The sequence below is a fragment of the Bos grunniens genome, chromosome 3 (genome assembly GCF_055505025.1).
Source record: "Bos grunniens cultivar Pamir isolate PY7600 chromosome 3, Bosgru_T2T1.0, whole genome shotgun sequence".
NCBI classification, from domain to species: domain Eukaryota; kingdom Metazoa; phylum Chordata; class Mammalia; order Artiodactyla; family Bovidae; genus Bos; species Bos grunniens.
The window spans coordinates 105,612,771-105,735,619 of NC_141167.1; the positions used below are offsets into that span (position 1 = coordinate 105,612,771).

General features: G+C 46.0%; 3 protein-coding genes and 1 long non-coding RNA gene across 46 annotated transcripts; 1 reads left to right on the forward strand and 3 right to left on the reverse strand.

The window, feature by feature from the left end:
* Positions 1 to 855: 855 nt before the first annotated feature.
* On the reverse strand, positions 856 to 10,549 carry UBE2Q1 (ubiquitin conjugating enzyme E2 Q1). Of its 6 annotated transcripts, none has more exons than XM_086393017.1 (13): positions 9,677 to 10,549; positions 6,566 to 6,670; positions 6,127 to 6,231; positions 5,478 to 5,528; positions 3,804 to 3,944; positions 3,506 to 3,590; positions 3,179 to 3,239; positions 2,892 to 2,982; positions 2,722 to 2,780; positions 2,591 to 2,639; positions 2,217 to 2,312; positions 1,812 to 1,878; positions 856 to 1,358 (listed from the first exon to the last, which is right to left on the reverse strand). In XM_086393017.1, the coding sequence occupies exons 1-13, from the start codon at positions 9,737 to 9,739 to the stop codon at positions 1,327 to 1,329; spliced, it is 1,005 nt and encodes a 334-aa protein (XP_086249143.1). In that variant the 5' UTR covers positions 9,740 to 10,549; the 3' UTR covers positions 856 to 1,326. The 6 variants fall into 6 exon arrangements, with proteins under 6 accessions (XP_086249143.1, XP_086249138.1, XP_086249139.1 ...); XM_086393012.1 differs by lacking the exon at positions 9,677 to 10,549 and adding an exon at positions 8,899 to 9,375; XM_086393013.1 differs by lacking the exon at positions 9,677 to 10,549 and adding an exon at positions 8,899 to 9,375 and having other exon boundaries at positions 1,764 to 1,878.
* Positions 10,550 to 13,900: 3,351 nt separating this feature from the next.
* LOC147376609 (uncharacterized) lies at positions 13,901 to 21,457 on the reverse strand. 6 transcript variants are annotated; one of them, XR_015161081.1, is made up of 3 exons: positions 21,264 to 21,418; positions 20,934 to 21,007; positions 13,901 to 15,583 (listed from the first exon to the last, which is right to left on the reverse strand). It is a non-coding gene; the product is annotated as an uncharacterized LOC147376609 (long non-coding RNA). The 6 variants fall into 6 exon arrangements; XR_015161080.1 differs by having other exon boundaries at positions 15,454 to 15,583; positions 21,275 to 21,414; XR_015161078.1 differs by lacking the exon at positions 13,901 to 15,583 and adding an exon at positions 16,404 to 17,233 and having other exon boundaries at positions 21,275 to 21,457.
* An 87-nt stretch (positions 21,458 to 21,544) lies between these two features.
* Positions 21,545 to 34,098, forward strand: CHRNB2 (cholinergic receptor nicotinic beta 2 subunit). 3 transcript variants are annotated; one of them, XR_015161071.1, is made up of 8 exons: positions 21,561 to 21,842; positions 23,136 to 23,281; positions 23,470 to 23,514; positions 23,926 to 24,035; positions 24,792 to 25,761; positions 29,433 to 29,599; positions 31,393 to 31,526; positions 33,973 to 34,098. XR_015161071.1 is itself a non-coding variant. In XM_086392996.1 (7 exons), the coding sequence occupies exons 1-7, from the start codon at positions 21,779 to 21,781 to the stop codon at positions 31,418 to 31,420; spliced, it is 1,530 nt and encodes a 509-aa protein (XP_086249122.1). In that variant the 5' UTR covers positions 21,545 to 21,778; the 3' UTR covers positions 31,421 to 33,386. The 3 variants fall into 3 exon arrangements, 2 of the variants coding, with proteins under 2 accessions (XP_086249122.1, XP_086249124.1); XM_086392996.1 differs by lacking the exon at positions 33,973 to 34,098 and having other exon boundaries at positions 21,545 to 21,842; positions 31,393 to 33,386; XM_086392998.1 differs by lacking the exons at positions 31,393 to 31,526; positions 33,973 to 34,098 and having other exon boundaries at positions 29,433 to 29,742.
* Positions 34,099 to 34,838: 740 nt separating this feature from the next.
* Positions 34,839 to 87,304, reverse strand: ADAR (adenosine deaminase RNA specific). Of its 31 annotated transcripts, none has more exons than XM_086392982.1 (17): positions 86,604 to 86,704; positions 82,395 to 82,503; positions 81,486 to 81,586; positions 54,790 to 56,222; positions 52,742 to 52,925; positions 52,097 to 52,245; positions 51,382 to 51,526; positions 51,076 to 51,266; positions 43,074 to 43,221; positions 42,569 to 42,740; positions 42,178 to 42,271; positions 41,450 to 41,572; positions 41,021 to 41,154; positions 39,041 to 39,223; positions 38,461 to 38,573; positions 37,765 to 37,892; positions 34,839 to 37,601 (listed from the first exon to the last, which is right to left on the reverse strand). In XM_086392982.1, the coding sequence occupies exons 4-17, from the start codon at positions 55,506 to 55,508 to the stop codon at positions 37,364 to 37,366; spliced, it is 2,721 nt and encodes a 906-aa protein (XP_086249108.1). In that variant the 5' UTR covers positions 55,509 to 56,222; positions 81,486 to 81,586; positions 82,395 to 82,503; positions 86,604 to 86,704; the 3' UTR covers positions 34,839 to 37,363. The 31 variants fall into 31 exon arrangements, with proteins under 31 accessions (XP_086249108.1, XP_086249105.1, XP_086249118.1 ...); XM_086392979.1 differs by having other exon boundaries at positions 42,996 to 43,221; XM_086392992.1 differs by lacking the exons at positions 81,486 to 81,586; positions 82,395 to 82,503 and adding an exon at positions 56,788 to 56,837 and having other exon boundaries at positions 42,996 to 43,221; positions 54,790 to 55,853; positions 55,941 to 56,222; positions 86,604 to 86,669.
* Positions 87,305 to 122,849: the final 35,545 nt, after the last annotated feature.

Genomic DNA, 122,849 nt, shown 5'->3' on the forward strand with positions numbered 1-122,849 from the left:
GCCACCCCTGGCCTCTGGCGTCTGTCACCATCTGGTCTGCAGGCAGGTTCCAGGAGGCTGTCTCTGCCCCCAAGCAAGCTCACGGACCAGGAGGGGCAGGCGGCACAGCTGTACTGACACAGCAGGGACAGACCCAGCACCAACAGGTCAGCTCATGGACCTGCCTCCACAGCGGTTCTGAGCCTGAGCAGGGCCCGTAGGTAGGCAGACCAAACCCCTAAAAGCTAATCCTCTCCAGTAGGACCCACGTTATGAAAGTGCCTTAAAAGAAATCAGTCTCCAAGCCGAACAACTTACTTCGGAGCTCTGCCTGGCTTCTCTGTTAAGCATAAATGAAGCAACACACAAGAGCAGCAGCAACAGAGCTTCCAACCACTGCCCTTCAGTGCCACTTCCTGGGAAGGGGGACCAGTGAGCACAAATGGTAGCTACACAGCCTGTTGCTGAGATCAGAAGGACCACGTGCATGCTTGAGACTGTGGCCCCAGCCCTATTCAGTTCATTTAAAAGTAGTTCTGTGAAGCAGCCTCTTAGGCCTCCTCGTTATTTTTCTTAGAAATTTGAAAACGTCTGTGACTAGAAGGCTTTAAAGAATAAGGGTCATCATTTCAGCCTGTAGTTTAGCAGGCCAAGCTCTGCCTTCCCAGGGGTGCAAGACTGGTCACTCCAGAGCCCTTCAAGCTGTGGCAGGCATGTGCTTCACCTCCACCTTTCTCTGGCTTCAGCAGTGAAGTGCAGCCCCTCATGGCTCCCAAAGCCACAGTGAACCTGGTACCCCTCCCCCCACTGCTCAAGGAATTCAGGGGACGGGGGAAGGGTAAGCTAGGAAAATAAAGATGAGTCAAAACCAGCGTCTTCAAATTAACAAACTGTAATTGTTTTCCCAAAGATACATTTTTTTTTCATACACATCCATCATACACTGTAACCAAAAAAAGCAGTGTACATGAAATAAGAGAAAATAAATTAAAAATCCATAGCATAGGTAAGGAGGCTCTAGTCTGGAGCACAGCTGAGTTTCCAGCAATATAAGGAGGCTCGAAAGTTTCTTTTATAAGAATGCCTGCTAGCAAGGGTTCCAGCCAGGTGGTTGGTTGGTCTGTAAGTCAGTCTTGAGTACTTGAAACAGTTCTGTGTGTGTGTTTGTTTTTTTTTTTTTTCCTTAGCGTTTAGAATAGCCATCATTGTCCTGCAATAGGCAGAGCTATCACGTCCAGGAAAAATGAGGGAGGGAACCACAGAGGCAGCGTGAGATCCAAATACAGCATTCAAAGGTAATTGGTCCAGTGGTGCCTGGGGAAGGAGGAAGGGGATGGCACTCCTGGGTTAGCCATCTTCCTTCGGGGGTGTGTACCAGCCTGCAAAGCAATGGAAGCAAACGGTCAGGTGGAGGCTGTTCTGCCCACCCTCCTAGCCCTGATCACTGAAGACGTCTCCAGGGTCAAAGGTGAAAAGATCCTGAAAAGGGCTTCCTGGTGCAGGGAGAGAAGCTACATGGGCAGGCGAGGAACTGCCTACTTGGAAATCGTAAGGAAAGGGAGAATGATGCACCGACCCCGAGATGACCCCAGTGAGCAGTGGGCAGGTGGGGCGGTGCCCGGTCTACCTGTGCTCTGACCGCCACCGGCTTAACTGGAGGAGAGTGGCGCACGCTACCCTCCACACCTCACTGAATTCCCTGGGCAACAGGGACAGGTGCTGCGCTAACAGGTGGAAAAGGCTCAGAAACCGAAAGGCGTTCTTGTGTTTAGCCGGATGGAAACCTTGGGCTTGGCAAAGGTCCGAATCTCAAGTCGTGGCTCCAGCCTCACCATTTTTTTCGTGGATCTGCACCAAGGACTTGTAGGACTGCTGTGCTCTTGTCAGGCTGTATTGAGACTGGGGAGAGGAAGCCACCACATCAGACCACCAGACAAGGCCGGCTGTGGCCTCGCTGCCACCCAGAGACCCAGCTCCCAGCGCTGCGCTCTACTCACAGACTGAGTACCCTCCACCTGAGAGGTCCCACAGGGTACAATCTCCCAGCTTTCCCTTTCCAGACCTGCACCCTCCCCAGAGTCTTAGGCTGCCCTGAGGCCAAGGCCCTGCTGTGCCCCCACCGTGGGACACTAGGCCCACTGGCTGATGCTGCAGCTCAGCCCCACTGTGGCCTCCTCGTGGCCTGAAGTGTACACAGCCCCCGCCAGCCCCACCAGGCCAGGGTCTGGGCTCCTTACTTTGTTGGCTCCAAACTGCACTCGTGCTTTTCCCTTCACCAGTGTGGCACTGATCTGCATGATCACTGACTCTATCGAGTAGGCACTGCTCCAGCCCTAAGTAACAATGTGGGCAGGGAAAACGAGTCAGCAGACTTTCCAGAGAAACCCGATGCTTGTTCTCCAGAGAGCAGCTGCAGCCATGGAAGGGCCCCTGCCCTGCACTCTCAGAACAGCCATCACCCATTTGCCCAGGTCAGTGGGTGCAGGCCCTGCCAGGCAGAATGAAAGGGCCATTTATGCCCATCACCCAACCCTTGGTGGAGGGGTGAGGGGTAAAGGTCAGCCTAGCCCTGCCCAGGCCAGCCAGGCAAAAAAATGAGAGACAGGCTCACCTGCTTGGTGAGAAGTTCCATGCAGATGGCACCTCCGCCCAGAACATACCTGCAGAAGAAAGGTTAGTTAGCTGTGCCTGGCAGAAGCTCCCCAGCCCTTCTTCACCCTCTGCCCTTGCTGAGCCACTCACCCTCCAGAGAGGACTGGAGACACAACCCTGACAAACGGCGGGTCAAAGGGAAAGTTATCCTGAGGGAGAGATGGAGGCAGCCATCAGGGAGGGGAGGTCAGGGGCCTCTGCAGGACTGGAAGGTGGAAAGGATGCCTAGGCCCGGAAAGGACTGGAAAGGAAGGACTTACTTTAAAAGAAAAGTTAAGTAGGATGAAGTCGGCTCCTTCTTTCTCTTTGAGGATCTGGAGATCGTTGTGCAAAGCGCTGTCCTGGTCAACTCTAGGAAGCAACCAGTTTAGGCTCAGCTCTGGGTCTAAGTCAGGAGCCTTGAGGCTCCCACTGCCCCCTGGGGCAAGCAGCAGAGGGCCAAGCCACTGCCCACACCCGCTCCCGGGATGGCTGGCCCTGGAGACTCCCACCACGGTAACTGCACTCACTACTCAACTTCCTTTCCAGTCCCACAGCCACCACTTACTTGAGGAGTTTGACATTCCAATCATACAGACTGTCATTCACGAGTTCGACTGCGTAGTTTCCTGAAGGAGGGAAGAAGAAGGATGTCATCAGATGATGGTCCCAGTGGTAAGCAGGACCTGATGCAGATCCCTCTCCCAGACTGAGAAGAAAAAAAGGTCAAAGGCTCCAGGTTCATCCCACATAGACATGCATCCCATTTAAGCCACTATGAGGGGTGTTCCGTCCTTGGCCTAAAAACTTGGTCAGCATCCACGTATCTGCTGCCGCCACCGTGTCCTTCTTTCTGAAAAGCTTGTGTTCAGACCCCACTATGAGGCAAACTTACCACCTTTGAAACTCTGTGATCGGTATATATCCCTGAGCTCCTTCATCAGCCGGTCAGTAGCCTGCACCGAGCCAGACACCGCACCCTACACAGGAAGCAGGGAGGACAGGGCGTCTCACGGTCACGTGCTGGACTACAGGGGCAGGCCGGCAGTGTGCCCTGTGGCTAGGCGAGGACGAGGCGCACCGATAACCCACCCCGAAGAGGATGCTGTTCCCACCTGACACCCGACGGCCTACCACCTCCCAGCCAGCACCAGCCAACCCCTCCGCCCAGCTTCTCCCTAGAGGGCACGTACATTTAAGTAATCTTGCCTCTGGTTCTTTTTAATTTTCTCTAGTATGGCCAAGTTTTCTTTTCCGATGCCGTCATCTTCAGATTTCTTGCCCTCAGCTGGCTCTTCCTCTTTCATTTCATAGTGATCTAGGTCTTCTGTGTCCTAGGGGCATGTGTGGGGTAGGAGTGGGGTAGAAGAAAGAAACCAACACGCACTGTGGAGAAGGGCCTTTCCCTTCCCCAGTCCCATATGACTTAGAGCTGCAGCTGGAGGAAGACAGACAGCTGCACTCTGTCTGGAGCCGAGTGAGTACACTACCCTTTCCACTGCTGGAAAGCTCCCAGCCCCACTCCCTTCACAATCTAAAAGACGAGGCAAATCTCTCCTATCCAGTTCTCAAGCTGCAGGGCTACGAAAAGGTCGAGGGAAAGCAAGCAGAGACTCGGCTTTCTTGTTCCCTAGATCTACCCTGCCCCAACTATCCCTACAGCTCTCCCTTGGCAGCACAAACTCTTCCTTAATTCCTAGAATGACTTTGGCCTGACACTGCGACTCAAAGCTCATGTTTCATCAGGTGACTTCTGTACCCAGGAGTTCCCAGGACTCCAGGTCTAAGGGAGAAACCTCCTGCCTTCCCAAGTGCAAGGACTGAGGAGACAGGCAGAGGCACCCACTGTGAAAATGGAAATAAGGAAGGAGGTCCAGAATTCAGAGGGCAGAGGTCAAGAACAGAACCAGCCCCTATTCACCCTGCTCCAAGTGAGGAACTAGTTCACTGTACATGGGGGAATAGCCCCTATCAGCCAGACTTTGGAGCACTGTCTGCAGTCTGACAGGAGATGTTTCATGTATCCTGGGCCCTTTGTGCAGCTTAAGACCCTAACAAAGTTACAGAAGTTGCAGATCACAGGTGGTTAATTCAGTGCAGAGAAACAAAGTAATCATGATCTCCTCTGGCAGAATGTGGTGATACTAATTTCCTAATTATTCTGTTAGTTGCTGAGATGGTAGACACACTACCTCATTTCGTTCTTATAACCACCATGCCATTATTTTATCATTACCCCCATACCACAAATGAGAACGCCGAGGTCCAGGTGAGGGTGTCATGCCCACAAAGTCATAGTTGTAGTTGACTGCCAGTCCACTACACGCCACTACAACTCTTAGCAGAACTAAGATGCACATCAAATTTGGTCTGGCTCTGAAGTTCAAGTTCTTAACCAAGTTGTTTTTAGAGAATATCACCAAGTATTTAGCACTTAGGTACGGAATGGAGCCTTTCACATGCAATACCTTATTTAATCTTAAAGACAACCCTATGTAGTAAATATTAACATCCTATTTTATAAATAAGAAAACCGCAGAAGTAGTACCTTAGTGGAATAGGTAAAATCCCCCAATCAACAGAGCTGGGAGATAGAAGATGCAAGCTCAGGTCTGCCTACAAAGCCATCCGCGATTAACATAGTGACTATTTAGCGTAAACAGATTTGCACTTGTCTGTCTTCGGTGGTTGGACACGGGTGCTCCGTCTCTTCTACCACACTGCTGTTCCCCCAGGTCAATACAGCTGTCTTTATTCTTTTGGTATTTCTCTCTCCCCAGTCTAGACTGGAGCTCTGTACATAGCAGGCTCTCAATGCTGCTGACCAAAAGAAAGTCCTACCAGTACCGTCTTGGGTGGAAGCCTACCTCAGGCATCTCTTCATCTTCATCTTCTGAAGACACGTCTTCCTGTGTACACTGCAGTGGGGAGGGAAAAGATGGAGGTCAGACCCTGGTGGCTTCCTAGAATGCAGCCTCTGACCTACCCCCCTGAGCCTCTGGGTCTGGAAGCTGTGCACCTGCCCATAAGGCTGCCAGCCTCTCCACCAGTCAGAACTGCGTGGAAGCAACAGTCCAGGGAACGACTTCACTGCCAGTCCACTACACGCCAAACGATGAGAGAAGCACAGTGGCTGTTTCTGCCACCTAACTCACAAATCCCAGTTTAATCTCCCCAAGAACCCCTTTACTCAATCATCTCTACACTGAATTGCATTCTTGGATCTTAACAAGGGGCCTCAATCCCCAATGGTTAACCTACTGCTGACGGTAAAAATCCCCCCTGAAGGATGACCTTGCCCAGGAGAGAGTTTGATCAGAGGGGTGAAGTTACTGGTGCCCCATTTAGCTGGATTCCGAACATCTGGAGGAGAGGCCGAGTCATGATGTGTGTACATGTCTGGAGTAGTGCTGGAGAGAAACTTCCGCAGGTTGATCTCAAGTAACATGTATTTCCTGAGTGCTGTTTGTGGACGTAACTCTACGTAACAGGGTTCAAAGCCCCTCAGGTGCTCACCTGCTCGGCTGGCAAGGGCTGATCCAGCATCTCCACATCTGGATGCTGAGGGAGGTTATAGAGTTTACACAGGTCGGAGATGATCCTCTTCAGATGCTGCAATAGCTGGGGTAGGGGATCACAGTGACATCAAACACTCCTTCCCCACCCCAATACCAACAGGTACACGGGTGAGCTCTGATCTCAGCCCCCGAATTGGTACCTAGTTCTCTGGAACTCACAGACCCCAGGGCTGTGGGGAAGAGCTTACGGGACGAATCCTGGGGCAGGTGCAGGGCTCTCCCTCTGGCTTCAGGAAGCAACTCCCCCAGGACGTCTGCCTCAAATGTTCAGGCTACTGCACCACCCACTTTCCAGACACACGTTTCACAGGATGTTTTCATGGCATGGGTCTCACAGGAGGAAATGCACTCCCTCCTCAACACCTTGGCCCCCTCACCAGAGTATTCCCTTTCTTTATGTCCACCAGCCTCTCCAAGACAGCAGCCAAGTTAGGGTCATCGGACTCCACTGACCAGATGGGGGGCACCGCAGGGTATGACTCCTAAGGGGGAAAGAGCAGGGAGGGCAGTCAAGACGGGAGACTCTGGGGGAAGCTAGATCTTGCCTGCCTTCCATGCCCCGAGACTTTCAGTCCCTTTGCTCTCCACCATCCGCCCCCTCCCCCCAACACACACACACACAAGCCCAGCTCAGCAGGCAGGTTCCCAACAAATCCCAGACCAGGAGAAAAAAGTCCCTGGGATGACCCTTTCCAAGAAGCCTGGTCCTTTTCTTTCAAGAGTAAACATCAGAGAAGCAGCGCAGCCAAACTGCGCTGAGGATGAGATGGTTTCCTACCTCCTGTGTTGCCTCAACAAGCTCCAGGCCTTAAGTTCTCCCACACCCAACACCCAGGCCTCCGACCCTCCCTAATCAGTGGGGGAAAGGATCGCCTCATCACAATCGCACTGGCAGAAAAAAAACCAGAGACCACAGATTACTTTCATTTTAGCTAGGGACGGAGAAATTAAAAGCTAGATTATGTCTCTAAACCCTGAAAGTAGAAGGGTGGCAGGAAGAATCTTCCCACTCCACTCCTAACAGAACGCCTCAGAGGCCACTTCTCCCCACCTCTCCTTTGGGAACCTGCCACCCTCTCAGTCCAGGCGTAGGCTGTAGGGCTCCACATGGCAGGCTGGGAGAAAGAAGCCTACGCTGCTAACATTCCCAGCATTCTTGAGCTGTGGTGCCAAATGCAGCCTGACCAGACTCCCCCTCTGCCCAAATCAAGGGGGCCAGTTCAGGCCAAGTCTTCTTTATAGTGGTCACAGGAGTCTCAGAATCTTCTAAACTAACCTCTTTCCAGGGACAAAGACGGTAGATGGCCTCTGGCAACTGGGAAGTCAAGCAAAAGGGGGCAAACCTACCCTTAAGGAATTGAAAGCATAATTCAGGTAAGGAATCAATCCCAGAAGTTTCCACATAGGAGGCCAAGGGAACCTCCTAAAAAGGTCTTAAACTCTGCCACTGCTCTAATCCTCAATGCTGGAGGACAACAAATTATCAAAGATGCTCAAGTTGTCGGCTCACAGAGCCACACCTAGTCCTTCAATCTTGACTTTTTAGTATGAAAAAAAGTGAGAGAGGAAAATGGAACACGTGAGTTTTGGTGGGGCACCATCCAACCCAAGCTGAGGCTTGCCTCACCAAACCTTGACCTGGTTTGATGCAAGAAAAGGATAGTAAACAAGAACCATGTGATTTGAATTCAGGCCCCCAAGTGCCACACAATTCACAAGTCTGTCTTTCTCCAGACTACTCCCACTTGCAGTGTGCCTGCCTGGATAAAGTACTGTCCCCTGGCTCGCGACCTGGTACTCCCAGCAGGGTCAACACTACCACATCAGGTGGGATCAATCCTTTTAAGTGCTATACCATGCAGTATCAGGTATTCCCAGATTCCCAGATGCCAACGCTATTCACAGAATGTTTAAAGATAGCCTAGGTAGAAGATGTGTAAGGTGTTTCCCAGCCCCGCACACCTAGGATGGAATGATGCTCACTGGGAGAAAAGGAACTGTTAGCACTCAGAACAAATGAGAGTGCCCTTGCACATCCCCATCATCACCAGGAAAGGTAACAACTCAGGGCAACTGGAGATATCCACAGGGAACAGGATGGGAGTGGCAGCTACCAGCTGGGGCAAAAGGAGGAGAGTTAGAGGTTACACCAGAATAAAAGGCGATCCAAAGGAGAAGAAGCAAAGGGGTCAGTGAATTGCAAACTATCACTGGTAAAATTCAGAGGAAGAGGGACTGCATGACAGACACCTGGGCAGGGATCTCACAGGTGGCAACGTCCTAAATGAAAGGTACTGCTGAGAAGGGGGAAATCACTGAAATCTACACAATTCCAAGCCAGGTCCTACCAGCTGAAGTCAATGAAGAGGCCTGGAACCTTGAGATGGGAGGCGGGGAAGAGGGGCATTCCCAGGTGTCAAGAAAAGTCGTGAAGTAACCAAAATGAGCCAAAATTATGAACCTTGCGATGTGGGTGGGTAATGGAAAGGGGTAGTCGAGGCGCCATATGTCAGGGTGTCCCTGACTAGGAAGGGTAGAGATTCTGGGTCCATGGCAGAATCTCAAGCGTCAGAAACAAGTGCAACCTGAAGAAAAAGAGCCGAACCCCGACAGGGGATTCGGCCTCCCAGGTCTTTCGAGAGCAAAAAGCTGTGCGGGGTGAGTCCCAGACAAGAGGACCCCGGAGACGCGCACGCGAGGGGGTCCTCACCGTGATGTTGCAGTGGATGCGGACGGGATCCCCAGGCACCGACCCCCGTGGGGGCAGATGCGGTCCGGGCGCGGCCCCCGCCCCGGCCCCTCCGGCCCCAGCCAGCAGGAACTCGCAGCTCAGCTCGTCCAGGCAGGCGCTGGCAATGCGGAAGCGCTCGTGGCCGCGGTGGAAGATGGACTCGAGCAGCTTCAGCTCCCGCCTCAAGCAGGGCCCCGGCCCCGGGCCCCCCCCCGGGCCGCCCCCGGCCCCCGGCGCCGCCCCCTGGCCCCCCAGCTGCTGCCCCGGCCCCGGCTGCTGCTGCCCCTGCGGCTGCGGCTGCTGCATCCTCCGCTCCGCTCCGCTCCGGGGCCGGCGGGCCGGGAGCCTCCGGCCTCCGCTCCGGGCTCCGCCGCCGCCGCCGCCGCCGCCGCCGCGGTCCGCACTTCCTGATCCCCCCTTCGCCAAGATGGCGCCGCCGCCACCTCCGGGACAGGGCCCCCCCCTCCGCTCGCCGGCCCCCCCCACCGCCGGAAGCCGCGTGCCCCTCCTCCTCCTCCTCGGCGGCCCCGCCTCCGTCCCCCGTCACGTGACCTCACTGCTCCGACCTCCTTCACGTGACACCTCTCTCCTTCCCGCCCCCTTGTTCTGTACAACCACCCTCCACATGTGACCCGGGGCTTCGGGCTCGCCGCTTTCAGCTCCTCAGTGCGTGTTTACGTACGGCGTGCGTGCGTGCTAGAGCCCTAGCCGCCAGCCCCCCTCACGTGACCCGGCGCCGCGTGCTCCCAGGGGCTACCTGCGCGGGACCGTGTTTCCTGCTCTGGGCCCTTCTTCCCCCGTCCGGAGCCGTGGTGAACATGCAGGGCTTTCTGTGAGCAGAGAAGAAAGAGGGAGAGCTGCGGTCGCCGCTGTGTCATCTGTATCCTGCACCCACCCGCCTGTCCTCGGCGCGCGGTCCCCGAGGCTCTGTTCCCTTGGGGCCACGCTGAAATGAGGAGGGGCGTGTGATTGGGGAAGGAGCCAGGGACCCGACCCCGGTTACAGGAGGCTTGGGTTGTCATCCCGGATGTTTTGTGACCTTGGGTTAACCACCTGCCCTGAATTTTCTCATCTGTGCAATGATTTTTGATGAGGATGCTAATGCTTGCTTTGCCTGCTCCCGAGGATTGGATGCGAGGAGATCGCAGAGTGATCGATCACTAGTCAGTTCTGTACGACGGGTAGTCGATAGCTGACTCTTCGCGCTTATCAGTCCCTTTGGGTTTTGAACGTGAGTCAGGGAGGGACAACACAAGCTTCCTCTGCAGGGTCATGGAAGGAGGACGTCATTAGTCTAAACCTTTAACCCGGCAGTAAAATGAAAGGAGACCACAGTCCCAGTCCAAAGTCTATCGGGCTTGTCGCAGTGGTCCTGGCAGAGCCGGTGTAGGCGGCAGTGCTTCCAGGGCCTCGCTAGGTGGCACTATCACAGAGGACAAAGCTGGCTGAGGTTCCAGAGACCGATAGTTGGCGTTCCTCTTCCAAGGGCAGGTGTTAGCCCAGGTAGGGCCTGATGGGTTCTACCGAGCCCACTCGGCGCTTGAGCAGCTGGCCAGATTGCTACCTTCTCCTTTCACTCGGACTAAAATGAGTTAGCCTTTGTGGGAACTTGACTGTGCACCTCGGTGATTTATTCTGGGCTACTCATTTACGTTGTCAGTGGAGGTTGAAAAGGCCTTCATTGGCTAAATTGGGTTCCGGGTATTCAAAGATGATTTATCTCCTTTGGGGAGACGGACAGTTAGCTACATGTCACTTTTATGAATGTGCAAATTGGGAGCATAAAAGGCTGTGCTAAGAATTCCTGTTAATTGAAGTAGATTCAGTATCTCCTGATAACCTGTAATAGAAAATGATGGGGGAAAAAAAATTGAGTTGGCCAAAATGTTTGCTTGGGTTTTTCTGTAACGTTGTATGGAAAAACCTGAACGAACTTTTTGGCCAGCCCAATATATACATGTTCAGTCGCCCAGTTGTGTCCGACTGGTAGTGACCCATGGACTGCAGCGAGCCAGGCCGCCCTGTCCCTCACCATCTCCCGGAGTTTGCCCAAGTTCATGTCTGTTGCATGGGTTATGCCATCCAGCCATCTTATTCTCTGACACCCTCTCTTATGCCCTCAAACCAGTTCCTCAGGGAATGGCAAACCACCCGAGTATACTTGCCATGAGCACCTCATCAACTGTATAAAAGGTCAGAAAGATACGACACCAGAAGATGAGGATAACTGAGCCACTTTGCTGTACATCTGAAACTAACAGTATTGTAAGTCAACTAAAAGCAGTTTTTTTAGAAGTCCTGTTTATTGAACACTTCCTAAGTCAGGGTATTCTGCAAATCTTTCTAAACACTACTCCTCCCTTCCCAACAACATTATAAGGGAAGCATTTTTATCCCTGTTTTACAATTGGGAAAAGGAGGGCTTACCCATGGATTTACAGGTAGGAAGCAGAGTTCCTGAGCATGTCTCTGAAGTCCATGCCTTACCCCTCTCTTCCTTCCTCTGATGCTTTCTCAAGAAGTTTTCACATGTAGCTGACACCAACCCTTACCCAAGAAAACCACAAATGCAGCTATTTGGAAGATCCTGACTTCCATATTTTATGAAAAGTTTTTTTTTTTTTTACTTTAATTGAAGGATAATGGCTTTATAATACTGGTTTTATTTCTGCCATACTGAGTGAAGTAAGAGAAAAACAAATATGGTATATCAATGCATATATAATACATATATATGGAACCTAGAAAGATGGTACTGAGGAACCATATTTTGTGAAGAGTTTTAATTAGAGGAAAACTATATGATGAGAGAGTCTCATGGTTTTGCAGACTTCCAGTCCCCACGGAGGAAACTCAAGTCATAGTCACTGGGATGAGATCTGTCATTTCCTCTGCTGGTGTCTTCAGCATTTCAGCTCTCTGGCCAGCAGAGTGCTCTGGCATCTAAAAGCCTAGTGGGGCGTGATGTCTGGTATTCCGCTGAGATGTGTAGGGCAAGGGCATTAGAAGTGGAAAGGAAGTTATGGAGATGCTCATTTAATGAACACTTGGGTGCTAGGGAAACAGGAGTGAATAAAACAACAAAAACCCCTGCCCTTGGAAATTACATTCTGTTGGTGGACACAGACATGACAATGGAAGGGTTGATAAAGCAAGCTCACATAGAGAAGAACAAATGTGTCCTAATCACCTATGACATGGGAGGCACTAAGGATGCAGCACTGAGTGAGAGACCCAGTCTTCACCTTTCCCGGGCAGTCAGCCTGGGAGAAAGTCAGATAAATTCATAAATTGTTCGTTACACATTCAACCACTTAATTGCAATTGTGATAAGTGCCTCAAAGAGTAAGACTAGAGATCTGGGAAGGCTTTCCTGAACAAGTGATATGTTAAATTCTGAAGGATGGTAGAGTTATCTAAAGGAGGAGGAAGGACTGGACACTGTCTGAGCAGAAGAGACAGCATGTGCTGAGATACTGAGGGCAAGTTGGAGGAACAGAAAGAAGGCTTGTGATTAGGGTGAGGAAGAGACAGTGGTGCGGGTGAGCTATACAGCTGTTAAATCTTGGGCTTTAAGATGGAGGAAGATAAAAATGTCACTAGAATTTTGAGAAACTAGATACCTGGGTAACTAATAGTAGTAGCACTAACAGTAAGGCTTCTCAAAGGACAGCTAAGTTTTGTGGGAGAGGTGGAGAGTTGGGTTACAAACACATCGAGTGTGTACAGGGAGGGGGATGTGGACAATCTTCTGGACATCCAGTGGGTGTGGGTTCTGAGTGTGGGAAAGAGGCAGAGCCATAGGTGTTAATTGGAGAATCAGCTACAGCTGTCCTTTGAATTAGGCCATAAAGTGGGGAAGCACAGCTGAGTGGGAAGAGCACAGACTGGGGAGTCAGAAAGAACTGGGTTTAGATTTGAACTTCTCTGCTTTGGTACCTATGGGACCCTGGGAAAGTCATTTAATTTCTGTGAAATGCAGTTTCCTTATCTGTAAAACAGTATGACACTCTGTCTTGCAGTGTAGATCACTGTGTCAGTGTAGATGAAATGGGCTATGGAAGATGATGAACACATCTTACAGTGCTGGGCACAGAGTACATTTCTCCCTCGCTCATTTCAGTCATGTCTGACTCTGTGCAACCCTATGGACTGTATCCTGCCAGGCTCCTCTGTCCATGGGGATTCTCCAGGCAAGAATACTGGAGTGGGTTGCCATGCCCTTCTCCAGGGGATCTTCCTGACCAGGGATCGGGGATCATACCCTTGTTCGATTTATTTCTGGCATAATAAATCTCTCTTTATTTATTTCTCTTGCATTGGCAGGTGGATTCTTTACTACTAGTGCCACCTGGGAAGACCATAAATATATAGCAGTAGACAAACAGTACTCCAGTTCTCATGGTACTAACATTCTAAGTGCAAGGAGTTATACAATAAACAAGTGAATAAAATAACCAGAGGACTGTCAGACTGGTAGGGTCATGTGGGAGCGAATGACTGGGGATTATTTTAAGTCCAGTAGTCAGCGAAGGTCTCCCTAGGGAGGTGGGGTTTGAGCTGATCTCTGATGAAGAGAAGGATGGCCTGGGAAGACCTGGTAAAGAGCATTCCAGGAGAAAGAGCCAACCTCCAAGACCCTGAGAACGAAGGTAGTGTGATCTGGAAGCAGGAAGCTCGTTATATACTGGCTGAGATCATGGGCTTCAAACCCCAGCTGTCAGTTGCTAAAGGTGTGACCTTCAGCAAGTTACTTAGCCTGTCATGCTTCTCTTTCAGCATCTGTAACATGGAAACCATAATAGTACTTACCTTATAAGATTGTTGGGAGGATTAAGTGAGAAAACATGAAAAATGCTCAGTCCAGCGCACACAGTAAGAGCTCGATTTTTTTTAAAAATAGAGGATCAGCATACCTTGAGTCTCGTGAAAGACGAGAAGGAGGGAGCAGGAGATGAGGCCAATGAAGAATAGAGACCACAGTAATTTGCTGGGTTTTATTCAAAGTGCAGTGGGAAACAGTTGAAAGATTTTAAGCAGGGAGTAAGTATCATGGTCTGATTTAAAATATTAAAAGATCACTTTGGGGAATTCCATGGTGGTCGAGTGGTTAGGACTTGGTGCTTTCACTGCTGTGGGCCCAGGTTTGATTTTGATGGCTTGTAGGGGAACTAGACATGCAGCATGGCGCACACACACACACACACACACACACACACAGCCTTGAAAAAAGATCACTCTGGCTGCTCTATGGAAAATGAATTGTGAAGATTTTTTTTTCTCCAAAAGGTCATGTGTTTTCAGAGTGAACAGATGCACTTGTTTGGGGCAGAGTGAGCAGTTTTATCCTTTGACTTGCTTCCAGAAGCATAGCATTTTGTCACTGACTCAACAAACACGTCCTGAGGACTTTTTGCAAGGAACTGTATTAAACACGGGGGATGCAGAGACAAAGAAGCTACGTTCCCTGTGGGGAGAGCCTGGCTTGATTCCTGGCTTCTCACATGACAGCTGCTACTCATGTTATCATCTTTGTTGTGTTTCTTGCTCCTGCTCAGTGCAGTTCAGTTCAGTCACTCAGTGTGTCTGACTCTGCAATCCCATGGACTGCAGCACACCAGGCTTCCTTGTCTATCACCATCTCTCAGAGTTTGCTCAAACTCATGTCTGTCAAGCCGCTGATGCTATCCAACCATCTCATGCTCTGTCGTCCCCTTCTCCTCCTGCCTTCAATCCTTCCCAGCATCAGGGTCTTTTCCAATGAGTCAGTTTTTCACATCAGGTGGCCAAAATATTGGAGCTTCAGCATCAGTCCTCCCAAGGAATATTCAGGACTGATTTCCTTTAGGATTGACTGGTTTGATCTTGCAGTCCAAGGGACTCTCAAAAGTCTTCTCCAACACCACAGTTTAAAAGCATCAATTCCTTGGCACTCAGCTTTCTTAATGGTTCAACTCCCACATCCACACAAGACTACTGGAAAAATCATAGCTTTGACTAGATGGACCTTTGTCAGCAAAGTAATGTCTCTGCTTTTTAATATGCTGTCTGGCAATGGCACCCCACTCCAGTACTCTCGCCTGGAAAATCCCATGGATGGAGGAGCCTGGTGGGCTGCAGTCCATGGGGTCGCTATGAGTCGGACACGACTGAGCAACTTCACTTTCACTTTTCACTTTCATGCATTGGAGAAGGAAATGGCAACCCACTCCAGTGCTCTTGCCTGGAGAATCCCAGGGATGGGGGAGCCTGGTGGGCTGCCGTCTATGGGGTTGCACAGAGTCGGACACGACCGAAGCGACTTAGCAGCAGCAGCAGCAGGTTGGTCATAGCTTTTCTTCCAAGGAGCAAGCGTCTTTTAATTTTATGGCTGCAGTGATTTTGGAGCCCAAGAAAATGAAGTCTGTCACTGTTTGCATTGTTTCCCCATCTATTTGCCATGAAGTGATGGGACCAGATGCCACGATCTTAGTTTTTTGAAAGTTGAGTTTTAAGCCAACTTTTTCACTCTCCTCTTTCACTTTCATCAAGAGGCTCTTTAGTTCCTCTTCACTTTCTGCTATAAGGGTGGTATCATCTGCATATGTGAGGTTATTGATATTTCTCCCGGCAATCTTGATTCCAGCTTGTGCTTCATCCAGCCCTGCATTTTGCATGATGTACTCTGCATAGAAGGTAAATAAGCAGGGTGACAATATACAGCCTTGATGTACTCCTTTTCCAATTGCTCTTTGGAACGCACAGTAATGGATGAAGTGGAGTCAGATATAATCAACTGTAATACAATGTGACAAATGCAATAGGAGGGATGAAGGAGGGTAAAGGTCTTGAAGGGAGCTAATAGTCAGGATTAACTCCCAAGAAAGTGTGTGAAAGTATTAAGAGAAGTTACTTAGATGGAAATGGGCGGGGGGATGTTTTTAAAGAACTGGTTCTAAAGTAGGAGGTTGGGCAGAAAGGCCTAAGACAAAGGAGGAATGACTGAGAGGAGGGAAGAAGAAAAGGAAGGAGTTAGCACAGGCAAGGTTGTAGAGGTGTTGATCAAAGGTGCTTTAGCCTGGAGCCCCAGGGTCACTCTAATAGTATCAGTCCTTCTGGAGCTCATTTCAGCAATAAATGATTAAATAATAAGAAAATTTAAAAAGCCTTTGACTCAGCATTTTCACTTGGAAACTATTAAAGGTGTGTGCAACATTTACCCATAATGGGATACTATGCAGCTATTAAAAATAGTTATCAAATATTTGATCAAATAGATTGATATAAAACTATCTTAAAATAGTTATCAAATATTGATGCGGAGAGGTTTCAGAAACAGTACATGAAAAGTGAAGGCTGTGGGAATTGCTTGGTAGTCTAGTGGTTAGGACTCAGTGCATTCACTGCCATGGGCCTGGGGTTCAATCCCTGGACAAGGAACTAAGATCCCACAAGCTTCCTGGTGCAGCCCAAAATAAATAAATTAAAAACGAAGGTCACAAAGCTATTTTACAGTGTGCTCCTTTTTAATAAGTAGATGGAAACATATATTTGTATACTAAAAACATGAACAAGAATGTTCAGAGTGGTGTTGTTTTTAATAGTCTGAAATAGAAAACAACCCAAATATCTATCCGTGGTGAAATGGATAAACAGTGGTGCATTTATGCAATGGAACACTCTACAGCAATGAAGATGATGAGCTACAACTGCATTCAACAATGCCCTTGATTCTCACTATTGAAAAAAAATACAAAAGATTATGATTCTATTTATATAAAATTCAGCAGGCAAAGTTAATCTCTGTTGTTATGTCAGAATAGTATTTACTTTTTTGGTCATTAAAAAAAATTGTTAGAAATTACCCATAACATACAATTTACCATTTTAACCATTTAAAAGTGTACAGTTGAGTGACATGTACTACATTCACAACGTTGGGTAACCATTGCCTCTCTCTAATTCTGGAACTTCAAGCAGCGCCTGTTAGGGGGCCACTCTCTATTCCTCCTTCCCCCTGTTTTTGAAGAAGATGGAATAATGCCTGGCAGGGAATATAGTGGGGGACTTCTGGATATTGCTAACATTCTCTCTTTTTAAAAATCTGGATGGGAGTTACAAGGCTGTGTACATGTGAAATTTTATTTAGTTGAACACTTATAATTGATATGCTTTTTGCATGTGTATCTAAGTGAACATGTTAAGTTGCTTCAGTCGTGTCCAACTCTCTGTGACCCTGTGGACTGTAGCCCGCCAGGCTCCTCTGTCCATGGGATTCTTCAGGCAAGAATACTGCTGTGGGTTGCTATTTCCTCCTCCAGGGGATCTTCTCGACCTAGGGATCGAACCCAAATCTGTTACATCTCTTGCATTGGCAGGCAGGTTGTTTACCACTAGTGCTACCTGGGAAGACAGTTATATCTAAGTACACATATATAATTGGGTGTATATATATATATATGCACACATATACTCAGATATATATGAAATGCAAACTGTTTTTTTCCCTAAGAGGTAAGATTATGAATATCGTTTGTGTTTTGCTAATTTGTGTTTTCCAACTGCTCTTCATAGATTTGTATTACTCTGGTAATAAAGTTTTAAACTTAAAGTCTCTTAAATAGAGAAATAACATTGTAATGTTATTGCCAGCATCCACTGGATCATCAAAAAAGCGAGAGAGTTCCAGAAAATATCTACTTCGGCTTTACTGACTACGCCAAAGCCTTTGACAGTGCAGATCACAACAAACTGTGGGAAATTCTTAGAGATGGGAATACCAGACCACCTGACCTGCCTCCTGAGAAATCTGTATGCAGGTCAAGAAACAACAGAACTGTACATGGAACAACAGACTGGATCCAAATCGGGAAAGGAGTACGTCAAAGCTGTATATTGTCACCCTGCTTATTTAACTTATATGCAGAGTACATCATGCAAAATACCGGACTGGATGAAGCACAAGCTGGAATCAAGATTTCTGGGAGAAATATCAATAACCTCACATATGCAGATGATACCACCCTTATGGCAGAAAGCGAAGAGGAACTAAAGAGCCTCTTGATGAAAGTTAAAGAGGAGAGTGAAAAAGTTGGCTTAAAACTCAACAATCTTAAAAATCTTAAAACTAAGATCATGGCATCTGGTCCCATCATCTCATGGCAAATAGATAGGGAAACAATGGAAACAGTGACAGACTTTATTTTCTTGGGCTCCAAAATCACTGCAGATGGTGACTGCAGCCATGAAATTAAAAGATGCTTGCTCCTTGGAAGAAAAGCTATGACCAACCTAGACAGCATATTAAAAAGCAGAGACATTACTTTGCCAACAAAGGTCCGGCTAGTCAAAGCTATGGTTTTTTCAGTAGTCACGTATGGATGTGAGAGTTGGACTATAAAGAAAGCTGAGTGCTGAAAAATTGATGCTTCTGAACTGTGGTATTGGAGAAGACTCTTGAGAGTCCCTTGGCCTGCAAGGAGATCAAACCAGTCAATCCTAAAGGAAATCAGTCTTGAATATTCATTGGAAGGACTGATGCTGAAGTTGAAACTCCAATACTTTGGGCACCTGATGCAAACAACTAACTCACTGGAAAAGACCCTGATGCTGGGAAAGATTGAAGGCAGGAAGAGAAAGGGGGCAACAGAGTATGAGATGATTGAATGGCATCAGTGACTCGATGGGCATGAGTTTGAGTAAGCTCTGGGAGTTGGTGATGGACAAGTATGCCCGGCGTGCTGCCGTCCATGGGTTCGAAAAGAGTCAGACACGACTGAGTGACTAAACTGAACACTGTTATACCTTTCAAAAGAAATGTTCCTCACCATCAGAGGCCTTGGGTGTGTCCCACCAAAACCTTGCCTGTTCACTGTTTTGCCTGAGGACTGATACTCCTACATGTATCCATCACCTTGTGTTGTTCTGGGCTTGTCCTCTCTTCCTGGTGGGTATGGGAGGCGTGTGTGTGCAGACATGAAGGAGGCAGGAAGGGTGTTCCAGATCTCCTCCACCACTGGGTGGTTGTGCTCAGAGGACTCGGAATAAAAGCTGAGAAATTTGAAAAGAAAAGGTAGAGGCCAAGGTGAACAGGCTGCCCGAACTGACCAGAAAGGAGCATCAGGGAGTGACCAAGGGCCTCAAGCAAGCAAATGACTTTCCAGTCTGTCAATACAGAGACAAGCAACCACTCCAGAAAGAGATTTTCATAAAAGAAGACTTTTGCAGCCTTCTTCTGTCACCCAGCATTCACTGCAAGAGGAAAGGACTGAGCACTGTCTACGTGGAAAACTCCGCGTCCCTCTCTTCTAGGAGTTTGAAATGCCTTTTAGCCACCTTTGTCTTATTGGCTTTCTCATCTTTCAAATCTCAACTTTCATCTCTACCCCTTCCGGGCTCTCAGGCACTATGAACTCCTCTCTCACCCAAACTTCCAAAGCACCTTGTTTTCACTCTTCTAGATCAGCCACCACATGGTGTCACAAGTCTTTGCCACCAAACCGTGATCTCCTTAGTAGCTGGGACTAACTAAGTCTTTTTGATCACCGCGTCTTTGATAACTATACAGTAGATACCCAACAGTCAATCTGAATTGTTGAAGGCAGAGGGGGCGGGGAGGGAAGTCTTCTTCCCACCTTTGACTCTTTTCCCAAGTGGAGTGACTACACGCATTCCTTCTCTTTTCTGTGAGGCTTTTATTCTCCACTTCTTTCCTTGGTTCTCAGATTTCTTAAATTCTTAAGAGATGATAACATGTTTGTACATGTATATGCCTTGGACCTTGTGGTGCAGATTTATGGCCAGTTCCACATGCTTTGGGCTTCACTGGTAGCTCAGATGGTAAAGAATCTGCCTGCAATGGAAGAGACCCAGGTTCTATCCCCAAGTCGGGAAGGTCCCCTGGAGAAGGGAATGACAATTCTCTCCAGTATTCTTGCCTGGAGAATTCCAAGGACAGACGACGGGGTCGCAGATAGTCGGACACGACTGAGCGACTAACACTTTCACTTTCTTTCCACGCACCTTATGGAGACTGTAGTACTCCCACATCGTCTCTAGCCCTTTGCTGATACTTGTTTTGCTTTTCCTTCTCAATTCCAGAAACTAGGTACATGTATATAAGTTGCTTTTGGCTGAGCTTTTAGAGAGGAATTTTTCTCTACATGTTAAAAGATTTCAGTCCTGTACCAGCCCTTTGGCTTATTTGTTGAACCCTCACAATATGCCAGGCACTGTGCTGGGTTCAAAATCTAGGAGGAGAGATAGCTACCACCTTAGATTGATTTATTTACTCATTTATCATCCTCTGGAAACATGTCTCAGGGCACCTGACCTAATCTTTGGTCAGGCATAGCTTCCTTAAGGAACTGATGTTTCTGCCAGGTGTTCAAAGTAGAAAGTGGCTGATGGGAAATGGGTGAAAACAGAATCAAGGGAACTGCATGTTTAAAAGGTCCTGAAGCATGGAGGATGGGTCCAGTAGTTAAGATTTAGTGCTCCCAATGCAGGGGGCCTAGGTTCCATCCCTGGTCAGGGAACCAGATACTGCATGTCATAGCTAAGATCCCACATGCAGCAATGAAGACCCAGTGCAGCCAAATAAATTTAAAAATGAAAGAAAAAGAAAAGGTTTATTTCAAAAATAAATAAATAAAGACATTACCACGAGGAGTGCAGGGCTGCGGGTACTGGCCCAGAGGAGGTTGAAGAAGTAAGCAGAGATGGAACAAGACAGTGCCTTGATGTATGATAAGGCTGCTTTAGTCAGGAATCTTTTGGTTGAAACTGAAAAAAATCCACCTAGGGAAAAAGGGAAGCCTTTATTGGCTCAGAAGTTAAAAGTTCGGGGCTTTTAAGATCAAAGATGTCATTGAGTTTTGACACCTCTGTCTCATCTTTGCTTTCCTTTGTGTTAGCTTCATTCTTGGGCTGGTCTCTATGAAATCATCCTCTGATTCCCCCTTGTCACACAGAAGTCAAAGACTGGAGAGGAACAGAATGTGGGTGAGAAAGGCTAATTGATAAGGGCCACTTACCCTTCCACTCTTGAAGGTCACCTTCTTTTCAGGAGATGTCCACATGTCCCCACCTTAGATCCCCTGGATGCCTTCTGTGGAGGTATGGAAGGGAACAGATAAGGGGATCCTGTTTCTAGACTCCAAATTGTTTGCTTTCTTAAAATAGCAAACCTACAGTCCTCTGTCTCATTCTCTAAGGGCCTAAGTGCATTGTCTTGGCTGCATCCTCAGCCTTCCCAGGAAGCAGGAGCATTTGGGTTTGGTAAGAGAAAAAAAGGAAGGTGGGACCCAGAAATTCTTTTTGACTCCCACTCCCCCTCAGTCTGGCCCTTGGTCCCGGTTGCTTACCCGGTCCTGACCTGTTTGTCTTACTTGCGCTTTCTTCCTGAGCCTTTTCAGACCCTTCCAGGTCCTGCCCCAACTTTGGGGTTTCAGAACTCCTCCACCGTCGGGTGAGCCACCCTTATTCCGCCTCACGCACACTCTAACTAAGCAGGACCAGCAGAATACCCCAACCAGGGACCCTTTTTATTCTGAGCTCTGGCGCTTCCGCCTCCGGGGCGGAGACTCCTCCCTCTCAACGTCCCAATTGTATTCCCTGGAAGAACAGCCGGAAAAGCCTCCGCCTGCTCAGACCGGGATAAGCGAGAAGCGGGTTCCTTCTCGCTCTTGGAGCCCGAGGAACTGCCGTGGAGATTATCACGGCAGCACCAAAGGCTGTGAGCACACCCTGGGCTCCGCTCCCGCCCGGCGCGGGCGGCTCAGGAGCGGCTTCAGCACCACGGACAGAGCCCCGCCCGCGGCCTTCCAGCCTGGGGCGCGCTCTGGCACGTTTAGGCGAGCCGGCGAGCTATGCCAGAGGCATGGCCTGGCTCTCTGGTCTCAAGGCGATGCTCCTCAGCTTTGGCCTCCTCGGACTGTGCTCAGGTAAGGACAAGTCGCCACGCTCTGTCTCACTCAGGCTCGCATTTGTAAGGGAGGGATCCCTATGGTGGGAAGTCTGCTGGGGATTAGGGGAGAGACCCCCAGGAAAGCTGGGAGTACCTGGGAGACTGAACTGGGAGAAGGACTTGCTCGAGGTGATGCGGAGAAGAGAGGGCAACCTGGGCAGTGGTGGTGGGGAGGGTGTGGGTACAGAGAGGAAGGAAGGGATCTCCCTAGGATTTCTGGGGTGGCAGGAAGGGGAGACTCTGATTGCAGCTGAATTGCTATTTGACTTCCAGTGAGCCATTATCTCAAGAAAATCTACCTGGTTCAGCCCCCTTACTTGGCTCTCCATCATTTCCTGTCCCTCATATTGGGCTCCTGATTTTGCTCACTCCACAGGGGCAAGGCAGGAAACGGAAACAAGCAACTTCTCAACTCTCTTGGAGGGTGGACGGGAGACTCGGAAGGGCAGAAGCTCTGCCAGGCTAAGGGCCAGGGAGGGGTCTCTGAGGATGTGGGGGTGCGTTCGTGCAGGGTTGCAGGAGATAGTGTGTGGTGGGGCAGGTACAAAAGGAATATACAACCAAATGAGCTTTCCACATCTGCCTGCAATCTCATGAGAGGTGAGCTCCTGTATGTGTGGAACTTGAGGCTAAATATATGCCCTGTCCCACACAGCTCAGGTAGCCCAATTATTCTACTCCAACCCAATACCTTTTCAGGGAGGGGGTCACAGCCAGTCACATGGAGAGGCGCATAACATTACTTGTACACAGAGATGGGCGCTGACTGAGAAGAAAGGCCGTACGGTGGGACACATATAACTCTTCTCCTTTCACTACCCTCTAAAACCCTCCTTGAACTGTAGATATCTTCTAGAAGAAACCATGGAAACAGAAACTTCAAACCTTTTGAAATCATCCTCTGAGAACTTGCAGGAAGAGCAGGGTCTCCACTGATCCTTGAAGAATGGGTTTTTAGTGGGAGGGTGTTGGGGGACTGTCTGGGCTTCTTGGTCAGTGATCTCAGACAGGGACTTCTCTATGAGGGGCTTCCATGGGGGCAACCTAAGAATTTTGCTGTCTTCTTGGGGATGAGCTGTGGGAAGCTATATGAGGGGCTTCCATGGGGGCAGCCTAAGCATTTTGCTATCTTCTTAGGGATGGGCTGTGGGAAACTACAGCTTCCTATTTGGGCCTAGGTTGTCCCACTTGCCTAGGGAGAGCGGGATCCTGGGTGGGCCCTCCTTGCTGTGTACTTACCTCTTGCCCCCCACCCCACTCCCCTGCCCAGGAGTCTGGGGTACAGACACAGAAGAGCGGCTGGTAGAGCATCTCCTGGATCCTTCCCGCTACAACAAACTTATCCGCCCAGCCACCAATGGCTCTGAGCTGGTGACAGTACAGCTCATGGTGTCACTAGCCCAGCTCATCAGTGTGGTGAGTGGGGGTCCCAAGCTCTCTGCCCAGCTACTGAAATTGGCATAGCCATAATATGTTTGCAATAATTCTCCTGGAGTCCCCAAGGCTTGGGCAGGTGGGGGAAGGAGCCTGGGTTGTGTAGGGGGCCCACAGACTTGAGGGACGGTGGCGGGGGGGCACTTCTCAGCAGCTTCTCTTTCCTGCAGCATGAGCGGGAGCAGATCATGACCACCAATGTCTGGCTGACTCAGGTTAGAGTTCTTCCTGCCCACACCTCTGGGCGTCTCTTTCCTCCATTTTTTTTTTTTTTGCATGTGCTTTTCCCTCTTTGAATCTCCTCAAGAGAGGCAGAAAGGTATAGACCTCGGGATCTTAAATAACTGGATATGAGTCTTGGTTCTTCTACTCACCAGCTCTGTTAACTTTGAATATGTCAAACACTGCAAGATTCATTTTCTCATTCACAAAACGTAGATTCTAATATCTTGGCTTGGCTATGCAAATTAAATGAGAAGCCACTTTTGCTGGGCCGAGAAGTCACGGTGGCAATGCAATGACTTTTAAAAACTTTAAGCCAAATAGGCCTCCTCTTGTCTCTGTCCTTGACCTTGAGCCCCTCCCAGGGCAGAGATTGGTGCTGCCTCCCTCTTTCCCTTTCCCAGGAGTGGGAGGATTATCGCCTCACCTGGAAGCCTGAGGAATTTGACAACATGAAGAAAGTTCGGCTCCCTTCCAAACACATCTGGCTCCCAGATGTGGTCCTATACAACAAGTAGGTGACCCTGGAGGGATGGGAAGGCTGGAGGAGAACTTGAGAGTGCTCAGGTCTTAGAGAAAGTAAATTAGCTCATGCTGGGGGAGAGAAGGGACTTTTCATTGGCACAGACAAGTCACTACTCAGATGGACAAACCCAAACCAGTGAGGTATAGTGTGGACAGCCAAGGTAACTTGGGTCATGGCCAGGTCCCTCCCAGTCAATTAGGACTCCCAGTGTTTGGAGCTGCGGTGTGACACAAACAAGGACTGACAGTCCCCAGTGTACAAACTGATTAAAAAATAGGCTTTCCTGGAGAAATGGTAAGAATCAAAGACCTTGGAGGTCCGAGTTTCTCCCCCAGGTTCCATCTGCTCTCCTACAATAAGCCATCTTACCTCCAAGACCCAAAGCCACTAGTCCCTAGGCTCTAGGTACCATCTCCTGTTCCCACCTGCCCCTGTCCCTCTCCATTGCTCTGGGCTCCTCACTCTGAGCTTCCTGGCTCCCCCAACTTCTCCATCTTCATGTGGACCAACGGGCTTATACAGTGAATGACAAGTAACAGAGGGGCCCCTCAGGCCTTCTGACCAGGACACCTCTTCTCCCCACCAACCCACCCACATCCCCTTCTTGCTTATTAATTCCTGGTCCTTCCTATCTCCCTCTTCCCATACCTCCCTTTGGCTTTCCTCTCTTCCCACTCTGGGCCGGGTGGATGGATGGGGTGGAGGCATGCTTAAGTCAGGGCTGACTGTGCCATCCCTTGGCAGTGCCGACGGCATGTACGAGGTGTCCTTCTATTCCAATGCGGTGGTCTCCTATGATGGCAGCATCTTCTGGCTGCCGCCTGCCATCTACAAGAGCGCATGCAAGATCGAGGTAAAGCACTTCCCGTTTGACCAGCAGAACTGCACCATGAAGTTCCGCTCGTGGACCTACGACCGCACTGAGATCGACCTGGTGCTCAAGAGTGATGTGGCCAACCTGGACGACTTCACACCCAGCGGCGAGTGGGACATAGTGGCGCTGCCCGGCCGACGCAACGAGAACCCGGATGACTCCACTTACGTGGACATCACATACGACTTCATCATCCGTCGCAAGCCACTCTTCTACACCATCAATCTCATCATCCCCTGCGTCCTCATCACCTCTCTAGCCATCCTCGTCTTCTACCTGCCGTCTGACTGCGGTGAGAAGATGACGCTCTGCATCTCCGTGCTGCTGGCGCTTACAGTCTTCCTGCTGCTTATCTCTAAGATCGTGCCGCCCACCTCCCTTGACGTTCCGCTAGTCGGCAAGTACCTCATGTTCACCATGGTGCTGGTCACCTTCTCCATCGTCACCAGCGTGTGCGTGCTCAACGTGCACCACCGCTCACCCACCACGCACACCATGGCGCCCTGGGTCAAGGTCGTCTTCCTGGAGAAGCTGCCCACGCTGCTGTTCATGCAGCAGCCGCGCCACCGCTGCGCCCGCCAACGCCTTCGCCTGCGGCGGCGCCAGCGCGAGCGAGAGGGAGCCGGCGCTCTCTTCCGCGAGGCCCTGGGGGCCGACTCCTGCACGTGCTTCGTCAACCGCGCGTCGGTGCAGGGCTTGGCTGGGGCCTTCGGCTCGGAGCCGGCGCCGGCAGCAGGCCCCGGGCGCGCCAGGGGGCCGTGTGGCTGCGGCCTCCGGGAGGCGGTGGACGGCGTGCGCTTCATCGCAGATCATATGCGGAGTGAGGACGACGACCAGAGCGTGAGTGCAGCTCAGGGACTCGGGCATGGGATGCGGGGCTGCAGGGCCCCTCACAAGCTCCGCAGACAAAGCTAATCGGAGTGCAGGATGCCGACAATGCGAGTCTGGTCTGGGGCTGTGGGCCTGGGTGCTGGCGCAGCCTCTCCTTTGGCTTCTGGGAGGTGGCGCCGCCTAAGTCGCCGTTGGTCCAGGATGACCTTGCTGCTTCCCGAGTACTAGCATTCGGAGGGAAATGCCTCGGCTGGGGCATCCTTAGTGTCGTTAGTTTTGGAAAGGTGGCCACAAAGGGGAGGAGGCCCTTGTGGGTTTGCAGCTGTCCTGTGGCTGTGTCCCCAGAGACCCTCTCTGCCGCTTGTGTTCCCAAGACCATGTTGTTAACCTGCAGCTCTTTGCACAAATGAGGATGAATCCTTGGGGTGCCCCGTGTTGGGGGCAAAATTGAGGGCAGTAGAAAGTGTGTATGGGAGGTGTTGGGGTGGTTAGGTGGCTCCACCGGCCACTGGGAAGAGGACAGAACCCCAAATCAATATCCGTTTCCTTCTCTTCTGAATTCTCAGGGAATGGCCTTGTGAAATATTTATGGAGGTGGAGGCAGGTGAAGGCCAGGGCTTCCAAGACCTGCCCAGAGCTTTCTGCACACACGGCCTTTTCTGCAGTGGCTCTACCTGAAGGGGACTCCTTGAACACTGAACCAGGGGATGAGGAGTGGGGAAAATGAGGGGTTGACTTCCCCTCACTTGGGGTTGTGGCTGGCCCTATTCAGCAGTCTTTAATCACGTGGCTGGTTCCAGGCTGCGGCTCAACTGTTGCCATGATAACTGGCCATGTTCCCACTGGGATGCAGTCATTCTGGCCTGGGGAGTAAGGAAGGGTGGGCTCCTGCATTATCGTTTGTGAGGGGTGGGATGCTCCAGAGCCTAGTGTTTCTGTCCCTTGGGAGGGCAGGAGCTGGGGCTTGAGCCAGGAAGCAGGTTATGGTCCTGATGGAAGATGAGAGGGACCGAGGCAAGAGAGGATGGGGCTAGAGGCTCAGAGGTGGCTGAGGCCAAGTGGGGAATGCTGGTGGTGCAGGGGCTCAGCTGGCTGTGCCACTGTCTCTGCCTCCCCCACTGCAGCAAACGCATGTAATGTGCATTTACTGAGCTAGGTGATGAGGACACAATGACCTACTTGGATGTTTCACAGGCATCTCAAACTTAACATGTCCAAAACTGAGTGCTTGATTTACATCCCCACCACCAACTTGCTCCTCCTCTCATCTCCCCATCCTTCAGTAAATGACATCACCATCCACCCAATGGTTTAGACCAGAAGCCTGGAGTGATCCTCGATGCCTGTCTTTCTTATCTCCCCCACCATCCAAATCATCAGAAGTTCTGTCTTGTGAGCTCAACCTCCAGAATCATTCTCAGCTTCATCCTTCATTCACCATCTCCATGCTGCCTCCCTGGCTGTGCCTCCATCAGCTCTTGCCTGGCCCAGGGCAGGGGATTCTGATGGTCTCCCTGACTCAGTTCTTGTGCTTCTCCATCCAAACAATGTCCCCTGCTCACCACGTGTCATCTCTCCACAGCTCAGGTCACTGGCTTATCTGACGCTTGTTCTAAGCAAGCTAAGCTCTTTCCTGCCTCAAGACCTTTGCACATACTGGTCCATCTGCTTGGAATGCCCTTTTTTTTTTCCCTTTTAAAAATTATTACTATTATTAATTTTTGCCCTATTGTTGAGAGTAAGTGACCCTTTATCCCAAATACTCCAGCTTTTCTCTCCCAAGGACAGAGATATTGTCTTCTATAACCCAGGCCTGGTGATCAAATTCAGGAAATTAGCATCAATACCTTTATCTGATATAAAGTCCATACTAAAATTTTTTTAATTGTCTCAGTAATATCCTTTGTACCATCTCCTCCACCTCAGTCCAGGATCTTGAATTGCACTTGGTTGTCCTGTCTCTTTTGTTTGCTTCACTCTGGAACAGTTCCTTAGCTTTGTGTTTCATGGCATAGACATTTTTGAAGGGCCCAGGCCAACTGAAGGTCCCTCAGTTTGCAAGTTGGACATGACTTAGAAACTAAACCACCACCACCACAGTTTGGGTTTGTCTGGTTCCTTCTTCAATTTATTCCTGATATAGCTGGCTTCTTGTCACTTATCAGATCTTCACTTAAGATATTACTCCCTCAAAGAGGCCTCCCCAAATCATACCCTGAATGATATCTCCCCCTCCATTTCTCTGGCCTTTGTTTCCTGGTGGCTCAGACGGTAAAGCGTCTGCCTGCAGTGCGGGAGACCTGGGTTCGATTCCTGGGTCGTGAAGATCCCCTGGAGAAGGAAATGGCAATCCACTCTAGCACTCTTGCCTGGAAAATCCCATGGATGGAGGAGCCTGATAGGCTACAGTCCATGGGGTCGCAAAGAGTTGGACACGACTTAACTTTCACTTTCAAGCACCCAAAAGGGTGTAATTATTATTTTTACTTATTTTGTGTTCATCTCCCTCAGTAGACTGAACTGCAGGATGTGTTTGTCTTGCTCTCTCACATCCCCAGTGCCCAGTAGGGTGCCAGGTACACCGGAGGCACAAGGTTACAGGTGGACATGTGTGCCAAGGTCCAGACTCAGACACAAGTGGAATGGCTCTGAGTGGAGGCCAGCTCTCATGCAGAGCCTGTGACTGGCTCCCAAACACAGTGGTTATTCTCTTCTGGATGGGTTTATTGGCATCTGAGACTCAGTCCTCACATCCTGGGGCTGTTGGAAGGGGCTCCCCAGGCAGTTATATAAGGAGTGAGGCCTGCAGGGCAGCCATTCATTCACTAGTTCAACACTCATTTACTGGAACTCTGTGTTTGAGATGCTGGGATTACAAAAATGAGTCAGATCAGGCCCCTGTAGTTTACAGGCTCATAGCTTCAGTTGGGGTGGGAGTCGGGGAGGGAGGAGAGGACAGGCATATGAATTGAACTGACAATACGGTGGAGTAAAAATACTGGGCTTCCCTGGTGGCCAGACGGTAAAGAATCTCCCCTGTAAGGCTGGAGACCTGGGTTCAATCCCTGGGTGGGGAAGATCCCCTGGAGGAGGGTATGGCAACCCACTCCAGTATTCTTGCCTGGAGAATCCCATGGACAGAAGAGCCTGGCGGGCTACCGTCCATGGGGTTGTAAAGAGTCGGACACGACTGAGTAGTTGACTAAGCACAGCGCAGCACAGATAATGCTGAGGGAACCCCAGAGGAAACAGAGGTTCATCCTGATCCGGGGGATCAGAGAAGGCGTCATAGAAGAGGTGACATTTTGATTTAGGCTTTGAAAGATGTGTAGGAGCTCACAAGTAGAGATAGGGAGGACTGGAATTCCAGACTGAGAGGAAACCCAGAGGCACAGAGACCTGGGAGGGCAGACGAGTTTGGTAAGTCTGAGTTGGACTTGGAAGAAGATAAATGTTGGCTCGTATTTGTCATGGATGCTCTTGATTCTAGACTTGGGAGTTTGGGTGGCTGCTGAAGGCACTGGGGTCACTGGAGGCTTTTAAGCAGGCAAGACTGAAGCTGAACTTTGGAACGGTCGCTCTGGGGTCAAGTGATGTGTGATGGAAGTTGCTTATACCCGATCCAGGCCCTTCCTGTATTATGTGACTGATACCGGGTCTCCTACCCTTCCTCTCTCCAGGTGAGTGAGGACTGGAAGTATGTTGCCATGGTGATTGACCGCCTGTTCCTTTGGATCTTTGTCTTCGTCTGTGTCTTTGGCACGATCGGCATGTTCCTGCAGCCTCTCTTCCAGAACTACGCCACTGCCACCTTCCTCCACGCAGACCACTCGGCTCCCAGCTCCAAGTGAGGCCCTCCCCAGCTCCATGCTCCTTCAGCCCCTCTGTTGGACAGTAGTTTTGGGTGGAGGAGAGATGAGTGAACCACCAGAAAGAGGGGTGCTGCCCCCACAGACCCATCTTTCGCGTCACCTGGAACCCCTTCCCTCCCCCACCTCCCCCCACACCCAGCCAGCGCTAACCTGGAGGCTGGACCAACTGCGTGGTGCCCTGGCGGCTCTCCTCCTCTTCGACCAGCTCAGGCAATAGTGTTGCTGCTGAAGGATGAAGGCTGAGAAGTGGAGGACGGAGTGAAGTCATTGGCTGCCTCCAAGTCATGGAAAAGGGCTGTGCAGGAGCAGGGGGTGGTGGGACAGGGGCTCCGACTCTGTGCTGGCTGGCCTGAGACCATGCAGCTCAGAAGGGAGACCTGAGGGGGAGAGGGGTCTGGGTGTGACCTGAGGTCTGTCCTCGCTTAACTGGACAGCAGCGGACTGGGTGGGCCTCACAGTGGCCAGGGGCTCCTGCTCAGATGTTAGCCTGGCACTGAGGTCAGAGTCCTGGGGGAGACTTCTTGCCCCACAGCCCCTCATTTCTATGCAGCCCAGTGCTCAGCCCCAGGTCCCCTTCTCCCAGTGAAGGATTCTCCCTAGACTTCCTTTCTTATTCAGGCCAGGGCGTGGGGGCAAGATTTGGTATTAGGGGAGCCTCTGAGTTCGCAATCTTTGGGTGACCTACTTGGAGTGTAAAGGCTAAATTCTCAAACTGTATGAGTTCAGGTTCACAGGCTGTTCCTCCCCCTCCTCCCCACCCCCTACCCCGCATGCAATTTGAACAGACTGGTTGCTGGAGTAAGTAAACTAAAGATGTTAGCTTTCAGCAGACCCAGCCCTTTTGCCCGCAGCAGAGCAGGCTGGGCAGGAGAGGGCTGGCTGTGGAGGCCAGCCAAGCAGGGTGTGAATGGCCAGAGCTCTGCCACATCAGCACGGCTCCTGCTTCCCGTCCTTCTATTCCTGGCTCCATCCTTCCTGCTCTGGCTCCTCCCCTTCCTCCTCCCAACCAAACCTGAGCTAGGCTGCTGCAGAACTTGGGAAGGACAGGTCTGCACAGCAGACTGCAGAGAGCGTGCCCTGGAGGCTGTATCCTGACGCTTCTCCCAGGGGCTCCCCTGGCCTATGAGCCCGGGAAACAGGCCTCTTAAGGGATCATCAGGCCCAGCTCCCATCACATGACCAGCTCCGATTTGTGGTCCCAACATGGGCTCAGCCAGCAGGTCACACGGGGCTGTCTGCCAAGGGCACCTAAGGCACCTGCCTGACACACCATGCTCTTCTCTGGAGTCCCGCTGGACGCCTGCTTCTGCAGGCACCGAGGAGGTGGGGAGATGCAGCGTAAGTGCAGAGTGCCGGCCAAGGAGCAGAGTCTGGGTGCCCTGCCACTTACTCTCAGCCATCCTCAGCAAGTCTGGCTAGGCCTCAGCTTCCTCATCTATAGACTGGGCAACCCCTCTTCGTGGGGCTGCTTTGAGGAAGGCGTGATGTCTGTGAAAAAGCCCAGCGCTGCACCTGGTGTAGAGTAGATGCTCGGGGGGTCGTCTGAGAGGCAGGCACAGCTGGTAGGCATGGGCTCAGCTGCCTGTTACATCAGTCTTCCTCCCAGACCTACCCTTACGCTGGAGGAAATAGCCCCCTGAAACAGGGCTGGGGCTGGAGAGATGCCACACAGGGGGTGCTGGGGTGAGCCTAACAGCCTTCTGGAGCCCCTTCAGCAAAGATTTGTTCCATTCCTGGGCTGAGCTCTGGCTCTGGCCTCCTGATGCAGGTGTGTGCTCAGCCCCCCGGAGATCTAGTCCCGTGCTGGCTGTAGAGGAACCATCCAGACGTTAAACCAGCAGCTGCATGAGGTGTGCATCTCCCCTCCTGCCAGAATGGGCCAGCAGACATCTCTTCTGGGGGGTGAGTGTCTTGGCAGTACGGAGACTCCCTTCTCGAAACAGCAGATGGACAGTTGCCTGTATTATCCCTGGACCCACCTTGAACTCACAGCCCCAAGGAAACATCCCAGAACCTGGAACAGCTATTGAAAAGGAACTCTCCCTCTGAAGGGGAAGGTGCTGACCTGAGGCCTTCTTGCCCAGCTCTCCCGGGCTCCTTGCCAGGGCCAGGGCTGCTGGGGAGGCCCCATCAGCTGCTGTCCTGGCTGGACTTGCTTCCAATACTTGCTGCAAGTGGCTGTTGTCCAAGTAAATTACTCGACAGTGCCAGAGGGGCTGCCAGAGAGCGGCTTGTCCGACTCCTCTCCATGAACCCCACTGACACACAGGGAAATCCAGGCCTGGAGGTTGTCTGCTGCCTGACCTTGTACCAGCACTGAACTCTGAACTTGTTCATCCTCATCTGTGACTTGAGGGTGACAGCTGACTGAGAACTGCAGCAAGGGTGTGAGGGATCAATGTAGAGAAGAAAGGGTTAGCCAGGCAGGTTCCCTGGGGCCGTCCCATTCCCTCCATCTCTGGGTGCAGGCCCTTGGGGACTGCCAGTGGGGAGGACAGAGGAGGGAAGAGGGCTCAGGCAAGGTGTTACCACGTCTCAGTACAGGCTTTGACCCTCAGGGTATGGAGAAGCTTCGGAGAACCAGTCTCTTCCACTCACGGGCCCTCTGTCCTCTTGGTGTTGTCAGGGACGCCCATTGGCCCCTTCTATGGGGGGGTGGGGAAGGGGGGCATGATGGGCATCTCTGAAGAGAACTGGGTACCCAGCTCAGCACCAGGCCAGGATTGGGGAAGGTTCCCGCATATGAAGAGAGAGGGAGAGATACTGGATGGAAACCCAAGCAAGCTGGACTTGGGAGGTGGCAGCGAGCTAACAGTTGAGATTGTCTCTATCAGAGACGGGAAGGCCACAGGCCATCTGAGAACCATTTTTCATCTGAAAAGAAGGCATGAAAAACTCTCTGCTTGTGATGACTGGCACTGCAGCAGGAGGAAGGCAGTCTTCTGGCAGTGAGGAGTCTAATACTGGAACAGCTGGTCCCAAGTTATTGCAGATTTAAAAGCAAATAAGACACGGGCAGCACCCAGCTGGCATTTCTGTGCTGGAAGGCTGGCTGTGCAGGAAGGGCGGGTCATTTCCCCCTAAGGAAAGAGAGAGGGTGTGCAGCTTGTCGCCAGTCCTGCATCTCCTGCCACCCCCCAGTATTAGCTGCTGTGCACCAGTGGCCTGCTCCGGGCCAGCTGCTTCAGATGCCCTGTTTTTACTCCTCACAACAATCCTGCAGGGAACGGGCCCCTGTTGACAGAAGAAAAATGAGGCCCAAGAGACCAAGAAATAGCTGGTGAGCAGTGCTGGCCTGAAATCCCACACTGACCCCAGAGTCCATGCTCATGGCCTCTGAGGCTGGAAGAAGGGCTTCCTTGCGGGGGGAAGTGAAGGGCATCAGGGTCTTCTCCGAATCCCCTCCCGACTCAGTTCTAGTTGTCACCTTCTGCTTGTAGGCAGAGTTGTGCTGGCGTCACAGCATCCCTCACAAGCCAACTCATGCTAGCCAGTCGCCCACTCGAGACTAGACAGAGAACCAACAGCCACCTTTCAGTATTCATCCCAACAAGTCTCAGAGATCAGTTTGACAGTCACGTGGTTCCTACGGGACTGTTGGTCTAGGAATCATTAGGACACCTCACCCAGCTGCTGTGTCCCCGTCTTCCCCCACACTGGCCTTGGCCACCCCATCTGCTCCTGAAACATTTGCACTGGTCTAGCCCACTCCAGGCCAGACTCAATAGGAACTCAAGATTCTCATAAAGTTGTTTCCAAAGATGTCTTCTCTCTCTGTAATCCTTGAGAGTGGGGGTGGGGAGATCCTCACGGGCCAGGGTTGGTGAATAAGAGGAAAAGGGAGAATACTGGGGAACTTGGATCCATGAGAGGTTAAAAACATTAAAAAGTCTGAAGAAAAAGTCAGTGGTAACCAATGACTGTGATGGGTGGCCTGACAAGTCCATTCATCAGATGGAAAAGATAAGGCTTGGCCTGGAGTAGACAGAGCCCAGAAATAGCTCCTGGAGAGGTCCTTTGTGAAAAGGGGCCCTGGGGGACAGGGCAGAGGTGAGGCCCGGCCTCCTGTAGATAGATATGGCTGTGTGCAAGGCACATCTGCTCCTGGAGCACGGGTTTGACCCAGGCCTGGATCCTGGAAGGCGCATTAAATGGTGGGCTGAGATGAATGCTGGGTGAGCAGCAACCAAAATGCTGAAGGAAATACCTCTTGTGTTCCCAGGGGGCAGCCTTGCCTTCCAGCCTACCTGGAGCTGGGAGCTGGGGGGACAGTCTTACATCCTGCACTCACCTTAGGTATGAAGAAAATGGTTCGTTTTCTAAAAGGCCTGGATACATCTCCCTCCAGGTGGGACCAGACGCCTGAGAACAGGGAGGACAGAGGTGTCGAGGTTCCAAGCCTCACAGCAGGCAGAGACACTGCCCTTCACTGTCCGTAGAATCTGTTCAGCTCGCCCGACTATTTCAACAGATGGTGAGTGACACCTATGCAGTTCTGGCCCTAGGTTAATGTCCCCCAAAACATGTCGCTGGCGCTCCTGGCCTCAGTTGTTCCATCTGTATGGTCGAGGAAGAGGGAGGTTTCACTGTGACTCAGGAGGCCTCACTCTCAAGTATTTCCTGTCCTCTCGTATGGTATTTTTACAAGGTCAGAGAGGAGACTTGTAGACATCCTGACCCAACGGCAACGTGGAAAATGGTGTTTCCTCTCTGAAATCAAGACAGAGAAATATTCTAGGTGCCATCTATAAAGTAAAAAGCAAATGGCCTGTCTCCCAAGACGGTGGCCAAGTCAGGTCTGCCCAGGCTGCAACCTGCACCTCCTGCAGGCCAACAGCTGGGGGTGGAGGGCTGTAGAAACCTCTGGAGTTGCATCTGTGGGCTGTGATGCTGTCTCAAGGGTCACTTTCCTACTCTGGGCCTTGAAATCTCGCACAGCGTGTGTCTGGGGACAAGATACTTGATGGAGGGCTCTGCTGGGGAAGGTGGGGGTGTGGAACTGGGGAAGTAAGTAAAGGTTGTCTGATGCACCCACTGTATCAGACAAAAGCTCACCTTTGAGATGGCTCCTCTCTGCTGACTGGAGGGGGACCCGCTCCCCAGGTTCTGAGTCAGTCCCAGCTAGTGCTGTTGCTGGAAATCCCAGGACCACAGCTCCCTCCGTTCCCCATTTTCTCATCCCCCAGGAAACCAAAACTCGAGGCTTTCTAAAAATTCAGATTCTTTTTTTTTTATTTATGAGGAATGTATATTGTTAGTCACTTATACCAAAGGACACATAAAAGCAGAATCATAAAACTGACTGCACCCATCGTGGCCCCCAAGTCTACGCTTGGGCTCTTCTCCACTCTGCTCTTGGGAGTCACTACAGAGACCCCAAAAGCCAGCAAAATCCCTTCAACGTGAGTAAAGGAAATAGCTTGAAGCAGCGACAAATTTTTTTACAAGTGATTATTCAAAGAATGCACAATAGCCACAGTTCAGACAAATCAACTACAAAGATCATAAAAAAAAAAAAAAAAAAAAAGCTGGGGAGGAGGTCTTGCTTATCAAAAACAAAGATTGGACAAAAAAGTGAAGCAGACACTTTGGGTAGGCAGGAGTTTTGCCTCTCCTGAGGGGGGTGGGGCGCCGGGGTGGGACGGCCGTGCAGGGCCCAATACAGGCTTGTTTCCAGAGGATGCACGGGTACAGGGAAGCCTTGCTCTCTTCCTACAGCAGAAACTGAATACTGTAAGTTCGCCAGACAAGATCTTGGGGCAAGCGGGGGCTCTGGCCGGTTGAGAGTGCCTGGGCTCCCAGCTGAGAAGAGGTGGCTGAGACTGAGCTCTGTGGAGGTTCTAATGCCCAGAGGGGCTGGACATGCCAAGCGAGTAGGTGCTGCTCTCCAGCCCAAAGAACCAGGGAGCTGAGCCAAGCCAGGACTGATCTCGTGCCCGTGGAAGAGTCACAGGACCGGGTTGGTAGGCCCCTGCCACCTCAGAAGACAGGCACTGCTTCCCTTCTAGTTCCACGGGACACTTTGGTGTTCTGCAGAAACATCCTTAGTGTATTTGAAAGACTTAACGTTTTCTCACTTTGGTCGAAAGTACAGAGGGCACAGTAGCCACAACAATAAATGCGCGGACCTGGGTGTACCCACTACTGACAAGGCGGGACAGACGGGGCTTAACTAGCCAGTGGTCGGCAGGGCGTGCGGGAGGATGGAAAGTCACCCGAGGGCGCTGGTTTGGCCTGTTCACAGATGAAGAGGAACTGTCCAGAGGGAAAGAGGCAGGCTCAGGTCTGGAGAGGGCAGAGCCTCTGTACTTTTCTGGAGCACACCTGGCTGGTTAGGCCCAGAGCCAGACTCCAAGGAGAGACCAAGGCTCTGACCACAGGAGTCCACGCTAGCTTGAGGTGCAGGCCCACAGTCCCACCTCACAGAGTTTTAGCACAACCTGCCCTTTCACTTGGAGTTACTGCTCAAGGGCAACCCTAGAAAGACTCCCTAGTAGGCAGGAGACCTCGGGTCTGTGACCCGCCCGCAGACAACCTTCTGAAGCTATTAGGCAAAACAAAAGCACTTGGTTAATCAACGGAAAATGACATCTGAACTTCAAACCTGTGCAATTACAGGTTATCTGTAGCTGTTGAGGATCAACATTTATGGCATTCTTTTAAAAACTCCCCATTTACCATGAATTAGTCACTGTCCCTTGGTGTCACCATCACGAGAAATATGCTGGGGGGAACAGTGGTCTGACCCAACATGATTTTTTTGCCTTATTCCTGCTAAGTCATGATTATCTGAGCAGAGACAATTTACTCTCTAGGATTTACCCTGGGTTTCTTCCTACCAATTGGTTGGGGTCTACAGCGTTACTGCCTCCATCAGCAGGACAAATTCCTAGGAATGCTTTAGAAGGAGCAGCAGCTGGCAGCTTGGCAACATTCCAAGGTATGTCTGCCTACCGGGAAAGTGGTCTGTGTTACCCCTGGAGGGCAGGCCTCCTCTAGTGCTCAGGCAATTCCATTAGCCCCATCTGGCGGGTCCCAGCCCTTCCTGCCACCTGGGGAAGGGACGCACCTCCCCGGCAGCGGCCTCCCCTGCCGCTGGGCCCCTCCCAAGCCGGCTAAAGTGCAAGATCACGGAGCATCATCTGCAGGTTCTCATCACGCTTGGCACTGGTATCAAGCTGCCTGCAGTGTTCAACTCCGGCCCTTAGAAATGTTTCACCAGATTCTTTAGGTTCACTGCTTTACCCTCTTGGAGGAAAAGGAAAAACTAACAATCACGAGGAAGGAATCTCAGAAGGGGAAGACGGGAAGCAGAGGGGCCTCAGAATTCACAAATGAAAAATCCTGTCCCTGGCATGGTTCACACGGTTGACTGGAACCTAATCGAGACCACAAGAGGTCAGTGTAGCAAACACAAAGGGAAAGGAAACAGAAAAAAAATGGAAATAGACCAGAAGAGGAAATGGGCGGAAAGAAGGAACCAACCCCTTCTCTCTGCCCTGCGGTCTCTGTCTCTCTGCTGGGGAAAAGAGAAGGGGGTGGCGAGACCTGGCCTGGGATTCCCAAAGAAAAGCAGAATAACAGGAACCCAAAGTTCTCAGTGTCACCAACCGCAGTTCCACTCTTTAAAAAAAAAAAGGAAAATAAAACCCCAAACCCCTTGACCCCTGTGATGAGGAATGCTACGGCCTCTCTCTTGCACCCAGTGTGAAACCCCTGACCCGTCAGTCCCGGGGCCACTACACCGGGCAGAGGTAAAAATTCTTCTCCTCCTGGGGCTTGCTTATCCAGTTCCCGTAGCCCATGTCCTTCAGAGATTTTTTGAAGTAGTTCTTGGCTATCTCGTAGTCACGGGCAGCTTTCTTGGCCTCACCATAGGAGAGTCTAAGTAGATCTCTGCGGTATCGGAAGGAGCAGAGCTTCTTAAATAGAAGGAAAATGTTCTTTTTGGACACCCGGGACAATTCGTTCCGTGGCCTGGGGAAACAGAAGAACTCATTATTCACCTGGGATGGAACAGTGGAGGCACTGGGGGTGGGGAGGCGGCAACTTAAAAAGCTCTGGTGTTTGACAACGTGATGCCCCTTGGCAGTCCGGCTGGCACACCTGGCTGTGTGGCTGTGCCCCCCCAGCTCCTTACCCGTCCACGGTGCCTCTGGTCCCATCCAGGATTTCGAGGTCGTAGCCGTCAGCCAAACACCAGTTGACACTTGTCTCCTTGGTCTTCCCAGACTGCCTTTTGGAGTCGTATACACTGACTCGGCCAACCTACGAATTCCAGGAGCAAGGGGGAGGGAGACGGAAACTTTCAGAGAAAAGCTTCTGAAGCAGGAACTCAAGACTCACAGGAAAGAGGGAAGACGGGGTCACGATCTTTCCCCCTTGTTTATGATTTTGTTTGGCTAAGACTCAGATGTACTAACCCCACCTCAGTTCAAATGAATTCCAAACTAAAAGAAGAAAAAAAGTAAAAGTGTTAATCGCTCAGTCATATCCAACTCTTTGTGACCCCATGGATTGCAGCCTGCCAGGCTCCTCTGTCCATGGAGTTCTCCAGGTAAGAATACTGGAGTGGGTTGCATTTCCTCCTCCAGGGGATCTTCCCAACCCAGGGATCAAGCCCAGATCTCCTGCTTTACAGGCAGATTCTTTCCTATCTTAGCCATCGGGGAAGCCCCCAAAGAAGGACAGCCCTTAGCATTCAAAAGGAGGGAAGGCTAAGTTTGAGGGAAACCAACTAAGGCTCCCCTTGCCCACACTGTACGTTTCTGCTCTGCTGACAGGATTACTTGAAAAGGAGAAAACGTCAAGGGAAAAATGGATTGGGTTATCGCACCTTGGGGTGGTTGACAATAAAGGGATGTCGGAGTCCATCCTCAAACGCACTTCCATCTCTTGTCACACGACAGCAAATGGCACGGGTCAGGTGCCCCTGGCTGAATAGGTAACCTGGGTACAAAAGAAACGCACACACCTGATTATCCCAGTGCCATGAAGCAACAGAGGCATGTGGGGAGGGCGGGCACAGACAGAGCCTCGGCTCCCTAGCAGGGAGCACCTGCTGACTGCGGCTGCCCAGGATACACAGGGATCACCAGTTAAGCACAATATGTAAGGTTCCAGGTAAGGCCAAGCGCTGAGACGGCAAGGACACTAAGACGCTGCAGTTTTAAGCTGCTGTGTTTCTCTAACTCACCTTGAAAGACTTGGCTGGCACGTTGTTACTGAGACGCTGCCTAAACCAATTTTCCCATCACAGCAGACGGGACCCTCAGAATCAATTACTAAACCACCGAACTGAGCACACTTTGAAAAGGGGAGACATCATGTTAACACCTGGCAATGAAGTGTGCGGTTTGCTGGGATCTGGGAACCAGGATGACAGTCCGGTTCCAGCTCCCAAGACAGGTCCTTACCCAGAGTGACGGATTTGAGATACACAGGCTGCAGGAAGTGGGTCAACAGTGCCCCCTGCAGGCCCAGCACGTTCCAGCGCAGGATCTTGTCGCTGCAGGACATGGTGCGGAGTCTCTCCCCCAGCCGAATGCCGTCCCATGTGGGCACGATGTCACTGGACTCCACTGGGATCGTGCCTTCTCCTGGATGGGAGACTTGGATTAGACCTGCAAGGGCCGCTGGGCCAGGGCCCTCCCTGGCGTGGCATTTTCTGCTCCTTAGACTTGGGCCAGAGGCTTCTCACTCATCTGTTCTTTGAATATTTCACAGCAGCTACTTTGTGCTGGGCACTAGGCTTGGTGCTGGGAAGCAACAGTGGGCAAAACCAAATCAGATCCTTGCGTTCCTAGCGGGTTTATGGGAGTGAGGGAGCAGAAAGGGAACAGACACTAGACAAGTAAGCCAATACACACGTAACGACTGTAGATGGTTTGAGGGAGCTATAATGGACAGGTCAGGGCATCTCCTGGGACAGGATTGTCAGGGGGCTGAGACACGAAGGAAGAGAAGAAACAGTTGAGAGTGTTTCAGACACAGAGTTCAGCAAAAGCAAAGGCTCTGAGGCAGCAGAGGGTTTAGCTGTTGAAGGACCTGACGAAGAACCAGGATGGCTGAAGTGGCAGGGCTTGGTTTTGTGTAGTGGGAAGCCACGACAGGCTGGTGGGCTTTTCGTTCTTCGTGAACTTTAATGAGATACAATCCACCCATTTAGAGTATATAATAATTTTTAGTGTATTCACAGACTTGTGCAGCCATCACCACAATCAATGTGAGAACATTTCATCACCCTCCAAGGAAGCCTCCTATCCATTAGCAGTCACACCTCATTTCCCTCCAGCCCCTTCCACCGCTGGCCCAGCCAGCCCCTAATTTACTTTCCTTCTTTATGGATTTTCCTATTCTAGACGTTTCAAGTAAATGAAAATGTGGGAACCGTGTAATATGCAATCTTTCGTGACTGGCTTCTTTCCCTTCTTCACACTGTTCCCTCGGTTCCCTCGTGTGGTGGCATGTATCATACGATATCCCATTTTATGGATATACTTCATTTTGTTTATCCATTCATCAGTCACTGGGGTTGTCTCTACTTTTGGGCTATTATGAACATTGCTGCTATGAATGTTCTGTATTAGTTTTTCTCCCTGGGTCTCCATAATGGGAGACTGCAGGGGGAAAAAATGAGAGGAAAAAAGTAGACTCTTCGGGGCTGTAAAGCGCAGGGCCAGCGCAGCAAATGCAGTACTGATGCGGCAGCCTGGTGCCGCCTCAGCCCCAAGAGTGGCAACGCCGAAAGAAGGGGTAGCTGGTCTGTGTTAAGTTTTTGTGTGGATAGATTTTCATTTCTCTTGGGGATGTTCCTAGGCGTGAACTGCCGGGTCATACAGGAGCTCTGTGTTTAGACTTCAGGGTTTTGAGCAGGGAAGCGACATGACCTCTATTTGAGGGTCACTCTGATGACTGCAGAGGATGGCCTGAGGGAATGGAGTGGACGTGAGGAGACGCTGAGGAGACATGGGAGGACAGCAGGGGAGGGGGAGCTGGCAGACAAGGTGCAGAGCCAGCAGCCAACGAGGCAGGCGGGACGCGGGCACGGAGTCCTCCTGTCAGTGCCTCAGGCTGGCTCTGCCTCGCTTTCTTTCCGTTTTCTCCAACCTTCCCGGAGGTGATCCCATCCACTTCCATGGCCATAAAGATCAACCGCAGGAGGATAACTCCCAGACTTTTATTTGCAGCCATCTGTCTCCTCTGAGCTCTAGATGGGCACCTCTGCCTCCTATTTGACTGGAGATCCCCCCAGCCGACTAATGCAAAACAGAGTCCTGATCTTCCCATAGATCTTCCCCGACCTACATCTTCCCTCCCCCTGGAGACGAGACCCTGGTATCCCACCCATGATGGCAGAAACCCTGCAGCTGTGCCCTGGAGGACGTGTCACTCACCGTTCTCTACCTTGGTGCGGAGCTTGCCTTGTTTGGGATTCTCGAAGACAGGGTAGTGGCGGGAGTCTGTGCTCTCCACAGCTCGGTCGCTGCAGGACTTGTCAAAGAGGGCACCATCCCCACACGGGGCCGTGCTGCAAGACAGGGCCGTCAGTTAACACCCGCCTGTGCGCACAGATCTCTTCGGTTGCCTGGGGCTCGAGAACAGCTCCATGTGGCAGAAACAAGGGTTTTTTTTTTTCTGAAGCCTATCACAGGCTACTGGAGTGGGTAGAGGTGTGAGTCCTTCCACACTGGGGTGTGGACCTCAAGCAAGAGTCAAGCATGGCCCACTGAACAAGCTCTGAATTATGGGCGTGGAGACCATTCAGACACCCAGCCCCGGAAAGCCGGCGGGCCGGCTCTGGTGACAACAGAGACTGTACAGACCTGATATAGAGATGGAATGACACGCTCTTTTTTATCTGAAGCTTTTCTCCTCCTTTAGCAGGTTCAAATATACTATCCTTCGCCGTCTGGGGGTTGTATTTCATTAACTCGCTGTAGAGAAACCTATAAGAAGAAAGTCTGGTTAAGAAGACTGCTTTGACTCTGGGAACAGTGGTTGCTTCTACAATCTGATCCCAAGTAAGGAAAAGCCTTAACGGTGCAGACTTTTCACGGTTTCTCAGGTTGAAAGAGGTGGTGGAATCTCTCCATGGGAGACCTCAGCATTTCTTACAGTTAAGTTAACCTTTCAGGTCAGTTACAATTCTGCCAAGAGCTTCTTGCTTTGGCAGCGACAGGGATTTTACGGCAGAACAAATTGATTCAGGAACTACAGGAGGCTGTGGCTTCTTTCCCTTCACAAATTAAAGATGAGCTGGAAGGGAAAGCTGACAGGACAGTGGGTTTGTTTGTAGGTCCTCAAATGGAGACAGAAGGCCTCCTCACCCCCACAGCACTGAAGATCAAGAGGTCATCACGTGTTTTTTAAAAGGGGCTTGAAGTGGAGTTAGTGGGAAAAGACAGCGCTCTTCAACAGCAGGCCGAGGAGAGGGATGCAGGCATGTCACAGAGGGACTGATTCAGTAAGAAGCTCAAAGGCTGACCCTGCAGGGTTGAGGACCTGCCTGTGAGGTGGTGCCAGAGCCCCGACACCCTGAAATCTTGCTCACCTGATGAAGCCTCTCCGGGAGATGATCTCTGCATGACAGTCATTGACAGTTTCTCCCTTTAGGCTCAGAGAATCTCCTTTCACACAGCGATTCCCTGGAAAGGCATTTAAAGCAAATGTGAAATGTCCAAAGGAAAACAATGATGAATAGGATACAGGATGTTGGTTCTTAAAGCCTGAAGGTACAAATAGCCTCAGTTTATCAATCCTGACTCCTGTATTCTTTTTCCTAAGATATGAGAGTTCATTCCTTGCCCTGAATAAACTGTAGCTAAAATATAACATAAGATGAGTCTTCTGCCTTAAATTCACCCACAGAGGAGAATAAGGAGGTGCATGCAGTCACCACAGGGAATGGAGTGCTGGGGGGACACATTTCCGAGCCCACTTACCTGTCCCCAGGCTGACCACAACACCTAGGTCGTCAGAGTCTTTCTTCATGATGATGGCAGCCAGGATCTTGCGGCCGAGTAAGGAGGGCTGGAAACTGTTGGTAAGGGCGTTGAAGCACCGGTGGCTCAGCATGGCTATCTGGTCGTGGAAGGTGCTGCCCGTGAGAGGGAGCTGTGGGGACAGGAGGCGTGTCAGGGCCAGAGCCTCGCCTGCATCCACCATGTTTCAGACTGTGCGGGGGAGGTCGAGGACTACTCGACTTGTGGGTCATCTTTTCCCCCTCTTGCACTAACATCCCAGCTCTATGGAGGCTAATATCAAAGCTGAGGGATAGTTCACATGACAGCAAGTTACGAGCTGACTCCACCCAGACAGGAGTTAGCAGGACCCCCAAAAAAAGATAGCACCAAAAGTAGACGGCTTAACTGTCTTTCGCTTTGCTTCTGGGGACCTTGAGAGGAGGAGCATAGTTCTTCTGAGACTGGCCCCTGTCACTGGGGTTACCTCTGTGAAACCCATGCGCTCTGCCTTCTCGTCCTCCCCAATCAAAACGCGGAGGGCCGCATCTGCAGCTTCCTGCTTGCCTTGCTTCTTGCTGTGCGCGCAGACGGCTGGGAACCAGCGACCCCCAACTTTCGCTTGGTAAACGAACCTTAGGGATGAGAAGCAGGGAATAAAGACAAGTACCAGACCCCGACAGCTGCTCCAGCAAAGGGCTGGTTTTGCTCAAGGGGAGGCCAGACTGGCCAACATGTAGCCTCATCACTCCCGACAGCTCTGTTCCTAAGGCACCACTCCCCAGACTTTGAATATTCCTGAATCATAGTGTGGTTTCCGCTACATCCAGGTACCACCTGAGTATTACTTACTTAATATTTTTCTCTAAATTGACTCTTTTTCAATGTCAATACATTTTAAAAGGACACTTGTATCACTACGGTAAATGAAAAATCAGGATCACTTGCCGTACACGGAAGGTGGCTATAAATAAACAGGATAAAATCAAGTTATTAAATTCTGACGAGACACTGTGGCTGGTAAAGGCTCTAAGCCTGTCTTTATCATAAAGGAAATTTAGTAAGTATTAGAGAGGCTTTAAAGAAATACTAGCACATGTGGACTTCCTTTTTAACTTAAGCAGAAATGAGACGGGAATAACTTTCTTCCTGCTTGAATCACTGTTTCTCATGCTCTGATTTTTCAACTACCTGATTCCATTTCTTCATTCATTTCCTGATTAGCTCAAGAGGACTTAACCTGGAGAGATCTGAGAGCAAGGTTTGCCTTAGCTCCGGGAACCACACCTTTATTAGGGGTTACTTTTAGATCCCTGGGGGATTCCCCGGTGGCTCAGATGGTAAACAGTCTGCCCACAATGCGGGAGATCCGAGTTCAATCCTTGGGTCTGGAAGATCCCCTGGAGAACGAGATGGCAACCCACTTCGGGATTCTTGCCTGGAGAATCCTATGGATAGAAGAACCTGGCGGGCTACAATCCAAGGGATCGCAAAGAGTTGGACACAACTGAGCGACTACACTTTCACTTTAGATTCCTGGAGGCCTTGCAATAACTAAGGGGGAGGAGACAGGGAGGCAGGCAGTGCTGCTAGGCAGGGAGGGGAGTGGCCTGTGGTTCCCCTCCCTTCCTGGTTAGGCATCTCCACAAATACAGAGGGAAGGAAGTGATGGACCAAAGCAGCTTGGGTAGCTACCAGACAAGGTTTCAAGAATCCCAGCTTTTAACCAGATCCTAACCTGCTTTAGGGAAACCCAGGTTTTTGGATAATCTAACTGCATATAACAAAGGTTTTAGTATTAGGACTTATCAGTCAGCTCAAGGCACTGAAAGGAATGCATCTTTCTGGTCAACCACACTGAGCTTCTCACTATTTCTTGCTTGTCATAAGCATCTGAATGCCTTTGCTCCTTTCTTTGATGATGCCACCTGGTTTGTGCAAGCCAGTGGGCTAAAGCTTATGAAGGAAAAGCACAGAGGCATGAAGAGATGTTGAAGAGAGGGGATGGGGCCAAACTGTGTAGAATCTTGACCTGAGGGATCCAGGAGAATTTCATAAGTGTTCTGCATGTTTGAAAAGAAGATGAACTCTTAGGCACAAAGATACACATACATACATGTACACATACCTATATATGTACACATAAAAACAAGACTGAAGGCAAAAGGAGAAGGGGGCAGCAGAAGATGAGATGGACATGAAAGTGAGCAAACTCCAGGAGATGGTGGAGGACAGAGAAGCCTGGCATGCTGCAGTCCATGGGGCTGCAGAGTCGGACACAACTGAGTGACTGAACAACAACAATATATAGAACAAAGTTTCTTAGCTGCGCAATTAGGATCCACTACAGCTGCACTGTCCAATATGATAGCCACTGGTCACATGAGGCTGCTAACTTTAATGAAAATTCAATACAACTGATAATTTGGTTCCTCAGTACACAGCCACATTTCAAGTGCTCAGCAACCACATATGGCTAGTGGTTAGCCTTTTAGTGGAATGCTGGGGACCAAAGCCTAACTGGAATGAGTCAGTGAAGTGAAACCAATGAAGACATCCAGTATAAACAATTATATTGAGAGGTCTGGATGTGAGGGGAGCAGAGAGATGAGGTGGTATTTGGAGGGAGATGTGGGGTCAAGGGAAGGGTTTTAGCAGATGGGCACAAGCATTTATGTAGGCCGATGGGAATGATCCAACAGAGCTCTGGAGCAACTGATAACAAGAGTGTGAGAGAATGGAAGGACAGGCCGAGGGGGAGGGGATCCAGGGCACGGGATGGAAGGAGGATGCTTCCTGCACACCAGTACAGATGTCCTGTGCAGATGCACGTAGGAAGGTGGATTTGGTGATGGGAAAGTAAGGATTGTTACTGCTAATATCTACTACTGTGGGCAAGAATCCCTTAGAAGAAATGGAGTAGCCCTCATAGTCAACAAGAGAGTCCAAAATGCACTACTTGGGTGCAATCTCAAAAACGACAGAATGATTTCTGTTCATTTCCAAGGCAAACCATATCACAGTAATCCAAGTCTATGCCCCAACACCAATGCCAAAGAAGCTGAAGTGGAACGGTTCTATGAAGACCTACAAGATCTTCTAGAACTAACACCAAAAATAGATGTCCTTTTCATCATAGGGGACTGGAATGCAGAAGTAGGAAGTCAAGAGCTACCTGGAGTAACAGGCAAGTTTGGCCTCGGAGTACAAAATGAAGCAGGGCAAAGGCTAATGGAGTTTTGCCTTTGAATGCACCAGTCACAGCAAATGCCCTCTTCCAACAACACAAGAGACGACTCTACACATGGACATCACCAGATGGTCAATACTGAAATCATCTTGATTACATTCTTCGCAGCTGAAGATGGAGAAGCTGTATATGGTCAGCAAAAACAAGACCAGGAGCTGACTTGTGGCTCAGAGCACAAACTCCTTATTGCCAAATTCAGACTTAAATTGAAAAAATTAGGGAAAACCACTACGCTATTCAAGTATGACCTAAATCAAATCCCTTACGATTATACAATGGGAGTGACAAATAGATTCAAGGGATTAGATCTGATAGAGTGCCTGAAGAACTATGAACAGAGCTTTGTAGCAATGTACAGGAGGCAGTGATCAAAACCACCCCCAAGTAAAATGAAATGCAAAAAGGCAAAATGGTTGTCTGAGGAGGCCTTACAAATAGCTGAAGAAAGACAAGAAGCAAAAGGCAAAGGAGGAAAGGAAAGATATACCCATCTGAATGCAGAGTTCCAAAGAAGAGCAAGCAGAGATAAGAAAGCCTTCCCAAGTGAACAATGCAAAGAAATAGAGGAAAACAATAGAATGGGAAAGACTAGAGATCTCTTCAAGAAAATTAGAGATACCAAGGGAACATTTCATGCAAAGATGGGCACAATAAAAGATAGAAATGGTATGGACCTAACGGAAGCAGAAGATATTAAGAAGAGGCAGCAAGAATACACAGAAGAACTATACAAAAAAGATCTTAATGACCCAGATAACCACATGGTATGATCACTCACCTACAGTCAGCTGTTCTTAGAGTGCAAAGTCAAGTGGGCCTTAGGAAGCATCACTATGAACAAAGCTAGTGGAGGTGATGGAATTTCAGCTGAGCTATTTCAAATCCTAAAAGTGCTGCACTCAATATGCCAGCAAACTCAGCAGTGGCCACAGGACTGGAAAAGGTCAGTTTTCATTCCAATCCCAAAGAAGGGCAATGCCAAAGAATGTTCAAACTACTACACAACTGCACTCATTTCACATGCTAGCAAAGTAATGCACAAATCCTCCAAGCTAGGCTTCAACAGTATGTGAACTGAGAAGCTGCAGATGTTCAAGCTGGATTCAGAAAAGGCAGAAGAGCCAGAGATCAAATTGCCAACATCCGCTGGATCGAAGAAAAAGCAAGCGAAGTCCAGAAAAACATCTACTTCTGCTTCACTGACTATGCCAAAGCCTTTGACTGTGTGGATCACAACAATTTGTGGAAAATTCTTAAAGAGATGGGAATACTAGACCACCATACTTATCTACCTGCATACAGGTTTTACAGGTCAAGAAACAACAATTAGACCCAGACATGGAACAAAGGACTGGTTCAAAACTGTAATAGGAGTTAGTATGTCAAGGCTGTATATTGTCACTCTGCTTTAACTTATATGCAGAGTATATCACACAAAATTCCAGGCTGAATGAAACGCAAGCTTGAATCAAGATTGCTGGGAGATATATCAACAATCTAAGATATGCAGATTACAGCACCCTTATGGCAGAAAGCGAAGAGGAACTAAAGAGCTTCTTGATGAAGGTGAAAGAGGAGAGTGAAAAATCTGGCTTAAAACTCAACATTCAAAAAACTAAGATCATGGCATCCAGTCCCATCACTTCATGGCAAACAGATGGGAAACAGTGACAGACTTTATATTCTTGGGCTCTAAAATCAGTGCAGACAATGACTGCAGCCATGAAAATTAAAAGACACTTGCTCCTTGGAAGAAAAGCTATGTCCAACCTGGACAGCATATTAAAAAGCAGAGACATTACTTTGCCGACAAAGGTCCATCTAGTCAAAGCTATGGTTTTTTCTGTACTCATATATGGATGTGGCAGCTGGACCATAAACAAGGTTGACTGCCAAATAACTGACGCTTTCGAACTATGGTGTTGGAGAAGTCTTGAGAGTCCCATGGACTGTAAGGAGATCAAACCAGTCAATCCTAAAGGAAATCAATCCTGAATATTCATTCGAAGGACTGATGCTGAAGCCGAAGCTAAAATACTTTGGCCACCTGATGTGAAGAGCTGACTCACTGGAAAAGACCCTGATGCTGAAAAAGACTGAAAACAGGACGAGAAGGGGACGACAGAGGATAAGATGGTTGGATGGCATCACCGACTCAGTGGACATGAGCTTGAGCAAGTTCCGGGAGATGGTCAAGGACAGGGAAGCTTGGTGTGCTGCAGTCCACGGGGTCGCAAAAAGTCAGACATGACCGAGTGACTGAACAACAACAACAACAATTTCTCAATTAAGCCAGATCATCAGTTTAGAGCGAGAAAGGAGTTTTGTTGGAAATTTGAAGACAAAGGTCTGAAATGGTTTTCTTAGAGTATGAAAGAAAAGGCAGTATAAAAATATAGTGGGAAAAATGCCATGGAGAGGGCAAAAGTCAGGGTTGGGGGGGGGGGCGGGCAAGTGAATCTCCCTTACTTAAAACCCTTCAACGGCTCTCTACTGCTTGTGAGGCAGGAGGATGATATGGCTCACAAGGTTCCCTTCAGTCTCATCTGGCATCAGGCTGCCCCTGTGCTCTCTGCTCCACCCACACTGGCCTTCCGGCAGCCCTTACTAGCTCTGCAGACCTGGGGGTATTAAGGTCTCAGCTTACGCATCACTTCTCAGGGAAGCCCTCTCCTCTCTCTGTACTGAGCCAAGTCATGCCATGTAGGTTCTCATCACATCATGCAATGTGAGCTCTTTATAATCTATCATATACAAGATCTTACATTTCTTTATATGATTATTGATATCTGACTCCCGTTCTAACAGATACAATGTCCTGTATAGATATCTGTTGAATGAATAAATAAACGTAGAGAGACCAGGAGACTATTTCCTGGTTTAGGTGAGAGAAGACAATGGCTTGGCTGAGAGAGTGTTGACACTGGAGGCAGAAATAGGAGGAAGGGATATGGGGTAGAAATTGTAGGTTACAATAAACAGAGCTTCCCTGATGGCTCAGAAATGAAAGAATCTGCCTGCAATGTGGGAGACCCAGGTTCGATCACTGGGTCGGGAAAATCCCCCGGAGAAGGGAATGGCTACCCACTTCAGTATTCTTGCCTGGAGAATTCTATGTACAGAGGAGCATGGCAGGCTATAGTCCATGGCTGCAAAGAGTCGGACACAACTGAGCAACTAACACCTCCTTTTTTCCCTCTCTTCAAGGACAGTTTGGCTGAAGGAGGTGAATTGGATAGGGGAGATGGTCCCCAGGTTTTTGGCATTTTATCTAACATGGAACCCACATATTCCCTAGTAGGAATGTGCCTGAGTCACTTATCTTTTTAGCTAAAGTCGCAAATAGGATATTTTCTATGCATTTTCTAACTGCTTATTACTATATACAAGAAAAGTTCTTGACTCTTACACATCATTTTGTAGCCCCCTGCTCTCCTAAATTCTGCTTCGTCTCGGTATTTCTTCAGTTTTCTCACAAATATTCCAGGCGTACTATCCAATCATCTACAAACAGTGGTAACTTTACCTCCCCTTTCCTCTCTTTACACTTGCTTCTTTCTCTAAACTGCTTTCATTAGCTAGGAATTCCGGAATGATATTAAATACTGATGACCCTGGCAGCCACACCTTCTCCCTGACTTTAATGGGAACAGTTCTGGGTTTAACATTAAGCTGCTGGCTTTTGACTTCAGACATGTTTTTTACCATGCAAAGGATGTATTCAATAATTTCTGCTTTCTTAATCTGAATGGATGCTAAATTGTACTATATGTCTCTTCGGAACCTCAGGAGATGACCATGTGGTGTTTCTCCTTTGACCTATTAATGTGGTAAATAGTAATAATAAATATCCTGGTGTGGACTAGGCTTTGCACTGTATACAGATACCATTTTTCACCTTTTAGAATGCTTATGAGGTAGAGGAAGAGACATTCTTTATATATCGTTGGTGGAAGCATAGACTGGTATAATTTCATTGGAGGAAAATTTGGCAAAATTTACCAAAACTTAAAATGCACATATGTTATTCATTGTAGCCTTGTTATAATACCAAGTTTGGAAACAATCCAAGTATTCATTAACTGAGGCTGGTTAAATAAACCATGATAAATCCGTACACTGAAACACTATACTTTGCAGCTATACACAAAGAACACAAAGTGATATGAAAAATTGTCTAAGATACTAATTCTGTATGTAAAAAGCAAGCCAGAAATTAATGCAAATATGCATTTCTGTGTAATGAAAGGGAATATAGCTGCTTGTATTTATATGGACACTCTGGAAGGATATATAATAGTGCAAAGTTATTAATGTTGGGGGGTGTGTGTGTGTATGTATAAGTAAGAACTGGTTGAAAGTGAGAAGAAAAAGTGAGAAGTTTTTTACATTTTTATTTTTGAATAGTATTTTTTATTTTGCATAATCTATTACCTATTTAAAAGACTTAACAATGTATAAGACTGATTGCCCAGAACTTCCACTCCTGAACATTTATACCAGAGACAAGTTTCTACATGTAGACAAAGACACGCAGAGCAGGATGTTCACTGCAAGAGTGCTTTTAAGAGTAAGACCCAAACCAACCTGAATATCACTGGAAGTTGGTTAGATAAATTAGGCAAGGAGGGGCTTCAAACAGTAATAACATTCTCCTTCTTAAACTATGAGGTAGGTAGTTGAGTGTCTGTTTTAAGAGGGCCTTTCATATCTCTTGTTCAGTAAAACAATTTAAAAACTGTAAATCTATTCAATGGAGCATTTATGTGGTGGGTCTATACACACTTATTTGTAATGACCTCTGAGGCACACGGTGAAGTAGAACAGAAGATGATATATACTTATTTTAAAAAACAGAGAAAGAAAAACAGGCTAATATGTGCATGGACTCAAGAAACTGGTAATAGTATATGAGTCTGGGGAAGGAAACGAAGTCTAAACCAGAAATGAGACCTTTTCATTGCACATCTTTTCAATCAACTTGAAAGATTTTCTATGGGTGTATATATCCTTTTAAAAATTAAAACTTGTTTAAAAAATTTTAAAAGGCTCACACTTACTGGAAGAGTGGGTATCTTCTCAAGATGGCTGATCTAGTGCCTTCTCAGAGGCCCTGGGGACAGGGCTCTCTCAACATGCCCCGCCTGTCATTCACAGCTAATACACATCCTTCCTTTTCCTGGGTTACAGGCTGTCCCATCCCGTGACACAAGGCTGTAGCCAGGACTGGAACACTCACTTGGGCTCGTGAGGAGGTCCGGACTGGTCAACCAACTTGAACTCAGCAGCAAAGCCGTGGGAGCGGGCGTACTCCAACAGGCCGCCCACTGGGTTGGTGTTCAGGTATCGCACGAGCTCACTGATCCTCCTGACCTTGTTGGGCATCACTGATTCCAAGTTATCGAATGCTTCCGTGTTCGTACTTCCGGGCTGAAGGAGAATCAGCCAGAGAGGAGCCATAAACACTCAGTGGAAACTCTGAGGGGCTTACGGGCCATCCTACACTAAAAACGACCTGTATCTTGTGAGTAGAAAATGGCCCCACCTGGTCTTCAGAAGACGTCGAGCTGGTCGCCTCCCCTTGCAGGGCCTTCATGGCTTCCTCTGCAGCCATCTGCTTTGCTGCCTTCTTGCTTGGGGCGCTGGCAGTGGGGAAAGTATGGGTTCCCATTGCAACACAGTACTGGAACCTGACAGGAGATGAAAGGAGAGGATTAAACTGGTTTTGATAGAAGAGCTTTACCTAGCCTTTGTCAGGTTGTCATCCTTTACGACTTGCACACATCGCCTCTGTGCCTTGGCTCACGCAGTCACTTCTGCCTTGAAGAGCCGGTGCCTTTCACCCTCCTACTGCCCCCAGTCTCTCGCAACCCAACTGACCCCTATTCAACATTTTTAAGCATCAACCTAATTTCATCTCCTCCAGGAACCCTTCTCTCGAACATGTAAGTCTGCAGAGCCTCAGAGCAGAGAGCATCTCAGGTAGACCTAGGTCTCGCACCTCTCAGTCCCACCACCAGTAACCTTCAAGCCACGTGTCTCCCTCCTGCTCGGTCCCTAATTTGCCCTGTGAACTCCTAACCCCAGATTCTCTGCTCCACAAGCAGCAACCATACTCTCAAGGCCCCGCATTTTCCATACTGAAAACAGGAGTGACTGCTCAGTGAAATAATCTGCCATCTCGAGGAGGCAAGGAAGAAAATGTATCTCTCTCTTTTTTGAGAAAACCTCAGCAGAGATACATGATACAAGAGATGTACTTGGGGTCATGGGCAGGGCCTTCTCTGGATAGGAGACGGAATTCACAGGAGCTCCCCAACTTGTGCACACACTCAAGCAATGTAGTGACGGGGTTCTTCCCAGAAAGGAAGGATGTTGCTGAAGGGGTGGCAGTCTGGGACTCTGCGGTCTGTGGAGAAAATGAGACAAAAACAAAAACAAAACAAGAACAAAAACAGACTGAGAAAACATTGGCTGTTCTGTCACAGCAGAGGGAATGGGGATGGGAGAACTTCTTTCGGTCAACTGCATGTTTGGGGCTGGCTTTCTAAAGGAAGAGGGCTGCGGGGATTTTCTAGGCCTTGCAGATCAGTTACTTAAATGTTCTTGGTTTCATTTTGTATCTGCCAAGAGAGGAGATCGGATTCAATAAATTTTAATGCCTCTTTCAACTCTGAAATTCTGCAATTCCAGTTAGGTTGGGAGGGGGCACCAGAAGGAGAGCTGGGTATGAACAGAGGAAAGGTGGGTTGGGGAGGCGGGGGAGAGGGGACAGCGGGAAGCTGACTCTGAGACAGAGAATGGGTTGGGCAGGCCGAGATTGTTTCAAGAGGCTTAGATGATGGTCTAGGACTTCACAGATGTGGACAGTGAATGGATGTCCTCCCAGAGGACAGGACACCTACCTTCTCTGATTCCTTCTCTGAGGAATAGTGGTATGATTCTTCTGATCTTCCACTGTCCTTGGCTTTAGCTTCCTCAAGCAGAATTGTCATGGCTTTCATGGCTGCATCCTGCTTGGCCACTTTCTTGCTGCCAGCTTCAGCTGGGGGAAACTCTCGGCCATTGATGACAACTTGGAATTTAAATCTTGATGGAAAGTGATTAGATGTGTGAACACTAGTCTAGGCCATCCCTTCTGCCCTCTCCAAAGAGATCTTCACCCTGGAATTTCCTGCTACGCTAAGGGGTTTGTTGACTTGTGAAGGAGATGGAGGGCAGACCAAGGGACTCCTGTCCCTTTGCAGGTACAGCCTATTCCTAACTTTTTGGAAACAAAGCAGCCAGTGACTCTCTCTCTCCAAGCTCATTAGAGCAAACGTAGCCACAGGTGATAAACTAGCTCAAGGGAAGCCCACTATCCTTTAGCAATGAATTAAGATCAAATCTGTACAAAAAATGATGAGCTAAAATCACCATTATAGTCTTGTTAGCAACCAAAGAGCCTTTACCCTAAAGCAATGGTGGTAGACTCGGCCACCTCAAGGGTGTTCCTAAAGAAAGCCAAGGCTGCTCACAGCACAGTCTCACACTCTCCAGACACCTACGGGATCAGATGTCTGCCTCTCTGGGGAACCTGTTTTTGTCCCCAACCTACCCTCAGAGATATACCACTCTCATGGTTTCTTTTGAGTCATCCTACAGCTCTGTTTGTCTGCCGCCTGAGATGAAAGGCATATCTCCTTGTTATGCAGAGAACCAAAAAGCATTTGTTCTAGGCCCCTGGACTTAGCTTAGTCCGCTTTTGTTCAAGCTTTCAAATTGGTTCAGCTCTTTGCTCAATCTGGGATTTCATTTAGAAAAGTAGGTCAAATTTCTTATTTCCTGGGTCTTCTGAAATATTTGAACATGGCATCAATGTTTCTTACAGCTGGAGTCCAAAGAAAGGTTAACCACAAAACCCACTGCTGTGCCCCAACTCGAGAGAGGGACGAAGGGAGAAGGAAGGACGGCCATCCTAGCTCTACCCCAGACAGAAGCACACCCGTCCTGACCCTGCCAGCTCTGGATGCACCCTCTCTTCCTCACAGCTCCCCTGCAATGTCATCTCAGTGTCATTAAGACGGTCAGATAAGGAGGCAGGGTCGCCGCTGGGAGTCGTTACCCTCATCAGACAGCGGCCTACAGCTAATGTAAAGGTGAGTGGGCCTCTCTGCTGGCGTGCTCTCTAGTTGCGGTGGGTGGCCACTCAGCTTTAGTGGCCTTTGATCTCTGCTAGGCCCTGCAGCGGCTCTTCCTGGGCCCACCTGTCTTCCTCTATCTGTCTGCTGGCTTGGAAGTGCCTATGGTGCCGGGCCAGGCTAGCTGTCTGAGTGAGGTAATTTCTGACTTCACAGCTTAGGAGCAGCAGCAAGTGCTAGCCCACCCATCTGTGCGGAGGCAGCTTGTAAAATTAGAACCACCACCTTCAAGAGGCAGGCAGCCGCGCACACCCTACACGTGCATCCCTTCCCTACGGGAGCTGAGCGGGAGGCAGGAGGGGTGGGGTGGTTTGAACTCACTGCTACTTAGCAGCACAACCCACCCTTACTCCAGTGTGCAGCCAGCTGTTCATGCATCCTGTGGGGAGCTCAGCTGGTGGGGGTTAGGGGAGGAGTGGAGGAGGATGGCACACGGAAGCGGGCGGGAGGGGCATCAAGCCTTCATCACCTCTAGCCTTAGGAGGCAGGCATGACACTGCTGCATGGAAGCTAATCATCTCCAAAGAAGCTTCATTTTACCAGGAGTGCCAACCTCCCCCTTGCTCAGCCAAGACTCTGGCTGGGCCGAGGTCTATGTTCCCTGCTCAAGAGGTAGAGGAAGGGCCAGACAAGGATGACGCAGCCCACAGGTAGAAAGAAGAGGGAAAAGACAGGGGCCATCAACCGGCACTGCTCACAAGTCGGCTGAGGGTGTGTCAGGAGCAAGAGCGCCTGACCCCAACCTTAGGCACAATTCCTGGGTGGTCTCTTACCGAGGTTCATGGGGTGGTCCGCTCTGCTCTATCATGTTGAACTCACAGGTCTGACTAGCGAACTGGGCATACTCTAACAGGCCGCTGATGGGGTTCTTCAGCTGGCACTCTGTCAGTTTCTTGTAGGGTGAACACCGTGGCAAGCCATGACTGTAGAAGGAGGGCATCTCCATGATGGCGCGGAACTCACCTGGTGCGGCGTGGATACTATTCAAGTCATCGGGGATGTCATCTGTGGCCCACTGGCCGTTTTCAAAGTCAACATACCCTGTTTTGGAGGGGCCGTTGTCATAAACAGGTGGTTTCAGTTTTACTGGTTCTGCTGTGGCCTCTTGCTTGAGTTTTAACTTGACGACGGGTTCCTGCCCATTTTCCACCTTTCCTGGGGTGACTGAGCTGTTGGAGGCGTCTGACGCAGGTGAGTTGCAGGTGGGGCCCTCTGTGGTTTTTCCGGTCTCCAGGACAGCAGCAGCTTGAGTGGTTTCAGGAACACTGTCCTTGTTTCTCTTGATCTGTATCCTCTCTCGCTTCTTGTCAGTCAAATACCATATGGGAGGGGTGGTCCCCTGCCTGTAGACATCTCCCTGCCTTTCCAAGTCAATCAGCACAGCATTCACATCCCGGGCCTTAGTGAGGCCAATGTTCTTAGCCAAGTTCAGGGCAGAGGAGCTGGACACGTTGAACAGGTGGTCACAGATCTTCTCCTTGATCTCAGCCATGTCGAGAGGCTCGGGGGGCTCTTCCAAGCCACACAGGGTGCTTCTGCCTTCAGTTTCCACACTGGAGTCTGGGCTTGGAGCTCCTGGGGTTTGACTCTCTGCTCTCGTTTCTTGGCTAGGCTGGTTCTGAGCCTGAACTGGGACTGTGGCTCTCCACAAAGGGGGAAATCCTGCCTCTTGGTGTAGCTTACCCTTCTCTGCCAGAGAGTACAGGACTCGGTTGATGTCCTTCTTTGGAGCTTGGAGCTTCCGGGCCAGATCACGCGCTGTGGTGGCCTTCCCGTCCCCAAGCTCATCCAAGAGCTCTAGGGTCCTTTGTTCCTGATCCTGGCTGATGGTCAGTCCCTGGAAATGTGAGGAGAGCCTATCAACACCTCTCCATGGCCGAATGTGGCCACGTGGGAAAGGACGCTGGAACCGTCTTGGGAGTACCTGACTTCTGAGAGGCACGCCCCTGGGGACACCTCGGATCTGGAGGGGCCCACCTCTGGCAGGTGGTCCTGGAAACCTCGGCCAGAGTCCAGGGAGGAACGGTGGCAGTGATGGTGGCTGCTTTCCAAATAGGGGCACTTCTGGGAGCTGCCCCTTGAGAAACTCTATTTGCTGGAGCTGGAAACTGTCACGACAAGGTCCCCGCTCTGGCTGCTGGTGTCTGTGCCTGCTGTGCTCATAGCCTTGGGCTGGGCGGGCTTGGTATCTGTTGAGGGAATACCCCTGTAGAACAAGAACATGGAGAAGAGAGCGACTTAGGACTGCGGCAGGGAATCTGTCCCTTCTGCCTTCCTGGGGTGGGGTGGGGGCTGTATCTGATTCTTAAGCTAAGAAGCTGAGTGAGACGTGGGCTTGGGACCCAGCCAGGGTGGCCTGCACACCTCACAGGTACCACCTGTGGACCCAACAGAGGGAAGAGATGGAGGAGCAGACAGTGAGATGCACAGAGCTCCCAGGAGCATGTGGCGGTGCTGAGACTTCAGCACAGCCTCTCCAGCAACCTAGTGCATTGTCTTCCCTTCAAGAGTTTAGGGAGTTGAGAATGTATGTTTTCACTCATCCAAAAAAAAAAAAATCCTTTTACAATCAAGAAAACAAATACGTTTTACTTTAAAAACAAACGAACACAGAATAACCTACGAGTGCCAAGGGAGTTAGGAGACCGTGAGATGGCCCACCACCCAGCCCCCTTCTCTGCAATCTATCATCTGGGTGTGAAGAAACCAGCAAGTGGACTGGGTGAACTGGAGCCCCATCCTCCAGGCTGTAGCAGAGGAAGTCTCCTCACCTGGGGAAGGGCGGCAGGACCTCGGAGAATCGTCTAACTGCACTGCCATCCTGGGAGAACCAGAATTTGATTTTAGGGGAACTGGACAGTTTTTCTTAGAAAACAGGTACACTGTCCTCATCCTTCAGTATGGAGCCCAGGCTCAGAAGGCACACCGGGCACTCCTACTCAAACCACTAAGCCCACCTGGATGTGTGGAGCTGGTGGTGTCTATTCCACACCCCCTTAGCTACTTCCCAATAGCTGCTTCCGTGGCGCATCTTCAGAAGCCGGTTCTGTAGGCCACCAGATACTCCATCTTCTCTCAGAATGCCACTCGTTTACCAGAACAGCGAGCACTATGACTGTCCCCACCCACAGACCAGCGATACTACTCACCGCAATGCTACCCACAGAGCAGGACTACTCGCTGGAGGGGCTTTTGGGATCCAGAGTTGGGCTGTCAGTAAACACCTGGCTGCCTGTCCCCAGGGCTGCACATTTAGGAAACCTTCTGTTTCCTCATGCTCACATCCTCCTTGTCTGATCCTCCGCAAGGCCACAGGGACCCGCAGGCAGCTGCGTCCCTCTCTTCAATAACTTCAGCTTTCTCTTCCCCCACCCCTGCCCCCGGCCACGGTGAGGGGAGCTCAGCGCTCTCACTGGTCATGCTCACGGTACGTGGGCTGCACAGTTCCTCAGTGCCTCTCCAGCAGCTGCCACCTCCGCCTTTCAGCCACACGAGTGGCTCCTGATTCAATCTCACTGTTACTTGACCACCAAACCTGCAACCCTGAAACTCTTTTCCAGGGTCAGCAAACTTTTTCTGTTAAGGGGCGGTAGGACGGTCATCTGTAGCACTTCCTTTACAAAGCCAGGGGAGGCCTGCAGTTGGCTGTGGGTTGCAGTTTGCTGACTCCTGCTCATCTCCAATGGCAACTTCCCTGTGTTTCTACGATATCCACTCCCTCCCCTTGTGGGACCTGCTGCTCATGTGATGTCCACTCCCGCCCCCTGTAGCTGCGGGTCAGGCAAACGCCTCCTTGCTCAGCCTGCATTTCAGGGTCAGTTCCCTTCTCCACCCAAGGCCTGCTCTCCCCTTTTTCTGTTCCAAAACTTCCAAATGGTGCTGGTATTTAAGACCACATAAATTCCTCCTCTTGAATCTCTGTTTCCAGGGCTGTTTGGTGGTCAGTTCAGTACAACAAACATACGCCCACTCAATGCGGATGGAGCTCTCTTTTTATAAAATCCTCCCACAGCTTGGTGACACAGTACCAAAGATCTCTCATCTTTCTTTTTCCTTCTGTCTGTCCCTATCCTTTCTTTCGCCCCTTAGATATAATCAGTCCCCGAGGTTTTGTCTACGGCTGTCTTCTTCCTTCCCCAGGTTGATTTCACCCACTCCCCTCACCTTAACCAGTCTTTTTAAGAAACAGTGTTCAAATCTGTTATCTCCAGCTACCACCTGTGCTGAAGCTTAAGACTTGAATTTTCAAATGCTTAGACGATCTGTTCACTTAGATTCTTGACCACTACCTCAAATGACACACATTCTGAACCAAATTAATTCTCTTCCCTCTCTCAGCCCCTCCTCCTGTTGTTCTTATTACTGTTAATGGCAGCACTCTCCTCTTGGTTATTCAGGCTGGAAGCCTGAGCCATCCCTGCTGCCTGCCTACCTTAGTCCCTTGTCCCCCGCATCTCATGAGTAGTTGCAAAGCCCTATCTTGTCCACAGCCTCTCTTTTCTCTTATGCATCTTTTCCCAGTTCTAGCCCCTCATTATCTCTCGCACGGGCTGCCACTGCGCCTCATTTCCCCTCTCTCTACATGCCAATGCAACATCCCTGCTTCTCCCCCTCCTGCCACCTGATACAACTTGGGTCCTTTCCCTACACGTCTCTCTAGACGCCACCTTCTTCAGGAGACTCCTGACTCCCGCACACCCCAGCCTGTGAGTGTTTCCTCTCCTTGAACTCCTCCCACCCTGCATCTCTTACACCATGTACTTTATCTTTTATCTCAGCTACTGATTGTTTTTCTTTTTTGCTACTGATTATAGAAATAGATGTAAGGGCCTAGATCTGATAGATAGAGTGCCTGATGAACTATGGAATGAGGTTCGTGACATTGTACAGGAGACAGGGATCAAGACCATTCCCATGGAAAAGAAATGCAAAAAAGCAAAATGGCTGTCTGGAGAGGCCTTACAAATAGCTGTGAAAAGAAGAGAAGCGAAAAGCAAAGGAGAAAAGGAAAGATATAAACATCTGAATGCAGAGTTCCAAAGAATAGCAAGAAGAGATAAGAAAGCCTTCTTCAGCGATCAATGCAAAGAAATAGAGGAAAACAACAGAATGGGAAAGACTAGGGATCTCTTCAAGAAAATCAGAGATATCAAAGGAACATTTCATGCAAAGATGGGCTCGATAAAGGACAGAAACGGTATGGACCTAACAGAAGCAGAAGATATTAAGAAGAGATGGCAAGAATACACAGAAGAACTGTACAAAAAAGATCTTCACGACCCAGATAATCACGATGGTGTGATCACTCACCTAGAGCCAGACATCCTGGAATGTGAAGTCAAGTGGGCCTTAGAAAGCATCACTACGAACAAAGCTAGTGGAGGTGATGGAATTCCAGCTGAGCTATTCCAAATCCTAAAAGATGAATCTGTGAAAGTGCTGCACTCAATATGCCAGCAAATTTGGAAAACTCAGCAGTGGCCACAGGACTGGAAAAGGTCAGTTTTCATTCCAATCCCAAAGAAAGGCAATGCCAAAGAATGCTCAAACTACCGCACAATTGCACTCATCTCACACGCTAATAAAGTAATGCTCAAAATTCTCCAAGCCAGGCTTCAGCAATATGTGAACCGTGAACTTCATGATGTTCAAGCTGGTTTTAGAAAAGGCAGAGGAACCAGAGATCACATTGCCAACATCCTCTGGATCATGGAAAAAGCAAGAGAGTTCCAGAAAAACATCTATTTCTGCTTTACTGACTATGCCAAAGCCTTTGACTGTGTGCATCACAATAAACTGTGGAAAATTCTTCAAGAGATGGGAATACCAGAACACCTGATCTGCCTCTTGAGAAATTTGTATGCAGGTCAGGAAGCAACAGTTAGAACTGGATATGTAACAACAGACTGGTTCCAAATAGGAAAAGGAGTTTGTCAAGGCTGTATATTGTCACCCTGCTTATTTAACTTATATGCAGAGGACATCATGAGAAATGCTGGACTGGAAGAAACACAAGCTGGAATCAAGATTGCTGGGAGAAATATCAATAACCTCAGATATGCAGATGACACCACCCTTATGGCAGAAAGTGAAGAGGAACTCAAAAGCCTCTTGATGAAAGTGAAAGTGGAGAGTGAAAAAGCTGGCTTAAAGCTCAACATTCAGAAAACGAAGATCATGGCATCTGGTCCCATCACTTCATGGGAAATAGATGGGGAAACAGTGTCAGACTTTATTTTTCTGGGCTCCAAAATCACTGCAGATGGTGACTGTAGCCATGAAATTAAAAGATGCTTACTCTTTGGAAGGAAAGTTATGACCAACCTAGATAGCATATTCAAAAGCAGAGACATTACTTTGCCAACAAAGGTCCGTCTAGTCAAGGCTATGGTTTTTCCAGTGGTCATGTATGGATGTGAGAGTTGGACTGTGAAGAAGGCTGAGTGCCGAAGAATTGATGCTTTTGAACTGTGGTGTTGGAGAAGACTCTTGAGAGTCCCTTGGACTGCAAGGAGATCCAACCAGTCCATTCTGAAGGAGATCCGCCCTGGCATTTCTTTGGAAGGAATGATGCTAAAGCTGAAACTCCAGTACTTTGGCCACCTCACGTGAAGAGTTGACTCACTGGAAAAGACTCTGATGCTGGGAGGGATTGGGGGCAGGAGGAGAAGGGGACGACAGAGGATGAGATGACTGGATGGCATCACTGACTCACTGGATGTGAGTCTGGGTGAACTCCGGGAGTTAGTGATGGACAGGGAGGCCTAGCGTGCTGCAATTCATGGGGTCGCAAAGAGTCGGACATGACTGAGCGACTGATCTGATCTGATTTTCTTAATGGCACATACAGTCACATACGGATTGTAGCGTATCTCAAAGGTGATTAATAATATTGGGTGCCCTAGAAATTACACTAACGTCTCTACTCTCAATGGTCTCCATGTAGTGCGTGGGGGAGACTGCAGTCAACTTCAGAGAAAGCCTCTGGGGTACAAGGACTACACTTCAGTTATAGTAGCCGGCACAAAGCTGATCCTGAGCCAACATCTGCATGAACAAGCCATCGCTGGTTATGCAACTCTTCACCTCATCACTGCTTTTCTTGCTCCTCTTGCTGCACACCCCCCCCAGGGCTGAGGTATTTGTGAGTACAGTGAGTGCTCGGTTCACAGGACTCAATTATGGGGACTTCAGGGGATTTCTGATTAGCTCTTTGAGTGACCTTGGTGAAAGAACTTTGTTTCAAAGTGGCTGAAGTCAGTTTCTAGCTCAATGCTTTCTAGATTTAAACTGCTGCTTCTTGGCCAAAATTTGTAAAATATTCGAATGTCTATTTAAAAAAGAGTAGAACAAATCATGACACATTCAGGCTATGGAACCGTACTCACAGTTTTCTAAAAAATGTGTTATCTACTTAGGAATGATATAATGTTAAATTAACAAAGAAAGCAAGCTGCAGACAAATATGTATGCTATAATGCCTTTTTTCATAAACAAAAGGGAAAAAAAACCATGAATGTGTATGCATGATAGAAAGAACACAGAGAAAAGAGACAAGGAAGGGAAACACAAATTTGTTAACAACAGTTATTTTAGAGAAAAATTAGAGGGAGATTATTAATTTTTCCTTTATACCCCCTAAAATTTCCTAAAAGCCAAACCATCACTTGAGAACAGCCCCGTGGAGAGTTACTGAGTGGGACTGAGAGCAAGAAAGGAGGAAACCAACGCACACGGTGATCATTCTTAAATCCTTCAACATCCCCCTTCACCCAACTTCATGCCTATGTATATATGAACTATGTGACAAGTCACTTATGCCTTTCAAAGTCTCCCTTTAATCTATTCTCCCATATTTAAGGTTAAGAGAGAAGCCCCACCTTTACCACATGGGCTCCACAGGGTAATATATTGGTTTGCATAAAAAAATGCTTTTCCCACAAGTCAAGTGTCCCTAATTCTTTTAAAGAAGGGAAAAAAAATACACGTATACATACATGTATGTACACGCACACACACATATACACACATGTACACACACTTTACATGTATTTAAAATTAAGGTATATTTATATACAGTAAAATGTACCCATTTTGGTGTATAATTCTGAATTTTGGGAGAAGGCAATGGCACCCCACTCCAGCACTCTTGCCTGGAGAATCCCATGGATGGAGGAGCCTGGTAGGCTGCAGTCCATGGGGTCGCTAAGAGTTGGACACGACTGAGCGACTTCACTTTCATTTTTCACTTTCATGCATTGGAGAAGGAAATGGCAACCCACTCCAGTGTTCTTGCCTGGAGAATCCCAGGGACGGGGGAGCCTGGTGGGCTGCTGTCTATGGGGTCGCACAGAGTTGGACATGACTGAAGCGACTTAGCACTCTGAGTTTTGACCATACAGAGTCAAAGCACACATAGCCCTCTTAACTACCACTGAGATCAAGATACAGAACATTTCCCTTTCCCCAAAACGTTTTTTACGCACTTTGTAAACAGCTTCTTTCTCCACACACAGCTCCTGTTGGCGACTGGTCTGCCTTCTGTCCCTGTAGGTTTTCTTCCAGAATGTCATCTAAATGGACTCGTATGCAGTGTTTTAAGTCCAGCTTCTTTTGCTCAGCATCATGGATCTGAGATTTGTCCATGTTGTTGCATACAGCAGTATTTCCTGCCCTTTGCGGCTGAGCAGTTTTCCAGTATATGGATGTATCCCAGTTTGTTTAATCACCCGTTGAAAGACACTAGGGTTTCCCAGGTTTTAGAGATAATGAGTCAAGCCACTATAAACTTTCTCTTACAGGTTAAGGAGGAGACGCTCAAAGTCAAGCAGGCTGTCCAAGGTGGGGGCGCGGGGGTAGGTGGCTAAAGGCAGGACTGAGCCGCCATGGGGTCCTAGCAGAAAAGCAGAGGGGGGCTGTCTTGACCTGGGCTCAGGCCTTGGTTCTCTGGGGGAGGAGGTGCATTTCCCTCACAAATCCTCTTCCTCATCTTCCCAACACAGAGTTAATAAGCATGACACAAATTTCTGAATTCCTAGAATAGCAATTTTGCTTGGCAAGAAAACACAAGCTCTCACACAATAAGCATATGTCAAGCAGGAAAACAGGGACGTGGGGGCAGGGGGGAGGGGCGGGAAGGAGGATAAGATGAGCCCAGGCCAGCAGGTTGCAGGCGCGCCGGCTCTGGGCCCTGACCCCAGGGGCTTACCTGTCTTGGGTCCATGGCGCGCCCCAGGCATGTTCCGGTGCCCGCCCGCAGCCAGCAGCGCGACCCTCCGCAGCTGGACCTTTGCCAGGGCAGGCCGTGGGCCTCCCAGACGCAGGGGGCGCCTCCGGAGTCGACTCAAGCCCCGGGAGCAGGGAGCCGGGAGCTTCAAGCTGGGAGCAGGGCTGGGAAATGGCTCCGGTTCAATTTCACTTTCGTTTCTTCAAACGGACCTCCCTCTTTGGAAAGTTTGGCCGAGGGGCGGGGCTTGCGCAAAGGAGCCCGAGAAAGTCTGGTTTCGCTCCGATTACAAGTTTAATCCTTTCCTTGCATGAGAACTGGGCAAGATACGCTTTCTTTAGAAAAACAGCTATAAAATACTGAGCTCATAAATCCCTCATGGCTGTCTCAGGAATACACGGGATAAAGCAAACTGAGAACAAAGCCCCCCTGCGAAACCTAGCACTGGAGAAAAGAGTCTGGGGCTCTGTTTTCTTACTCCCAGATCCTCTCTAAGGTGACCACGTGTCTCTAAAGTGGAAGGGGGGCCCAAAGCTCTTCAAGTGACCAACTCTCCTCACTGAACTATTTACCCATACTCGAGCATATTAACTGATGTTGTTGCAGTTAAAAAAACGGAAAAGGTCTTTTTCCCCTTGCCCTGAGTTTCTTTTTTTAACTGTTTCTGATCTGTAGTCAATAACCAAGACTAACCTGATTTGTAAATTAAATCCTGTGCCTCAGACCTTGCAGGAGCTACCTTCTGCATCTGTTATCTTTTAACTCTGTGCTAATCACATCCTGTGCTTGGTGCTCACCTTTCTAGCACTCTTTGCAGACCACTCCTTGTAGTTCTTCACTTTTTTTTTTTTTTTTGCATTATTACAGAAAGGAGGCCACAGTACAAGTCAAGAAAGACTGTGGACCCAACAACTGGGCTACCAGACAGCAGCCAATGACAGTGCAAGAGGAAGAATACAAGACCCTTACACCTTTGCTCCTCATCACTGACCCCTGACTGTGAGCCTCATCCGCGGAATCCAGATTCCTCCCGGGAGGGGGGCACAGTTCTTGAAGAACAAGCCTACTCTGCTCTCCCTTCCACTGGCTGAGGATTAAAGCCACCTTTCTATTTCCTCCAAACTCTGTCTCTGTATTTTTTATTTGGCTTTAGTGGGCAGACAAAGCCAAGATCTTGGCTGCATCAACATGACCACATAACAGCCAGCATGTAGTAGCAAGATAATAATACCAGCAACTGACTTAAGGATCTACATCACAAAACCATGCCAACCTTTCAGCATCCATCCAGGCAAGGGTGAAGTCCTTTACATGCCTCATCTTTTTTTTTTTGGCGAGCCCCTGCAGTGGAAGTGGGAGTCTTAACCACTGGACAGCCAGGGAAGTCCCACCTTGTCTCCTTAATCTTCACAACAGCTCTGCAAGGTGGGCATTATTCCCAAATTACAGATGTGGAAATGGAGGCTCCACTAGGGCCATGCTGCTGCTAAATCCAGGTCTGAGTGCAGAAAGTCACTCTTCATTACCACTCTACACTCCATTATGTTACATGATGGCTTTCAAAAAGGTAACTTTCGTTAATTGATTTCATGATCAGGCTTATATACTGCTCTATTTTGTCCAAGATGTCTAGGAAAAGATAGTTCTAATGCTCAACAGCTCTCTTCCCCACTCACCTGTGAGAATTTTCCTTTTCTGTATTTCATTTCAATTTTATCCCCACTGTGTGAATGAAAAATATTGCCTGCTGAATCAGTTAAGCAAAGGATGTTGCAGCTATCAAGTCATTACATTACTATCCCCATAGTGAGCCCTGAGGGAACTCAGGCTAAAAACAATGCCCACCATCCAATCATCCAACTCTGCAGCCCTCTCCACCATGTCATGGTGCCCCTGGAGGACACTCAGGATGAGAAAACACAGGCTATATCCAGTTTTCTTTAATTAACAATAATTTCTTGGTGTTCTGACTACCTGGTCTTTGTTAAAATAACTCCTATGTATCCTGGCACCTCCCTTATCTCTGGAGCAGTCTCTCAGAGTTATCTGAGAGGCTGTGTCCTGGGCTTAAGTCCTCAGTTTTGTCCGCTGAATAAAACGCAACTCTCAATTTTTAGGTTGTGCATTTTTTCAGCGGACACTGCTTATGAGATTTACAAGGCAGTGCCTTCACAGCACCGTCTCCAGCTGACGCCCTTTCTCGCCATCCTCTCACTCCATTCCCCCAGCTGGTGCGGGCCCCCGCCCCCGGCCAGCTCACATTTCTAGTGTAGTGCTCCTTCCCTGTCAGTGCCTTTGTGCAATCTAGTCTAGTCTTAAATATACTTCCGCCACAGCTTCTGGTGAAAGTCTTTCAAGATCTGCTTCAAATATTGTCTCCAAGGGAAGCTTTGCCCCACTTTCGGTGGGGGAGGGGGTGCAATTAGTGGTTCCTGATTTTGTGCTTCTCTCTTACTCAACACTTACCCCTACTAGAGCACTTTCACCATCCTCTGAAAATGCCTCGTCTTCATTCATTTAACAGAGACTTCACTAAACACCTAACACACGCCACACACTGTGTTAAGCACTCAGGACATGAGACAAGTAAGAGTCCTGCCCCGTCAGCCAACAGTCAGCCTGGTGGGGGGACTGATGTTTCACATGATCGTCACAGTGTTATGAGGTACTTGTCTATATATCTGCCTTTAGAGCTGTAGAGTCTTCTCCTGGGGCAGGGAACTCCCCACAGTCCCTGATAGTGGCCTTCAGGGGGCTGGTTAGTTGACTGAATAACAGACTGCTCTGTAGAAAAAACAATGGGGAAAACAGGGGCACACGAATGTCACAAGAGGAAATTAAAAATATCAGTACACATAAGAGACAGTGCTCTATCTCATCACATTAAGGAAATGCAAAGCAAAGCCTCAGTGAGTTACTGTCCATTATCAAACAAGCACTGTAACCAGCTGATGAGAGCATGTGAGAGCAAGGGTGCAGAACAGCTCCTAGTTAGACAGGAAACCTGGCAAAGGGGTGAATCTACACAGCCCGCAATTCAGCAATTTCACTCCTAGACCAGGACACACATATAGCAAGCTGGTAGTTGCATTATTCATATTCGCTCCCAACCTGAAACCGCCCAAATGTTCTTCAAAAGGAAAATGGATAAATGGTGACATCTGCCTATGAGAGAATATTATACAGCAACAAAAATGAGAGAACCATAACCACATGCAACAAGGTGATTAGTCATCTAAACGTGATAATTAGTGAAAGAAGCCATATACATATGACACGGTTCCACTTGTAAGTCCCAAGCCAGGCAAAACAACTGTAGTATACTCTGCATCAAAGACAGGATGCTGGTTATCTCTAGGGTAGGAAGGAGAGGTTTTGACTGGAAAGGAATGTTCTCGGTGCCGCTGATATTCTAGTTCTTGACTTGGGTGGTGGCTGCATACGTGGCTTTCCAATAATTCATGAAGGCACACGCTGATGCTTTGTGCACCTTTCTGTATGTATGTGCTGTACTTTACAAGTTTAAAAGGTTAAAAACAACAGTAAACTCTTCCTGTAGCAATTCCAGTGTCTTCTCTTTTTCATTTAAGTAAAATGAGTTATGTCTCATCTCTGCTTTCTTGCCTTCAAGCTAAGCAATCCCAAGGCCTCTCATCCTTCCACAAGAATGATCCAGAAAAGCACCCATCACAGCTACCGTGCAGGGAAGCTGCATCGCTGTTGCCTCCGCGGCTTTGAATCGAACGAACCCAGGACGCACGGGGGAAGCAGGAAGGCGAAATCGGTTTCCTAAACAGAGTCGGTGTATGCCTTAAAAGAACAACTGCTCTGGTCACTTAATCTCAGCAGCTCGGTAACTGCAAATAGTCTTATTCATAAATGTTTCATCTCCTTGCCCTCAGTGATTGTTTCAGCTCCCACAGGGTCGTGAGGTGGTGACAGCAGTCTTTGTGCTGTTCTATTGTAGGGGCCTGGTGAGTTGGATGAAGTTCTTTTAAAAGTAACCTAAAGTATTAATTAATAACACTTTAGTTGCAGTTAATTTTCTTGTTGATTGCAAGAAAATCAGAGATGAGCAAACATGGTCAAGTGTGAAAGTGACAGTCGCTCAGTCGTGTCTGACTCTTTGTAACCCGCCAGGCTCCTGTCCATGGAATTCTCCAGGCAAGAATGCTAGAGTGGGTTGACATTCCCTTCTCCAGGGGATCTTCCTGACCCAGGGATCAAATCCAGCTCCCCTGCATTGCAGGCAGATTCTTTACCATCTGAGCCACCGGTGAAGCCCACACATGGTCAAAGCCCCCCTAAACCTCCACTGCTAATTCACCAGTGCTTACCCTTGCTGTTTCCCCTGTGTATCCAGGCTCCAAGGACACATATATGCAGCTCTCCTAACACAGGCGCTACTTACCTCCCCAGGAGCTTGCGACTATCTGCTGCCTGGCAGTAGCCCCAAATGCAGGACTTCCTGTGAACATACTACCTAAGGTTACTTGCTAACAACTGCCTAAGTGATAAGAGTTCCTGTCTAGAATTCGGTATTACTCCAAAAGCCCCCCATTCAGTGTCCTCAGAAATCTGGCTTCCACATAACACTGACAAGCTCTGGCTCCATGTGCGCCTTTGGGGACCTGGCCTTGCCCAATTATGGGGAAGGACGTGTTATCATCTGGACTACTGGGCTGGTTTCTGTTTCTAGACCCTGCTACCCTTGTTTTTGAACTATATATATAACTGTTAATCTCACTTTGTAATGATTGATTTGGCTTGTTGTGGATTTTCTGTTTAACCTGACTACCTGCGTGTGTGCACGCTTCAGTAGGGTCTGACTCTTTGTAACCCTATGGACCATAGCCCATCAGGCTCCTCTGTCCATGGGAATCTTCGGGCAAGAATACTGGAGTGGGTTAGCATGCCCTCCTCCAGGGGATATTACCGACTCAGGGATCAAACCCGTGTCTTTTGCATCTCCTGCTAGATGGTTCTTTACCACTAGCGCCACCTGGGAACCCCCTTACTGCGTGCAGGGATGCGTATTTACAAAACAGTCTTTCTAGACTGTCATTTCCCATAACCAGACTTTTCTGCACATATGGGCTATATCCAGTTGGATCATCTATCTCCCTACTGTAAAGCAGACGTCTGCAAACTCCTTCAATATTTGCTCATACAGCAGATACTGCAACAAAAATGGACTGCCTGTGAACGTGTGTGACTGAACTTGGAGCACATTATCAAAAAAGTAATGAATTACTGAGTTATTTTAAATACTAGCACACTATTTTAGAAGAGGATCTGCACCTAAATAAACTCATGTTCTTATCTTAACTCCTAGGAAATACGTGACAAGCAATTCATAGAGTCGCTAGGCATACATTTATTGCCTTCTTTTTTTGTTGTTTCAATATTTAATCACTGGGTTTTTTATTCTACTAGACAGCTACTGCCACATCAACATAATTTTCACAATTCCCAGGGTCTTCCTATAATAACCTGACTTGCTTTGATAACCTATAAGGCTTCCTGTGGGCAGAACAGTGAAGCCGCCCACCTGGTTGAGCAGTGCTCCCCAGCTGTCTTTACGCTGATGTACATTCTATTAAGGGTATTGACTAGACTGGCTTTTGAAGTTACAAGAAAGCAAGAGACGCCTCAGGTACCCCCGGAAAAAACACAGGTCTCCAGAAGTGGCCTCTACCTGCTCAAAGTTACCCAGTAAATGAAGGAAGAAAAATAGTATTTATCAACTATCTAGAGGCATTGTGGTAAGCATTGTATTTTAAAGATATACTACTACTAATGCCCAAATAACATGAATAGTAATGGCTTACATGCCTGCGCTGAGTATTTTACATGTAAGTTTAAAGTGTGAATGTACAATTAGTCTCATAAACACTGCACACACACAAGATGACTACACGGCTTGTGGTTTTATGCACTAAGTCCTGACACCCTGAAACCACGTCTTCTGTGCTAGGCTGGTCTGGCAAGAAGGACGTGACTGAGCTAGTTTGGCTCTGGCCAGAGAGGCTCAGCTACTGGTCCACATTTGGGTTCCACTGAGTCAAAGTTAGACTGTTAGTCTAGTTAGAATTGGACATGGAACAACAGACTGGTTCCAAATCAGGCAAGGAGTACATCAAGGCTATACATTGTTACCCTGCTTATTTAACTTATATGCAGAGTACATCATGAGAAACATTGGGCTGGATGAAGCACCAGCTGGAATCAAGACTGCCAGGAGAAATATCAATAACCTCAGATACGCAGATGACACCACCCTTATGGCAGAAAGCGAAGAACTGAACCTCTTGATGAAAGTGAAAGAGGAGAGTGAAAAAGTTGGCTTAAAACTCAACATTCAGAAAACCAAGATCATGGCATCCAGATGGGGAAACAGTGGAAACAGTGGCTGACTTTATTTTTCTGGGCTCCAAAATCACTGCAGATGGTGACTGTAGCCATGAAATTAAAAGACACTTGATCCTTGGAAGAAAAGCTATGTCCAACCTAGACAGCATATTAAAAAGCAGAGACGTTACTTTGCCAACAAAGGTCTGTCTAGTCAAAGCTATGGTTTTTCCTGTAGTCATGTATGGATGTGAGAGTTGGACTATAAAGAAAGCTGAGTGCTGAAGAATTGATGCTTTTGAACTGTGGTGTTGGAGAAGACTCTTGAGAGTCCCTTGGACTGCAAGGAGATCCAACCGGTCCATTCTAAAGGAGATCAGTCCTGAATATTCATTGGAAGGACTGATGCTGAAGCTGAAACTCCAATCCTCTGGTTCCCTGATGAGAAGAACTGACTTTTGAAAAGACCCTGATGCTGGGAAAGATTGAAGGTGGCAGAAGGGGACGACAGAGGATGAGATGGTTGGATGGCATCACTGACTCGATGGACATGAGTTTGAGCAAGCTCTGGGAGTTGGTGATGGACAGGGAAGCATGGGGTCCTTGCAGTCCATGGGGTCTCAAAGAGTTGGACACAACTGAGCGACTGAACTGAACTGAACTGAGTCAAAGTCCAAAGAGGGGACCTTCCCTCTCACTCTTGCCTTCTCTCCGTTCTCTCCCCTAGGACCTAGCCTATGAGTGGCTGCGCTCAGTCCCAGCTTCCAGCAAGGGCAATGTCCTCATCTCCATGGCTTGTAGGAAGCAGAGGGGCCAAGTCCAATACTGTTGGAGGCAGGCCTGAGGGCAGCCCCTGTCCCCCTGCCCCCTGAATTCTGCAGTGTTTCCAGGGGAAGTGGGCAGAAAGCCTTTGCTTTCTTTCTTTACTTTTTTCTTTAAGCATCTAGCCTTAATTGACCAGTTTTTATCCTGCCTTCACAACAGTATTAAAGGAAATGTAGCTTGCCCACTCCCTGTAGATGAAAGCTGAGACTGAGGAGGAGACTGGGGGTCAGTAGGAGGAGGCAAGGTTGAGGGGCTTTTGTGGAACTGAATTTCAGTGGATTGACTTTCTGGGAATTGACCTAGAGCCATTTCCAGGTGACCACAATTTTCTTCCCAAAAGGAAGGAATAAGGCTTTGCTAGATTGAGGGCAAGAGAAGAAGGGGGTGACAGAGGATGGAATGGGTGGATGACATCACTGACTCAATGGACACGAGTTGAGCAAACTCAGTGAGACAGTGAAGGACAAGGAAGCCTGGCGTGCTGAAGTGCATGGGGTCGCAAAGAGTCGGACACGACTTAGCGAGAGAACAAAAATTCCTAACATATGTCTTTAAAAGCATTTCCTTCAGCATTGACAAGTTCAGGAAAAAAAAATTTCCATCTATGCATACAGTGGAGAAGGTGTGTGAAGACATGGCAGAAAGAGATTTGAAGATGCAGGCCTTGAAGATGGGAGTGATGTGGCCACGAGCCAAGCAATGCAGCCAGATACCAGAAGCTGGAAGAGGCAAGGACTGACTCCCCCCGAGAGCATCGAGAGAGAGCACTGCCCTGTAAAACTTGCATTTCAACCCAGTAACACTACTGACTTCAGATTTCTAGCCTCAAGAACTGTGAGAGAATAGATGTCTATGGTTGTAAGCCACCAAATCTGTGGTCATTTGTCATCATAGCTGCAGGAAACAAAGACACCATCCTCCATAGATTGTGCCAATCAGGGAGCTCTGGGTGAAGGACTAGCACAGACCTTGCTGTGCAGCCAAGATTTCTGCATTTTGGGGGCTATCACAGAAAAGGTGGAAAGAGACCAGCTGGCATAGACAACACACGCACAGTCACGATTCCCACTTTTTAGTTAAACAGCACCGCCTTCTCATTTCTGTCCAGCAGTTACATTTTCTTTTGTTTTATTTGAAGGAAAGGTTATTTCTATAATATAACAAAGACTACTGATCATAAACCAACAGCCAATATCATATCTAAAATGGAATAATTAGGAATTCCCACTACAACAAAAAATAAAGAGGGCCACCATTACCACCATAATCTTACTTCCTCCATTCTGAGATGTACTCCAGACATTTCTGACTTTGGGATGTGAATTACATATTGTTGTTGTTTAGTTGCTAAGTCATGTCTGATTCTTTTGTGACCCCATGGACTGTAGCCTGCCAGTCTCCTCTATCCATGAGATTTCCCAGGCAGGAGTTCTGGAGTGGGTTGCCTTTTCTTTCTCCAGGGGATCTTCCCAACTGAGGGACCAAACCCCTGCCTCCTGCATTGCCAGGTAGATTCTTTACCACTGGGAAGCCCATGAATTATATGCATGGATATTATATATTGGGATATTGCAACTAGTAGTCCCTAAAACTATTATTAAATTGATAACATGTTCTTATGCTCAGTGGTCTTAAAATCAAAGAAATATGGTATTTAACATTATTCTGAAAATCCTAGCATATACTGTAACACAAAACAGAAGAGATAAACTGACAAAAAAAGAAAGAAAAACATTTGCAGATGATATCATAATCCTAGTTGATACAAGACGATTGAAACTCTTTGGATCACCATCAAACTCTTTGGATCACCAAGGAATATGGCTGGATGTAAGAGAAATATACAAAACACAACACTTCCTTATATGAAAAACACTATATTCTTAACAGCAAATAAAACATTTTAAAAAAGGTAAACAGAGACTTCCTGGTGGTCCAGTGGTTAAGAACCCGCCCTGCGATGCAGGGGACGTGGGTTCATTGCCTGGTCAGGGAACTAGGATCCCATCTGCTTTGGAGCAGCTAAGTCCACGTGCTGCAGCTACGGAGCCCGCATGTCCCAACTACTGAACACGCGCCAAAATGTAAGTCTGTCTGCTGCAATCAAAGCCCCCACATGATGCAAGGAAGGTCCTGCATGCCACAACTAAGATCCGAGGCAGCCAAATAAATAGACAAAATATTTTTTTTAATTAAAACTAAGAAGGGAAATATGGGAATAATTCTAAAAAATGTGAAGAGCCTAATGTATGAAAATGTGTGGAAAAGTACGAAACTCTGTTGAGGAATAACTGTCTTAAACAGAAGGATACATCAGTTACAAATGTGATGGCTAAACAGTTTATGACTGCCAAATCAAACAGCAGTTTAACTGCAAATTCTAATGAGGTTAGGGGCAGTAAGGAGTGGTTGCCTGACAAAATGATTAAAGTTCAAGTGCAAGAAAAAACAAGCAAGGATAGCCAAAATACTTGTTAAAAAGAGGACAGCCATACTGATTAAATCAAAGCAGTGCTAGTATAATACCAGAATGGAGCTACAGAGCAGAACCACATTTCCTAATAGGCCCTAGTGTGTGTACAGATCCAATGCATGACAGGAGCCAAAAGCAGCAGCAAGGGGAAGATCAATTAGTCTATATACGGAGCTTGGCTGGTTGATAGGCTTTCTAGGACAAAAAAAGATCTATTTAACCCTCATATACTGTTGGTGGGAATGTAATTTGGTACAGCCACTACGGAGTACAGTATGGAGGTTCCTTAAAAAACTAAAAATAGAGCTACCATATGACCCTGTAATCCCACTCTTGGACATATACCTGGAGAAAAACATGACCCAAAGGGATGGTGGTGGTGGTTTAGTTGCTAAGCTGTGTCCGACTTTGGCGACCACATGGACGGTAGCCCACTAGGCTCTTCTGTCCGTGAGATTTTCCAGGCAAGAATACTGGCGTGAGGTTGCCATTGATATATGTACCCCAATGTTCACTGAAGCACTGTTTACAAGCGCCAAGACCCATATGGAAGCAACCTAAATGTTCATCAACAGAGGAACGGATAAAGGAGATGGGGTACACATATGCAACGGAGTATCACTCAGCCAGGAAAAGAATGAAGTAATGCCACCTGAGCAAAATGGATGAACCCAGAGATTGTCATACTGAGTTAAGTCAGTCAGATACAGAAGAAGAACTATCATATGACATCCCTTATATGTGGAATCTAAACAGAAATGATACAAATGAACTTACTTACAAAACAAAAAGAGACTCACAGACTTAGAAAACAAATTTACGGGTGCCAGGGCAAAGGGATAGTTAGGGAGTTTGGGACGGTCATGTACACGCTGCTATATTCAAAATGGATAACCAACAAAGACAGCACATAGAACTCTACTCAAGGTTATATGCCAGACTGGACTGGAAGTGGATTTGGGGGAGAATGTGCTGTGCTTAGTCGCTCAGTTGTGTCTGACTCTTTGTGACCCCCATGGACTGTAGCCTGCCAGGCTCCTCTGCCCATGGGATTCTCCAGGTAAGAATACTGGAGTGGGTTGCCATTTCCTTCTCCGGGGATCTTCCCAACCCAGGGACCTAACCCAGGTCTCCTGCATTGCAGGCAGATTCTTTACTGTCTGAGCCACAGTGGATACATGTATATGTACGGCTGATTCCCTTCACTGTTCACCTGGAACTATCACAACATTGTTAATCAGCTATACACCAACACAAAATAAAAATGTTAAATTTTGGAAAAACAAACAAACAAACATTGACTTAAAGCCTTTATTGTTGTTCATTCGCCCAGTCACGTCCAACGCTTTGTGACCCCATGGACTGCAGCATGCCAGGCCTCTCTGTCCCTTATCATCTCCCAAAGTTTGCCCAAGTTCATGTCCATTGCATAAGTGATGCCATCCAGCCATCTTATCCTCTGATGCCCTCTTCTCCTTCTGCCCTCAATCTTTCCCAGCATTAGGGACTTTTCCAATGAGTCAGCTGTTCGTATCAGATGACCAAAATACTAGAGTTTCAGCTTCAGCATCAGTCCTTTCAATGAGTATTCAGGATTGATTTTCCTTAAGACTGACTGGTTTGATCTCTTTGCTGTCCAAGGGACTCTCAAGAGTCTCTTCCAACACCACAGTTTAAAAGCATTAATTCTTCAGTGCTCCACCTTCCTTATGGTCCAGCTCTCACAACCATACATGACCACTGGGAAGACCATAGCTTTGACTATACGGACCTTTGTCGGCAGAGTAATGTCTCTGCTTTTCAACACACTATCTAGGTTTGTCATAGATTTCCTGCCAAGGAGCAAGAGTCTTTTAATTTCATGGCTGCAGTCACCATCCATAGTGATTTTACAGCCCAAGAAGAGGAAATCTGCCACTACTTCAACCTTTTCCCCTTCTGTTTGTCATGAAGTAATGGAGCCGGATGCCATGATCTTATATTTTTTTTAAATATTTAGTCTTAAACCAGCTCTTTCACTTTCCTCCTTCACCCTGATCAAGAGGCTCTTTAGTTCCTCTTCACTTTCTGCCATTAGAGTGGTATCATCCGCATATCTGAGGTTGTTGATGTTTCTCTTGCCTTGATTCCATCCAGATAACGCACCCAGCCCATTTCTCATGATGTGCTCAGCGTATAGATTAAACAAACAGGGTGACAGCAGACAGCCCTGTAGTATCCTTTCTCAATCTTGAACCACTCGTTTCATACAGGGTTCTAACTGTTGCTTCTTGACCTACATACAGATTTCTCAGGAGACAGGTAGGATGGTCTGGTATTCCCATCTCTTTAAGAGCTTTCCATAGTTTATTATGATCCACACAGTCAAAGGCTTTGGTATAGTTGATGAAACAGAGATAGATGTTTTTTTGGAATTCCCTAGCTTTCTCTATGATCCAGTGAATGTTGGCAATTTGATCTCTGGTTCCTCTTCCTTTTCTGAATCCAGATTGGACATCTGGAAGTTCTTAGTTCACATAATGCTGAAGCCTAGCATCTAAGATTTTAAGCATGATCTTACTAGCATGGGAGATGAGTGCAACTGTCCAATGGTGAACACATTCTTTAGTACTACTTTCTTGGGAACTGGGAAGAGGATTGACCTTTCCAGTCCTGTGGCCACTGCTGGGTCTTCCAGATTTGCTAACATATTAAATGCAACACCTTGACGGCATCATCCTTTAGGGTTTTGAATAGTTTTACTGGAATTTCATCACATCCACTAGCTTTATTAACAGCAGTGCTTCCTAAGGCCCACTTGACTTCACCTTCCCTAATGTCTGGCTCTGGGTGGCTGACCACACCATCATAGTCATAGGGTTCATCTGGACCTTTTTTATACAGTCCTTCCATGTATTCTTTCCATCTCCTCTTAATCTCTTCAGCTTCTACTAAGTCTCTACCATTTACGTCCTTTATTGTGCCCATCTTTGGGCAAAATGTTCCCTTGATACCTCCTATTTTCCTGAAGAGACCTCTAGTCTTCCCCTTCCGTTGTTTTCTTCTAGTTTTACACACTGTTCATTGATGAAGGCCTTGTCTCTCTGTGCCGTTCTTTGGAAATCTGCGTTTTTGGGGATATATCTTTCCCTTTCTCCCTTGTTTTTCATTTCTCTTCTTTCTTTAGCTATTTGTAAGGTCTCCTCAGATAACCGCTTTGCCTTCGTGCTTTTCTTTTTCTTTGGGGTGATTTTGTTTGCTGCCTTCTGTACAATATTATGGACTTCCCTGTCCATAGTTCTTCAGGCACACTGTTTACAAGTTCTAATCCCTTAAATCTATTCAGATCATCAGCTTCTCATAGCCAAATTCAGGCTTAAACTAAAGAAAGCGGGGAAAAACACTAGGCCAGCCAGGTACAACCTAAATCAAACCCCCTATGAATGTGCAGAGGAGGTAAAGAATAGATTTAGAGCCTTGCCTGATATTAATAAACCAAAATAAATTACAAACGGATTAAAGGATTATTTGTAAAGCATTTTGAATAAAAACACTGAAAAACAAAATCTTTGGGTATGACTTGACCTGTTTCACAGGAATGGAAGACATCACAAAGGAGAAGACTGACATCTGTTTACTGCAGACAGATTTTTGTACTTCAAAATAGTGACACGATGTTTGAAAATGTTCACAGTAAAAAGTTTTTAAAAAGTAATATAAATTAAAAAATGGAAATGAACAGGCAATCACAGCTATGCACAAGACAGAGTTAATCCGTATGTATGTATACATAAAGCCCATGTACCTGAAATAAGACAGCACGCGCATATGGAGAGCTCATATGTGCCAGCGTGTGGTTTACCCTTTAATTTTCACAACTGCCTTATAAGAGAGGTGCACTGTTCCTGTCCCCATGGTAGAGCAGGGGAAGCTGAGGTGGACCAAAGTTGTTTAAGATAACTAAGTCAGTACTGGCAGAGCCAGGATTCAACCTCAGGCACTTTGGCTCTGGGGCGGGTGCTCTTGGCCATTACACTATGCCGTTCCCACTAATGCTGCAGTGGACAAAAAGCCAATTCACAAAAAAGGAAGTGCAAATGCGTGGGGAGATATTCAATCACATTTATAATACAACTTACATTTCCATTCATAAAATCAGCAATTAAAAAAAAAAAAAACCAGTGCCAGCTGGGGTGACTCCATGGCTACCTTCACAATCTAATCTTAGATTCTAGGAATCCACTCTGGCCCCCTCCAAAATGTTCTCAAAGATGGTTAGGTGACCATCACCTCCCTTCTTTAACCCTTTTTTGGCTATCTGTTACCCTGGCATAAAGGCCCAAGTCTATAACAAGGGCAGCGATTCCCACTCTCCAGCCAAGCCTATCCTTTCATGTCACAAAAAGCACCGTCCACCCTGTTTGCCCAGTAGCCACAGAGCACTCTTGCAGCCTTGAAAAAGCCAAGCTGTAGACTCTTTTCTCCTCCAGTCCTGTTCCTATGCCAGAAGGCATATGAACCTTATAGTATCTATAACCCCAGGAAGCTTCCTTCATAATACTTAACAGTAGCTATAGTCACACAACTGCATGATCTTTGTCAGTCTGTCCTGAGCAGTACTAGTCTTGTACCCTCACGACCCAGCACAGTGCTTTGGCTGTCAAAGATATTCCACAAATATCTGCCAAAGGAATATACATTAATGACTGAAAGAAAAAGAAAGGAGAAAAGTAAAAAATAAGGAAAGGAGGAGAAACAGGCACCCTCCTAGATGGTGGTAAGATTAAGATGCCTTCTTTTTTTTTTAACAAAGCAATCGGACAACGTGTGTCAGAAGTCTTAAATATATTAATAACGCCATGCAATAATCAACAATCATTATTAATATTGTAATCATATTGCAACATAATTATTAATAAGTATAACTAATAGTGCAATCATAAAAACCTATCTTGAGGAAGATAATTCGAAATCTAGCACAGAAATTTAGGCTGGCTATAGAATTGCATACAATAGCAAAAAACTGAAAACATCTTTAATGTCCAAAACTAGAGATGTGGTCAAGTAGCCTGTGGTACAGTCATAAATTATACAATATATAAAAGTCGTATTTATGAAGAGTTAATGCCATGGAAGATGTTTAGTTCATTATAGGGGGAAAGACATAACATTTAAATAGAGAACAGTTAGGGTTTTGAAAAACAACATGACTAAGTGGCAGACAGGGCTGAGTGCCTGCCGGGGAACTCTGCCTTCCTTCCTGACAGACCCCTGGTTCTGGCCACAGTCCTTGGAGAAGGCCAGGCTCCCTCCCCGGGGTCAGAGGACGGACCCTGATTAGCCTAATCTACCCCGGTTTTGGCAGTTCCACTCCTCTTGCCAGTGATACATGTGATACAACTCTGGCCAGCAAAACAAAAGGAAGTCTGTCAGGGGCTTTCTGTGACAAAAATTCCTTGCTGTGAATAAATGGTGCCCTGAGGATGGCAGAGCAGAGGGCTGGGACAACGCTGAGTTGCTGTATCAACCTTCCCTGGAACTGCCCTATCTGTGGGCTGACCAACACAGCATCATGTGAAAGAGAGCAGAATGTTCACAATGTCTGAGAGGTGGGATTACCAGGCATTTTATTCATTTTAATAGCTTCTTCAACTTTCAAGTTTTTTATAATAAAGCATCAAAGTAAGAGGGAAAAAGTTAATAAGAAAAAGATAACTACCTACTGTATGAACCTCGCCTGGAATAATCTCAGTCTAGATGAAAACAGCCATGTAAATAAATGATTAAGATATGATGAGATAAAATCACAAAATACCACATCATAGCTATTTGTCTGTTGTTGCTGAGTCGATAAATTGTGTCTGACTCTTTGCAACTGTAGCAGACCAGGCTTCTCTGTTAAATAAAAAATTTTAAAATCCCTCGTAATATCTAATGGTGAGGATATGGAGAAACTAGAACTCTTATACACTGTTGGTGGGAAGGAATGTGAAACAGTACAACCACTTTCAAAACTGTTTTGCAGTTTCTTCTAAGGCTAAATAATGCAAATACCCTATGGCTCAGGCACTATACTTCTGGGTACTTACTCAAGGAAAATGAAAAGAGATGGTCACAAAAAGACTTACACAAGAATGTTTATGGAACCAGGAACAGGGAGAAGGGAAGAGGGAGAGTTGTTTAATGGGTGCAGAGTTTTAGATTTGAAAATGAATAACTTCTGGGACTTCCCTGGCGGTCCAGTGGTTAAGACTGCTTCCACTGCAGGGAGCCTATTAGAATCAATGCCTGGTCAGGGAACTAAGATCCTGCATGCTGCATGGCCAAAAAATATAATAATTAATATATATTAAAAGAAAAGAAAATGAAAAAGTTCTGGAGATTGGTTTCACCACGTGAATATACATTATACCATTGAACTATACACTTGAAAATGGTTAATTTGGTAAATTTTATGTGTTTTTTCACCACAATAAAAAAAGAAGAAAAAGAATGTTCATAGAACTTTATTCTTGATAGCCACAAACTGGAAACAACCCCAGAGTCCAGAGACTGATGAATGAATTAAACAACTAGTACGCAAGCATAAAGCAGATAGTGACACATGCAACGTGGTTGAACCTCACTAAAAGAAGCCACACACAAAGTACATACTGAATAGTTCAATTTACATGACATTTTAGAGAGGCAAAAACTGATCTATGATGATAGACATCAGAACAGTGGTAGCCTCTGGGTATACTGGTAACTAGAAAGGTGCATGAGGGAACTGTCTGCAGTGAGGGAAATCCTTTATCTTCTTGATTTGGAGGTAATTAAATGGGTATCTGTATTTGCCAAAATTTATTGAATGGTATTCAGTGAATACCATATCATATTCATAAAATGTTTATTGTATATGATTATATCTCAAAAAGAGATTTAGGGAAGTTTTGAGACGAGGGAATTGGACGAGGCTAAATTCATCATTTTGACTACACTGAGAAGCTGTTAGCCGAACAAGACTGCTTCTTTAAATCAGATCAATAGCAAGAGATAAACATCTCATGCAGCAATTTATAAAATGCTTAATTTAAGAACATTAAAATGATTACAATTATACATATATTTGAAGTCAGTTTTGTGGAGTAAGCTTTGATATTCTACTAAATTTAAAAAAGGAAAAATATATGATACACACACACTAATGTATCTTTAAAACAAAACATAGACCTTTATTTAATTAAAACTGCTTTTATTTAAAACACTGGACAGAGTGTTGAAAATTGCTCTTTCTTCATTAAGTAAGAATAACTGGAGCCTATTATACAGAGTGAAGTAAGCCAGAAAGAAAAACACCAATACAGTATACTAACGCATATATATGGAATTTAGAAAGATGGTAACAATAACCCTGTGTACGAGACAGCAAAAGAGAAAAAATAAAATAAAACACTGGACAATATTTTCATCAAATACCTTGTTAAAATCTGAAATAAAACCAAATATTAACTTTTTAGTCATATGTCAAAAAGCAAACCTTTAGGACACAGAATGAAGAAAAAATATTTTTAAGCGTACAAAGGAAGAAATCAAAAAGGACAAAATTTGTCTACAGGAGAATGAAAAAATAATAAAGCCAAAATTTGATAGCAACCAACCAACTGGAAGGGTATTTACAGCACATAAGAGTTTTTTGCTTTTTATAATCAGCACATACTCATTTTTTAGATAATTTGTATAATTTATAAACAAAATCATTTAGAGACAACAAGCAAATAGACAAAATCACAAATTAACAGAATTTTTAAAATGGAAATAAAAATGGTTAACAAAAAACAGTTCAAACTAAATCATAACCAAAAGTGCAAATTAAAATGAGACACTGTTTTTCAAGTTAGCCAAGATTTTCCTCTTTCAGTTAAAATACCCAGTCCTGGAGAGGGCAGGGCTAGTCAGGGGCACAGGGAATGGAGAGGCATTGCAGTGTAAACTCAGATTGGCGTGTAAACTTGTACTCACTTTAAAAAAATAATTATTTATTTTTAATTTGAGGATAACTATTTTATTTGGAGAAGGAAATGGCAACCCACTCCAGTGTTCTTGCCTGGAGAATCCCAGGGGCGGGGGAGCCTGGTGGGCTGCCGTCTATGGGGTCGCACAGAGTCGGACACGACTGAAGTGATTTAGCAGCAGCAGCAACTGTTTTATTAGTGCGCATGTATCATTCTGTCATACATCAACATGATTCAGCCACAGTCTTACTCACTTTTAAGGAAGCAAATGAGGACAAGAAGGTACTGCAGCTAGGTAGAAGGGAGGCCCAGATATTTGGGGGTGAGAGTGGGGTTAAACAACAGCCCTCTCACCTCCAGCCTCTAATGGTAAGAAAATTACTTTTTTTGTGTAATTTTGTTTCTTCTTTAGAACAGGAGGGTATCACTGCTCCGCTTTTTCTGTTGGGGCGTAGATGTGGCATGAGTAGGGTTCCCTGAAGATGAGGCACCAGGAAGATGGATGTGGGTTTGGGCCCTCCCTGGGAGAGGCCCAAAGACCAACACCTGAGCAGCCGCTGTGCTGAAGGCCAGACTGCACTCTGTGCTGCAAGTCCCCCCACATTTGGCTCTGCCACTCACCCCAAGCCAGGGTGCTGTTCCTGGGGAGCAGCGCTGGGCACAGCAGAAGCGCCTTGAGATGGCTATGGAGAAGGCAAGGTGCAGATCGGCGTGCAGAACATCTGGGTGAGAAGCCAAACAATGACAAGAAGATGGAGTATATTTTATGTAAAAGTCCAAGAAAAGGAAGGGAGGAGATACACACCAAGCTATTAGTAGTAGCTGTACCCCTGGAGGGTGAGATAAGCTGGATGGAAAGGGGTCTCATTTCGTTTATAATTTCTAGTTTGGAATTTTTTTTTTAAGCCTCTTTTGAATGTTTGGGTATTAAAAAAAAAAAAAGGTTTAAACTTCACAACCCTTGATCCCCAAACTCCAGTCAAAGAATGAATTGTTAAGGGACTTAAAACCTTCCCTGGCTCATTGTAAGTGCTCAAGGAAATGTTTTAAAGATAAATACTCTAAGGGTGGGGGGGGGGGCGGCGGGGAAAGACTCAAACTATGGAAAAAAGCCTTAATATCCTACCTATCATAGTTTAGACTATGAAAAGACTCTTTAAAGTCCCTTGGACCGCAGGGACATCAAACCTGTCAATCCTAAAGGAAATCAACCCTGAATATTCATTGGAAGGACTGATGCTGAAGCTGAGGCTCTAATACTTTGGCCACCTGGTGTGAAGAGCCAACTGATTGGAAAAGACACTGATGCTGGAAAGGATTGAGAACAGGAGGAGAAGGGGACGATAGAAGATGAGATGGTTGGATGGCATCACTGACTCAATGGACATGAGTTTGAGCAAATTCCAGGAGACAACGAAGGACAGGGAAGCCTGGCATGCTGCAGTTCATGTGGTCTCAAAGAGTCGGACGGGTCTTAGCAACTGAACAACATCATAGTTCAGGAGGGTTTCAGGGGGTGAAATATCTCACAGGGTGGAATTTCCAGGTGGCTGTTCCTTGGGGCTTGACCCTTCACCTCTGCCGGTTCACATGCACACGGGGAGACAGGTTCTGCCTTGCTGGGATGGCACCTGCATACCTGTGTTTACAGACATTTACAGTGACAACTGTATCTACCATGCAGATTAATAATGTTGATTAATCCTAATCAACACAGTGGCATCATTTTCTCCCTGTGAGTAGATTTTCAGTTATTCTCTAATAAACACTTATTAAGCACATACTATGTGCCAGGCACCGTCCTAGACCCTAGAGATACAGTGGTAAACAAAACAAAAATTTCTTTCCTCATTATTTTCATGAAACTGATGTTTTAGTGAGAAGACAGGCAACAAACAAATATACAATGTCAATTAGTTCTAAGTGCTAAGAAGAAAAATAATGCAGCTAATTTCTTAGCTAAGTAAGAAATACAGAGCACACAGCCTCTGTCTTCAAGGGGCTCTCAGTCTAGCAGAGAACTGACCCGAAAATAGACAGTTATCAAAGAGAAATCAAATCCACAATGGGGTTGTGCTCAGGGGTTTATGTGACTTCCTAATTGATGGAGGTCAAAGAAAGCGTCTGGGAAGAGAAGCATGGCCTGAACCCAAGGAAGTCAATCAGCCAAAACAGTGTGTGTGAGTGTGTGCATGCACACACACACAACCCAAACAGCAGACGCAAAGGCAAGGAAAAGATAGAAAGAACGCGATCGATGCCATAACAAAATAACAATGTGCGATGGACAAACAACACCAGGTGGCTTCACTCTAGCTGAAAGACTCTGGGCCTCAGAGAAGTGGGATATAAGCACACATGTCAGCACAGATGCCTATGCACGCACACACACTTGAAGCAATCATTGGTGTTTTCACCTGCCTAGTACTTACTTCTGCACTTCCCATCCCATGCCGTTGTGGAAGAAGTTTCACTCCTGCCTTCAAAAGTGGGCCTGTGACACAGACTTGCCTAATCATGGCATCCGTTGCTCCTTGTCTACATGACTAGTTTACAATGCTAGAAGTGAGCTATAAGGTCATAGGCTTGGGGCTGCCAGAAGTCACCTTTTTCAATATGAACAGAGAAAACAGCAGAAAAGAATGAGGGCAACAAACAAAAAGAAGCAGAGAAAGGCAGGGTGAAGAGAGTCTTCACGGCATCATTTCAGTCTCACGATCCAGCCATGCCTGAAGTTCACCTTTGGACTGCCTAGTTAAATAATCAATCCTTTTTTGCTTACATTAGGTTTCCGCTATTTACAATTAGATTAGCATATACCCTCCTGGGGAAAGAACTTCACTCTGTGTGTGGTGGTGGTGGGGTACAAAGGGAAAGGAAGGATAAATTATGTAAAAGCATCTCTCCCATTAAGGCTGATAAACGTGATGAAATAGGTGACTTCAGGACATCTGGGAGGGTACAGAAGCAGCAATGAGAGCTTCCTGGGTGGAGGAACTGAGAGTTTATTTGTCACAATCTACATGGGTGGATTATGCAAATCTTCCAAGTTCCTAATAACTCACCATACAGCTGAAAGTCATCTTCAAACTGAGAAACAACACAGAACAGCTGATCAAAAACACCAAGAATGTCATCTGTTTAAAACCCATTTACTATTCCCACATGAATGCACATCCATCACAGACCTTTCTCAAATACTTAATTTTGTGACAAACTTAATATTGTGAATTCTCTAACCCTGATACCAAATGATCATCCAGTGTTCTCCAGGAAACTTAACTCAAGCAGCTGCACTCACTATGGTCCAAGTCTAACAGATGTTAGAGCAAAATAAACTGCTGTATCTCAAGAGATCACTACAAAAGCCCAAAAGCTCAGATCCTGTGGTTGACATATTTGAAAACTCAAATCAGTTGGTCACAGATAATACCAGTCGTGGTCTGAATCACAGCTTCAAATCTTTAAATCCTCAAATCAGAAGAAAGGTCACATTACACCCTGTTACAGTATAAAAATAACTAGCTTAAAGGAAATTGTCTTAAGCAATGTTACTCCTGGCTGAAGTAACAATATCTGGAGATGTTTTCTTCTTTCCAAGTATCTATTGTGTGTGTATGATCCCAGCACATGTGCCCATGAGCCTTTCCTTTTTCTCTGCATGAAAAGGCCAAATCTTGGTTCACATCTGGACAACGCTGGGCAAGATGTAAAATACAAGATAATTTATCACCAGACAATGAGATGTTATTCTTAGAGCAAATACTGGCCCTCTAAACTCTGCTTATGCCTCCCTTCCCCCACTACACTAGGCTCACACTGCCTGGGCTCAAGTCATTGAGAAATGTTATTCAGTTGCTAAGTCGTGTCCAACTCTTTTTGACCCCATGGACTGCAGCACGTCAGTTCTTCACTATCTCTGGGAGTTTGCTCAAATTCATGTCCACTGAGTTGGTGATGCTGAGAAATAACAAGACCCAAACCCCATAGAGCCTGAGGGCCTGGGTTCAAGTTCCAACTCTGCCATTAACTAGTGTCAGAAACTTGGCTAAGCTCATCTTCTGCATCTGTAAAATGGGAATTATACTTATTATAGCACTGGGTTGCTGGAGGGATTAAATCAATTAGTGTCTGTAAAGAGCCTGGTTACAGGGTCACACACCTAGCAAGTGCTCAATAAAGAGAAGTTACAATTAAGAGATGGAGAAGGAAATGGCAACCCCTTCTGGTAGTCTTGCCTGGGAAATCCCATGGACAGAGGAGTCTGTTGGGATGCAGTCTATGGTACTGCAAAGAGTCAGACACGAATGAAGCAACTAAGCATTATTAAGAGAATAAAGTGAGGCTTAATCTTTTTCCAGTTCTAAAATTTGATGATCTACTGTAGAGAGATGGTGGGTTTCTAGTCTCCCCACCCCCATCCCAACTCTGCTTTATCCTATCTGGCAGAATAGCAAATATTCAGAATAGCAAAAAGTTCCCCTGCTTTTCAAGCACCTGTACCAACAGGAAACCTTCAGCAAGGAAGCAAGTTCAAGTCATGGGTGCTTGGATCTTACTAATAATAGCTAGACACTTCAAATTCTGACAACAACCCTGCAAGGTAGATATAATAATCCTCATTTGTAGATAAGATCAGGTAGGAGTAGAAAGGTTAAATAACTCAGTCACTGTCATACAGCTGGCAAAGCAGACCTGACTCCCAAAGTTCATGCCCTCTTTCTACTCTATTCCCTCCTCTCATACAGTAAGCACACCCAACTATGAAATAATGAAATAATGGAAAAGATATTTCAGGATCTCTGACACGATGGGAACAGGCTTTCTTTAGTAAAGAAAGAAACTGGCATCATCACTCACATTTGCTGGGCAATTTGTTGCTCCTGCGTGCTCCCTCCCAGTGGCCTGTTCTAGAGATCCGGCCTCCCTCTCAACATCAGCCACTGTGCAGGCCTCTGTGTGCACATCCTCCTCCCTTAGCAGCTTAGGCTCTGCTCCCTCCCTTACCGCAGGCTGGGACACCCCGACACTGCGTGGAGTATCCGGTGACAGGTACTAAGGCCTTTTTGAAAGACAAGTTTCCCAAACTCTGACATCAACACGTCACACCTGAGGCAGGCTTACCCTCTAGCGGGGCCCAAGAATCAAGCCAGATGAAGGAAGGGGAGGTGACGCAACTAGGCTTCCTGCACCAAGGCCAGAGCGAGGCGGAACGCAGTGTCCGTGACCCCGCAGTGGGCTCTACACGGCGGACGCCTACGCCTTCCCTGTGGAAGGCACGCCAAGGGCGGCGGATGTTATCCCAGGGATGAGGCGCGGGCCTATGCAGTCAGAGCTGAAGACGCAGAAAGGAGCGGACCGGAACGAGTCCCAGGCGCCTCGCTCTACTGTCACTCTCCCTCAGGCGAGGGAGTTGGCGAGAGGAAAACAAGGGCCTTTGGTACCCAGCTGTTCGGCTCTGGCTGGCACGAGCGCCAGAGCATCCGTGCGCAGTCTCTGCCGCCCACACCCGGAGCACGCACACGAGCACTTGGCCCCCGGCGATCACCTCCCCGCGAGGCTGCAGAGCCCCGCCGCTGCCCGCGACCCCCGCCTCCCCAACCTGGCCCTGCGGCCACCCTCAGCCCACCCGGGCGCCCCTGCGCTCCCTCTTCCAGTAGCGCCCGACACTGGAGCGGCGGTGGGAGCCGGGCGTTCAGGCCACAGAAGGTGATGGCCGGGAAGGGAAAAACCTCTTACCGGGTCCTGTAATTCTCCGGGACACAACTCGACACCAGAGACAGTCACTGCCGCCCGGACCCTCCCCCCGCCCTCCCCCACCACGTAGCCCTCTCTACCTTCAGTCTGAAATCAATGGCCCTGTCGCGGATTGGTGACATCACCGGCGCGCCGGGCGTGGGAGGAAGCACCACGTGATTTTTCTCTTTTGTTTGCGTCCTAGTTAAGCTAGGATTTTGTTGCTGCTTTCCATGGGTTTTTACTGTTCTGTTAATGGTGTTGCTGTAGGCATGGTGCGAATAGGTACTTGGGTTTGGGATGCTGCATTTTTGCTCTTGGCCTTGATTAAACTCCTCAGTCATTCATAACGTAGTTAGGCCGGAAGGCCTGGATGGTAGGTGGGTACCATCTTAAAAAAAAAAAAAAGGATCTCAGCTACACTGGATAAGTTAATAATGCCCCCAAACCAGTAGTCCTTGGATAGAAAGTTCAGATTAAGTATTTTTAATATGTTATAATGAACGTTACCTTTAATTCGGCCTTTTTGCCACCCCAACTGAGACAAGAAATATTACCAATAATTTAAATCTTCTAAGTGGGCCTCATACTGTACCACTGCTTTCCCCTAAGAAGTAACCTCCATCCTGACTTGTGTTTACACAACTTTTATATTGCTTTCATTTCTTTTCACATTTATGTACATTATTAAACAGTATATTTTAAAATTAGTTTTGTGTGTGTGTCTGTGTATCTGTGATGTTTTTGAACTTTGATCTACTGTTCTGGACATTTATTTTAACAAACATATTCCTAAGTTACTTAGTCCATTCAGGCTCCTATAATAAATACCAAAGATTTATAAACAGAAATTTATTTCTCACAGCTCTAGAGGCTGAAAGTCAGGGTGCCAGCATGTTCCGGGGAAGGCCCTTTTCCTATTGGCAGAGTTCTTGTATAGCAGAAGGAGTTAGGGATCTCTGTGGGGTCTCCTTTATAAGACTTTGAATTCCATGCATGAGGCCTCTACTCTCATGAGTTAAGCCAAAGGCCCCACCTCCTAATACCATCTGTTGGGCCTTAGGATTCCAACTTATGAATTTGGGGGAGAACACAAATGTTGACCATATCACTAGGATTCATTCTTGTTGTTGAGTGAAGTTGCATTTCATTCATTCTCATGGCTATATAACAAGTCATTCAATTTTGTGGGTGTACCCATTATTCATTCTCTGGCAGCCTAATATTTATGCAATTTCCAGTTGTTGGGTTTTTATTTTGTATATATACAAGCCATATATATATATACACACACAAAATATATATTTATAAGGAGAAAAGGAAAGACATAAGCATCTGAATGCAGAGTTCCAAAGAATAGCAAGAAGAGATAAGAAAGCCTTCCTCAGCGATCAATGCAAATAGAGGAAAACAACAGAATGGGAAAGACTAGAGATCTCTTCAAGAAAATTAGAGATACCAAGGGAACATTTCATGCAAAGATGGGCTCGATAAAGGACAGAAATGGTATGGACCTAACAGAAGCAGAAGATATTAAGAAGAGGTGGCAAGAATACACAGAAGAACTGTATAAAAAAGATCTTCACGACCCAGATAATCACGATGGTGTGATCACTCACCTAGAGCCAGATATCCTGGAATGTGAAGTCAAGTGGGCCTTAGAAAGCATCACTACGAACAAAGCTAGTGGAGGTGATGGAATTCCAGTTGAGCTATTTCAAATCCTAAAAGATGATGCTGTGAAAGTGCTGCACTCAATATGCCAGCAAATTTGGAAAACTCAGCAGTGGCCACAGGACTGGAAAAGGTCAGTTTTCATTCCAATCCCAAAGAAAGGCAATGCCAAAGAATGCTCAAACTACCGCACAATTGCACTCATCTCACACGCTAGTAAAGTAATGCTCAAAATTCTCCAAGCCAGGCTTCAGCAATATGTGAACCGTGAACTTCCTGATGTTCAAGCTGGTTTTAGAAAAGGCAGAGGAACCAGAGATCAAATTGCCAACATCCGCTGGATCATGGAAAAAGCAAGAGAGTTCCAGAAAAACACCTATTTCTGCTTTATTGACTATGCCAAAGCCTTTGACTGTGTGCATCACAATCAACTGTGGAAAACTCTGAAAGAGATGGGAATACCAGACCACCTGACCTGCCTCTTGAGAAATTTGTATGCAGGTCAGGAAGCAACAGTTAGAACTGGACATGGAACAACAGACTGGTTCCAAATAGGAAAAGGAGTTCGTCAAGGCTGTATATTGTCACCCTGCTTATTTAACTTATATGCAGAGGACATCATGAGAAATGCTGGACTGGAAGAAGCACAAGCTGGAATCAAGATTGCCAGGAGAAATATCAATAACCTCAGATATGCAGATGACACCACCCTTATGGCAGAAAGTGAAGAGGAACTCAAAAGCCTCTTGATGAAGGTGAAAGAGGAGAGTGAAAAAGTTGGCTTAAAACTCAACATTCAGAAAACGAAGATCATGGCATCCAGTCCCATCACTTCATGGCAAATAGATGGGGAAACAGTGGAAACAGTGTCAGACTTTATTTTTCTGGGCTCCAAAATCACTGCAGATGGTGACTGCAGCCATGAAATTAAAAGATGCTTACTCCTTGGAAGAAAAGTTACGACCAACCTAGATAGCATACTGAAAATCAGAGACATTACTTTGCCAAGAAAGGTCAGTCTAGTCAAGGCTATGGTTTTTCCTGTGGTCATGTATGGATGTGAGAGTTGGACTGTGAAGAAGGCTGAGTGCCGAAGAATTGATGCTTTTGAACTGTGACGTTGGAGAAGACTCTTGAGAGTCCCTTGGACTGCAAGGAGATCCAACCAGTCCATTCTGAAGGAGATCAGCCCTGGGATTTCTTTGGAAGGAATGATGCTGAAGCTGAAACTCCAGTACTTTGGCCACCTCACGCGAAGAGTTGACTCACTGGAAAAGACTCTGATGCTGGGAGGGATTGGGGGCAGGAGGAGAAGGGGATGACAGAGGATGAGATGGCTGGATGGCATCACTGACTCGATGGACGTGAGTCTGAGGGAACTCCGGGAGTTGGTGATGGACAGGGAGGCCTGGGGTGCTGCGATTCATGGGGTCGCAAAGAGTCGGACACGACTGAGCGACTGAACTGAACTGATATACATATATATGTGTATGCATTCAGATTCTTTTCCACTATAGTTTATTACAAGATTTTGACTGTAGTTCCCTGTGGTATACAGTAAGTCCTGTTGTTTATTTTATATATAATAATGTGTATATGTTAATCTTAAACTCCTAATTTATTCTCCCTACCTTTTGTCTTTGGCAAAAGTTTGTTTTCTATGTCTGTGGGTCTATTTCTATGTCTGTTTTGTAAATAAGTTCATTTGTACCATTTTTTTGGATTCCACATATGAGATTCTCTGTCTGATTTACTTCACTTACTATGGTGATCTCTAGGTCCATCCGTGTTGCTGCAAGTATTTCATTCTTTTTCTGTGGCTCTTTTATCCATTCATATCTTGATGGACAGATGGTTCCTCAAATATTTGTTCCCCTTTGTGTAGGAGGACTACACATTTCTACCTATTGCCATGTGATTTGAAGTGCCCCTTTTGGGAGGAGTATGCATACCAACCCAACTGACAATCACTTTGGTCATAATGACTTCATATCTGACCAGAATCTTAAAAAAATATTCTCTCTGTGTTTCCACTAGCTCTCTTGCTTATTTCCCTCTTCAGTGAGAATGGCATGTCCTCCCCTGGGGATCTGAGAATGCAGAAGACATGTGCTATACAGAGCAAGCAAGAAATAAACACTGAGATTTCGGGTTTTGTTAGTTACCCCAGCATATTATAGTGAAAACTGACTGATAAACTATTTGTCTATGTCTTCCTTCCTGTTTTTCACAGATAAACCATTGCAGAAGTTTATTTTGTTGGTCTTTTCAAAGAACCAACTTTTGGTCTTGTTGCTCCTCTCTACTATAACTTAGTTTCCTATTTTATTTTTTAGTTCCTACTTTTGCTCTTATAATTATCATATTCCATTCACCTTCTTTGAGTCTATTCTGTTGTTTGCTTTCTACTTAAGTTATACACTTAGTTCATTAATTTTCAGCCTCTTCCTCCTTCTGTAGAAATTATTTAAAGCAATAAATTTCCCTTGAAGCACTATTTTCATATCCTACAAGTTTTAATATATACTGTTTTCATTAAGTTGTAAAATATTTAAAATTGTATTATAGTTTCTTCCTTGACTCATGAGTTATTTAAAAAGCATAGTTTCCAATTTCAAAATCTATGGAAATTTTAAATACTAAAATATCTGCATTGTGATTAGAACATAGTTTTGAAATACTTTTCTTTGAAATTTGTTATTTGCTTTATAGCTTAACTCATGGCCTAATTTTGCAAATGTTCCATATGTGCTTGAGAAGAATTTGTACTGTCTCACTGTTGGGTGCAAAATTGACGTATGTCCATTACTATAAGCTTGTTAATTTTGTTATTCAGATATACATCTTTGCTGATACTTTTTTTCTGGGGGGGGGGTCTGCTTGAATCATCAGACACAAAGACATGTTAAAAAAAATCTCCTGTGGTGATGATATATTTGTCCATTTATCCCTGTAGTTTTTATCAACTTACAATCTATATGTCTTTTTTTACTGGAGTAGAATTGCTTTACAATGTTGTGATAATTTCTGCAGTACGAAAAAGTAAATCAGCTATATGTATACATATATTCCCTTCTTCTTCAGCTTCCCTCCCACCCAACCCCCATCCCACCCCTCTAGGTCATCACAGTACACTCTATATTATCTTGAGCATATTTTATTAGATGCTTATATTTTTAGAACTGTGTCATGGTGTATGCTCATCCATGTCCAACTCTTTGCAACCCCATGGACTGTAGCCTTCCAGGCCACTCTGTCCATAGAATTTTCCAGGCAAGAATACTGGAGTGGATTGCCATTTCCTTCTCCAGGGGATCTCCTTGCCCAGGGATCAAACCCTGCATCTCTTGTGTCTTCTGAATTGTCAGACAGGTTCTTTACCAGCTGAGCCACAGGGAAGTGTTATGGTAATTAAATCTTAAATCATTATAGAGTTATCCCTTTCTATCCCTCTAATGCTCATTATCTTCAATATATTTTATCTGATATTAACATGGCCAAACTAGCTTTCTTTTAGTATTTGCTTGGAATATCATTTTCATTCCTTTTACTTTTAATCATTCTAAGTTCTTTTGCTTTAGAAGTACTCAGAAATCCAGATGGACTTTAAAAAAATTCTGATAATCTCTGTCTTGTAACTGTCAATTTTTGTCCACATATATTTATTGTAATTCTTGATATATTTGAAACTGATTCCAATTTCTACTTGATCCATGTTTTCTATGTTTCTGGCTTTTTTCTTTCTTGCTTCCCCCCTCCTTTCCTTTCTTTTTGGATTAACTGAGTTATTTTTGAACTTTTTTCCTATTCCATATTTTTCTTTCTAAATATTTGGAATTATGCTTTCTCTTTTTAGTGGTTACCCTTAAAATTTATCATGCATCCTAAAGTTTAACACAATGTTGTCATTCTCTTCTACACAGTCCAAGAGCTTTTGAATAGTTTAGCACTTTTCTTACCCCTTCTGAATAATACAGCACTATTGTCTAATTTTTGGTTCTGTTTTTTCTCTTTTATTAACTCCGTAAACTGGTCATTGTCATTTTATTCTACCCAGACAAGATGTGTTTGAGTTAACATACAGAGAAAGAAGGAGAGTTAATGTGAGGATGTGTTTATAGACTAGCTGCCACTCTGTGCAAATAGGATAGCTTGATGTTATGGGGCTGTTCTCCAAAAAGTCACATAAAATGTGTTTCACGAAAGTCTGCCTGGGAAAATATTTTAAAGATGTCTTCAATTACTTAATAAACTGTCTTGAGGAAAGAAGACAGGAATTGTCCCACTGACTCCTGCTTTCCTTCTGTTAGGAGAGTTAACTCCCCTGCCCTTTGTGCCGTGCAGTGCGCCCCACGGTTTTGGAGGTCTCTGCATCCACTGGGTAGCCAGGAGGGAAGAGATGTGTAGTGTTAGCATAGCGTGTGTACTTGCATGAAAGTGGGTGGAGTCTATGCAGAGCTGGCCCAGATTAAAAGTGAGGCCAAGGAAATCTCAAGTGGAGCATATAATGAAAAATGAAGAGGGAGAAGGTTCTCAAAAGAAGGAATAGCATTTTAGAGGCACAGGGATGGAAGAAAGCTCTCTTCCTTTAGGGAAATGCAAGAATAGCAATTTCTGAGAACTCCCTGGCAGTCCAGTGGTTAGGACTCCAAGCTCCCACTGCCAAGGGCCCACGTTTAATCCCTGGACAGGGGACTAAGCTAGCTGAAAAACAGTTTCTTTCAAACTGAAGAATTTCCTTTCTGTGACCTCTTAAAGATGTATTTTTACTTCTGTGAGCCTTTTCTGTAAGCTCAAAGTTCAGGTTGTATATACATGAATTTGAATTTCTAACATCGAGAGTAATTACAGATAGAGGGTACAGGTTACTGGGAAGAAGAAAATGATGTTTGTGGGCATAAATGTTTTTGCCATGATAGTTTGGTAGAGATAAAAAGCAAAGGCAAAGAAAAGCCTTTGGAATGGTCCATCTCAGTATCCCTGCCAGGAATGGTACTGAATATGTCAGGACTTCTCAAGAGCCAGATCAGTGTGTTCTGTTAATGTTCTGGTGGGTTCTCAAAGTTTTTATTGGCAGAATTTTACATTTGAGAAATCCTCTGGGTGTTATTAAGGACTTCTCTTTAAAAATTCTCTGAGCTAGGTAGAATAAATTAAAATCATCCAAGGACATTTCAAAACAAATTGTATCAGACCAAATCTCCCGTGAAGAATAGTTAGAAGAGCTGGATAAAATATTTTTTAAAAAGATCTATTCGAAAGCATATCCATTGAGATAGCAAAGGATTTAAGAGTGAATAGACTGGAGAAGAGGGAATCCCACAGAAGTGAGGCCAACATTTGACCCCACATATGGTGTTTACTGATAGCTTTCCTGGTGGCTCAGTGGTAAAGAGTCCACCTGCCAATGCTTCCTGGCCACCTGCCAATGCAGGAGATGTGGGTTCAACCCCTGGGTCACGAAGACTGCCTGGAGAAGGAAATGGTAATCCACTCCAGTATTCTTGCTTGGGAAATGCCATGGACAGAGGAGCCTGGTGGGCTATGGTCCATGGGGGTCACAAAGAGTTAGACATGACTTAGGGACTAAACAGCAGCAACTGTATTTTTGAATTCTGAAGTCAAAGCTGTGAGGGTAAGAAGCTGGATAGAGCTTTGGGAAGGGGAACAGTAACTGAAGTTCAGAACTCACTGATGAGAAGGGTCCTGGTAAACATACCAGGTTTAGATTGGGATCCCTAACTCTCAAGGAAATTGAAATCCAGCTTGAAACAATTCAATCTTAGATGTATTAAGTAGTTTGCCCCTATCTTAACCTCTCCTATAAGCCATCTTGCCTGGGAGAAGATAATATTGTCCAGTACTTCAAACATTTTCATACAGTACGTCTACATTTAATGAAAAATAGGGTGGAAAAAAAGAAAAGACTTTCCCAAAATTCAGACACAAGATAAATAATAAAAAGAGGTCGACAGGAAATCCAGATATTAGAGTTATCATACACAGAGTTTAAGATAGCTACAATGAATGTGTTTCAGAAATTAAATTACAAATACAGTATTTTTGGCCTGTGGTTGTACAGTAAAAATGTATTTTTTGTCTTCCCAACTCATATCAATTGTTTTTACAAAACAACATGCAGGGCAATTCTCAAGTTACATTGCAAATACAGGATTGTTGGTAGAATATCAGAATTGTTGGTAGAATATCAGAATCAGATGTTTTGAGACTTAAACCCAGTGTCAACAAAGGAGGTGCATATAGGGATATTGGTTTTAAAAAAAAGCCATTCTACTGCATGCAGAACAGCTGTTTGTAACAATTATATTATTGAGAGTTTTAGCATTATCCTATTATTATCATCTGTTACTTACAGGTGTTCTACTGTGTTTAGTTTTAGGAAATTGATTAGAGAGTTTGGTTTGAAATTTAATACATTATAATTTTTTTCCTTTTAAAATAATGAGGAACGAGCCCTGATTAGATTTTTTGTGCAGAATACCTGGTTTTCAGGATTGGATTACTGATATTATCAGGCATTATCAGGAAATACTTGGTGAGTAGGTTTCACTGTATCTTTTTTTTTTTTTTCCAATTACTGCAGTTTTTAATGCTCTCTTCCTAAAAGTCCATTTTCTAATCAGTTACTACCGCACAATTGCACTCATCTCACACGCTAGTAAAGTAATGCTCAAAATTCTACAAGCCAGGCTTCAGCAATATGTGAACCGTGAACTTCCTGATGTTCAAGCTGGTTTTAGAAAAGGCAGAGGAACCAGAGATCAAATTGCCAACATCCACTGGATCATGGAAAAAGCAAGAGAGTTCCAGAAAAACATCTATTTCTGCTTTATTGACTATGCCAAAGCCTTTGACTGTGTGCATCACAATCAACTGTGGAAAACTCTGAAAGAGAAGGGAATACCAGACCACCTGACCTGCCTCTTGAGAAATTTGTATGCAGTTCAGGAAGCAACAGTTAGAACTGGACATGGAACAACAGACTGATTCCAAATAGGAAAAGGAGTTCGTCAAGGCTGTATATTGTCACCCTGTTTATTTAACTTCTATGGCAGAGTACATCATGAGAAATGCTGGACTGAAAGAAACACAAGCTGGAATCAAGATTGCCGGGAGAAATATCAATAACCTCAGATATGCAGATGACACCACCCTTATGGCAGAAAGTGAAGAGAAACTCAAAAGCCTCTTGATGAAAGTAAAAGTGGAGAGTGAAAGAGTTGGCTTAAAGCTCAACATTCAGAAAACGAAGATCATGGCATCTGGTCCCATCACTTCATGAGAAATAGATGGGGAAACAGTGGAAACAGTGGCTGACTTTATTTTTCTGGGCTCCAAAATCACTGCAGATGGTGACTGCAGCCATGAAATTAAAAGACGCTTACTCCTTGGAAGGAAAGTTATGACCAACCTAGATAGCGTATTCAAAAGCAGAGACATTACTTTGCCAAGAAAGGTCCGTCTAGTCAAGGCTGTGGTTTTTCCTATGGTCATGTATGGATGTGAGAGTTGGACTGTGAAGAAGGCTGAGCGCCGAAGAATTGATGCTTTTGAACTGTGACGTTGGAGAAGACTCTTGAGAGTCCCTTGGACTGCAAGGAGATCCAACCAGTCCATTCTGAAGGAGATTAGCCCTGGGATTTCTTTGGAGGGAATGATGCTGAAGCTGAAACTCCAGTACTTTGGCCACCTCATGCGAAGAGTTGACTCATTGGAAAAGACTCTGATGCTGGGAGGGATTGGGGGCAGGAGGAGAAGGGGACGACAGAGGATGAGATGGCTGGATGGCATCACTGACTCAATGGACGTGAGTCTGAGTGAACTCCGGGAGTTGGTGATGGACAGGGAGGCCTGGCGTGCTGCGATTCATGGGGTTGCAAAGAGTCGGACACGACTGAGCGACTGATCTGATCTGATCTGAACTATGCAACTAATTTTTCATATTTATTTTATGTTCAGCTTTTTAAATTCTACTGATTTGTTTATTCTATGTATTTTTCATGTAGATAATATGTCCTGTGAATACCAGATTTGACTCTTCCCTTCTAGTCTGTATACATTTTATTCACTTTTTTCTTTTTGGTGTTACTGTTCCATGTAGAAACTGTAATATAACAAGTAGTGGTTTTAAAACATGTCTGCATGTTTAAACCTCTTCTCACAAAAGGGGAATATGGGTTGCTGTAGTGACTTGCTTCTAATGAATAAAATTTGGCAGAATTAATGCTGTGGTGTGACTTCCAATGTTATGCATAAAAGGCAGTATTGCTTTGTGCCTCTTTTTCTGTCTCTCTGTCTTAGACTAAACCAGTTTCCCTCAAGTTTATCAATTTTCAATCAACCTTGGCTTTGTTGATCCTGTTTTCAATTTCATTATTTCTCTACTTATTATTTTGTTCCTGATATTTTCCTCTTTTTGTCTGTTGTTCTTTTTCTAATTTCTTAAGTTGGACATTTAGCTCATTATTTTTATTCTCTCCACATTTCTGACTAATTTCCCTTCTTTTAGAATGTCACCGATTTTTTATTTCTAGAAGTTCAGTTTGGCACTTTTTCATAGCAAGGTCATTTTTACAGTCTTGTTCCTTACCCATGTGTCTAAGTCTTTTTTTTTAAAAATCTACCAATATATTTGTTTTTGTTTATATGATCATTTCAATACCCACATCTTTGTGGGTCTGATTTTGCTGCAGGTTTTTCTTCTGATTTTCTCATATGATGTCTTGTTTTCTCGTATATTCTGTAATTTTTATTGTGCTCTTCTGTTTGTTGAGACTGTATTGTGAGCAGTATTTGAGGCCTACATTAAGGGTATTTCCCTTAGAAACACTTTTTCTTTCTGCTTACTATGTCAGGGACACTCCAAAACTTGGGACCACTCTGAACTGAATTTTTGGCCTGGAGTTTTTTGATCAAGCAGTAGCATGAATTTGGTTACTAAATCTTTGTGAGGGCCAACTTGCTGCTTATGAATTATTTGGGGGAAATTTTACCTTACTCCACTCAAGAGCTATATCCCTCTCCCTTTATGAAGCAAACTTTTCAGAGAGTATAGCCCTTTGACAGTACTGGCTTTATGCAAGCTTTTAAAACCAAATTTCCAACTTGCAAGGGCACTAAACTTGGCTTTCTGTTTCATAGCATGGTTGATGAAACTACAGTTCTAGGTTATTGGGGGTCATGAGATGCTCCTAGGAAGGGGGCTGGATTTGGTGCTCACTCACCCTCTGGTTTTATGCTTTTGATTTATTTTAGCCTCTGAGGATTCCCTTACTTTCTTGCCTGCTCAGCTACACACACACACACACACACACACATATATATATATATATATAAGGAGATTTAAAAAAATATTTTATTTAGTATTTTTAGGAATTGTTTTCAAAGCAGGAGTGTTTTTTTGTTTGTTTTGCGGTGCTTTGAATAGTAACTTTTCTTTCATATTGCCAGAATGGGAGCCCCGTTAATTCTCCAGTGCTTGCTGAAGCTTCCATTCCTACCACTTTGCTGAAACTACTTTTGCTGAAGCTATCAGCCATTTCCATGGTACCATATTTAATGACCCTCTCAGTGTCCTTGTGCTTACCTGACCTATTCAGCACATTTTTATTACATCCTTTTCTTTGAAACATTCAAAAAGTAGATTCAAACGGTATTAAAATTCTCTTTCTGGCTTCAAAATTGTTGCTTGTTCCACTCTCAACACTGCTACTGAATACAAATATATATTAAATATTTAATTGAAAGCATAGTAATCAGTATCATTCCCTGTAGAAGTATTTCCGAAACCTTCAGGCTCCTTATGCGACTGCTGACATTTACTACAACATAAAATCAAAGCAATATGATGAGATTAGAATAAATACGTAACCAACTTTCCATTTTTTATAAGCACATTATCTACTTTGTGAATTATGTACTGTGATGTGATACTTTTCCTTAAAGTCATGATCCCCCACCCCTGAGCTATCAGTTAAATCATTAATAACATGACATAGCCAGAAGAGAAGTTTTTGGTGAGGATACTGATGAATAGCCTGGTTAGTCACTGCAGAGGAAAAACTTAAAGTTCCTTAGTTAGGCATTTAGTTCCTAATTTACTCTTCCAGCCTCATTACTCCCAAGAAAAGTTCACTTTTTTCAACAATATGGTCTATGGTCTAGTCCTTTCCCTGAAAACACTTTCCCACTTTTCTTCCGTATATCTTCTTTATTTCTGTGCTTCCTTTCCATATTTCCCTCCACTTTTCTGTCTGCTGAATTTCTCCCTCTTTTAAATTGCGCCTTTCCAGTTCCTCCTGCATGAAGCCATTCAGGCTATTCCAATGGTCACAGGAAGCATCTGGCCTGGCTCCAATACTCCCTACCTCTGGTATGCGTGCCCTTGTATAATCTTCTCCCCTCCAGTGTGGGTTGGACCGATTGCCTTGCTAAGAAAGAAAGAAAGAAAGTCGCTCAGTTGTGTCCAACTCCTTGCGACCCCATGGACTGTAGCCTATCAGGCTCTTCCATCTATGGGACTTTCCAGGCAAGAGTACTGGAGGGGGCTGCCATTTCCTTCTCCATGCCTTGCTCCTAACAAGCAAATAGAATAGAGCAAAGTAATGAGGTAGCAGGTCCGTGGCTTTTGTTTTGCTAATATTGTCTTTTGCTGGTACTATCTTTTCCCCTTGACTTCCTCACTCTGATGTTGTGGGATATTCTCCAGAGAGACTTACATGGCAAGGAACTGAGGGTGGCCTCAGCGCAAAAACTCATGAGGAACTGTCCCTGACAACCACCATGTATGTGAGTGAACTTGCAAGCAGATCCTTCTCAGTTGAGTCTTCAGCTGAGATGGCAGCTGTAAGCTGACCCTCTGAGTGTGGCTTGTGTAAGTCTGTGAAGCAGAGGACCCAGTAAAGTCATGCCTGAATTCCTAACTCACAGAAACTGTGACATAGTAAATATATTTTGTTTTTAGCCACTAAGTTTGTGGGACAGTTACAGAGCAATAGATAACTAATACACCATCCTATATTTATTGTTACAGTCCATAGGATCTCAAAGAGTGGGACAGGACTGAAGCCACTGAGCATACGCCCATGCATGCACCTGTGCACACAAAGTATCTGTTATCCACAGTTTGTAATTTATTATAAAAGACATACACGTGCATGATGAAAAAATGCAACAGTATAAATGTCCTTAGAAAGCATCACTACGAACAAAGCAGGTGGAGGTAAAGGAATGCCAATTGAGCTATTCCAAATCCTGAAAGATGATGCTGTGAAAGTGCTGCACTCAATATGCCAGCAAATTTGGAAAACTCAGCAGTGGCCACAGGACTGGAAAAGGGCAGTTTTCATTCCAATCCCAAAGAAAGGCAATGCCAAAGAATGCTCAAACTACCGCACAATTGCACTCATCTCACACGCTAGTAAAGTAATGCTCAAAATTCTCCAAGCCAGGCTTCAGCAATATGTGAACCGTGAACTTCCTGATGTTCAAGCTGGTTTTAGAAAAGGCAGAGGAACCAGAGATCAAATTGCCAGCATCCACTGGATCATGGAAAAAGCAAGAGAGCTCCAGAAAAACATCTATTTCTGCTTTATTGACTATGCCAAAGCCTTTGACTGTGTGGATCACAATCAACTGTGGAAAACTCTGAAAGAGATGGGAATACCAGACCACCTGACCTGCCTCTTGAGAAATTTGTATGCAGGTCAGGAAGCAACAGTTAGAACTGGACATGGAACAACAGACTGGTTCCAAATAGGAAAAGGAGTTCGTCAAGGCTGTATATTGTCACCCTGATTATTTAACTTCTATGCAGAGTACATCATGAGAAACGCTGGACTGGGAGATACACAAGTTGGAATCAAGATTGCCGGGAGAAATATCAATAACCTCAGATATGCAGATGACATCACCCTTATGGCAGAAAGTGAAGAGGAACTCAAAAGCCTCTTGATGAAAGTAAAATTGGAGACTGAAAAAGTTGGCTTAAAGCTCAACATTCAGAAAACGAAGATCATGGCATCCGGTCCCATCACTTCATGGGAAATAGATGGGGAAACAGTGGAAACAGTGTCAGACTTTATTTTTCTGGGCTCCAAAATCACTGCAGATGGTGACTGCAGCCATGAAATTAAAAGACGCTTACTCCTTGGAAGGAAAGTTATGACCAACCTAGATAGCGTATTCAAAAGCAGAGACATTACTTTGCCAAGAAAGGTCCATCTAGTCAAGGCTATGGTTTTTCCTGTGGTCATGTATGGATGTGAGACTTGGACTGTGAAGAAGGCTGAGCGCCGAAGAATTGATGCTTTTGAATGGCGGTGTTGGAGAAGACTCTTGAGAGTCCCTTGGACTGCAAGGAGATCCAACCAGTCCATTCTGAAGGAGATTAGCCCTGGGATTTCTTTGGAGGGAATGATGCTAAAGCGGAAACTCCAGTACTTTGGCCACCTCATGCGAAGAGTTGACTCATTGGAAAAGACTCTGATGCTGGGAGGCATTGGGGGCAGGAGGAGAAGGGGACGACAGAGGATGAGATGGCTGGATGGCATCACTGACTCGATGGACGTGAGTCTGAGTGAACTCCGGGAGTTGGTGATGGACAGGGAGGCCTGGGGTGCTGCGATTCATGGGGTTGCAAAGAGTCGGACATGACTGAGCAACTGATCTGATCTGATCTGATAAATGTCCTAGAATAAAAAGCAAAAAACTTCCATAACCTGTTCCTGACAACCCTCTAGGGTAAATACTACAGTCATTTCTTATGTACTTTAGAAGTGTTTTACCATAAATGGGATCATACTATAGATACTGTCCAACAATTTAACTTTTTTCATTTAACAATCCATCCTTTCACATATCACTTCATGGCAAATAGATGGGGAAACAGTGGAAACAGTGGCTGACTTTATTTTTCTGGGCTCCAAAATCACTGCAGACGGTGATTGCAGCCATGAAATTAAAAGATGTTTACTCCTTGGAAGGAAAGTTATGACCAACCCAGATAGCATATTCAAAAGCAGAGACATTACTTTGCCAAGAAAGGTCCGTCTAGTCAAGGCTATGGTTTTTCCAGTGGTCATGTATGGATGTGAGAGTTGGACTATAAAGAAAGCTGAGCACCAAAGAATTGATGCTTTTGAACTGTGGTGTTGGAGAAGACTCTTGAGAGTCCCTTGGACTGCAAGGAGATCCAACCAGTCTATCCTAAAGGAGATCAGTCCTGAATATTCATTGGAAGGACTGATGCTGAAGCTGAAACTCCAATACTTTGGCCACCTGATGAGAAGAGCTGACTCATTTGAAAAGACCCTGATGCTGGGAAAGATTGAGGGCAGGAGGAGAAGGGGACGACAGAGGATGAGATGGTTGGATGGCATCACCAACTCAATGGACATGGGTTTGGGTGGGCTCCAGGAGTTGATAATGGACAGGGAGGCATAGCATGCTGCGGTTCATGGGATTGCAAAGAGTCGGACACGACTGAGCGACTGAACTGTACTGATAGGACTTTTAGAAATATAAACTATATTCATTGCATTTTCCCTGTTTATGAAAAATAGTACATAGTCTTAGATGAAAATCTGACATATACATAAAAACATAAAAAATTAATTTTCCTCTATTCCTACCATCCAGAGATAAAGTATGGAACTGAATGTCTCTTGTGGTCTGTCTCAGGTCTCTCCTGGCTCTCTTCTTGTACAGAAAGAACTCCTTTCTTGTGAGGAATCCATCTGATACAACCCGTTTGGGCCTATCTTCCCTCTCTAGGTGTGGTTCTTAACCCTTCTCCACTCTTCTGCCTTCTAGAGCAGTACATAGTTGGGCATGCAACTCAACCAAGCAGGAGAACAATCGATCTTTCTAAGCTTTTGCAGCGGGGTATGGGGGAAATAACAATGGCTTCTTTTTCCAGGTTGTTAAACTAGGATTGTGTGATATGAGGCCTTCCAGAGGCCGTCTCACTGTCATTTGGGGAGTGGATATCTGGCTTCATAGCCAAGGAGGGATAAATAAAACTGAAAGATGAAGAGAGTGGCTCCCTGAGGACATCTTTGATCCATGCATGTCTAAATTGACTGGAATTCAGGTAAACCCTTGGTTATCTCAATTTTTGATATCAGCAAATTCCCTTTCATCTTTTCATCATCCCTGTATCCAAGGGAGCCTTACCTAATAGAAGTATTATGCTGACCTTTGTTTGAATTTAATAGAAACAAAGCAAAATTTAAATGAAAATGGAAGAAATGATGACAATAGATCATTTCTTAAAGGCCCTTTAAAGTTAAACAAAACATGTTTTGAAAACATTTAAAGGTTGAAGTATTGTGCTTTGTGCTTTATAGTTTGACTTGAGGTTTCGTAATGAATATAAGTTTCAGTTCAGTTCAGTCGCTCAGTCGTGTCCGACTCTTTGCAACCCCATGAATTGCAGCACGCCAGGCCTCCCTGTCCATCACTAACTCCGGGAGTTCACCCAGACTCACGTCCATCGAGTCAGTGATGCCATCCAGCCATCTCATCCTCTGTCGTCCCCTTCTCCTCCTGCCCCCAATCCCTCCCAGCATCAGAGTCTTTTCCAATGAGTCAACTCTTCGCATGAGGTGGCCAAAGTACTGGAGTTTCCGCTTTAGCATCATTCCCTCCAAAGAAATCCCAGGGCTAATCTCCTTCAGAATGGACTGGTTGGATCTCCTTGCAGTCCAAGGGACTCTCAAGAGTCTTCTCCAACACCACAGTTCCAAAGCATCACTTCTTCGGCACTCAGCCTTCTTCACAGTCCAACTCTCACATCCATACATGACCACAGGAAAAACCATAGCCTTGACTAGATGGACCTTTCTTGGCAAAGTAATGTCTCTGCTTTTGAATACGCTATCTAGGTTGGTCATAACTTTCGTTCCAAGGAGTAAGCGTCTTTTAATTTCATGGCTGCAGTCATCATCTGCAGTGATTTTGGAGCCCAGAAAAATAAAGTCTGACACTGTTTCCACTGTTTCCCCATCTATTTCCCATGAAGTGATGGGACCGGATGCCACGATCTTCGTTTTCTGAATGTTGAGCTTTAAGCCAACTTTTTCACTCTCCTCTTTCACTTTCATCAAGAGGCTTTTGAGTTCCTCTTCACTTTCTGCCATAAGGGTGGTGTCATCTGCATATCTGAGGTTATTGATATTTCTCCCGGCAATCTTGATTCCAGCTTGTGTTTCTTTCAGTCCAGCATTTCTCATGATGTACTCTGCATAGAAGTTAAATAAACAGGGTGACAATATACAGCCTTGACGAACTCCTTTTCCTATTTGGAACCAGTCTGTTGTTCCATGTCCAGTTCTAACTGTTGCTTCCTGACCTGCATACAAATTTCTCAAGAGGCAGGTCAGGTGGTCTGGTATTCCCATCTCTTTGAGAATTTTCCACAGTTGATTGTGATCCACACAGTCAAAGGCTTTGGCATAGTCAATAAAGCAGAAATAGATGTTTTTCTGGAACTCTCTTGCTTTTTCCATGATCCAGAGGATGTTGGCAATTTGATCTCTGGTTCCTCTGCCTTTCTAAAACCAGCTTGAACATCAGGAAGTTCACGGTTCACATATTGCTGAAGCCTGGCTTGGAGAATTTTAAGCATTAGTTTACTAGCGTGTGAGATGAGTGCAATTGTGCGGTAGTTTGAGCATTCTTTGGCATTGCCTTTCTTTGGGATTGGAATGAATACTGACATTTTCCAGTCCTGTGGCCACTGCTGAATTTTCCAAATTTGCTGGCATATTGAGTGCAGCACTTTCAAAGTTTAAATATCTAGAATAACTTAGTCAATTGTCTCAAAAACTAAAAGCTACTTCTTGATGTCTAACCAGTCAACTAATTAACCAAACATATCCCTTTAATTTTTTAAAAAGCAAAACAAATTATATTTTATATCTGTATATAATATGTATGGGCTTCCCTGGTGGCTAAGCTGGTAAAGAATCCGCCTGCAATGCAGGAGACCTGGGCTTGATCCCTGGGTTGGGAAGATCCCCTGGAGAAAGGAATGACTACCCACTCCAGTATTCTGGTCTGGAGAATTCCATGGACTGTATAGTCCATGGGGTAGCAAAGAATCAGACACGACTGAGCAACTTTCACTTTCACTATAATATGTACACGTGAATAATTTTGAATGCAAATATTTTATGCAGAAATGTCATGGGGTTTTCTGCATTTTTTAAATTGAAATATAGTTGATGTTCAATATTTTATGTCATAGGTGTACAATATACTGATGACAATTTTTAAAGGTTATATTCCATTTATAGTAGCTATAAAATATTGGTTATATTCCCTGTGCTATATAATATGTCCTTGTAGCTTATTTATTTTATGTATTGAATTGGCCAAAATGTTTGTTCAAATTTTCCTGTAAGCTGTTATGGAAAAGCCTGAACAAACTTTTTGGCCAACTCAGTAAGCTAGTTTGTATCTCTTAATTCCCTATCTCTATCTTGCCCCCAACTCCCTCTTCACAGGTAACCACTAGTTAAAACAAATATCTTGTAAAATATAAGTCCTAAGCCTACCTCTAGGGTCATTGTTTAAATTATTAGGGGACGTGAGGCTTCCATGGTGGCTCAGTGGTAAAGAATCCGCCTGCTAATGCAGGAGACACAGGTTTGATCCCTGATCTGGGAAGTTGGAGCAGAGAAACTAAGTCTGTGTGCCATAACTATTGAGCCTGTGCTCCAGAGCCCGGGAGCCACAGCTAAGGAGCCTGTGTGACGTAGCTACGGAAGCCCACGCACCCTTGAGCCTATGCTTCACAAGAGAAGCCACCGCAATGAGAGGGCCCCACACCACAGCTACAGAGTAGCCCCCACTCTCTGCCACTAGAGAAAAGCCCAAAGAGCAGCACAGACCCAGCACAGCCAAACAGAAAGTAAAAGAAATAAAATTATATAAAAAATTATTAGGGAGGAAATTAATACAGATGAGATTGATCGATAAGCACAATATTCTTTTGTGTAAAGAAATCTCCACTTTTCAAGAAAAATAAAAATACCAAAAACAGGAGAAATAATGATGGTTATTGCCTATTATAGATCTGAAGTGAACTCACTTAATCCAAATGGTTCCAATACATCATTCAAATGATTCCCTCATGCTCTCTGTTCTTAGTCAGTGTAGATTAAAGCCAGTTGTTATTGTGTTAAATTTCTTTTAATGTTCCAATGGCTTAAAAAACCCACAATTCTTCTTAGAGAATCTTCAGAATATTTTGGAAAGAAGATTTAAGCTAATTTGGATACTGGCACCAAATATCCTCCAGTGTATTTTACTTCAGGAAGAACCATTTAGTCTATATTCTACTGGAAGTAATATGGTTATCATGTGGAAGAACCCATCTTGTCTAATGGCATATTTAATAAAAGCATATATAGGAAGACAATATAACTGTCTTCCCAGCCCAAGAATGAAGAATGGTCTGCAGTGGAAGTGTGACCTGTTCAAGTTGCATCAATTTAGAAACGGTCAACCTCAACCTGGGCAGCTGTCCATGGCCTTGGAGAGGCCAGCTCAGGGTCCCTGCTTAGTGAATGCTATTGATCGACAATACCAGGTGAGGATAAATTTGTGCATGCTCGTATCCCTGTGGCAGGTTAGCTATCCAGAGAATCTCTTTCACCATAAGCTTTCCCATGTAACTATAAGCTGTAACTGCTGTGCTCAGCCATATCCAACTCTCTGTGATCCCGTGGACTATAGCCTGCCAGGCTCCTCTGTTCTTGGGGATTCTCCAGGCGAGAATACTGGAGTGGGTTAGCATAAATTTATAGTTATGTCTTTCTTTGGTTTATTTCTTGTTTTCTACCCCAATAAATATTTATGTTGAATTTTCAAGCTGGCCAGGGCCCTGGAATAGCTGAGGATACATTTCTACATGACAGGCAAAGGTAAACGGCAGCGTGTGCTGTGTTGTGCTTAGTTGCTTCAGTCGTGTCCGACTCTTTGTGACCTAGTGAACTGCAGCCCGCCAGGCTCCTCTGTCCCTGGGATTCTCCTGGCAAGAATACTGGAGTGGGCTGCCATGCCCTCCTCCTCCAGGGGATCTTCCCTACCCAGGGACTGAACCCACATCTGTGATACGTTCATTGCAGGAGGATTCCTTACCACTGAGCTACCAGGGAAGCCCAAAGGTCGTTGTAGTGGTGGCCTAAAATCCGGTCTTTGAGTCCCCACTCTGCTGGGTGCCAGCATGACAACCCTCCTTGGGCAAGTCCTGAAATCACTAGTGCCTCAGTTTCTGCATCTATAAATTCAGGAAAGTAATAGTCTTCTTGCTTATTTCCTACGATTGTTGTAAGGATCAAATGATACAATGGATAGAAAAGAGCTTTGGAAATGAAAAAGGGCGATATCAAAATGTTGCTTTATCACCCACATAGTATTCTGAAATATTTCTGAAAAATTTCTTCATTTGTTAGAACTTATACATCCAATTACCAAAATACCATTTGTTTGTATACCCAATCACTTCTATGCAAATTCAGTAGATTTATTTCTTTACTTAGTTCCTGCTGCTGCTGCTGCTACGTTGCTTCAGTCGTGTCCAACTCTGTGCGACCCCATAGACGGCTGCCCACCAGGCTCCCCCGTCCCTGGGATTCTCCAGGCAAGAACACTGGAGTGGGTTGCCATTTCCTTCTCCAATACGTGAAGGTGAAAAGTGAAAGTGAAGTCGCTCAGTCGTGTCCGACTCTTAGTGACCCCATGGACTGCAGCCTACCAGGCTCCTCTGTCCATGGGATTTTCCAGGCAAGAGTACTGGAGTGGGGTGCCACTGCCTTCTCCATTCCTGGGTAAATAATAAATAAAAACGCAACTGGTGAAATGTGAAAATATGCAGTTTCAGATAGGCAAGGGTGACGTGTTTCCTTTATGGATTTGGAACCTTGTATAAGCCAAAGGCCTTCCTCTTTGCCTGCCAGTAATGATAAACTACATTTCAGCCAGTGGCACACTGCTTCCTGGAGAGAATTGCTCAGGGCTCTGCTCTTTGCCAGGTTTTGGCAGATTTTCTCACCCACCTTGGAGTTGTGATCAGGGCTCCCCCTGCGGGTGACTATAGCTCTGACACCTGCTGCAGGGTTGGAACTGTGGCCCTGTCCTCTCTGAGGACAGGAACCGGGAAGCTGCTCCATTTGCTATTTGGCCACTTGGCTGCCACCCAGGATGGTATAATTCTTCCTTTAAATGTGGGCATCCCAAAGTGGCTGGGCATTTGGCCGAATGATAAAACAGGTCATTTTGTTAACAGTTGCCTTCTGGCTCATAAGCTCAAGAAGGAGAACTGGGGCTTTAAAATGCCATTTGTAATAGCAAATCAGTACTAGTTATATATCGGAGAAGGCAATGGCACTCCACTCCAGTATTCTTGCCTGGAAAATCCCATGGACTGAGGAGCCTGGCAGGCTGCAGTCCATGGGGTCACTAAGAGTCGGACACGACTGAGCGACTTCACTTTCCCTTTTCACTTTCATGCATTGGAGAAGGAAATGGCAACCCACTCCAGTGTTCTTGCCTGGAGAATCCCAGGGACGGGGGAGCCTGGTGGGCAGCCATCTATGGGGTCGCACAGAGTTGGACATGACTGAAGTGACTTAGCAGCAGTGACTAGTTATATATAGGAATAAACAAATGTAATCTCTCTATGAAGAAAATTATAAAACATTACGAGATGCCAGTCCAGGTTCGATGCACGATACTGGATGCTTGGGGCTAGTGCACTGGGACGACCCAGAGGGATGGTATGGGGAGGGAGGAGGGAGGAGGGTTCAGGATGGGGAACACATGTATACCTGTGGTGGATTCATTTTGATATTTGGCAAAACTAATACAATTATGTAAAGTTTAAAAATTAAATAAAATTAAAAAAAAATTACTGAGTGACAATTTAAAAAACAGGATGAAACATGTTCCCGGATAGGATGATTCACTATAATGTCAGTTGCAATTCCTCTTCTCCCTCTTCTTGGCCCCCTCCTGCTACCCAAAACACTAAGTCCTGTTGGTTCTGGTTGGGCAGATGAAAGAGAAAGTCCTTCTCTTTCATCTGCCCACTTCTCCCCCGCTCTCACTAATTCAAATTTATTTCAAGTCCTCCTTATTCTTCTCCTGAATTACTGAAGCAACCTCATAACTGTTGCTCCTTTCCAATCCATCTTTCTACGACTGCAATTAAGTTTAACTTCCTAAAGTGCTCATGGAAGCATGCCACTCCTGCTTACCACTCTCCAATGGCTTATCATCCCTAGAATAGAGCCCAAACTCCATAGCAAGGCATTCCAGGGCTTGGTGTTGGTAGTTCCCCATGCGGCCCCGGCTCCTTCGGCTGGGTCCACTTCCTCCTGCCCCCCAATCAGCACCCTCTCCCTCTCTTCCTTGTGTCACCTAATGAGCTCCTGCTAATTATTCAGAACTAAGCTTGACTCTAACGTCCTCTGGGAAGCTTTCCTTCATCTGTCAAGGCTCAACAATCTGTCTTTCCCAATGGCCACAAGCCTCAATTTCCTCATCTGCCAAGTGGGGATAATAATTCCTATGTTATATGGGTTTGGTATTGGTCTAGTGGTAGGTAGGGTAACCAGATATCCTGGTTTATGCCTGTTGTTCCTAAGTCATGTCTAGTTAGCGTCCCTGAGAATGGAAACCATCTACACGTAGTTTAATAGGGTTAGGAACAAACACTTCATTAACAATACTTGAACTTCAGGAAACTCCAGCTTAGGAATCTGTAAATATCATTGTTGCTTATCTCAGGCACATCTAGAAAAATCTACTTATTTGAACATAGACTACTCAGCTAGTCCTCATCAGAGTAATAGTCCCCTTCTCACTCAGCAGTAGATCACTCAGTTGGCTTGTGAAATACCTGTATACTTCTCCATGTTCCCTTGAAACCCTCTCCTCCCTGTATCCACCAATTCTAAACTATGAGATCAGGGTTTTGGTCAGTTCCAGTCATCCTCTCAGGCCCCTGTATTGAAAGACCCCATTTAGGCCCAACTCTTCAAACCTGCTGAACCCCAACCGCCTCCTTAGGAGACACTACTAAGGTAATGGTCTCCCTTGCTGCATTAAGTAAGAAACCTAACTTTGCTGAGAAGCAGGTGATTTAGCTGATCTCTTTGAGGAATCAGCAGTTGACACCCTTTTACTCTGAAAAGAATCCCAGTTTGGATGACATATTAAATGATTCCTATTTTAAATTGTTACCCTATTAATCTGTAACATCTATTGCTTTCATTTAATCCCTACAGCTCCACAAGGTATGTATTATGATTCTACTGCTGTACAGACGTGGAAATGAAGGCACAGGGAAATTCAGTAATTTGTTCAAGATCCTGCAACTACACCTATGGACTCAGACTCCAGAACTGATATTCTTAAAAAAAAAAAAAAAAAAAAAAGCAGTCTTCCATATAGTTTTAAAATCACAAACTTACAGAAAAGTTACAAGTATAATGCAAAGAACTGCCCCTTCCCTTCAAATCACTGGAGAGTAAGTTGTGAACTTATGCAATGTCCCATTACCTTCCAATATTTTAGTCTCTGTATTTAGTATTTGTTCTACAAATAAGGACATTTTCCTTGATAACCACAACACAGTCATCAAAATCAGAAATTTAACAGATATATAACAACCATATAACCCTCAGAGCCCAGGCTTGCCGATTGTCCCTATAATAACCTTTGTAGCAGAAGAATCCAGTTCAGAACATCTTATATTTGGTTCTTAAGTCTCCTGACTTTCGTTCAGTTTGGAACAGTTCCCCAGGCTTTCCTTAATTTTCATGACCTTGACACTCTTGAAGATTACAAGAATTTTAGCCTCACTCCTAAACACTCCTAAAGTAATTTTAAGAAGCCACCATCACCCTGATACCAAAACTAGACAAAGACACTACCAAAAAATACCAAAAAAAATAGGCCAATATCTTTGATGAATATAGGTAAAAAATCCTCAACAAAACATTAGCAAGCTGAATTCAACACATAAAAATGATAATACACCATGATCAAATTGGATTCATTCCAGGGTCACAAGGATGTTGTTGCTCAGTCATTCAGTCCTATCTGACTCACTGTGACCCCATGGACTGCAGCCTGCCAGGCTTCCCTATCCACCACCAACTTCTGGAGCTTGCTCGAACTCACGTCTATCGAGTTGTCCCCTTCTCCTCCTGCCTTCAATCTTTGCCAGCGTCAGGGTCTTTTCCGATTAAATTGGGTCTTTTCCAGTCATTTGGCTCTTTGCATCAGGTGGCCAAAGTGTTGAAGCTTCAGCTTCAGCATCAGTCCTTCCAATGAATATTCAGGACTGATTTCCTTTGGGATTGACTGGTTTGATCTCCTTGCAATCCAAGGGACTCTCAAGAGTCTTCTCCAACACCACAGTTCAAAAGCATCAATTCTTCAGCGCTCAGCCTTCTTTATGGTTCAACTCTCACATCTGTACAAGACTACTAGAAAAACCAGAGCTTTGACTATATGGACCTTTGTCAGCAAAGAGATGACTCTGCTTTTTAATATGCTGTCCTAGGTTTGTCATAGCTTTTCTTCCAAGAAGCAAGTGTCTTTTAGTTTCACATCTGCAGTCACCATCCACAGTGATTTTGGAGCCCAAGAAAATAAGGTCTGTCACTGTTTCCATTTTTTTCCCCATGTATTTGCCATGAAGTGATGGGACAAGATGCTATGGTCTTAGTTTTTTGAATGTTGAGTTTTGAACCATTCACAAGGATGATTCAAATGAATTGAGCAAGCTAGCAGGATATCAGATTAATATACAGAAATATGTTTTATTTCTTTACACTAACAACGAAATATCAGAAAGAAAAGTAAAAAAAAACTCATTTAAAACTACATCAAAACCATAATGAGATATCACCTTACACATGTCAGAATGTCTATTATCAAAAAGACAACAAGCAAGAAGTATTGGCAAGGGTGTGGTGAAATGGAAGTTCTTTTGCGTTGCTGGTGGGGATGTAAATACGGCAGCCACTTAGAACTACTGTATGATCCAGCAGTTCCACTCCTGGGTATACACTTGAAGAAAGTGAAAACACTAATTTGAAAAGATACATGCACCCCAGTTTTCATAGCAGCATTATCTGCAATAGCCAGGAAATAGAAGCAATGTAAGTATCCATAAGCAGATGAATGGATAAAGAAGATATCATATACAACGGATATATTACTTTATATATACATATCTAACACTACTTATTCCACATACAATGTATATGGAATATACAATGGAATATTGTATACATATACAATGGAATACTACTTATTATAAAACAATGAAATTTTGCCATTTGCACAACATAGATGGACTGGGAGTGTGTTATACTTAGTGAAATAAGTCAGAGAAAGACATATGCTGTATATGTGGAACCTAAAAAGTTAAACGATCTAGTGAATGTAGCAAATGGTGGAAATAGACTCACAGATATAGAGAACAAACTAGCAGTTGCGGTTGGAGAGGGAAGGGGAAGGGGCAGCACAGGGAGAGAGGATTAAGAGGTACAAACTACTATATATGGAATAATTAAGCTACAAGGATACATTGCACAGTGGAGAGAATACAGCCAATATCTTCTAATACTATAAATGGAATATGACCTTTAAAAATTGTGAATCATTATGCTATACACATAAAACATATGATGTTGTAAATAAACTATACCTCAGTACAAAAATTGGACTGCCACTGTGGAAAACAGGAAAGAGATGCCTCAAAAAATTAAAAATAAAACTACCATATGATCCAGCAATTCCACTCCTGGGTATTTATCTGAAGAAAATGAAAATACTATGATTAGAAATTTTTCTGCACCTCTCTTTTTGTTGCAGCATCATTTTTAATAGCCAAGATATGGAGGGAAACTTAATGCCCCCAAACAGATGAATGGATAAAGAAGATATGGCATATAGAGACAATGGAATATTACTCAGGCACAAAAATAATGAAATCTTGCCATTTGTGACAACATGGATAGACCTAGAGGGTCTATTATGCCAAGGGAAATAAATCAAACAGAAAAGGATAAATACTGTATCATTTCACTTATATGTGAAATCTGAAAAACAAAACAAATGAACAAACATAAAACAGAAACAGACACAGAGGAAAACAGGGGGTTGCCCAAGGGGAGGGGTAGAAATAGGAAGGAAATAGGTGAGGGAAATTATAAGGTAGAAACACCCAGTTGCAAAATAAATGCGTCCTGGGTATGAAATACACAGTGTGGGGAGTAGCGTCAATACCTGTATCCTTGCGTGGTGATATAACTAGATTTGCAGTAAAGCCCATTTTGAAATGTATAGAAATACTGAATCATGTAACAAGGACTAACATATTATAGGTCAATTACACTTCAAAAACAAAGCAAAGAAACAAATTCATAGAAAAAGAGATCAGATTTGTGGTGACCAGAGTCAGGGGGGCGGGGGGAAATGGATGGAATTGGATGAAGGTAGTCAAAAGGTACAAACTTCCAGTTATAAGATAAATAAATACTAGGGATGTAATGTATACTATGATAAATGTAATTAACACTGATGTGTGCTATATATGAAAATTGTTGAGATCAAATCGTAAGAGTTCTCATCACAAAGAAAAAAATGTTTAAGTTTGTGCCTTTATGAGACAATGGATGTTTACTAAACTGATTGTGATAATCATTTCATGTTGCATGTAAGTCCAGTCATCATGCTGTACACCTTAAACAGGTATAGTGCTGTATGCCAGTTATGTCTCAGTAAAACTGGAAGAAAAAAACAAAATAAACTATATATTTGCAGGCTTTAAAAAATCTACTTGTCAACAAATTTCAAGGACTGTAAATAGAATAGTATTATTATTATTATTTTTAAGAGTTTAATAAGACAAGATTCATTTCTTCTAGGAGTTTACATGAAACATGGGTTGCTGGTAAGAAGGATCCTCTTCTTCACAAGCCACACAGGATAAGGCTGATGGAGATAGCAGTTAGAACAGTGTTATTAACTATAGTCAGTATCTTAACTTCCGATCTCCAGAACTTCTTTATTGTGAATAACTAAAACTTTGTACCCTTTGAACCAATATCTCACTTCCCCATGCCCCTTGCTGCTAAGTCACTTCAGTCGTGTCCGACTCTGTGCGACCCCATAGACGGCAGCCCACCAGGCTCCCCCGTCCCTGGGATTCTCCAGGCAAGAACACTGGAGTGGGTTGCCATTTCCTTCTCCAATGCATGAAAGTGAAAAGTGAAAGGGAAGTCGCTGAGTCGTGTCCGACTCTTCACGACCCCATGGACTGCAGCCCACCAGGCTCCTCCATCCATGGGATTTTCCAGGCAAGAGTACTGGAGTGGGGTGCCATTGCCTTCTCCGCCCATACCCCTTAGCCCCATGCAAACATCAGTTTACTCTCTGCTTCTAAGAGATCTGCTATTTTAGATTCTATATATAAATCAGATCGTGCGGTATTTGTCTTTTTGTGTCTGGCCTTTTTTACTTAGCATGATGCTTTTCAGGTTCATCCATGACCCATACTGATATATAACAAGATTCCTTTCTTTCTCTGAAAAAAAAAAAAAAAAAGGCTGAGTAATATTCCATCGTGTGTGTGCATATATACGTGTGGTTGTTTAGTCACTAAGTCATGCCTGACTCTTTTTCGGGAATGTAAATTGGTGCAGCCATGATGGAGAACAGTATTTGTTGCTGTTTTGTTGCTAAATCCTGTCTCTTGCAACCCCTGGGACTGTAGCCCACCAGGCTCCTCTGTCCATGGGATTCTCCAGGCAAGAATACTGGACTGGGTTGCCATTTCCCTCTCCAGGAGATCTTCCCGACCCAGGGATCGAACCCACATCTTCTGCACTGGCACGTGGATTCACTGAGCCATCAGGGAAGCCTATATATATATATATATATATATTCACATTTTCTATACATATATATAATTGTGAATAATATGTATATTATTCACGTTTTCTCTATCTATTCATCTGTCAACAGAAACTGGTGGTTTCCACATCTTGGCTACTGTGAATAATGCTACAATGAGCATGGGAGTACAGACATCTCTTTAAGACGCTGCTTTTGTTTCGTTTGGATATGTACCCAAAAGTGGGAAGGACTGCTGGATCATATGATAGTTCTATTTTTAATTTTCTGATGAACCTCCATACTATTTTCTTGTACTGTGTACCAATTTACATTCTATAGGGTGATATTATAAAACTAGGGTGACACTATAAAACTATGTAAATATCCTATTCTTCATCAAATTTTATATTTATTCATTTATGTACAGCAGTCCAGGGTCATATTTCCTATTTTATTCACTAGGTTGTAATTTGTCACTTCATTATTTATTTTGATGCCCTAATTTTTCTGGATTTGTCCATTGGGAGTGCTTTCAAGCTGCCTTCCAAATCTTTTTGACAATTTCTTGTTTTGGTAGATAGTACTTTTTACTTATCTGAAAGACTGAATTAGGTATATATAGAATTTAATTGCATTTGCTCAAAAGATGGTATTTTGTGCTAAAATGAAATATCCTCCCAGAGTTTTAAATCATGCAGTGTGAACAGATACAAACGAGAGTACCAGTTTATCAATGGGAGCTCTCACTGAGCGTCTGCTGTATCAGGAGAAATGAAGCCGTTCCATGTTTTCTCCATTAGGAGACTATAATTAGAAATGGAGCCTTTGAATAGCAATTTTTTAAGTCACTCTTAATTTTTAGTTTCTCATTAAAAAACTCGTATAGTTGTTGTTCTGTGAAAATTTATTAATAGTTCTGCAAATTCTCTGCTGCCCTTAGGGAACAGATTGTGTATTTAAATAAGTCTTTCCAGGCACTTATGTGTGAGTGTCTCCCTCCTATGGGCTCCTGCGCCGGCTACCTACTTATCTGTCTACACTCTCATCTTATTCACTAGTCTTTTGCAATCTCCTCAGGGCAGGGGCCTCAGTGTCTACCCCTTTGTACTGTCTGGACCCATGTCCAGGCCTGGTATGTTACAGATGCCCAGCCAGTGCTGGTGGGATGGCCAGGTGGTCATATACTGTGTCTTGCTTCTGCCCACAGGATGGCAGCATTTAGTCAAGGCTCCAGCCCCACCAGTGGCCTGGCTGTCTGGGAATTTGAAAGTACCTGGTTTCTTTTTGAAATGAAAACAGTCTTCGGGTCTGCTCCTATGAAGAAACTCTCCACAAAATAATGCACAATGTTATCTGCCCAGCCTCTCCCCAGTGGGCTTTCTGGAAGATGACCTCTTTGAGGTGAATTACAGGATATTATTGGACTGTGGGCATCCATCCTCGAAGGACTATTTAGGTCTAGGGTTTGTGTTAGTTAAAACTGAGCGGGTAGGCTGAAATCACTAGCTCATTTCACATACAGTCATTAGATGCAAAGAACTGTTGCTATTTAAAGAGGAAAAAGGAAAAAGGAACTCTTGGGTGCCTGCTGTATGCTTTGTGCTTTAAACCAGGGGCTCTCTTTCCTGTGCAGGCATCAGAATCACCTGGAGGACTGGTTAAAACACAGATTGCTGGACCTTACTCCCAGAGTTTCTGGTTCAGTAGGTCTGGGATGGGGCCGGAGAATTTGCATTTTAACAAACTCCCAGGTCGTGTTGATACCAGTGGCCCAGGAAATCATTGCTTTAAACAATCACACTTGATCCTCAGCAGCTGTTTCACACGCTCTCTCCATTTTGCAGATGAGAAAACTGAGGTCCAAAAGTTGAAATAACTGATACGTCCTAGGAAGTGGAGGCCTGGGATATGAACCCTGGCCATTCTAACTCCAAACCCTTGCTCTCCTCACGGAACCATCTATAAGAGAAAGGGAATGAATCTGTACTTTGGGGGCTTCTCAGAATCATGTGCTGTGCTGTGCTTAGTCGCTCAGTCATGTTTGACTCTGTGACACCATGGACTGTAGCCCGCCAGGCTTCTCTGTCCATGAGGATTCTTCAGGCAAGAATACTGGAGTGGGCTGCCATGCCCTCCTCCAGGGGATCTTCCCAACCCAGGGATTGAACCCAGGTCTCCTGTGTTGCAGGTGGATTCCTCACCAGCTGAGCTAACAGGGAAGCCCTTCTCAGAATAATAAGGCTCCAAAAAATATGAAACAATACCATTACCAGTGTAATACTTTTAATTTTTAAGAGTTTAGCAGTAACAATCTTTGCAATTCCTCTGGTAGAAAAGTAATCAGGAAAACTGCCAAACTGAAATAAACAGGTGCATTTGTGCATGAAGGTCCCGGAAGTTTTGCACTATTCATTTAAAATTGAAATGTCTTTGGAAACAAAATATTGATGTTAGAGATATTTTAATCACCAAACTCCCAACTTTGAGACTAGACTAGGATGGGAAAATAAGGCAGAAGTAAGTAATTATCAAATCCATTAGCTCACTCATGGAGATAGAAGATGCAGTTTGTCTATGGAAATTAATGAGGAAGTCAAAGCTGGTGGGCTTTTTCCAGAATTGAATCAGCAAATTAATGACTCGGCTACAGGTTCCAGCCATTGCTGTGTCCCTGATGTGTCAGTGTATGATGTATTGAGAATCTGTTCTGTATTTATTACTCAGACATAGCTTGCCTCCAACACACTCCCCCCAATTTTATAGAAAAAAATTAAACCTGATCTCTCAGAGGCAGGGGTGGAGTTTATTCTAAATGTTTGTGGAGAAGGAGTGGGACATGGAGGAGGAGGATGGAAAGTGAGATATGACCCCAGCTGCCAGTCTGGCCAAACAAAATGGTCTCTTCCATTGGCCAGGCTCCTTCTTGGCTCCTGCTTCTCCTCGACAGTCAGGTCTCACTTGTCAGGTTCAAACTGAACAGCCTTGTTCAACCTGGCCTTTAAAATGCTGCACCAAAGGCCTTAGGAATAGGCCATGGAGGGGCAGAGGTGGGCAAGCTGGGTGGTGCAATCCTGCCATGCTGACCCCCTCCAGTCCCGGGTGAATCTCACCTGCTGCCTGGAGTCCCCATTTCTAAGGGGAAACTTGGTTACTAGAATCTGTGTGATAGGAACTTTCAGAGCCTGCTCCAGACCTGAGGGTTCCTCAATGTTTCCTTCTATCGCCTTCCCCCAAAAACATCAGAACCAGGCACCTGGGAAAGAGAGGTGCCTCTGTCTGGGGCACCGAGTGGCTCCCTGAGCAGCGGGGTCAGCTGGCAGGGCGCTGGGAACAGCGGGACTGAGACAGCCTGTGTGTCCCGAGGAGAATCACCTATCCTCCCAGCCTGCCCCAGCCACTGCAGCCCGCCGGGGGGTCATAGGTCCAGGGCTGACCTTCAGCCCCTTCACCCTGACGCACTGAACTTCTCAGGGAGTGTGAGCCCACAGGTGGAACGTAAGGCTTCTGAGGAACAGAATGCTATAAACGAAAGACTGTAAACCGAGAAGCTTATCCCAGACGAAGCAGAAATACTACCTGATGGTCTGAAGATTGGGAGGGCTTCCCAGGTGGCACTAGTGGTAAAGAATCTACCTGCCAATGCAGGAGACTTGGGTTCGATCCCTAGGTCGGAAAGATCCCCTAGAGAAGGAAATGGCAACCCACTCCGTATTCTTGCCTGGGAAATCCCATGGACAGAGGAGCCTGGTGGGCTACAGGCCATGGGGTCGTAAAGAGGTGGACATGACTGAAGCAACTGAGCACACCTTCTGGGGATTGGGAACGATGGCTTTCACAGGCGCTGATGGTGGGGGCTGTGGTCTTGACTCCTGCTCCGTCATTCTTTGCTACCAAGTTCCAACACAGGTCCCTGGGGCACATCACCTTGCTCCAGCTCTGCTGGTTGGGGCAGGTATCCCAGGCTCTGTTTCCAGATCCAGGCGAAGGCTACTGCTGCTCTCCTGGCGAGAGGGAGCTCAGGCCAAATGGCTTCCACATGACTTTAACTTCTTTGTTAAATTCGGTTTCTGCTGCTGCTCCCTTGACCAATTACTCCTCTGGGACCCCCTGGGTGAGTGGAGGACCCACAGTTCACCCATGTGCCTCCTCCATTTGACACGTGTGCTTTAAAAAAAACACACATATATTCTTCAAGCTTTCCCAGAGGTAGACCCCATGGCAAATGCATCACAAATGTTACTGTTAATTAAAGAACATCAACAAATAAGAATTTCAGACTTCTACCCCTTCTCTCAAGGAAGTAAACTTGGGTAAATTCATCAATAACAAAGCTTTGTTATGTACTGTTTTCATAGATGATTTGGAAATGACTTACTACATTAAAATACAGAGAAGACAGTAAACAAAAGGTAAGAAATCAAGAGATTCATGATTCATTACTCCTCTTTGCCTCCATTTTCTTATCTGTAAAATAGGGAGACTACTATCCTTTCCACCGGATTCCTTGTGAAGGAGATAATCTTTGTGAAGACATTCTCCCAAGGGTGGTGTGTGGCCCACTGCCAGCCTGGGGAGCTGCTCAGAGACTCGGACCACTGTTCTTGACGGATTCTCTCCCTCCCTGCTTTCTTTTCTTCTTTATTAATTCACATTTCAGCCAATATTTACGGAGGGCCGACTAGATGGCATTTATTGTGCTAGGTGTTGGGGATACACAGATGCCCAAGACATGGATCCCAGCTGCACGGTGTTTAACAGCCAATGTTAAGTGGCCCATCCAAATGGTAAGGCCATTTCAATGTGACTTGCTCTCCACACATATAAAGTGCCACGTGGTTCATGGGAACTGACCTAGGATCCAAGGGCAGGCTTGGTCCTAGATCCTAGATCTGGCTATGAACCCTAGGTTTCTTTTTTGCTCTAAGCTGCAGATCCCACATTGTAAACTGTGATTAATCATTACTATCCTTCAGGACCATTGTGAAGATTACACGAAGTGTGTGCCAGAAACACACAATAATAGTTAACACCGATTAAACACTGACTCGGTGCCAGGTGGTTGTCCTGTATTAGCTCACTAAAAACTCACAACTCTGTGAAGTAGACACCATTATTACTGTTGTGCCTATTTTATGGAACATAGAGAAGCTGAGCGGAGAAGGCAATGGCACCCCACTCCAGTACTCTTGCTTGGAAAATCCCATGGATGGAGGAGCCTGGTAGGCTGCAGTCCATGGGGTCGCAAAGAGTCAGACATGACTGAGCGACTTCACTTTCACTTTTCACTTTCATGCATTGGAGAAGGAAATGGCAACCCACTCCGGTGTTCTTGCCTGGAGAATCCCAGCGACCGGAGAGCCTGGTGGGCTGCCGTCTATGGGGTTGCACAGAATCGGACACAACTGAAGCGACTTAGCAGCAGCAGCAGCAGCAGCAGAGAAGCTGAGTGACTTGCTCAAGGTCAGGCAGCCAGTTAGTAGCAGAGCCAGGCTTTACATCATTTGGCTCCAGAGCCCAGGATCTCAGCTGTTACACAGCGCAGCTTCTCAGCCATGGCCGTGCGTTAGCATCACCTGTGAGGCTTTGAAATGCTTTGTTCCAACCAGGGAGAATCTGACTTAGAAGGTCTGGGATGAGGTCCAGGAATATGTATTTTTAGAGAGCTCTCCAGGTGATCTTGATGTGCAGGTTGAAAACCAATAGGTGTTTAGACAAATGAGGGCTGTTATCCTTAGAGAGAGGGAGATGGAGAGGGCTTTAGCGAAGCAAATCTTGAAGCATGCGGTAGAATTTTCTTGGCAAAATGGAGGTAAGGGCTCGCCAGCAGGAGGAGAGCACGTGTAAACCCTTAGGGAACACAAGTATGTGAAACTCAGGTTTATGAAATCCAGCTGTGTGTGCATAAGTGTGAGGAGAACAGAAGGAGGAGGGAGGAAGGGAGGATGGGGAAAGGACAAGACAGGGAGAGAGGGAAGGAGGCTGGAAGGTGGCTTGGGGTCACAGTGGGCCAAGGATTAGAAAGGGATGTAGACTTGATCTCACAGACAGGGAGAGACTGAAGAATTTCCATGCAGGGTAGAACCTAATTTGCTCTCCACATGGTCTTTATTTAAAAGCTCGCCTTTTTGATTCCAAGAATTTTGACATATTGAAGGAAAATAAACATAAGCAGGAAAAGGAAGATCACAATTTATAATTAATTTAGCTAGAAGCATCTTAGCGCTTTTGGTGAGACAAGAGAGTAGATTGTTGAAAATTGAATGCACTGTGAAGTGGCTATTATTTCACTGACTTACCTCATTTGGAAGTAAAAGGAGGAAGAGAGAGTATTTTCACAGCAGAGGACATGGAGGCTGGATAAGGGTTTGAATCGATCGCTGCGCCTTACCAAGTGGAAGGTGGCAAAAGGGAGGCAGAAGGGCACTCAGCTGCGGCGGGAACGGGGCAGGGGAGTCGGGGCAGGAACGGGCGTGGGGACAAGGGGAATGAGATGCAGCAGGAAGAGGTTCCGGGGGCATCCTCCTCCGCAGGAACTCGAAGCTGCTGCCTCCCATGGCCCCTGGGTTTCCCGAATGATCCATGCCTCCCTCTGCATGCCCTTAAGAATTACAGACCTCTGTGAAATGAGATTGGGAGGAGATATTTGTCAGTCCTTACGATTTCTTGATGATTGGGAGGATTGACAAGATTGCGCGGCGGAGGCAGTCAAGCCTCTTTTTAATCACAGCGCATAATGTGCTTTAGACTCCTGGGTGTAATAAGAGTCGTGTGAGCTGCATCCTTGATTTGCCGCCCCTGGGACACTCTGTCGGGATTTCCAGCCCTCTTTATTTTATGCTGATAGAGTCGGTTGAATCTAGGCATGGGGGAGGATAGAAAGCACCATCGTTAGATGGATAGAAGCAATGGTTGTGTAAGTCAGCTCCCTCTGGGTAAAACATCAAGCTTGAAAATCAGCGACTCCACACAAGCAGCAGGAGACTGGGCTAGCCCTGTGTGGTGTGGGAGGTGACCTCACATAGGTTACCGCATTTAATTTTCATAGCAGCTCTTCTGCAGGAGTACTATTACTGTGCCCATTTTACAGATGAGGAAACTGAAGCTTGGAGCTCTTCCATCTCACAGAAGGTCACCAGCTATAAGCACCAAAGTCAGCATAAGAAACCCAGGCTAGCTGACTCTAAATCCAGCTGTTGGGTACTTAAGCTGTTCTTGACCAAATAAGACATCCTTTGGCAGGGCTTCTCTTCCTCTTGGAAAACCTGTAAGGACCGCTTTCTCCTTCCTCCTTAGTGTTTAGGAGTGTCTGTCACATGCTCAAGGTCAAAGTTCTCTGGATAAAAGTTCTGTTGGTAACTGAAGAAGCAGGGATGTCATTTATGGGCATCTCTTTTGTTTCCTGAAGTCTGAAACCACATTTGAGGCTTCCAGGGTGTACCTTAAGCTTTGTCTTGCTTTCCTGAATGTTGGGTCATTCCTTCTACTTACCTTAGATGGTGCATGCATGCATGCCGAGTTGCTTCAGTTGTGTCCGACTCTTTGCAGTCAATCCTATGGACTAACCCTCTGTCCATGGGATTCTTCAGTCAAATATACTGGAATGGGTTGCCATGCCCTCCTCCAGGGGATCTTCCCATCCAAGGATCAAACCCACATCCCTTATGTCTCCTGAATTGGCAAACATGTTCTTAACCAGTAGCGCCGCCTGGGAAGCCCACCTTAGGTGGTACTACTGCCTATAATGCCAGCCAGCTGTACTAGATCGGAGGAAAAAGCTGACATATGTTGGGTGCTGCTTTATTAACAACTCTGAAAAACTATGAGGCATAACAGGTATACAAAAGAATACATTTTGTACAGGTGAAAGAAGAATAATAAAATGAACGTCTGTATCTTAACTACCTGGGTTGAAATATTATTTAGAAGCGTAGAATTCCCTGACACCCCTCTTCAGTCCCATCCCCCATCCTCCTTTCTTCCCCATGACACACCAATGTCTGTGTCTTTAAGAAGGATATCATTTAGTTCTGCTTGGTTTTGACTGTCGTATCACGGGCACATGCAATGTGTATTCTTCCTGGGCTGCTTTCCCTCTTAATATTATGTGACCAGGAGTCATTTTTGCTGGTGTTACCTGGTTGTAGGTCACTGATTTCATTTTCACTGCTGCATAATATTCCCTCACATGACTGACTCTCCATAATGTTTCTGCTCATTCTATTCTTGTTTGAGGTTGATGCCAGTGGCATTTCATTTGCTTGTTTGTTTTGCAAATAATACTGGGTCATTGGATATGCAGATTCTCAACCAATCTAAGCAATGACAAATTGTTTTCCAAAGTGGTTACACCAATTTATACTCCCACCAGTGGTGGGTGACAGTTCCTGTTGCCTCACACACTTAGAACCTTTGGAATTGATGTTCAATTTCACTCTAGTAGGTATGATAGTAACTTCTGGTTTTGTTTGCATCTCCTTGATCACTGGAAGCTGACCACATTTTCAATATGTTTATGGACATTTGTGGCTCCTTTTTCTGTGAAATTCCTGTTTCTTTCTTCTTCCTCCCCCTGCCACCCCTGCCACTTTGGTTTATGTGACTTTGTCATACAGGTTGTAACTCCCTTCTCAC

Coding starts and splice junctions, on each gene's coding strand:
- UBE2Q1 (XM_086393012.1), bottom strand. CDS start 9,225: ATGCAGCAGCCGCAGCCGCAGGGGCAGCAGCAGCCGGGGCCGGGGCAG. Junction 6,671..8,898: donor GCATCCACTGCAACATCACG/GTGAGGACCCCC, acceptor TTTCCCCCTTAG/GAGTCATACCCTGCGGTGCC. Junction 1,359..1,811: donor GCAGATCCACGAAAAAAATG/GTGAGGCTGGAG, acceptor ATTGCTTTGCAG/GCTGGTACACACCCCCGAAG.
- CHRNB2 (XM_086392996.1), top strand. CDS start 21,779: ATGGCCTGGCTCTCTGGTCTCAAGGCGATGCTCCTCAGCTTTGGCCTC. Junction 24,036..24,791: donor GATGTGGTCCTATACAACAA/GTAGGTGACCCT, acceptor ATCCCTTGGCAG/TGCCGACGGCATGTACGAGG. Junction 29,600..31,392: donor CACTCGGCTCCCAGCTCCAA/GTGAGGCCCTCC, acceptor CTCCTGATGCAG/GTGTGTGCTCAGCCCCCCGG.
- ADAR (XM_086392961.1), bottom strand. CDS start 86,944: ATGACTGAGGAGTTTAATCAAGGCCAAGAGCAAAAATGCAGCATCCCA. Junction 52,926..54,789: donor GGACCACCCCATGAACCTCG/GTAAGAGACCAC, acceptor CTTTCCATCAAG/ATTTAAATTCCAAGTTGTCA. Junction 39,224..41,020: donor CCGCACCAAGGTAGAGAACG/GTGAGTGACACG, acceptor TCTCCCATCCAG/GAGAAGGCACGATCCCAGTG.